Source organism: Pristiophorus japonicus, chromosome 23, assembly GCF_044704955.1.
Source record: "Pristiophorus japonicus isolate sPriJap1 chromosome 23, sPriJap1.hap1, whole genome shotgun sequence".
NCBI lineage: Eukaryota > Metazoa > Chordata > Chondrichthyes > Pristiophoridae > Pristiophorus > Pristiophorus japonicus.
Window position 1 is genome coordinate 63,490,212 of NC_091999.1, and position 144,179 is coordinate 63,634,390.

The window sequence follows — 144,179 nt, forward strand, 5'->3', positions numbered from 1 at the left end:
ACACTGTTCTATCAAACACTCCCAGGGCAGTTACTGCACTGGTTAGACACTAAGTAAAGCTCCCTCTACACTGTCCAAATAAACATTCCTAGAACAGCTACAGCACAATTTCGATAGAGTTTAATTCTCTTTCTAATCTCTCTTTGCAATTGTGCACAGTTTTGGTCACCTAATCTAAGGAAGGATATACTTGCCCTGCTTAAATACAGAATAAGGCTTTCTTGACACTGTCCCACCAGACATTCCAAAGGCAGGTAGAACACAGGTTAAATATGGAGTATATCTCCTGCTACCCTGTCCCAATATTCCAGAGTAGATCCTGCATTGGTTAGATACAGAATAAAACTTCCTCTACACTGTTGCATCAAATCACATGGCAGGTACAGCACGGAATATATAGAGAGTAAAGCTCACTTTACAACGTCACAACAAACACTCCCAGGGCAGGTACAGCACAGGTTAGATACAGGGGACATCTCCCTCTACCCTATCCCAACCATTCCAGGGCAGGAACAGCATGAGTGAGATACAGATTAAATCTTCCTATATACTATTGCACAGGACATTCCCAGGGCAGGTACTGTATTGGTTAGATATTAAGTAAAGCTCCCTCTGCACTGTCCAAATAAACATTCCAAGGGCAGGTACAGCATAATTTAGATACAGTGTAATTCTCTCTCTAATCTCTCACTACAATTGTACAGGGCCGTGATGAGACCACACCTGGAGTACTTTGCACAGTTTCCGTCTCCTTATCTAAAGGAAGGATATACTTGCCTTGCTTAGATACAGAGTAAAGCTCCCTAAACAGTATCCCACCAGATATTCCAAGGGCAGGTACAACACAGGTTAGATATGGAGTAGATCTCCCCCTACCCTATGCCAACCATTCAAGGGCAATTACAGCACGGGAAAGATACAGAATAATGCTCCCTCTACACTGTAGCATCAAACAATACCAGGGCAGGTACAGGACAGGTTAGATACAGAGTAAAGCTCATTCTACACTGTCCAATCAAACACGCCCAGGGCAGGTACTTCATTGGTTGGATACTAAGTAAAGCTTCCTCTTTATTTTCCAAATAAACACTCCGAAGGCAGGTACAGTACAATTTAGATACAAGGTAATCCTCTCTCAAAACTCACTCTACAATTGTACAGGATCTTGTTGAGACCACACCTGGAGCACTTAGCACATTTTGGTCTCTTAATCTAAGGAAGAATATACTCACCTTGCTTAGATACAGAGTAAAGCTCCCTCGACACTGTCCCACCAGACGTACATAAGAACATAAGCATTAGGAACAGGAGTAGGCCATCTAGCCCCTCGAGCCTGCTCTGCCATTCAACAAGATCATGACTCAGCTCCACTTACCCGTCCGCTCGCCGTAACCCTTAATTCCCTTATTGGTTAAAAATCTATATACCTGTGATTTGAATATATTCAATGAACTAGCCTCAACTGCTTCCTTGGGCAGAGAATTCCACAGATTCACAACCCTCTGGGAGAAGAAATTCCTTCTCAACTCGGTTTTAAATTGACTGCCCCGTATTTTGAGGCTGTGTCCCCAGACATTCCAAGGGCAGGTACAACAAAGATTAAATATGGAGTATATCTCCCGCTACACTGTCCCAAGCATTCCAGAGTAGATACTGCATTGATGAGATACAGAATAAAGCTCCCTCTTCACTATCCCTTCAAACACTGCCCGGGCCGGTACAGCACGGTCAGACCCGGAGTATATCTTCCCCAAATACTCCAGGGCAGGATCAGAACGGGATAAATACAGAGTAATTTCTCCCTCTGCACTGTCCCAACAAATACTCCCAGGTTAGGTACAGCGCGGGTTAGATACCAAATAAAGCTCCCTTTGCGCTGTCCTATTAAACAATCACAGGGCAAGTACAACATGGGTTAGACACAGACTAAAGCCCCCTCTGCGCTGAGACATCAAACACTCACAGGGCAAGTACAACATGGATTAGACACAGACTAAAGCTCCCTCTACGCTGACATATCAAACACTCACATGGCAGGTACAAAAGAGGGTAGTTACCGAATAAATTTCCCTCTACTCTGCTGCATCAAACACTAAGGTGAAGTACAGCACGGTTTAAACACGGAGTAAATCTCTCTCGACACAGTCCGAGGCCAGGTAAAGTATGGGTTATATACAGAGTAAAGCTCCTTCTGCACTGTACTAAAGAATGCCAGGCCAGGTACAGCAAGGGTTCGTCACAATTTAAAGCTCCCTGAAGGCTGACCCATTAAACAATCCCAGGGCATGACAGCACAGGTTAAATACACAGTAAGGATCCCTCTGCACTGTCCCACCAGACATTCCCACCGCATGCACAGCACAGGTTCGATATAGAGTAATCGCCCTCAGCATTGCCCCATCAAACACTGCTAGGGCCAGTACAGCACAGGATAGACACGGTGTATATCTTCCCGAAATACTCCACGGCAGGAACCGAACGGGATAAATAGTGAGTAATTTCTGCGTCTTTACTGTCCCAACAATCCTTGGGAAGGTACAGGACGGGTTACCTGAAGATTAAATCACTCTCCAACCTGTCCCATCAAACACTGCAGAACAGGTAGAGCACGGATTCGATACAGAGTAAAGTTCCCCCGAGACTGTCCCGTCAAATGTTATTGAATGGGGAGCAGGCACGGGTGGTCCGAGTGGCCCACTCCTGCTGCTGTTGCTCATGGTCTTATGTACCCAGCATGCCCCGCGATGGAGAATGTGTCGCACCCAAACTACAGCAGCTCAGTGCGCAGGCGCAGGCCCTGGCTGTGTTTGGAGCATGCGCGAGGCTTGTAATGGCGGAGGAGACGTGTTTAGGACAGGCGCCTCACAAGTGACCTTTTCAACGGGAGGGAGCGGAGTAACGGAGCAGCGGGGAGCAGGGGAGGCTTCATAAACAACACGTGCCCGCCGCAAGCCCGGAATAATAACCGGAATATTGGCGGTTGCAGCTTCGGGGCTTTCTCCTGGTCACAGGCCCAGGCTAATGGCGGCCATCTTCGTAGAGGAAGGCAGGTTCAGTGCTCCGACATCTTGGTTCCGTGAGAAGCACCGCTCATTCGCGGCCATCTTGGTGCAGGAACCAAGTGAATGCTGTCCGTGTCGAGAACTGAACCCAGCCAGAGTCAGTACCTCCAGGGATGGGGACCAATGAGTGTAGAACTGAAACCAGCCAGAGTCAGTACATCCGGAGGAGGGGAACCAGTGAGTGTAGAACTGAACCCAGCCAGAGTCAGTACCTTCAGGGGAGGGGAACCAGTGAGTGTAGAACTGAACCCAGCCAGAGTCAGTACCTTCAGGGGAGGGGAACCAGTGAGTGTAGAACTGAACCCAGCCAGAGTCAGTACCTTCAGGGGAGGGGATCCAGTGAGTGTAGAACTGAACCCAGCCAGAGTTAGCACCTTCAAGGGAGGGGAACCAGTGAGTGTAGAACTGAACCCAGCCAGAGTCAGTACCTTCAGGGGAGGGGAACAAGTGAGTGTAGAACTGAACCCAGCCAGAGTTAGCACCTTCAAGGGAGGGGAACCAGTGAGTGTAGAACTGAACCCAGCCAGAGTCAGTACCTTCAGGGGAGGGGAAGCAGTGAGTGTAGAACTGAACCCAGCCAGAGTCAGTACATCCGGAGGAGGGGAACCAGTGAGTGTAGAACTGAACCCAGCCAGAGTCAGTACCTTCAGGGGAGGGGAACCAGTGAGTGTAGAACTGAACCCAGCCAGAGTCAGTACCTTCAGGGGAGGGGAACCAGTGAGTGAAGAACTGAACCCAGCCAGAGTCAGTAACTTCAGGGGAGGGGAACCAGTGAGTGTCGAACCGAACCCAGCCAGAGTCAGCACCTTCAGGGGAGGGGAACCAGTGAGTGTAGAACTGAACCCAGCCAGAGTCAGTACCTTCAGGGGAGGGGAACCAGTGAGTGTAGAACTGAACCCAGCCAGAGTCAGCACCTTCTGGGGAGGGGAACCAGTGAGTGTCGAACTGAACCCAGCCAGATTCAGCACCTTCAGGGGAGGGGAACCAGTGAGTGTAGAACTGAACCCAGCCAGAGTCAGTACCTTCAGGGGAGGGGAACCAGTGAGTGTAGAACTGAACACAGCCAGAGTCAGTACCTTCAGGGGAGGGGAACCAGTGAATGTAGAACTGAACCCAGCCCGAGTCAGTACCTTCAGAGGAGGGGAACCAGTGAGTGTAGAACTAAACCCAGCCAGAGTCAGTACCTTCAGGGGAGGGGAACCAGTGAGTGTAGAACTGAACCCAGCCAGAGTCAGTACCTTCAGGGGAGGGGAACCAGTGAGTGTAGAACTGAACCCAGCCAGAGTCAGTACCTTCAGGGGAGGGGAACCAGTGAGTGTAGAACTGGACCCAGCCAGAGTCAGTACCTTCAGGGGAGGGGAACCACTGACTGATTGGTGCCGCGCCCCCCCCCCGCCACTGATTGATGCGGAGCAGCATGTGCTGGTTGGGTTGGTGCCTCGCCATTGGCTGCGGGCTGAGTTCAGCGGGCGGTGGTTGGCGGTCTCTGCTCGCAGCTTTTGAGCTTGGTGGGCCGGGTGAGGCGGGGCGGTGTTGTGCACAGGCGCGGGGCCAGCCTATTGTGGGAGATTGGCCGCAGACAGACGAACGGACAATGTTTAGCCGCTGCCGCGGACGATGGATGAGCAGCACGTGCAGCCTCCCTGCAGACTCACCTACTCACAGACACGCGCGGGCGGGGAGATTTGGCCGCCAAGTCGGCGGTTGCGGGGTACCTTCGGGGGAGTGGGCCTTGGTTACTGTCAGGGGTTGTGTGGAGTTTGGCCGAGTTCCGCCCGCCTCGGGGAGCAGGGAGCCACAGAGGTGGGGCTTCCTGGACGTCACAATGTTTTCCATTGTCCCGCTGCAGGGCAGGGAGCATGTGCGGCGGCCATATTACTGCAGGGAGCAGGTGCAGGATGGGGACCAGTGACATGAACACATGAGAACCACAGAAATAGGAGATGAGTCGGCCCTTTGTTCCCTCGAGCCTGCCGCCATTCAATAAGATGATGGCTGCAGCATCTGGGGTGGTTCTCCTTGGAGCAGTGAAGGTGCAGAGCAGGTTTAACAGAGGTGCTCACAATGAGGAAGGCTTTCGATTGAGTCAGGGAACAGAGTGGTTCTGCTCACAGAATCAGAGAATGGTTACAGCACGGAAGGCCATTCGGCCCATCGAGCCCTTGCCGGCTCCCAGCCAGTCCCACTGCCCCGCCCTTTCCCCCCCGGTCCTGCAAATGTTTTCTTTCAGATACTTATCCAATTCCCTTTAGAAAGCTGTGATTGAGTCTGCCTCCATCACCCTTTCAGGCCGTGTTTTCCGCATCCTAACCACTCGCTGCATAAAATAGATTATTCTTGCGTCGCCTTTGGTTCTTCTGCCAATCACCTTAAATCCGTCTCCTCTGGTTCTCGACCCTTCTACCAATGGGAAAAGTATCTCTCTATCTACTCTGATTTTGAACACTTCAGTCAATTCTCCTCTCAACCTTCTCTGCTCCAAGGAGAACAACCCCAGATTCTCCAGTCAATCCACGGAACTGTAGTCCGTCATCTCGTGAATCATTCTTGTCAATCTAGTTGCATCCTCTCTGAGGCCATCACATCCTAATCTGCGGTGCCCAGAATTGGACACAATGCTCCAGTTGAGACCGAACCAGTATTTTACAAAGGTTCATCATAACCTCCTTTCTTTTGTACTCTGTGATGCCCAGGATCCTGTAAGTTTTTTTAACTGCTTTCTCAACCTGTCCTGCCAACTTCAGCGATTTGTGCACATATACCCGCAGGTCTCACTGTTCATGCACCCCCTTTAGGATTGTACCCTTTAGTTTATATTGCCTCTCCTCATTCATTTAATCATCTTCTCCAATTTTATTTCTTAACTCAGATTCACAGTCTCAGTTTATTTCTTCCTCTTTGCCTCTAAACTTAATCTGGCAGCGTAATGTTGGCGAGTGGTGATTCATTGCCCTGGGAACCAACAGGAAGAGAGGTCAGAGGCCGGAGGCCCAGGGAGCAGCTTGTTCTGCAACCAATCGCGGTGCTTGAGGGGTGGATCCTGAGTCGGCCTATCAGGTGAGTCTGTGTGAACCCTGTTAAACAATTCTTCTTTTAAAAGTTAAATTGACATTTCTTTTGTCAGTATTTTGTTTTCTTGGAGTTCCTATTATGAGTTTCAGACACTTCAGTGCCAAGTGCACCAGGTGTTTAAAGGTCATTCATTTCCCCTTTTCCATGTCGCTGTTAGTTAAAGGGACAAATATTGATTTTTCCCGCATTATGCATTCGTAGCAGTTAAAGTAACAGCCTTCCTGTTGGTGGTGAGTTACATTCGGTGCTGGGCGAGATGGCTGGTGGCATCAGCCTTTAAAATACACATCCTCTTGTTCAGATCGCTCCAGGGTCTCACCGTTGCCCATCTCTGTAACCACCTCCAGCCCACCAATCCTCTTAATAGTTTGTTTTCTTTGGAACAGAGGAGGCTGAGGGGAGACCTTAATCTGGTGTATAAAAGTATGAGGGGCCGAGATAGAGTGGATAGGAAGGACCTATTTCCCTTCACAGAGGCGTCAGCAAGCAGCAGAACTTTTTAGCCAGTATGTAGCAAGCCCAACAAGAGAGCGGGAAGTTCTGGACTTAGTATTAGGGACTGAAGCTGGGCAGGTGGAAGGGGTATCGATGGGACAGCATTTTAGTGCTAGTGATCATAATTCAGTTAGATTTCGGGTAGTTATGGAAAAGGACAAAGATAGCCCAGGAATAAAAGTTCTCAATTGGGGAAAAGCCAATTTTACTAAGCTGAGATGTGGTTTAGCCAAAGTGGACTGGAAACAGCGACTGGAAATGGTGACAGATTGGAAAATGTTGGTGTTCAGAGGGACCTTGGTGTCCTTGTACACGAATCACTGAAAGTTAATATGTAGGTACAGCAAGCAACGAAGAAAGTAAATGGTATGTTGGCCTTTATTACAAGAGGATTTGAGTACAAGAGTAAAGACGTCTTACTGCAATTATATAGGGCCCTGGTGAGATGACATCTGGAGTCTTGTGTACAGTTTTGGCTGCTTACCTAAGGAAGGATGTACTTGCCATTGAAGATGGCAATGAATGTTCACCAAACTGAATTCCTGGGATTGGTGGATTGTCCTATGAGGAGAGATTGAGTAGACTAGGCATGTATTCTTTCGAGTTTAGAAGAATGAGAGGTGATCTCATTGAAACATACAGAATTCTTACAAGGTGTGACAGGATAGATGCAGGGAGGATGTTTCCTCTGGCTGAAGAGTCTAGAACCAGGGGTCACAGTCTCAAAATAAGGGGTTGTCCATTTAGGACTGAGATGAGCAGAAACTTTTTCACTCATTAATCTTTGTCATTCTCTACCCCAGAGGGCTGTGGAGGCTCTCTCTTTGAGTATATTTAAGACAGAGATCGATAGATTTTTGTATATTAAGGGAATCAAGGGATATGGAATAGTGCTGCAAAGTGAAGTTGAGGTAGAAGATCAGCCGTGATCTCATTGAGTGGCAGAGCAGGCTTGAGGGGCCGAATGGCATACTCCTGCTCTGAAATCTTATGCTCTTATGTTGAAGTTATATCAGTCTCAGAGCAGTGGGAGGCATTCAAGGAGGGGATAATGAGGGTTCAGAGGAAGTATGTTACCTTCAAGAAAAAGGGTGGGACTAATAAATCTGGAGCCCCCTGGATATCAACATAAGAAATAGGAGAAGTAGTAGGCCATAAGGTCCCTCGAGCCTGCTCCGTCATTCAATGAGATCATGGCTGATCATCGACCTCAACTCCACTTTCCTGCCTGATCTCCAGATCCCTTGATTCATCTAGAGTCGAAAATTCTATCTATCTCAACCTTGAATAGACTGAGCATCCACCGCCCTCTGGGGGAGAGAATGCCAAAGGTTCACAACACTCTGAGTGAAGAAACTCCTCCTCAGCTCTGTCTTAAATGGCCTACCACTTATCCTGAGTCTGTGCCCCGTAGTTCTAGACAGTCCAGCCAGGGGAATCAACAACTCAGCATCTAACCTGTCAATCCACTTCAGAACCTTGTATGTTTCAATGAGATCACCTCTCATTATTCTAAACGTGAGAGTGTATTGGCCCATTCTACACACTATCTCATCATCAGACAGCCCTCTCCTCCCAGGAATCAATCTTGTGAACCTTTGTAGCACCGTCTCCAAGGCAAGTGTTTCCGTCCTTAGATACGGAGAACAAAACTGTGCCCAGTACTCCAGGTGTGGTCTCACCAAGGCCCTGTACAATTGTAGCAAGACCTCCTTACTCTTATACTCCACCCCCTTGCAATAAAGGACAAACCATTTGCCTTCCTTATTGCTTGCGTACCAGCATGCTCACTTTCTGTGTGTCTTGCACGAGGCCATCCCAAAACTCTCTGAACACCGACGTTTAAAAGTTTCTCATCATTTAAAAGATATTCTGTTTTTCTGTTGTTCCTACCAAAGTGAATAACCTCACATTTCCCAACATTATACTCCATCTGCCACCTTACTGCCCACTCACATAGTCTATCGAAATATCTTGCAGACTCTTGTGTTCTCACAGCTTACTGTCCCACCTAGTTTTGTATTTGGATACATTACACTCGGTCCCTTCATCTAGGTCATTAATCATAAAATCATCGAAATTTACAGCATGGCAGGAGACCATTTCAGCCCACCGTGTCCGTGCCGGCCGACAAACAGCTATCCAGCCTAATCCCACTCTCCAGTTCTCGGTCCATAGCCCTGTAGGTGGTGGCACTTTAAGTGCACATCCAAGTATTTTTTAAATGTGGTGAGGGTTTCTGCCTTTCAGGTAGTGAGTTGCAGACCCCCACAAACCTCTGGGTGAAGAAATTTCCCTTCGTCTCTCCTCTAAACCAATTACTTTAAATCTATGCCCCTGCTTGTTGACCACTCTGCCAAGGGAAACAGGTGCTTCCTATCCACTCTATCCAGGCCCCTCATAATTTTGTACACTTTCATCAGGTCTCTGTTCCAAAGAAAATAGACCCAGCATCTCCAATCTTTCCTCATAGCCAAAATTCTCCAGTCCAGGGAACATCCTTGTAAATGTCTTCGAAACCCTTTCCAGTACAATCACATCTTTCCTGTAATGTGATGACCAGAACTGCACACAGTATTCCAACTGCGGCCTAACCATTTCAAGCATAACCTCCTAGCTCTTGTATTCCATGCCTCGACTAATAAAGGTAAGTATTCCATATGCCTTCTTAACCACCTTATCTACCTGGCCTGCCACTTTCAGGGATCTGTGGACCGACACTCCAAGGTACCTTTGTTACTCTACAATTTTCGGTGTTTAATGTGTAATCCCTTGCCTTGTTAGACGTCCCCAAATGCATTACCTCACACTTATCTGGATTAAATTGCATTTGCCACTTTACTGCCCACCTGACCAGTACATTTATAGCTTCCTGCAGTGTGCAGTTTTCTTCTTAATTCTCAACCACACAGCCTATTTTAGTGTCACCTGCAAACTTCTTAATCATACCAACAACATTGAAGTCCAAGTCATTGATATATACCACAAAAAACAAGGAACCCAGCACTGAGCCCTGCAGAACCCCATTGGAAACAGCCTTCCAGTCACAAAAACACCGAATGGCCCACTCCTGCAATTATTTTCTATGTTTCTATGACCCAACTTCCACAGCTCTCTGAGGCAGCAAATTCCACAGATTTATAACCCTTTGAGAGAAGACATTCCTCCTCATCTCAGTTTTAAATGGGTGGCCCCTTATTCTAAGATTTCGAGTCTCCCCTATCAGTGGAAACATCCTCTCTGCCTCCACCTTGTCCCGCCCCCTCATAATCTTATACGCTTCGATAAGATCACCTCTCATTCTTCTGAATTCCAATGGGTAGAGGCCCAAACTACTCAACCTTTCCTCATAAGTCATCCCCCACATCCCCAAAATCGACCTAGTGAACCTTCTCTGAACTGACTCCAAAGCAAGTATATCCTTTCGTAAATATGGATCAGGAAGGCCAAGATTCCATTCGCCTTCCTGATCACTTGCTGTACCTGCAGACTATCCTTTTCTGTTTCATGCACAAGTACCCCCAGGTCCTGCTGTACTGCAGCACTTTGCAATCTTTGTCCATTAAATAATAACTTGCTCTTTGATTTTTTTTCTGTCAAAGTGCATGACCTCTCACTTTCTAATATTATACTCCATCTGCCAAATTTTTTCCCATTCACTTAGCCTGTCTATGTCCTTTTGCAGATTTTGTGTCCTCACACATTGCTTTTCCTCCCATCTTTGTATCATCAGCAAACTTGGCAACGTTACACTCAGTCCCTTCCAAGTCTTTTTAATATAGAATGTAAATAGTTCCGGTCCCAGCACTGATCCCTGTGGCACCCCACAAGTTACTGGTTGCTAAACCAGAGAATGAACCATTTATCCCGACTCTCTGTTTTCTGTTAGTTAGCCAATCCTCTATCCATGCTAATATATTATCACCAATCCCGTGAACTTTTATCTGGTGCAGTAATCCTTTCTGTGGAACCTTGTCAAATGCCTTCTGGAAGACCAAATACACCACACTCACTGGTTCATCTTTATCCACCCTGTTTGCTACAACCTCAAAGAATTCTTGCAAATTTGTCAAACATGCCTTCCCCTTCATAAATCCATGCTGACTCTGCCTGATCGAATTTTGCTTTTCCAAATATCCTGGTACTGCTTCTTTAATAATGGACTCCAACATTTTCCCAACAACAGATGTTGGGCTAACTGGTCCAGAGTTTCCTGCTTTTTTTCTGCCTCCTTTTTAAATAAGGGCATTACATTTGCAGTTTTCCAATCTGCTGGGACCTCCCCAGAATCCAGGGAATTTTGGAAAATTACAACCAATGCATCCACTGTCCCTGCTGCTACTTCTCTTAAGACCCGAGGATGCAAGCCATCAGGTCCAGGGGATTTATCCGCCTTTAGTCCTATTACCTTACTGAGTACCACCTTCTTAGTGATTGTGTTAAGTTCCTCCCCCCTGTAGCCCCTTGACTCTCCACTGTTGGGATATTGTTAGTGTCCTCAACCGTAAAGACCGATAGAAAATATTTGTTCAGTGTTTCTGCCATCTCCATGTTCCCCATTACTAATTCCCTGATCGCGTCCTCTAAGGGACCAACATTTACTTTAGCCATTCTTTTCCTTTTTATGTAGCTACAGAAACTCTTGCTATCTGTTTTAATATTTTGTGCTAATTTACTTGCATAGTCTATCTTCCCTTTCTTAATCATTTTTTTTAGTCTTTGCTGGCTTTTAAAAGCTTCCCAGTCTTCTGTCCTCCCACTAGTTTTGGCCACTTTGTATTCCCTTGTTTTTAATAGGATACCGTCCTTTATTTCTTTAGTTAGCCACGGCTGGCTATCTTTTCTTTTACACCCTTTCCTCTGCACTGGAATATATTTTTCTTGAGAGTTGTGCAATCAATATCTCCTTAAATGTTCAGCACTGTTGATCAACCGTCCGACACTTTAATCTATTTTCCACGTCCACTTTACACAACTCTGCCCTCATACCAACATAATCTCCTTTATTTAAGCTTAGTACGCTGGTTAGAGATCCAACTTTCTCACCCACCATCCGAATTTCAAATTCAGATCATGCTGTGATCACTCATTCCATGGGATCCTTTGCAAGGAGATTGTTTATTAATCCTGTCTCATTACACAGGACCAGAACGAAGATAGCCTGCCCCCTGGTTGGTTCCGTTACTTACTGCTGAAGGAACCCATCACTTATGCACTATATGAACTACTGCTCAAGGCTACCCTGACCAATTTGATATGTCCAATCAATATGGAGGTTAAAATCACCCATCATTATTGCTGTTCCCTTTTTACAAGCCCCCACTATTTCCTGGTTTACGCGCTGACCACAGAGTAGCTATTGTTACGGGGCCTATAGACTACGCCCACCAGTGACTTTTTCCGCTTATTATTCCTAATCTCCACCCAAACTGTTTCAACATCCTGATCATTTGAGCCAATATCATTTCTTACTATTGCAGTGATTCCATCCTTTATCAATAGAGATACTCCACCTCCATTTCCTTTCTGTCTGTCCTTCCGGATTGTCCAGTATCCCTGAATATTTAATTCCCAGACCTGGTCACCTTGCAACCACGTCTCTGTAATGCCTATCAGATCATACCCATTTGTATCTATTTGTGCCGTCAACTCATCTATTTTGTTACAAATGCTACGTGCATTTAGACAATGTGCCTTTAACTTTGTTTTTTTTACACTTTTTTCCTGCTTGTTTCCTCTCTCCTTCAAACTCAATTTCTTTATTTTTGCTTTCTAATTCTGGCTTTACTCCCCTCCCTACTGAATCTATATTCATGTTCCCATCCCCCAGCCAAGCTAGTTTAAACTCTCCCCAATAGCACTAGCAACCCCCACGCCCACCCCACGAGGATATTGGTCCCGGCTCTGTCGAGGTGCAACCCATCCGGTTTGTACCGGTCCCACCTCCCCCAGAAGTGGTCCCAATGCCTCAGGAAAGTAACGCCCTCCCGCCTGCACCATCTCTCCAGCCACGTATTCATCTGCTCTATCCCCCTGTTTCTGTACTCACTAGCTCGTGACATCAGAAGTAATCCGGAGATTACTACCTTTTGAGGTCGTGCTTTTTAATCTCTCTCCTAGCTCCCTGAACTCTGCCTGCTGGAGAGGGGATGTCGGGGAAACAGTGAGCGTGGAATTGAACACATCCAGAGTTAGCGCCTTAAGGGACGGGGCAGATGGGAGGGAGGGGATCCACTGAGTATACAACTGAACCCAGGCAGTGTCAGCTCCTTCAGGGGAGGGGAACCAGTGAGTGTCAAACTGAACCCAGCCAGAGTCAGTACCTTCAGGGGAGGGGAACCAGTGAGTGTAGAACTGAACCCAGCCAGAGTCAGTACCTTCAGGGGAGGGGAACCAGTGAGTGTAGAACTGGATCCAGCCAGAGTCAGCATCTTCAAGGGATGAGAGGGGAACCAGTGAGTGTAGAACTGATTTCAGCCCGAGACAGAACCTTAAGGGGCGGGGACAGAGGGGAGGGAGGGGAACCAGTGAGTGCAGAACTGAAACCAGACAGATGCAGCATCTTCAGGGGAGTAAAGGAGAGGCAGTTGAGAGAAGGTTCACGAGGTTGATTCCGGAGATAAGAGGGTTGACTTATCAGGAAATATTGAGTTGGGATAAATGGTTCATTCTCAGTTTGGCAATCAGTAACTAGTGGGTTGCCGCAGGGATCAGTGCTGGGACCCTAACTATTTACAATCTATATTAACGACTTGGAAGAAGGGACCGAGTGTAGTGTAGCCAAGTTTGTTGACTATAAAAAGATGGGAGGAAAAGCAATGTGTGAGGAGGACACACAAAGTCTGCAAAACAACATTGACAGGCTAAGTGATTTGGCAAAAATTTGGCAGATGGAGTATAATGTTGGAAAGTGTGAGGTCATGCACTTTGGCAGAAAAAAATCAAAGAGGAAGTTATTATTTAAAATGGAGAAAGATTACCAAGTGATACTGTACAGCGGGACCTGGGGGGACTTGTGCATGAAACACAAAAGATCAGTACGCAGGTACAGCAAGTGATCAGGAAGGCCAATGGAATCTTGGCCTTTATTACAAAGGGGATGGAGTATAAAAGCTGTGAAGTCTTGCTACAGTTGTACAGGGCATTGGTGAGGCCACACTCGAAATACTGCGTGCAGTTTTGGTTTCCATATTTACGAAAGGATATACTTGCTTTGGAGGCAGTTCAGAGAAGGTTCACAAAGTTGATTGCAGAGATGAGGGGGTTGACTTATGAGGAAAGGTTGAATATGTTGGGCATCTATTCACTGGAATTCAGAAGATAGAAAAGTGATCTTATCGAAACATATAAGATTTTGAGGGGGCGTGGCAAGGTGGATGCAGAGAGGATGTTTCACTGATGGGGTAAACTAGAACTAGAGGGCATAATCTTAGAATAAGGGGCCCCCCATTTAAAACTGAGATGAGACATTTCGTCTCTGAGGGTTGTGGATGTCTGGAATTCACTGCCTCAGAGACCTGTGGAAGCTGGGACATTGTATAAATTAAATCAGAAATAGACACTTTCTTAAACAAAAAGGGGTTATGGGGAGCGGGCAGGGAAGGGGACCTGAGTCCATGATCGGATCAGCCATGGTCGTATTAAATGGCGGAGCAGGTTCGAGGGGGTTCATGGCCTACTGCTGCTCCTATATCTTATGTTAACCAGTGAGTGCAGAACTGAAACAAGACCGAGTCAGCATCTTCAGGGGAGGAGAGGGGAGCCAGTGAGTGTGGAACTGATCTCAGTCAGAGTCAGTAGCTTAAGGGGAGGGGAACCAGTGAGTGCTGAATTGAAACCAGACAGAGTCAGCATCTTCAGGGGAGGAGCGGGGAACCAGTGAGTGTGGAACTGATCTCAGTCAGAGTCAGTACCTTCAGGGGAGGGGAACCAGTGAGTGTAGAACTGAACCCAGCCAGAGTCAGTACCTTCAGGGGAGGGGAACCAGTGAGTGTGGAACTGATCTCAGTCAGAGTCAGTACCTTCAGGGGAGGGGAACCAGTGAGTGTAGAACTGATCCCAGCCAGAATCAGCACCTTCACGGGAGGGGAACCAGTGAGTGTAGAACTGAGAATAACCAGAATCACCACACACATGGGAGGGGAACAGTGAGTGTGCAAGTGAACCCAGCCAGAGTCCACTCCTATAGGAGAAGGAAGTGTACCAGTGAGTGTATTTCTGAACCCAGTCAGAATTGGTGGTGAAAACTGGGAGTGGAGGAGAAACAGTTTAGAATTGTGTGTTGATTTGGATTTCAGCACAGCAGGAGGGACAATGTGTGGGACAGGGATTTACAGCTTTGGAAGAACAAGAGAGGAAAGAATGTTCCATGGAAACGAGGAGGCCAAGTTTCGACTGACCCATAGAACGGTGCACCTCCGAGAGGTCCGCCGACTTTCTGGAAGGAAAAGTGAGCCTTATACTTACCTCGGGATTCTCCACGGTGATCTGGCCTGCTTTGGGCTGAGCACAAGAGAAGCAGCGGGGGGCGGAGCTACAGCCATGCACCAAACAGTGTCGGCAGCTGTCCGTGTGTGCAGTGGGGTCTGCGTGTGTACACAGTAGCTCCTGGCCCTCCCAGCGTGTCGTGGCTCCGGGCGACCCTATCCCTGGCTGAAGGAACGACGCGATGTTCACTGCCCCTAGCCCGGGCCGAGTGGCTGCCTGCCTCGCCTCGCCGCTGCCTAAACTCGGGCCCCGCCTCCCCTCCCCTCACCATCCCTCACCTCGCTGCTGCCGGACTCTCGTCTCGCCGCCACTGCTCTTACCTCGAGGCCTCCCTGCCGGCCTGCCCAAACACCAGCTCCGCAATGGGGCCGCCGACCATCTCTTCGCCGGGGCCCGCCCGAACTCTTCCCCGGCGGCGGGGCCCAGCCCGAACTCTTGAACCTTGAAAATGTAAGAGGCAGGCAGGGCTGTGTGTGCTGCTGGACGGCTCGCAGTGCTCCGGAACGGAGAGGTGCTGCAGTCGGTGAGGTAGCAACCTTTAATTTTTTATTTGTTGATTGATTTTTAATTTCTTTTTAAATTTTATTTATTGATTCAGTTATTGATCATTTATTATTGATGATGTTGCTTTATTTTTAAAAGTGAAGTGTTTAATGCTTTTGAAAATCCTCGAACTTCCCTTCCGTCCACAACCCCTCCCCCACCGGCCATCTCTGGCTACCGGCGCCTGATTTCTAAAGTGTCCACAAGGTTTTTCTGAGCGTACAAAAGTGAGCACTGACTCAGGCCTAAGTTAGTTTGGAGTAACTTTTCGCTGTCTAAACTTGCTTAACTGGCCAAAATGGTGCAGGTGGCTGGAAAAGGAAACTAAACTAACTGACTGAAAGTGGAACAAACTAAACCTGTAGAATTGTGATTTATAGGATACTCCAAAACAATAGGACCAACTGCTGTCGAAACTTGGACCCTAGATGTGTCTATTCTGAATCTGTGTCTTGTACTGACAGTCATGAGTTTTGTTTTCTCATTTTACAGCGTATTAGAAGGGGAGATTTTCAGACAGGAAACACAAACCAAACATCGCGTCAAGATCTGACGGAGTCAATCGATTCATCAGGATCTAATATCATCAGCCTTTGAAAGTGGAAGGAGAAATGTTTGTCTTTCCTGCCTGTGGGACAATATTGTAAACATCAGTGTGACTGGAAAGGCATCGAGACACACACCCGAGTGAGTGATCCAGTGCACTGCCTGTGGAAAGAGCTTTAACCAGTTACACAGCCTGAAGAAACATCGCACATTCACAGCGCGGAGAATCTGTAAACGTGTTGTGTGTGTGGGCGAGGTTTCAACTGATCATCCAACCATGGAGAGTCACAAGGGTACCCGCACCCTGGAGAGACCGTGGAAATGTGGGGACTGTGGGAAGGGATTCAGATGGCCGTCAGATCTGGAAATTCATCGACGCAGTCACACTGGGGAGAGGCCGTTTACCTGCCCCATGTGTGGGAAGGGATTCACTGGGTCATCCCACCTGCAGTCACACCAGCGAGTTCACACTGGCGAGAGGCCGTTCACCTGCTCTGAGTGTGGGAAGGGATTCTTTCTGTCATCCGACCTGCTGACACACCAGCGAGTTCACACTGGGGGGAGGCCTTTCACCTGCTCTGTGTGTAGAAAGGGATTCATTCAGTTATCCTCCCTGCTGAGACAGCAGCGAGTTCACAACTGACTACAGTCTGGGGCTGGAATCTACTGTTAATCACATCCTGACTGAACCATGTTCATTCTGACAATTGGGGTTTGTTTCTGCTGATAACTCCTGTAACTTGACTGGAGTTTAATATTTGGATATAGCAAAATAAATAAATAAATGGAGGGATGCAGGAGGTGGGAGGCTGAGGTCCAGGTCACCTGGTCGGAGGCACACCTGCTCGCCAGGCGTCGTCGTGTGTAACCCGGTTTCAAATGACTGAAAATGATGCTAATGAAACACCCCAAACAACTTTCTAGTTAGATTGGGGTATAGTATTCAGTTCTTCAATAAAAAATATTTTAAAAGAAAATAATTCTTGAATGTTCTTCCACGATGGTTATATTTTTTTCAGAAGTTTTAAAAGTTTCTTGTGGAGTTTTTAAAAAGTTTTCCCAAGTTATTTATAAGTTTCCCAAGTTGATTTAAAGTTTAAAATGAAAGTCAGTATTAAGCTACCTCCCTTGATACTATTCCATGGGCGCTGCCAGCCCTTTGCAGCTGCACAAAGCCCTGGCTGGACCACACCTGTAGTACTGCGGGGAAGTAGAGTCCTGGTCGTCTCCGAAGGGTGCCCGAATGCCTGGACACCATATACAGTTCCTTGGTTAGAATCCCCGTGTACAGTGCCAGCGTTAGAATCCCCATGTACAGTGCCAGGGTTAGAATGTCCATGTACAATGCCAGGGTTAGAATCCCCGTGTGCAGTGCCAGGTTTAGAACCCCCGTGTACAGTGCCAGGGTTAGAATCCCCATGTAGAGTCCCAGGGTTAGAATGCCCATGTACTCTCCCAGGCTTAGAATCCCCATGTAAAGTTCCAGGGTTAGAATCTCCATGAACTCTCTCCCAGGGTTAGAATCCCCAACTACTCTCCCCCAGGGTTAGAATGCCCAGATACTCTCCCAGGGTTAGAATACCCATGTACTCTCCCAGGATTAGAATCCCATGAACTCTCTCCCAGGGTTAGAATCCCCAACTACTCTCCCCCAGGGTTAGAATGCCCAGATACTCTCCCAGGGTTAGAATACCCATGTACTCTCCCAGGATTAGAATCCCATGTACTCTCTCCCAGGGTTACAATCCCTATGTACTCTCCCAGGGTTAGAATACCCACGTACAGTCCCAGGGTTGGAATCGCAATGTACAGTCCCAGGGTTGGAATCGCAATGTACAGTCTCAGAGATGGAATCCTGTGACTGTACACAGTTGAAGAGAATACTTGAGACCTTAAATCTGAGTTGGTGGAAAATATCATAGAAACATAATTCAATTTCTATACTAAACTATTTGAAATCAAATCAAATGAATTGTTGCATCTCACACGTTACTTTTATGCCAAATGGGAAACAAGTGATGTGTGTGGGGGGAGTGCAGGACTGTTTGTACCCACTTACCTGGCTCTCCACTACAAATGTGCTTATTTAGGTTCGCAGTCTCATTGACACATCCAACTGACTGGATGTACCTCGCCCTTTAAACCCCCTCAGAGAAATATCAGCATTTGATGTTTAGTTTGCCAAATCTTTATATAAAACTGGTTCGGCCTCAGCTGGAGAATTGTGTTCAAGTTTGGGCTCCAAACTTTCGGAATGATGCCAAGCTTTTAGAGAAGGTGCAGAAGGAGCAGTGCCAGGGATGTGGGACTTCCGTGATGTGGAGAGCCTGGTGAAGTTTTCTCCAGAGAACAGGAAAGGGTAAAAGGAGCTTTGACAGAGATGTACAAAATTATGAATGATTTAGAAGAATCAGCAAATATGGAATTATTTCCAGTGGCATTAGGGAAGGTAACCAGAGGAGTCAGATTACCGATGATTGGCAAAATGACGAGAGCTGAGATGTCGGATCATTTGTTATCCAACGATTTGTTATGATCCAGAATGCAGTGTCTGAAAGGATGGTGGAAGCAGATTCAATAGTAACTTTTAAAAGGGAATTGAATAAATACTTGCCGGGGAAAATATACTGAGCTATGGATAAAGAGCAGAGCAGTGAGATTCATTCAACAGCTCCACCAAAGAGCTAGCACAGACACGATGGGTCGCATGACCTTCTGTGCTGTACCACTCCCTGACAATGGTGAATGATTGCACCCAGAGTGCTCCGCCTGGGGGAATACGCCCTATCTCCATCAGCAGGGAGGCAACCCGTAGGAAAGGCTGGTTCCCAGAGAGCACCTCCCTGTGCGGAGAGGCTCCCAGGGACTGTCCGGAGCGAGCACGGCGCCGGGCAACACCGAGTGTGGCTCACAGGCCCCAGGCAACACCGAGTGTGGCTCTCAGGCCCTGGGTAACACTGAATGTGGCCCTCAGGCCCCGGGCAACACCGAGTGTGGCCCTCAGGCCCCGGGCAACACCGAGTCTGGCCCTCAGGTCCCGGGCAACACCGAGTGTGGCCCTCAGGCCCCGGACAACACCGAGTGTGGCATTCAGGCCCCGGGCAGCAACGAGTGCGGCTCTCAGGCCCCGGGCAGCACTGAGTGCGGCTCTCAGGCCGCGGGCAACACCGAGTGCGGCTCTCAGGCCCCGGGCAACACCGAGTGTGGCTCTCAGGCCCCGGGCAGCACCGAGTGTGGCTCTCAGGCCCCGGGCAGCACCGAGTGCGGCTCTCAGGCCCCGGGCAACACCGAGTGCGGCTCTCAGGCCCCGGACAACACCGAGTGCGGCTCTCAGGCCCCGGACAGCACCGAGTGTGCCCCCCTCCCCCGCCCCGAGTCAGAGAGCTGGGTTCAGCACCAGCAAACACCGGGTGCAACGCCTCCCCCAAACCATGAAAACAACTGGTTGCATATATACAGCAGGCCCAGCAATTCCCAGCCGCTCTGTATCAGGATGGGTGCTGGATGCGGAAGTCACTCCCTGTCCTCCTGTACACTACAGTATTAGACAGTCCCTTGAATCGAGGATGACCCACTTCCACACCAAAAAGGGATGAGTTCACAGATGTTTCAATATGAGATTTGATATTCCAGGTCCCAAACTACATATTGAAGGGTGGGAGATGCCTTTGCATGGATTATTTTAATGTGTGTGTCCGTTGTACACCAGCCACCACACGGGCTGGACAGAGCGAGGTCTTGGTCCAGTGGCAAATGTTAAACAAGACGACTGGAGACCAATCTCAGCTGCACAGACCTGGTGCACATACTCCTACTGCCAATAGATCACAGTGTGGTCTGGCCCATGCTGTCCCTGGGCCCTTGCCTCTTCTGGGCCCCGAATTCGTGCCTCTCGTAGGCCACAATCTCTCCACCCTAAAATCTCACCTCTTGTGGGCCCCAATCTCTCAGCCCCGATCTCTCGCCGCGACTCCACCCGGACCTCACCACTCCTCTGCTGCTTGCCGCATCGCCTGCTGTACCTGGGCCGTTCCGATGGTCCTGCCCCTGCTCCAATCACTGACCTGCATTCCAGTACAAAGCTAAATCTAGACTCTCAAATCTCCAAATCTGTGGCAATTTAGAGTAGATCGCCTCTCAACTATGCTGCAAATGTTAGAAAGATGCTTTGGATACCTGGCCTCCTGTGTGGATCTGTTTGTTGCATCAGTTTGAGCTGGAGTGGAGATGGAGGAAAAGCTGCTGGGTTTCACCCCCAGTAATTCTGGGCGCAGTGGGACCAACAATTCCCCATGGGGGGCTGTCAATAGAGGTGGGTTCCCTTCCCTGAAGGACATTAATGAACCAGTTGGGTTTTATCACAAACTGGCAGCTTTCATTGTTACTTATTCTAGTGCTGGCCCCACAAATGACCAAGTTCATTAAGCTCAATTTCTCAACATGCCTTTGTGTTTTTGAGGATTCTCTCTCACCCACCCTTTTTCCTGTCTGAAATTCACTTTACAGGGTATTAAAAGAGGAGGATTTGTCGACTGGAGGCTCAAACCAACCAGCACATTCAGATCTGATGGAGTCACTCGATTCATCGGGAACAGAATATCATCAGCCTTTAACCATGGAAGCAAAAAGCACCGTTCACAGCGGGGAGAAACTGTACACGTGCTCTGTGTGTGGACAATGCTTCAGATTATCATCCAACCTGGAGAGACACAAGCCACAGTCACACTGGGGAGAAATTGTGCAAATGTGGGGACTGTGGGAAGCGTTTCAACTACCCGTCACAGCTGGAAACACATCGGTGAGTTCACACTGGGAAGAGGCCGTTCACCTGCGCTGAGTGTGGGAAGGGGTTCGCTTGGTCATCCTATCTGTTGAGGCACCAGCGAGTTCACACGTGAATGCAGGGATTGGGATCTGCTGTTAATCACATCCTGACTGAACCATGTTCATTCTGACAGTTGGGGTTTGTTTCCGCTGATGTTAATAACTCCTGTAACTGGACTGGAGTTTAATATTTGGGATATAGACAAATAAATTCGTGTTTCTTTCAACACATTGCTGTAGATTTTTGTCTTTCCCGAGTGTTAAGCATCACCTGGCTGGAGCTCAGTGAGGACAATCTGGGCGGAGGAACGTATGGGGGGAGAACTTCAGCCTGGACACAGTCCTTCAGGCTCACACTGAGAGGGGCAAACGGCACTTTGGTCTTTCTCATCTCTCTTCACTGTCAGCAAAGTCGCCTTGCGGGTTAACCTTGACGTGGAAGGAGCGGATGATATCCACACATGGGTGTTTAAAGAGATGGGACGGGTGCTCTGTCAGCCCCTTGCCCATATCTCCAACAGCTCAGTAGATTCATGGGTTGTTCCCTGAGATTGGAAAGTAGCACATGTAGTTCCCATTTTCCAAATTGGGCACAAGTCAGAGCTCGGGAACTGAAGGACCATCAACGTGACCTCGATCACTGGGAAGGTGCTTGAAGGGATCCTGAGAGATGCTGTTTTCGATCATGGGGAAAGGGAATGGGCCATTATAGATACTGAACACAGATTTCGGTAAACATGGTCATGTCTTACAGACTAGCTTGAGTTTGTAAAGAAGTTGTTAGGTTGGTGGATGGGGGAATCCGGTTGACATTGTCTACCTCAAGGTGTCAAACTCATTTTCTTTGGTGGCCCTGATCCAATATTCTTGCACTTGGCATGGGCCACATTCAGCAAAAGCTATGAAAAGAGGAATAAATGAAAATAAACTAAATCAGATTTACATTTACATTTTATGTACAGCCTCTGCTCCCGATCCCTGGCACCTCTGAGCTTGAGCATTCATGAACTGACCCTGCTCAAACCATAACCACAAGGATATCGGTGCTTGGTTCTGCCTGTGCCCACAAGACTGTGTCACTGCCACACACATATACCATTTCCTTGTTTCACATCTCCATACAAAGACCATCTCTTCACACATCCCATTTCTACACAATTGCAGCAGACATGAGCAAGGATGTGAGGCTTATTAAAATACACATTTCATTACAGCAAAGGTTACACTGGGAAAAATGTTCAGTTATTTTCCATTACAGACAAAATGCTGGACAAACCTGGCACCTGAACAGTGTCTCATCGGCCTACAGGCTTTTCTTAAATAGATTTGCTGCCTGGATATAAACTTAAACAAGCTTTGCAGGCGTGATGCTCTATTCACACATTGAAGGCGAGAGAGATTCTGTGGGGCACACACTAAGTCCAGCAGCTGAAAGTGATTAACAGACTGGGTTTTGTGTTTCGTGATCCCGGGCGTGTTACCAATACCAGCAAAGATGAAGCCCATGGAATAAAAGGGACAATGGATACTGTCTCACTGTGAGCGAGTCAGAATGAGAAGCTTGAACAACAGCCGATGTTTCACAAAGGGAGACCTCACTAGACCAAAGGACATTGGTGGCGTTTAATGGGCTGTTTGTGTCACTGGGCTACAGGAGGCTATTTGTGACAGAAGGAAAGCTGGTCACAGCAAACACAGAGTTTACCCGCCTTTCCAGGGCTCACTCTGACCCCCACCTTATCTCTCACTATTGATGGACACAGCAGCAGTATTTGCTCCTCTGACCTTTCCTCTCTCGTTCCTCCTACACCCCTAATACACGGCCCGACACAATCTCCCTCCCACTACATCCTCACTGTGCTGGAATCCACACCAGTCTCCCCATCTGCTCCTTGTTCTCTCCCTGGATCCTGAAACTACAGACCTCACTGATCTCTCCTGAAGTCTACAGGCTCTAAAACTGAAGCTTGGTGGCCCTCAGTCCCCACTCCTTGATTTATCTCCCTTTCTCTCCTCCTCTTTCCCCCTTGGTTGTGTTCCACACTCTGGGGCTTCCCCGGGATTCTCAATATGAACAGTGGGATGTGTGTTGAGACAGGATGTCCCAGCTCTCCACCTTGAAAGGGACAAGAAGAGAACAAGCTGTGCTGAATGGCCCTGCTTTATGATATCACTGCAGTGCCTAGCAACTACCCTCCCTGAGCCCTGCACATTATGGGCTGGGTTGAGCTCAGTGCTGTTACAGGAAGGGAAACAGGAGCAGGGTGCGACCCGTGTGGAGCCCAGTATTAATGGGGAGAGGTAAATGATCAATTTATACCTTATTGAGTGAGAAATGTCAGCGTCCCGGACACTCCCTGTCTTTCAGTATCTGTGTCGGGTGTGACCGATGGGTTCACTCTGTATCTGACTCGTGCTGTGCCCGACTGGAGAGTGTTTGATGCTGGCATGAGCTGCTCAGCTCGATGAACACAACATTTAACCCAAAGATGATCAGACAAACCCATCAGCTTCTCCCCTGGACACAGGTCCTGAAGGACAGGGAGTGTCTCTATTAATTTGGCTGGTGTCTTTGATCAAATTTAAATAACTCATCTCTTTTTAAAAATTTGTTCATGGAATGTGGGTGTCACCTCTCACTTCTCATTCTTCTAAACGCTGAAGAATATAGGCCTAGTCTACTCAATCCCTCATAGGACAATCCTCCCATCTCAGGAATCAGTCTGGTGAATCTTCATTGCACTCCTACTACAGCAAGTTTATCTTTCCTTAAAAGCACCTGAAGGTAACAATTATGTAATTTACTGTGTTCTGTAAGCATGTGCTATTTTGTTTTATTTTATCTGTTCTGTATTGTGTTTAGTTAATAAAATATAGCTCCGAATTAAATTGGAGTTATTGAAATTAACTAAGCTATGTTTTATTCAAGGTCAATGATGATAGCCTTACGAATGATTTCTGCTGCTTTAACGGATTTTTAATTCCGAAGGAAGATTTGAAGTTCCAAACTTAAAAAAAAAAGAACCAAGTGTTGATTTAAAACAAACTTCTGTTTGTTCACTTGAGTAGTAACGAATTCAGTCTTCTGTTTATAATCAATTTACAAGTGGAGTATAGTCACAGATGGAGCACGTGTAACCAGGCACGGGTATCTCCACGCTAACGAGCAAAGGAAAAAGCTTACATTTATAGACTGTTTTCTTATCAAACTGGAGCCGGCTTTGCCTAATATGGTAGTCTCTGGCTGCTGCATAATCCAGAGACACAAGTTTACATCAGCAACACATTTAGAAGCATTGCGGCCTGGCTACAGTGATCATAAACCACTACTTCTGGACTTTTCTTATCCAAACAATATTTCTAATCCATTCTATTATGAATATCGAAGCCTGGTTGGTCGCAAAACACCAGCTGTTGCTCAGTGAAATCTGTCTCTCTCTCCCTAATAATACGAACCACATTTTTCCCTCTATCGAATGAATGAAACATAAACCCCTTTCAGAAGCTGAATTAACCAGGGTCCACGTGTCAACCTGTCCCACAGGTTTTTTTATGGGTGACTTTACCTGTTGACAAAGTGTTTTATATCTTTCTTTGTCTTTACTAATCCTGGTTTTCTCTCAGCGTCCTTCCCTTTCCTTATATTTTCAATGTCCCTTATTGACTTCCTTACAGCATAATGCAATGACCAGAATCCCGGAAGCTATTATCCGTGCTATCACCAATCCCAGCTGGAACAATCTAACTAGATGCTACTTTCCACCATTCCTGATTGGCAAGTCTCGGGATTGCCTGTTCTATTTGTCTATATGATTTGCACTGTGTGTTTCTGGGATGACCTAATTCGCTGAATTATGAGCTTTAAAGCCAGAAACAGGGAGAATATAGTGTCCTATATGTGGAATGACTCGAATGGCTTCATCCTCCAGAGGCAGCCTCATCTGCAGATAAGTTGCGTTCTGATGATGCACGAGAAACAACGTTTAGCACCGATACATGTGTTCCTCGGTGGAATCAAGCTAAAGTGATGTTCTAGTATGGGGCATCGGGTTGAACCCACAGTCATATACGTGACAGTAATCGTCACACAATACTGTCCTTTTCCTTTATACACGGTATTAGTTTGGCCTTCGCCCCATTTATTTATTTCAATCTGGCATTCTGGAGATTCTTTGTCAAGGGTGAACCCACAAGCTGGAACACCTACAAACCCATGTCATCCCTTTCAAAGTACAACACTGCATATCTGGTGCTATCCAAGTTCCTCCCCTCTCAATCAGATATCTTGGATATTCCTCATACTGTTTATGGATCGGACCTAACTCAGTCTTCCACCCTTGCAAACAATTCTACCCTATACACCGTCCAAGGTTTCGTTTCATTTCCATTTTACCTCAGCAAAGGCAAGACCAGTCCCACTGGTCTAATATCTTCACTTCTTTCTCCTTCCCGAGGAGCCAAAATCCCCATTCCTATTGGCTGCATCACATCAAAGCCTATGACTTGGTTCCCTAAACCATTTTCTCAGTTGTTCTTCATGAATACACAAAGGGATTTGATTACTCTCTCTCTTGTCCAGTCCCTTCTGTTCCAAATTCATCATAAATGTCACAGAGGCTACACACAATACCACCAGTAAGACATATCGTGTTCCCATTCATTTTCTATATCTATTCTGTTTACTCCTGCTAACCTTGCTGTGGCTCCTATTCGGAGCTATCCTGTCAGCTCTCACTTTCCTTGCGATTTAAACTGAATCTCCTGGTGTTCCCCATCTTCCTCATCTCTTGGTTCCTGTTTTCTATTCTTTACTAACACATCCTTTACTAATACTCTTCCAATTTTGTCTATTAACTGTGAATATCTCCCTTCACATAATCTAGTTGATAGATTCAAGCTCATGTTTAAATCTTTTGATTTCAATTCACAATTTAAAACCACACATTGTTATATAATACATTTCCTGATTCAGTTACATCTAGTCCATTAAAATTTGGGTTCTTTTACTGGATCGGACAGGTCGAGTTCTTTTTGTGAGGTGGGATGTCATTTTATTTAAGTCCCACAATATGATGATCACTATCAGCGTTTCTACTTGACAAACCAACAGTTAACATTACTGATCAACATACGACATTTCTTACTTTAAAATAACCTGCCATCATTATCTTTTAAGTTTGTATTGAAGTATTTTATAATGGTCTTGAATTACTTATTGTCCTGGTGTGATACTAACTCTTTAAGTGAACACTATTAATTTAGTGTTTGGGGTCAGGATGTGTCCCAACCCACCTGGTTCAGGGGAGTCTTCCTGGTCTCCCAATCTTCCCAAGGAGCACGCTTTAGGGTTCTTTCTCTATTACATTAACACCAGATTGTACCCACGTGATTTATGACAATTCGCCCAGGAACAATGAGTGAAGAAACATTTCTATTTGGAGGTGTAACTTTCCTGTTTTCCTCTTATATCCTCACTCATTTCCTCTCATTACATTTTATACAGTGTTCACCATTTCATTCATGAGCCCGGAGGAACTTTACTGTCGAATACAATATTGTCATACTGTCTTTAAACATCGATCAAACATTCCCACTTGACCCAGTTTCTTTGTTTAATTTTATTTAACCGAACCTCTTCTTGGACCTTTTATTCTCCAAAATATGCCAGAGAGCAATTCAGTCTACAAGAGGAAGGATGTTAGTTACCTTTAGCATAACAGTCGCCCCCAAAAACTTACTTCTGAATACATCGTTTGGACAGAACCACAGAGACGGGACTTCTTCAAAAATAAAACTTAATTATCTCAATTTTCAGTAAATTTTCCTTCCCATGTGTTTGACCAGCGACGCTTAGCAATATATATATATATATATATATATATATATAAAATCAGTTTTAATTTCACAAACAAATTATGCCCAGACTTTGTCATTTTACAAAGAAGACAAAAGTAACAATTGCGTTTGGATGCAAGTCATTTATCTTCCCCTTCGAGCAGTGTGACTTGGACAATAGGATTAAATCGGATATACGGCACAGAAACAGGCCATGCGGCCCAACCAGTCCATGCCAGCGTTTTTGCTCCACTCGAGCCTCCTCCCTTCTTTCCTCATCTAACTATATCCATATAACCCTCTATTCCCTTCTCTCTCATATACTTGTCTAGCCTCCGCTTAAATGCATCGATACTATTCGCTTCAACCACTCCCTGTGGCAGCGAGTTCCACATTCTCACCATTCTCTGGGTAGAGGTTTCTTCTGAATTCCCGATTTGATTTCTTGGTGACTATCTTATGTTGATGGCCTCTAATTATGCTAGTCCCCGCAAGTGGAAACACTGTGTCTACTCTATCAAAACCTTTCATCATTTTTGAGACATTAGGTCATCCCTCAGCCTTTTTTTTCCCAAGAGAAAAGAGACCTGGCCTGTCCATCCTTTCCAGATAGGTATACGATCGCCTTTCTGGTATCATCCTTGTAAATCTTCTCTGCACCCTCTCCAGTGCCTCCATATCCTTTTTATAATATGGTGACCAGAATTGCACACACAAAGTCTAACCAAGGTTCGATACAAGTTTAGCATAACTTCACCACTTTTCCATTCTATGACAATTCAATTCAATAACAATCAATCCCAATAATTTAATTCAATACTTTAAATTCTTAAGTCCAACTTTGTCAGCATGCTGCGACATTCGATGTCTGCAGATAACTGGAGGTAATTTTGTTTTAACTGCTGTATCTTTTGCTATGCCATCAACCTCTTATCCAACTGGAACTGGCATTGCCTGATATGGTCGTCTTTGGCTACGGCATAGTCCAGAGACACAAGTCTGCATTTTCTTCAACATACATCAACAATGTTGGAAGCACTAGTCTTCCTGTGACAAGCACAAGGCACTAGTCTCTGAACTCTTCTTATTCTAACATAATATTTCTAATCTAAACATTCTATGATGAAAATATCCACGGCCAGTTGGTTGCAAACACCAACTGTTGCTCAGTGAAATCTCTCTCTAATAATAAAAACCACATTTTCCCCGATATGGAATGAACTAAACAATAACACCTTTCAGAAGCTGAATTAACCAAGTTCCGGATGCCAACACCCCTTTCATCTTCCATTCACTTCAACTGAAAGGAAAACGCCAGATTTTATCAGTCGGGATTTGAAAGATATTTACAACAGATGCTAGATATTCTTAGAGTTAGCATTGTTCTATATTCTGTCTAGTCGAGGAGTTTGATAACAGACTTTCTCCTGTGAATGTAGAGCTGGAATATTGGGCCTGGATGTATTTACTTGTTCATCTTGTTGACTCGAAAACGTTGGCAATTATTTTATATGATCTGTATTTTCTTAAATACATTTCCTGAATAAATTCAAATTTAAATTGAACCCAGGTTTATAGGCGTGATGCTCCATTTCACACATCGAAGGTGAGAGAGATGCTGTGGGGCACACGCTAAGTCCAGTGTCTGCAAGTGATTCACAGACTGGGTTTTGTGTTCAGGGCTCCCAGGCATGTTACCAACACCTTTCCACAATACCAAGGCTAGGAGAGGCACTCTGGAAGGTAAGGGGAACTGGCATTTGTCCACGAGAGTAACCGAAGGTATGAGAACTGAAATAATCCAGAGTTAGAAAGGAGAAAAGGCCCCAAAATGGTGCAGTCAATAACAGGACATCAATTAGTCTCCTCTTATCTTGGAACATTAAATACCGACACACTCTGTTATTGAAACATCAAAATATTATATTCCAGCCCAGTTCTAGGGTTATTATCATCAGAAACAAACTTCAACTGTCGGAATGGGCACGATTCAGTCGGGATGTGATTAACAGCTGCAATGATAGCAGAATCCAACCCCTGCAGTCACTTGTGAACTCGCTGGTGTATCAGCCGGCTGGATGAATGAGTGAATCCCTTCCCACATTCAGAGCAGGTGAATGGCCTCTCACCAGTGTGAACCCGCTGGTGTGTCAGCAGGCGGGATGACACACTGAATCCCTTCCCACACTCAGAGCAGGTGAATGGCCTCTCCCCAGTGTGAACTCGCTGGTGTTTCAGCAGGTTGGATGACTGAGTGAATCGCTTCCCACACACGGGGCAGGTGAACGGCCTCTCCCCAGTGTGACTGTGTTGATGAATTTTCAGCGCAGACGGGCAGCTGAATCCCTTCCCACAGTCCCCACATTTCCACGGTTTCTCCGTGGTGTGGGAGTGCTTCCGTCTCTCCAGGTTGGATGATCAGTTGAAGCCTCCTCCACACACAACACGTTTACTGTTTCTCCCCGCTGTGAATGGTACGATGGTTTTTCAGACTGTGTAACTGGTTAAAGCTCTTTCCACAATCAGTGCACTGATACACTCTCACTCGGGTGTGTGGGTCTCTGCTTTTTCAGTCACATTGACGTTTGTAATCTTTCCCCACAGACAGAATAAACAAACATTTCTCCTTCCACATTCAAAAGCCGATGATATTCAAGTCCTGATGAATCGAGTGACTCTATCTGATCTTGACGTGACGTTTAGTTTGAGTTTCCCTTCTTCAAAACCTCCCCTTCTAACACCCTGCAAAAGGAGTTTACAAAAGTCATCACTGTAAGTACAGGATCGAAATTCAAAAGCGACAATTCTAGTTTCTATGGAACATTCTTTCCTTCTGCTGTGTGGTTTTAAGTCTTGACTTCATAAAAATAATAAAGAGGGAGAAGGTAGGTTGAGAGTAAACTAGCAAGAAATATAAATACAATCAGAGCTTCTACAGATATATAAAAAGGAAGAAATAGCTAAAATAAACATTGGTCCCTTAGAGGATGAGACGGGGAATTAATAATGGGAAACAGGGAAATGGCAGAGACTTTAAACAAATATTTTGTGTGGTCTTCACGGTGGAAGACACTAAAAGCATCCCAATAATAATAGATAATCAAGGGGTCACAGGGAGTGAGGAACTTAAAACAATCACTATCACTAGAGTAAAAGTACTAGACAAACTATTGGGACTAAAGGTGGACGTCCTCTGGACCCGATGGCCTGCATCCTGGCGTCTTAAAAGAAGTGGCTGCAGAGAAAGTGGATGGATTGGTTGTAATCTGCCAAAATTCCCTGGATTCTGGCAAGGTCCAAGTGGATTGTAAAACCTCAAATGCAACACCCCTATTCAACAAGGGAGGGAGGGAGAGAGAAAGCAGAATCTATAGAGCAGTTAGCCTAACATCTATCATTTGGAAAATGCTGGAGTCCATTATTAAAGAAATAGTAGCAGGACATTTAGAAAATCATAATCGTCAAGCAGAGACGGCATGGTTTTATGAAAGGGAAATCAGGTTTGACAAATTTGCTCGAGTTCTTTGAGGATGTAATGAGCAGGGTGGATGAAGAATAACTAGTTGCAGTTGTGTATTTGCATTTCCAGAAGTCATTCGATAAGGTGCCAGATAAAAGGTTACTGCACAATATAAGAGCTCACACGGTTGGGGGTAATATATTAGCAGAGATGTAGAATTGGCGAACTAACAGAAAACAGAGAGTCGGGATAAATGGGTCATTTTCAGGTTGTCAAACTGTAACTAGTGGGTGCCACAGGGATCAGTGCTGGGGCCTCAACTATTTACAATCTATATTAATGACTTGGATGAAGGGATGGACTGCACTGCAGCCAAATATGCTGCTGATACAAAGATAGGTGGGAAAGCAAGTTGTGAGGAGGACACATATAATCTGCAAAGGGTTATGGACAGGCTCAGTGAGTGGGCAAAAATTTGGCAGATGGAGTATAATGAGGGAAAATGTGAGGTTATGCACTCTAGTTGGAAGAATAAAAAAGTAAATTATTATTTAAATGGCGACTACAAAATGCTGCGGTACAGAGGGATCTGGGGGTCCTTGTGCAGGAAACACAAAAAGTTAGCATGCAGGTACAGCAAGTAATCAGGAAGGTAAATGTAATGTTGGCGTTAATTACAAGGGGAATGGAGTATAAAAGTAGAGAAGTCTTGCTGCAACTGTACAGGGTGTTCGTGAGACCACACCTGGAGTACTGCGTACAGTTTTGGTCTCCTTATTTAAGGAGGGCTATTCTTGCATTGGAGGCAGTTCAGAGAAGGTTCAAGAGGTTGATTCCTGAGATGAAGGGGTTGTCTTAAGTAAGATTGAGCAGGTTGGGCCTGTATTTATTGCAGTTTTGAAGAATGAAAGGTGATCTTATTGAAACGTGTAAGATTCTGAGGGGGCTTGACAGGGTAGATGCAGAGAGGATGTTTCCCCTCGTGGGGGAATCTAGAACTAGGGTGCATAGTTTCAGAATAAGGGGTCGCCCATTTAAAACTGATTTGAGGAGGAATTTCTTCTCTGAGGGTCGTGAATCTTTGGAATTCTCTACCCCAGAGAGCTGTGGAGGCTGAGTCATTCAATATATTTAAAGGGGAGATAGACAGATTTTTGAATTATAAGGGAGTCAAGAGTTATGTGGGGCAGGCAGGAAAGTGGAGTTGAGGTCAAGATCAGATCAGCCATGATTTTATTGAATGTCAGAGCAGGCTCGAGGGATCCAGTGGCCTCCTCCTGCTCCTATTTCTTATTGTTAATCTGTGAACCTTGACCTGGACGTTCCAAAATGTTACTGATTTTGAGGAATAGACAAAATATCTCAGCATTGATAAATGCATCATCTAACATCTCCAACTGAGCTAACCTGCTCTAACTATGTCAGTATTTGTGTCAGCTGTGACTCAGTGGGTAACACACTTGCCTCTGGGTCACAAGGTTGTGGGTTGATGTCACACTCCAGAGACATGAACACAAAACTCTCGGCTGATGCTCCAGTGCAGTGCTGAGGGACTGCTGTACTGTCGGAGGTGCTGTCTTTTGGATAAGATGTTAAACCGAGGCCCCGTCTGCTCCCTCAGGTGGATGTAAAAGGTCCCATTGCACTATTTCAAGCAGGACAGGGGAGTTACCCCCGATGTCCTGGCCAATATTTTCCCTTAACATCAGTAAAGCAGATTATCTGGTCATTATCACATTGTAAATTGGTTGCTGCGTGTCCTACATTGCGATAGTGACTACACTTCAAAAATAACTTAATTGACTGTAAAGTGCTTTGGGGCATCTGGTGGTGGTGAAAGGTGCGAAATAAATGCAAGTGTTTTTATTTTCTATATGTCTTTTATTACTCTCCCTTCTCCTATTGTGCCTCCTTTTGTCTGCTGTCACTTCCCCACCTCCTCTTCCCCACCCAACTTTACAGTTCATTTCTTGTGTACATGGTCTCTCTCTCTCTCTCCTTTCCCTCACTCTATCGCTCCCTATAAGTTGTCCATCTGCCATATCTCCCAGTTCTGATCAAATGCTCTCCCTCACCCATCACCATTTCTCCTTCCTTTATCAACAACAACAACTTTCATTTATATAGCGCCTTTAAGAACATAAGAGTTATGAGCAGGAATAGGCCATACGGCCCCTCGAGCCCGCTCCACCATTCAATAACATCATGGCTGATCATCAACCTCAACTCCACTTTCCCGCCCGATCTCCATATCCCTTGATTCCCCAAACACCAAAAATGTATCTATCTCAGCCTTGAAATAACTCTGTAAAATGGCCGCTGGTGCTTCACAGGAGCATTATCAGATAGAATTTGACTCCGAGGGTCAAAGAGGCACATTTTAAAGAGGGTTAAAAAGGAAAAGAGCGGCTAAAGTAAATGTTCGTCCCCTGGAGGATGAGACTGGGGAATTAATAATGGAGAACAGGGAAATGGCAGAGACGTTGAACAAATATCTTGTATCGGTCTTCACGGGAGAAGACACTAAAAACATCCCAATGGTGGATAATCAAGGGGCTATCGGTAGGGAGTAACTTAATACAATCACTATCACTAATGAAGTGGTACTAGGTAAAATAATGGGACTAAAGGCGGACAAGTCCCCTGGACTTGATGCCTAACATCCCGGGGTCTTAAGAGAAATGGCTGCAGAGTGGATGCATTGCTTTTAATCTACAAAAATTCCCTGGATTCTGGGGCGGTCCCAACAGATTGGAAAACCACAAATGTAACGCCCCTATTTAAAAAAGGAGGCAGACGAAAACCAGGAAACTATAGACCAGTTACCCTAACATCTGTCGTTGGGAAAATGCTGGAGTCCATTATTAAAGAAGCAGTAATGGGACATTTGGAAAAGCATGATTCAATCAAGCAGAGTCAGCACGGTTTTATGAAAGGGAAATCATGTTTGACAAATTTGCTGGATTTCTTTGAGGATGTAACCAGCAGGATGGATAAGGGGGAACCAGTGGATGTGGTGTATTTGGATTTCCAGAAGGCATTCGCTAAGGTGCCACATAAGAGGTTACTGCACAAGATAAAAGTTCACTGGGTTGGGGGTAATATATTAGCATGTATAGAGGATTGGCGAACTAACAGAAAACACAGAGTCAGGGTAAAAGTGTATTTTTCCAGTTGACAAACAGTGACTAGTGGGGTGCCGCAGGGATCGGTGCTGGGTCCTCAACTATTTACAATCCATATTAATGACATGGATGAATGGACAGAGTGTAATGTAGCCAAGTTTGCTGATGATACAAAGATGGGTCGGAAAGCAAATTGTGAGGAGGACACAAAAAATCTGCAAAGGCTCAGTGAATGGGCAAAAATTTGGCAGATGGAGTATAATGTGGGAAACTGTGAGATTATCCACTTTTGGCTGAAATAATAGAAAAGCAAATTATAATTTAAATGAAGAAAAATTGCAAAGTGCTGCAGTACAGAGAGACCTGGGGGTCCTTGTGCATGGAACACAAAAAGTTAGTATGTTGGTACAGCATGTAATCAGGAAGGCAAATGGAATGTTGGCCTTTATTGCAAGGGGGATAGAGTATAAAAGCAGAAGTCCTGCTACACCTGTACAGGGTATTGGTGAGGCCACACCTGGAGCACTGCGTACAGTTTTAGTCTCCTTATTTAAGGAGGGATATACTTGCATTGGAGGCTGTCAGAGAAGGTTCACTAGGTTGATTCCGGATATGAGGAGGTTGTCTTCTGAAGATAGGTTGAATAGGTTGGACCTATACTCATTGGAGTTCAGAAGAATAAGAGGTGATCTTATTGAAACATACAAGATAATGAGGGGGCTCGATAAGGTGGATTCAGATAGGATATTTGCACTCAGGGGAAACTAAAAGTAAAGGACATAGTCTTAGAATAAGTGACCGCCCATTTAGCACTGAGATGAGGAAATATTTCTTCTCTCAGAGGGTTGTAAATCTGTGAAATTCTCTGCCCCAGAGAGCTGTGGAGGCTGGGTCATTGAATATATTTAAGGTGGAGATAGACAGATTTTTGAACAATAAGGGAGTAAAGGGTTATGGGGAGCGGGCAGGGAAGTGGAGCTGAGTCCATGATCAGATCAGCCATAATCTTATGGAACGGCGGAGCAGGCTCGAGGGGACAAATGGCCTACTCCTGCTCCTATTTCTTACGTTCTTAGGGTGTTAAAGGAAGAGGGAGGGAATTTTGGAGCTTAGGGCCTCGGCAGCTTTAGGCATGGTCAGCAATGGTGGTGTGATTAAAACCAGGAATGTGTAGGAGGCCAGAAATCCTGGAGGGTTGTAGGGCTGGAGGAGGTTACAGAGATAGGGAGGGGCGAGGCCACAGAGGGATTTGAAAACAAGGATGAGAATTTTAAATTTGAGCCTTCGTGCCCAGTCTCCATTTCTCCTTCCTTTACAGACGCTCCCTGAACACTCTCCATTTCTCCTTCCTTTACAGACGCTCCATGATCACTCCCCAGTTCTCCTTCCTTTACAGACGCTCCCTGACCACTCTCCATTTCTCCTTCATTTACAGACGCCCCCTGACCACTCTCCATTTCTCCTTCCTTTACAGACGCTCCCTGATCACTCCCCATTTCTCCTTCCTTTACAGACGCTCCCTGACCATCTCCATTTCTCCTTCCTTTACAGACGCTCCCTGAACACTCTCCATTTCTGCTACATTTTTTGAAATATTTAAAGATTTTAATAAATCTTTGAAGGTCGCAGGACAGTTTAACAAAGCTGTTAATAAAGCGTAAAGGATCCTGGCTTTATAAATCGAGGCACAGAGTACTAAAGCTGGGAAGTTCTGCTAAAGCGATATAAAACACTAGCTCGACCCCAGCTGGAGGGTTGGGTCCAATTCTGGGCACCCTTCAGGAAGGACACAAAGGCTTTGGAGAGGGGACAGAAGACATTTACTGGAATGGTGCCAGGGATGAGGAACTTCATTTATGTGGAGACTGGAGAAGCTGGGATTGTTCACCTTGGGGCAGAGAAGGCTAAGACGAGAATTGATAGAGGTGTTAAAAATCATGAAGATGAGATAGAATAAATAGAGAAACTGTTTCTAACACTGATAACCAGAGGGCACAGATTTGAGGCGATTGGCAAAAACAGAGGTCACATGAGGAAAGCCATTTTCACGCAAGGAGTGGTTAGGGTTTGGAATGCACTGCCTGATGGAGCGGTGGAGACAGAGTCAATAGTAGCCTTCAAAAGTGAACTGGACAAAGACTTGAAGCAGAATGATATTGCAGGGATTTGGGGAAAGGGCGGGGGAAGCGGGATAACCGGATTGCTCCCCGAAAGTATCGGCGCAGTCGATCGGCCGAATGGCCCCCTTCTGTGCTGCAATATTCTGTGATTCGAGAATTCTTTACAGACGCTCCCTGCTCAGTCACTATTGCTCCTTCGTTTACAGACGCTCCCTGGTCCATTACTGATTCTCGTTGATTTACAGACGCTCCGAGAGTTTGACGCAGTCACAGCGCATGCACTGACCGCTCCTTCGGGCTGGAGCGGACCCAGGACCCGGCAGGCAGGGGGAGAATGTTCCCCGGTTTATATCACACCTCCCGGTGTGCGGAGAATGTTCCCCGGTCTATATCCTCCCCCCCCGGTATAGGGAGAATGTTCCCCGGTTTATATCCCCCCCCCCGGTGTGGGGAGATTGTTCCCTGGTTTATATCACCCCCCCCCTGGTGTGGGGACAAATGTTCTCCGGTTTATATCCCCCCCCCCGGTGTGGGGAGAATGTTCCCTGGTTTATATCACCCCCCCCCAGGTGTGGGGAGAATGTTCCCCGGTTTATATCCCCCCCCCGGTGTGGGGAGAATGTTCCCCGGTTTATATCCCCCCCCCGGTGTGGGGAGAATGTTCCCCGGTTTATATCCCCCCCCGCCCCGGTGTGGGGAGAATGTTCCCTGGTTTAATTCCCCCCCGGTGTGGGGAGAATGTTCCCCGGTTTATATCTGGGCCCGGGGCCTGCACATACTCAGCTCACACTGCCCGGGTGATTGACGGCAGCTCCCAACCAATGGGAAGAGCGGGGCGGGGCTGGAGGACCGAATGTGCGGTTGGTCCTCCAACCAATTGGAGTGTGTGAGGGCCGGGGCTTCCGGCAGGCTGTTACTGGTGGGGTGCAGCAAGGATCAGTGCTGGGGCCTCAGCTATTTACAATCTATATTAGTGACCTAGATAAAGGGACCGAGTGTAATATTTGATGACGATACAAAGCTCGGTGAGACAGTAAACTGTGAGCAGAACACAAGAGTGCAAAGATAGATAGATAGACGATGTGAATGGGCAGTAAGGTGGCAGATTGAGTATAATGTCGGGAAATGTGAGGTTATTCACTTTGGTAGGAAGAATAGAAAAACAGAATATCTTTTAAATGGTGAGAAACTTTAAATGTTGGTGTTGAGAGAGATTTGGGTGTCCTTGTGCAAGAAACAGAGAAAGCGAGCATGCAGGTACAGCAAGCAGTAAGGGGGTGGAGTATAAGAGTAAGGATCTATTGCTGCAATTGTACAGGGCCTTGGTGAGACCACACCTGGAGTACTGGGCAGTTTCATTCTACTTATGAAAGGAAAGATGCACTTGCCTTGGAGATGGTTCAATGGAGGTTCACAAGATTGATTCCTGGGATGAGAGAGCTGTCTTACGATGAGAGATTGTGTAGAATGGACCGATACTCTCTGGAGTTTAGAAGAATGAGAGGGGATCTCATTGAAACATACAAGATTCTGAAGGGTATTGACAGGGTAGATGCTGAGAGCTCGATTCCCCCGGGCTGGAGTGACTAGAACTCGGGGGCTCAAGATAAGGGTCAGGCCATTTAAGACAGAGATGAGAAATTTCTTCACTCAGAGGGTTGTGAATCTTTGGAATTCTCTGCCCCAGAGGGCTGTGGATGCTCAGTCTATTCAACGCTGAGATGGATAGATTTTTGGACTCTCGGGGAATCAAGGGATATGGAGATCAGGTGGGAAAGTGGAGTTGAGGGCGATGATCTTGTTGAATGGCGGAGCAGGCTCGAGGGGGCGTATGACCTACTCCTGCTCCTATCTCTGATATTCTAATATTGACATCTAAGGGGCTCTAGATTTATTAGTCCCACCCTTTATCTTAAGGGAACATACTTGCTCTGAACCCTCGCTATCTCCTCCTTGAATGTCTCCCACTGCTCTGACACTAATTTACCTTCAAGTAGCTGTTTCCAGTCCACTTTGGTTAAATCACATCTCTGCTTAGTAACATTAGCTTTACCCCAATTGAGAACTTTTATTCCTGGTCCATCTTTGTCCTTTTCCATAACGATCATAAATCTAACTGAATTATGATCACCAGCACCAAAATACTCTCCCACTGATACCCCTTCCACCTGCCCAAGCTTCATTCATAAAACCTAAGTATAGAACCACCCCTCTCTTGTTGGGCTTGCTACGTAATGGCTAAAAACGTTCTCCTGAATGCATTTTAAGAATTCTGCTCCTTCTATATCTTTCACACTAACTCTATCCCAGTTAATATTTGGGTAGTTGAAATCCCCGACTATTACTGCCCTATTATTTTTGCATGTATCAGAAATGTGCCGACATATTTGCTCTTCTGTCTCCCTCTGACTGTTTGGGGGTCTATAATACATCCCCAGCAGTGTGATCGCCCCTTTTTTTGTTCTTCACTTCTCCCATGTGGCCTCATTTGATGATCCTTCAAACATATCATCCCTCCCCACAGCTGGAATTGTTTCTTTAATCAATAATGCGGCGCGCTCTCCTTTTTTTATCCCCATTTCTATCTCGTCTTAAAACCCTGTAACCAGAAATGTTGAGCTGCCATTCCTGCAGTTCTTTTTGCCGTGTTTCACTAATAGTTACAATATCAAAGCCCCACATGTCTGTCTGTGCCCTCAGCTTATCTGCCTCAATCCCTAGACTCCTTGCATTGGCATTGAAGGATTTCTAGATTCATTCCTGTGATGAGAGGACTGTCTTATGATGAGAGTTTGTGTAGAATGGGCCTATACTCGCTGGAGTTTAGAAAAATGAGACTGATCTCATTGAAACACACTGGCACTGGCATTTAGCGCTGCCAAACTCCCTTATTGTCTATTTTCTAGCCTTTGTTTCCTCTGCCTTCCAAACTCTATCCACACTGTCCCCTCTCTCTGTCCACACTGTCCCCTCTCTCTATCCACACTGTCCGCTCTCTCTATCCACACTGTCCCCCCTCTCTATCCACACTGTCCCCTCTCTGTCCACACTGTCCCCTCTCTCTATCCACACTGTCCCCTCTCTCTATCCACACTGTCCCCTCTCTCTGTCCATACTGTCCCCTCTCTCTGTCCACACTGTCCCCTCTCTCTATCCACACTGTCCCCTCTCTCTATCCACACTGTCCCCTCTCTCTATCCAAACTGTCCCCTCTGATAGGGTATTCAAACAGGCTCATTGAGACAGGCTTTGAAAATTCACAGACCCCCAAGTCAAAGCTACTACGTGCTGCTCAGTATGTTGCATTAACTCATCAATCAACTTGACATTTTAAGACCTTGGGTAGCGAGCCAATAAAACGTTAAAAGACTTTCAATTGAGCCAATAAGGTCAAAGAAGGCGAGTTCTTTTCTGTAAATTGATCCAGGTATAAAGTACAGCCATTTTTGACCATGTGTCTCAGTAAGACAAAGAAACTGGCAATCAGCCAGCAGTTTGTCGCTCTCTGCCGAGATTAAAAAGTTAAAACTACCATCGGAGTTCGTATTGCATTGGAAATTAAGAGATCTAACAATTTTGGCGCTGCGAGCAGGGTCGCTGAGGAAAGAAACTGAATTTTGGACATCGGACCTACATTGAGGTGAGGACTCCTCTTTTATAAAAAAAGTCCTCGGTCAAAAGTCTAAATTCGCCTCTCCTTCTACGCGATTTCGAAAGCCTCCGGTTTGCGAACCCTCCGGTTGGTAGTCGGCTCGAGGTCCCATAGACATCTAAACTTCGGCGGTGTGTTAGTTAATTAATCACCGACCATTGATCGGCTAGCAGGCCTACGACTCGAGACCCCAGTAAAGGACTCAGTAAATAAATGGCAGCAGGAGAACAGGGCAAAGAATTGCCTACAACTGTTAAATGTGGGCAGGCACCACCTCAAGTTTCGCTCGATTTAATTCTCGAACAGTTGAAAGAATACATAGAGCAACAATTCAACTTATCTAAAACCTGTATTAAGATCGAACAAAAGTACAGAACCTCCAAAGGACAATGGTCCTTGGACGAGATTAAAAGGGTCTGGGCAAAAATGATCCGTATGAAAAATAAAGAGTGAACTAGATGGTCCCTAGCGGTTATGGGCTAGATTCGAAACCGGAATGAAATTATAATGTGTTCCCAACATGATCGAGAACTGACCAGTACAAAGGATCAATTGCAAGCAGTTTGTGCACAGCTGCGACAGAATAAGCTTGAACTTGAAAAGCTGGAAGCGGAAGTTAAAGATCTTAAAGGTGAAATTAAAGAATGGAAAAAATCATTAGGTCAAGAGACAGTAATAGGAAAAGGAAAATGTATTGATCAATTCCCAGGGTACCCATGTTTGGACAAATTAAAAGCGCAAACCCGAAGACACGACCGAGGAACAGATATGGTTTCTGAATCCTCCGACAATACAGTGTCGGAGGGAGATGAAGAATTAGGGGTGCGCTTTGCCCCGTTTAAAAAAAGATGAGTTGTAGTCAAATCAGAAGAGACTGCGGATGAGGGCGGAACAAAAAAAAAACAAGAGAAGGGTGTACGAAGAATACTTAGTTCATGATCCGGCAGGCCCAGAGAAAATTGATAAATGGTCCAAGGAATTGCCCAATCCAAAGAAAGGGGGAGTAAATACGTGGGACCAATTGGACCGCTTAAGAAATATATATCAACTTCATCCCTGGGACGGAGTGCAAATTTTGACCATAATGGTGCCAAAAACACAGGGGAGAAAATTGCACGACAAGGTCGATGAAGCTTTGGGGCAGAATGAGCACGAATTAGACGCAGGATGGGAGGCGATTAAACACTGGCTGCAAGCCTTCAGTCCAGCTAAGACAGACGGAGGAAAAATTGCAGCTTGCCAACAAAAATGATCAGAGGATGTCCTGGAGTATGATGAGCGGTTTAGATGCATGTGGCTAGAACATTCGGGTATGAATAATACGGATGAGGAAATGGGTGAACAAGTGTTTGGACCCCTGAAAGCAGCTTTCGAAGCAGGTCTAAAGCCAGAACTGTCCAAAATGCTTAAGGTAGTGTTACCGGACTGGGAAGGTAGAGGAACAACCTTTGCAGCATTGGTGGATCGATGTAACCAATTAGATCGGAATATGGGAACTCAAGTCCGAGCTGTACAGGCTATGGGATGGAAATCCCAGATTCCGATAAACAGTCATTTGGAAAATTACCCGGAACATGTCGTTATTGTGCGAAAGAAGGTCACTGGGCCAAGACGTGCAGGGCAAAACAGAAATGTCGTGGCTGGGGAAGAGGACGCAGCCAGGGATACAATTCAGCCACCAAGCCAGGCTTGTCACAAGATAACGACCTCATAGAAGCATTTAAGCGACTGACAATACAACAACAGAAGGAGTTACTTGGGATAGCAAAAAACAATTAGAGCCCACCCTGGCCCCCCTCCTCGCACTAATACAACAGAGAGGAGATGGACTATATATAACTGTAAGGGTGGGCGATAAGGATGTGGACTGTCTTTTAGACACAGGGGCGGAATTAACATGCTTACCCCAACAATATGTCGACGATATCCTGCTCGATTCAAACACAGAAGAACAGCATGAACAAGATTTACGAGCTTTGCTGGATCACCTTCGGCTGAAAGGACATAAAGCCAGCATCGACAAAGCACAAATCACCAAGAAGGAACACCATGGCCCCAGGCACTACCAATAGTGCTCTGCAGCATTAGGGCAACCCCGAGCAGAACTACAGGTCTAAGCCCATTTGAAATTATAACAGGAAGACCCATGTCGCTGCCAGGAACTATCGATTTACGGAAAGCTGATGTTCACTTAATGCGTGACACTTTCTTATCATACTGTCAGAACTTAACCAATGCTATTAGTTCTGTTTCCCGACAGGTATCGGCAGCTTGGGGTAATCCACCCGAAGGAGGACATGACATCATCCCGGGAGTCTGGGTGTATGTGAAAAAATTGCATAAAGAACCTTTGGGTGCCAAGTGGGTGGGACCTTATCAAGTGTTATTGACCACCCAGGCAGCTGTTAAAGTCCAAAGAAAGAAAGCCTGGATCCTCGCTTCACACGTTAAACGAGCACCTGTAACTGAAGCTGAAATCTGATAAGGACAATTACTTTTTGCGAAAATGTATAAATTTACTGTATTATTGATTGTAGGTATTATAGGCATAGGCCTACTTCTTACTAGCCGACCCTCTGCACCAAAGGGAAATAGTAGGGCAAGCAAGGGAATTACATGTAAATACTTTTTATATATGTCATACATTTATGCCAAACAAGGTAACATTTCGAGTTGTTGGGTGTGTACGCATATTCCTATTCACTCAAAGGGAGGGATTCCCTTGAGGCCAGTTCCCTTGAATATCTTGGAAATGGCTGAGTTGATAATAAAACAGGCAATGCGTTTCAGGATACGGAAAACTGGGCACGTAAATGGAAGTCAGCAGGTTACAATTTGACTACTTTGAAGGGGGATACCAACCGTGGTACAATAATTCCAAACGGCCCCCATTTTTTGTTATCACTAATACAACAGGAATAGGAAGACCGGGGGAATCAGTCTGTCTGATTAGAAACATCAAAGGAGGCCAAAATATCGGGTATAGTAACTGCTCCCGGAATTATAATATAATCAAGCCACGGAACCGTCCAAACTGGGCCGATGTGGGAATTTTTAACGTAACGGGGATTCTGAATAAAACAGATGGAAAAGCCTGGACAGGCCCCAGAGTGTTGCTGATAAAGAAACAGCTAACATTCATTGCATATAATGGCACCTATTGGGTGTGTGGCCACAAGGCCTACCCTTGGCTGCCCCAGAATTGGATGGGATCCTGCTATTTAGCCGACATTGTGCCTTATATGTATCATATAAAGTCACTGTCGGAACATTTACACCGTCCTAAGAGAGCTATCACAGAATCAGAGAGGTTCTTTGCCATCCTGGCAAGGGAATCCATTAACATGACATCCGTTGTGGAACGGGTATCCAATGATTACTCAGAGGCCCTAGTTAAAATCAATGCAGAAATGGTAGCAATCCGCACAGTAGCCCTACAGAATAGACTGGCCCTTGACTATATCCTGGCTGAAAAGGGAGGTACTTGCACCCTATTCGGAACTGAGTGTTGCACATATATCCCAGATAGCTCCGAAGAAATTACCCACTTAGTGGAGCATATCCAAAAGGAGGTAGAAAAACTTAAGCAACCCCCATCATTCACTTTGTGGAGTGGAGCCACTGAATGGCTAGGTTCAATAGGAAATTCATTGGTGGAAGGTGTAATTCTATTTGTTGTAATTGTTTTACTTTTATATTGTTTATGTTGATTAAATGTTGTTGCGACCAGGCGGCTGTAGCTGCTGTCCCACAGGTGAGGCACCTTGCAGGTCCCAGCAGACCGTCTGTACGTGGCACAGGAGTATGTTATGCTTAAGGAAAGGTTGTTTACTGGTTGAATTAAGATATTGATTTGGATTAAATTGGAATACGGTTCATTAACGTATTAAAACCATACTTCCATTGTGGCCACGATGGAACTCGGGTTGGTGTAAATTTGTGTGGAAGCTACTAGTCTGACCATGTGGCGAAACACAACAACAAATTTTGGAAGGAAACTCTATTAACATGTATGAAATTATTTTGTAGAATGTTTAACCAGTGATACCTGAAGTTTTATGATTCAGTTTGTGAAAGAATCAAAGGGGGGATTGATAGAGTATTCAAACAGGCTCATTTAGACAGGCTTTGAAAATTCACAGACCCCCAAGTCAAAGCTACTACGTGCTGCTCAGTATGTTGCATTAACTCATCAATCAACTTGACATTTTCAGACCTTGGGTAGCAAGCCAATAAAACGTTAAAAGACTTTCAATTGAGCCAATAAGGTCAAAGAAGGCGAGTTATTTTCTGTAAATTGATCCAGGTATAAAGTACCGCCATTTTTGACCATGTGTCTCAGTAAGACAAAGAAACTGTCAATCAGCCAGCAGTTTGTTGCTCTCTGCCGAGATTAAAAAGTTAAAACTACCATCGGAGTTCGTATTTCATTGGAAATTAAGAGATCTAACACCTCTCTCTATCCATACTGTCCCCCCTCTCTATCCATACTTTCCCATCTCTCTCTATCCATCCATACCGTTCCCTCTCTCAATCCATACTGTCCCGTCTCTCTATCCAGTGAGGATATTGTCTGGTCCTGTTGAGGTGCAACCTGTCCGGCTTGTACTGGTTCCACCTCCCCCAGAAACGCTCCCAATGCCTCAGGAATGTAAAGCCCTCCCTCCTGCACCAAACTCCAGCCATGCATTCATCTGCTCTATCCTCTTATTTCTGTACTCACCAGCACGTGGCACCGAGAGTAATCTGGACATTACTACCTTTGAGGTCCTGTTTTTTAATCTCTTTCCTAGCTCCCTAAAATTTGCCTGCAGGATCTCATCCCTCTTTCTACCGATGTCATTGGTCCCGATATGGACCGCAACCTCTGGATGTTCATCCTCCCCCCTCAACAATGTCCTGCAGCCACTCAGTGACATCCTTGACCCTGGCACCAGGGAGGCAACATACCATCCTGGAATCATGTCTGTGCCTGCAGAAGCGCTTGTTTGTTCCCCTATCAAATACACTCCCACTATTGCTCTTCCAATCTTCTTCCTCCCCGCTCTGTGCAGCTGAGCCACCCACGGTGTCGTGGACATGGCTCTGGCTGCACTCCCCAGAGAAACCAGCAGTATCCAGAACTGAAAACCGGGTAGCGAGCGAGATGCACTCAGGGGACTCCTGTTCTACTCTTGCCCCACAACGCTGAAAATTTTATCAACTCAGGTTTATCTCTTTCTAAAGTTACAAGTGAATCTGCTTCCAGCACCCGAACAGGCAGTGCGTTCCAGGCCAGAACATCTCGCTGCTTCATTAGTCCCCTCATGCAGCATCTGGTTCATTTGCCAATCACATTAAATCTGTGCCTCTGGTTACTGAACTTTCTGACACTGAAAATTGTTTCTCCTTATTAAGAGGATTGGCGGGCTGGAGGAGTTTACAGAGATAGGGAGGGGCGAGGCCTTGGAGGGATTTGAGCAAGAGGATGAGAATTTTAAAGCCTGAAGCCACCAGCCGTCTCCCCCAGTGCAGAATGTGACTCACTGCTAACAGAAAAGATTTTTGTTTACTTACAAAAGATGCATAATGAAGGGAAGTCAATCTCTGTATCTTTAACTAACAGCGACATGAGGGAAATGAATGACCTTTAAACACCTGGTTCACTTGGCACTGAAGTGTCTGAAACTCATAATAGGAACTCCAGGGAAACAAAATACTGACAAATGTTAAACTGTTTTGCTGACAAAAGAAATCTCGATTTAACTTTAAAAGATAAAATTGTTTAACAGGGGTTCACACAGACTCACCTGATAGGCCGACTCAGGATCCACCCCTCAAGCACCGCGATTGGTTGCAGAATACTCTGCTCCCTGGGCCCTCCGGCCTCTGACCTCTCTTCCTGTTGATTCCCAGGGCAATCAATCACCACTCGCCAACATTACATTGCCAGATTAAGTTGAGGGGCTCAGAGGAAGAAATAAAATGGGGCCGTGAATCTGCATTAAGAAATAAAATTAGAAATAAATGATTAAATTTATAAGCAAAACTATTAAAAGTCAAATCAAATGAATTGTTGCATTTAATACATCCTTCTGGGCCAAGTGGGAAACAAGTGATGTGTGGGCTGTGCAGAGTGTCTGTGCCCGTTTATACAGCATGTCCCTGGCTCCCCACTCCAAGTGCACATGTTTCAGCTCACATCCAACTGACTGGATAAACCTCGCCAGTCTAAACCCCATCACACAAATAGCAGCATTTGATGTTTAGTTCTGCTCAACCTTTATAAACACTGGTTAGGCCTCAGCTGACACATTGTGCTCAATTCTGGGCACCACACTTTCAGAAGGGTATCTACACCTTAGAGAGGGACCAGAAGAGATTTACTAGAATGGTACGAAGGAGGAGGGACTTCAGTTATGTGGAGATACTGGAGAAGCTGTGGTAATTCTCCTTGGAGTAGAAAAGTTTAAGAGGAGATTTGGTAGAGTGTTGAAAATCATGAACGGTTTTAATAGACTAAATAAGGAGAAACACTTTCCAGTGGCAGAAGGGTCGGTAACCAGAGGACACAGAGTTCAGTTGATTGGCAAAAGAAGCAGAGGCGACATGAGGAACCATTGTATAAGCAGCGAGTTGTTGCAATCTGGAATGCACTGCCTGAAAGGGCTATGGAAGCAGATTCAATAGTGGCTTTCAAAAGTGAATTGGATAATTACTAAAGGGACAATATTTGCAGAGCTATGGGGAAAGAGCAGGGGAGTGGAACTAACTGGATAGCTCTAACATAGAGCCAGCACAGGCATAATGGGCCGAATGGCCTCCTGTGCTTTCATTCTATGAAAATGGCGGATGATCTTATCCAGAATGTTGTGACCACATATCCCCAGAAAACCAACACCGCCTATTTCCACCTATGTAATATCGGCCGTCCCCACCCCTGCCTCAGTTCACCCTCTGCTGAAACCCTCGTCCATTCCTCGGTTACCTCTAGACTTGACTATTCCAACACACCCCTGGCTGGCTTCCCACATTCTACCCCACGTAATCTTCACCTCATCTAAAACTCGGCTGCCCGTGTCCTAACTCGCACCAAGTCTCGTTCACCCATCACTCCCTGTGCTCACTGACCTACATTGGCTCCCGGTTAAGCAACACTTCGATTTCAAAATTCTCATCCTTGTTCACAAATCCCTCCATGGTCTCGCCCCTCGCTATCTCTGTAATCTCCTTCAGCCCCACAACCCGCAGAGATGTCTGTGATCCTCTAATTCTGCCTCCTGAGCATCCCTGATTATAATCGCTTAACCATTGGTGGCCTTGTCTTCTGTTGCCGAGGCCCCAAGCTCTGGAACACCCTCCCGAAACCTCTGTGCCTCCTCCCTGAAGGTGCTGACTCCGGCTGGGTTCAGTGCTACACTCCCTGGTTCCACTCCCCTGAAGGTACTGACTCTGGCTGGGTTCAGTTCTACACTCACTGGTTCCCCTCCCCTGAAAGCACTGACTGTGGCTGGGTTCAGTTCTACACTCACTGGTTCCCCTCCCCTGAAGGTACTGACTCTGGCTGGGTTCAGTTCTACACTCACTGGTTCCCCTCCCCTGAAGGTACTGACTCTGGCTTTGTTAATTTCGACACTCACTGGTTCCCCTCCCCTGAAAGCACTGACTCTGGCTGGGTTCAGTTCTACACTCACTGGTTCCCCTCTCCTGAAAGCACTGACTCTGGCTGGGTTCAGTTCGACACTCACTGGTTCCCCTCTCTTCCCCTGAAAAATTGACTCGGTCTGGTTTCAGTTCTGCACTCACTGGTTAACATACGATATCGGAGCAGCAGTAGGCCATGCGGCCCCTCTAACCTTCTCCGCCATTTAATACGATCGTGGCTGATCCGATCATGGACTCAAATCCCATTCCCTGCCCGCTCCCCATAACCCCTTATCGTTTGAGATAGTGTCTATTTCTGTCTTAAATTTATACAATGTCTCAGCTTCCACAGCTCTCTGAGGCAGTGAATTCCAGACATCCACAACTCTCAGAAGAAATTTCTCCTCATCTCAGTTTTAAATGGGTCCTCCTTATTATAAGATTATGCCCTCTAGTTCTAGTCTCCCCCATCAGTGAAACATCCTTTCTGCATCCACCTTGTCACGCCCACTCATAATCTTATATATTTCAATATGATCACTTTTCTATCTTCAGAATTCCAATGAGTAGAGGCCCAACATATTCAACCCCCTCATCTCCAGAATAAACTTTGTGAACCTTTTCTGAACTGCTTCCAAAGCAAGTATATCCTTTCGTAAATACAGAAACCAAAACTGCACGCAGTATTCCAAGTGTGGCCTCACCAATACCCAGTACAACTGTAGCAAGATTTCCTAGCTTTTATACTCCATCCCCTTTGTAATAATGGCCAAGATTCCATTGGCCTTTCTGATCACTTGCTGTACCTGCATACTGATCTCTTGTGTTTCATGCACAAGTCCCCACAGGTCCCGCTGTAGAGAAGCACTTGGTAAACTTTCTCCATTTAAATAATAACTTCTTCTGTGATTTTTTTTTCTGCCAAAGTGCATGACCTCACACTTTCCAACATTATATTCCATCTGCCAAATTTTTGACAACTCATGTAGCCTGTCAATGTCGTTTTGCAGATTTTGTGTGTCCTCCTCACACATTGCATTTCCTCCCATCTTTGTATCATCAGCAAACTTGGCTACACTACACTCGGTCCCTTCTTCCAAATCGCTAATATAGATTGTAAATAGTCGGGGTCCCAGCACTGAACCCTGCGGCAACCCACTAGTCACTGATTGCCAAACTGAGAATGAACCATTTATCCCGACTCAATATTTCCTTATAAGTCAACCCTCTCATCTCCGGAATCAACCTCATGAACCTTCTCTCAACAGTCTCTCCTTTCCTCCCCTGAAGATGCTGAATCTGTCTGGTTTCAGTTCTGCACTCACTGATTCCCCTCTGTCCCTGCCCCTGAAGGTGCTGTCTCGGGCTGGAATCAGTTCTACACTCACTGGTTCCCCTCTCATCCCTTGAAGGTGCCGATACTGGCTGGGTCCAGTTCTACACTCACTGGTTCCCCTCCATCTCCTCCCCTGATGGTGCTGACTCTGGCTGGGTTCAGTTCTACACTCACTGGTTCCCCTCCCCTGAAGGTGCTGACTCTGCCTGGGATCAGTTCTACACTCACTGGTTCCCCTCCCCTGAAGGTGCTGACTCTGGCTGGGTTCAGTTCTGCACTCACTGGTTCCCCTCCCCTGAAGGTGCTGACTCTGGCTGGGTCCAGTTGTATACTCAGTGGTTCCCCTCCCTCCCATCTGCCCGTCCCTTAAGGCGCTAACTCTGGCTGTGTTCAATTCCACGCTCACTGTTACCCCTCCCTCCCCTCTCCAGCACGCAGAGTTCAGGGAGTGAGGAGAGAGATTAAAAAGCAGGACCTCAAAGGTAGTAATCTCCGGATTCCTCCCAATGTCACGAGCTAGTGAGTACAGAAACAGGAGGATAGAGCAGATGAATGCCTGGCTGGAGAGATGGTGCAGGCGGGAGGGCGTTAGTCTCTTGAGGCACTGGGACCACTTCTGGGGGAGGTGGGACATGGACAATCCGGACAGGTTGCACCTTAACAGAGACGGGACCAATATCCTCGTGGCGGGGGGGTTTGCTAGTGCTGTTGTGGAGAGTTTAAACTAGCTTGGCAGGGGGATGGGAACCTGAAAATAGAGTCAGTAGGGAGGGGAGTAAAGCTGGAATTAGGAAGCAAAAAGAAAGAAAGTGAGTTTGGAGGAGAGAGGAAACAAGCAGGAAAAAAGTGTAAAAAAACAAGGCACTTTGTCTCAATGCACGTAGCATTTGTAACAAAATAGATGAGTTGTTGGCACAAAGATACAAATGGGTATGATCTGATCGGCATTACAGAGACGTGGTTGCAAGGTGAGCAATTGGGGAATTAAATGTTCAGCGGTACTGGACAATCCGGAAGGACAGACAGAAAGGAAAAGGAGGTGGAGTAGCTCCATTGATAAAGGATGGAATCACTGCAATAGTAAGAAACGATATTGGCTCAAATGATCAGGATTTTGAAACGGTTTGGGTGGAGATAAGGATCAATAAGCGGAAAAAGTCACTGGTGGGTGTAGACGATAGGCCCACTAACAATAGCTACTCTGTTGGTCAGCGCATAAACCAGGAAATAGTGGGGGCTTGAAAAAAGGGAACAGCAATAATCATGGGTGATTTTAACCTCCATATTGATTGGACAAACCAAATTGGTCAGGATAGCCTTGAGGAGGAGTTCATAGAGTGCATAAGGGACGGGTTCCTTCAGCAGTATGTAATGGAACCAACGAGGGGGCAGGCTATCTTAGATCTGGTCCTGTGTCATGAGACAGGATTAATAAACAATCTCCGAGTAAAGGATCCCTTGGAATGAGTGATCATAGCATGATCTGAATTTGAAATCCAGATGGTGGGTGAGAAATTTGGATCTCTAAACAGCGTACTAAGCTAAAATAAAGGAGACACTGTACGAATGAGGGCAGAGTCGGGTAAAGTGGACTGGGAAAATAGATTAAAGTGCAGGACGGTTGATGAACAGTGGTGTACATTTAAGGAGATATTGCACAACTCTCAAAAAAATATATTCCAGTGAGGAGGAAAGGGTGTAAAAGAAAAGATAGCCAGCCGTGGCTAACTAAAGAAATAAAGGACGGTATCCAATTAAAAACAAGGGCATACAAAGTGGCCAAAACTAGTGGGAGGACAGAAGACTGGGAAGCTTTTAAAAGCCAGCAAAGAATGACTAAAAAAAATGATTAAGAAAGGGAAGATAGACTATGAAAGTAAACTAGCACTAAATATAAAAACAGATAGCAAGAGTTTCTACAGGTATATAAAAAGGAAAAGAGTGGCTAAAGTAAATGTTGGTCCCTTAGAGGACGAGACCGGGGAATTAGTAATGAGGAACATGGAGATGGCAGAAACTCTGAACAAATATTTTCTCTCAGTCTTTACGGCCGAGGACACTAACAATATCCCAACAGTGGACAGTCAAGGGGCTACAGGGGGGAGGAACTTAACACAATCCATAAGAAGGTGGTACTCAGTAAGATAATGGGACTAAAGGTGGATAAATCCCCTGGAGCTGATGGCTTGCATCCTAGGGTCTTAAGAGAAGTCGCAGCAGGGACAGTGGATGCATTGGTTGTAATTTACCAAAATTCCCTGGATTCTGGGGAGGTCCCAGCGATTGGAAAACTGCAAATGTAACATCCTTATTTAACAAAGGAGGCAGAAAAAAAGCAGGAAACTCTGGACCAGTTAGCCTCACTTCTGTGGTTGGGAAAATGTTGGGAGTCCATTATTAAAGAAGCAGTAGCAGGATATTTGGAAAAGCAAAATTCGGTCAGGCAGAGTCAGCATGGATTTATGAAGGGGAAGGCATGTCTGACAAATTTGCTGGAATTTTTGGAGGATGTAACAAACAGGGTGGATAAAGGGGAACCAGTGAGTGTGGTGTATTTGGACTTCCAGAAGGCATTTGACAAGGTGCCACGTAAAAGGTTACTGCACAAGATAAACGTTCACAGGGTTGTGGGTAATATATCAGCAAGGATAGAGGATTGGCTTACTAACAGAAAACAGAGAGTCGGATAAATGGTGCATTCTCTGGTTGGCAACCAGTAACTAGTGGGGTGCTGCAGGGATCAGTGGTGGGATCCCAACTATTTACATTCTATATTAAAGAACTTGGAAGAAGGGACTGAGTGTAACGTTGCCAAGTTTGCTGACGATGCAAAGGATGGGAGGAAAAGCAATATGTGAGGACACATAAAATCTGCAAAAGGACATATACAGGCTAAGTGAATGGGAAAAAATTTGGCAGATGGAGTATAATATTAGAAAGTGTGAGGTCATGCACTTTGACAGAAAAAAAATTAAAGACCAAGTTATTATTTAAATGGAGAAAGATTGCAAAGTGCTGCAGTACAGCGGGACCTGTGGGTACTTGTGCATGAAACACAAAAGGACAGTATACAGGTACAGCAAGTGATCAGGAAGGCGAACGGAATCTTGGCCTTCCTGATCCAGGTTTATGAAAGGATATGCTTGCTTTGGAGGCAGTTCAGAGAAGGTTTTGGGGATGAGGGGGATGACTTATGAGGAAAGGTTGAGTAGTTTGGGCCTCTACCCATTGGAATTCAGAAGAATGAGAGGTGATCTTATCGAAACGTATAAGATTATGAGGGGGCGGGACAATGTGGATTCGGAGAGGATGTTTCCACTGATGGGGGAGACTCGAACTAGAGGGCATAATCTTAGAATAAGGGGCCACCCATTTAAAACTGAGATGAGGAGGAATGTCTTCTCTCAAAGGATTGTAAATCTGTGGAATTTGCTGCCTCAGAGAGCTGTGAAAGTTGGGTCATAGAAACATAGAAAATATTTGCAGGAGTGGGCCATTCGTTATTTTTGTGACTGGAAGGCTGTTTCCAGTGGGGTTCTGCAGGGCTCAGTGCTGGGTCCCTTGTTTTTTGTGGTATATATCAATGACTTGGACTTCAATGTTAGGGGTATGATTAAGAAGTTTGCAGGTGACACTAAAATAGGCTGTGTGGTTGAGAAAACTGCACACTGCAGGAAACTATAAATGTACTGGTCAGGTGGGCAGTAAAGTGGCAAATGGAATTTAATCCAGATAAGTGTGAGGTAATGCATTTGGGGAGGTCAAACAAGGCAAGAGATTACACATTAAATGCTACAACACTGAAAATTGTAGAGGAACAAAGGGACCTTGGAGTGAAGGTCCACAGATCCCTGAAGGTGGCAGGCCAGGTAGGTAAGGTGGTTAAGAAGGCATATGGAATACTCGCCTTTATTAGTCGAGGCATGGAATACAAGAGCTAGGAGGTTATGCTTGAACTGGTTAGGCCGCAGTTGGAATATTGTGTGCAGTTCTGGTCATCTCATTACAGGAAATATATGATTGCACTGGAAAGGGTACAGAGGAGATTTACAAGAATTTTGCCTGGACTGGAGAATTTTGGCTATGAGGAAAGATTGGAGATGCAGAGTCCATTTTCTTTGGATCAGAGGACACTGAGGGGAGACCTGATGAAAGTGTATTAAATTATGAGGGGCCTGGATAGAGTGGATAGGAAGGACCTATTTCCCTTGGCAGAGGGATCAACAACAAGGGGGCACAGATTTAAAGTAATTGGTTTAGAGGAGATACGAAGGGAATTTTCTCCACCTCGAGGTTTGTGGGGGTCTGGAACTCACTGCCTGAAAGGGTGGTAGAGGCAGAAACACTCAGCACATTTGAAAAATACTTGGATGTGCACTTCAAGTGTCATCACCTACAGGGCTACGGACCGAGAGCTGGAGAGTGGGATTAGGCTGGATAGCTGTTTGTCGGCCGGCATGGACACGGTGGGCTGAAATGGTCTCCTGACATGCTGTAAATTTCTATGATTTTATGATAAATGACCTAGATGACGGGACCGAGTGTAATGTATCCAAATTTGTTTAGGATACAAAACTAGGTGGGACAGTAAGCTGTGAGAACACAAGAGTCTGCAAGATATACATAGATAGACTATGTGAGTGGGCAGTAAGGTGGCAGATGGAGTATAATGTAGGGAAATGTGAGGTTATTCACTTTGGTAGGAACAACAGAAGAACAGAGTATCTTTTAAATGATGAGAAACTTTTAAACATTGGTGTTCAGAGAGATTTGGGGTGTCCTTGTGCAAGACGCACAGAAAGTGAGCATGCTGGTACGCAAGCAATAAGGAAGGGAAATGGTTTGTCCTTTTTGGAAAGGGTTTGGAGTATAAGAGTAAGGAGGTCTTGCTACAATTGCACAGGGCCTTGGTGAGACCACACCTGGAGTATTGGGCACAGTTTTGTTTTCTTATCTAAGGACGGAAACACTTGCCTTGGAGACGGTGCAACAAAGGTTCACAAGATTCCTGGGATGAGAGGGCTGTCTTATGATGAGATAGTGTGTAGAATGGGCCTATACACTCTCGAGTTTAGAATGATGAGAGGTGATCTCATTGAAGCATACAAGTTTCAGAAGGGGACTGACAGGTTAGATGCTGAGAGGTTGATTCCCCTGGCTGGACTGTCAAGAACTAGGGGCACAGTCTCAGGATAAGGGGTAGGCCATTTAAGACAGAGATGAGGAGGAATTTCTTCACTCAGAGGGTTGTGAATCTTTGGCATTCTCTCCCCCAGAGGGCTGTGGATGCTCAGTCTATTCAAGGTTGAGATAGATAGATTTTTGTATATTAAGGGAATCAAGGGATATGGAGATCAGGCGGGAAAGTGGCGTTGAGGGCGATGATCAGCCATGATCTTATTGAATGACCGTGCAGGCTCGAGGGACATTCTGGCCTCCTCCTGCCGCTATTTCTTATGTTGATATCCAGGGGGACTCTAGATTTATTAGTCCCACCCTTTTTCTTTAAGGTAACATACTTCCTCTGAACCCTCATTATCTCTTCATTGAATGCCTCCCACTGCTCTGAGACTGATTTAACTTCAACAAAAGAACATAAGATTTCAGAGCAGGAGTAAGCCATTCGGCCCCTCGAGCCTGCTCTGCCATTCAATGAGGTCATGACTGATCTTCTACCTCAACTTCACTTTCCTGCACTATTCCATATCCCTTGATTACCTTAATTTACAAAAATCTATCGATCTCTGTCTTAAATATGCTCAAAGACAGAGCCTCCACAGCCCTCTGGGATAGAGAATTACAAAGATTAATGAGTGAATAAGTTTCTGATCATCTCAGTCCTAAATGGCCAACCCCTTATTTTGAGACTGTGACCCCTGGTTCTAGACTCCTCAGCCAGAGGAAACATCCTCCCTGCATCTATCCTGTCACGCCTTGTAAGAATTTTGTCTGTTTCAATGAGATCATCTCTCAGTCTTCTAAACTCTAGAAAATACATGCCTAGTCTACTCAATCTCTCCTCATAGGACAATCCTCCCATCCCAGGAATTCAGTTTGGTGAACCTTCGTTGCCATCCTCAACAGCAAGTACATCCTTCCTTAGGTAAGCAGCCAAAACTGTACACAATGCTCCAGCTGCAGTCTCACCAGGACCCTATATAATTGCAGTAAGACGTCTTTACTCTTGTACTCAAATCCTCTTGTAATAAAGGCCAACATACCATTTGCTTTCTTCGTTGCTTGCTGTACCGACATATTAACTTTCAGTGATTCGTGTACAAGGACACCAAGGTCCCTCTGAACACCAAAGTTTCCGAATCTCTCACCAATTCATATAGCTGTTTCCAGTCCACTTTGGCTAAATCACATCTCAGCTTAGTAAAATTGGCTTTTCCCCAATTGATAACTTTTATTCCTGGTCTGTCTTTGTCCTTTTCCATAACTACCCTAAATCAACCTGAATCATGATCACTAGCACCAAAATGCTGTCCCATCAATACCCCTTCCACTTACCCAGCTTCAGTCCCTAATACTAAGTCCATAACTTCCCCCTCTCTTTTTGGGCTTGCTGCGTACTGGCTAAAAAGTTCTGCTGGTTGCTGACCCCTCTTTGAAGGGAAATAGGTCCTTCCTCTCCACTCTATCTAGGCCGCTCATAATTTTATACACCTCATTAAGATCTCCCCTCAGCCTCCTTTGTTCCAAAGAGGGTTGGTGGGCTGGAGGAGGTTACAGAGATAGGGAAGGGTGAGACCCTGGAGAGATTTGAACAAGAGAATGCGTATTTTAAAGGCTGATACCACCAGCCATCTCGCCCAGCACAGATTGTAACTCACTAACAACAGGAAGGATGTTACTTTAAATACTACGAATGCATAATGCGGGGAAATCAATCTCTGTCCCTTTAACTAACAGCGTCATGGAAAGAGGAAAAAGAATGACATTTAAACACCTGATTAACTTGGCACTGAAGTGTCTGAAACTCATAATAGGAGCTCCAGAAAAACAAAAAACTGAGCAATGTTACATTGTTTTGTTAACAAAAGAAATCTTGATTTAACTTTTAAAAGATAAATTGTTTAACAGGGATTCACAAAGACTCACCCGACAGGCCGACTCAGGTTCCACCCCTCAAGCACCGCGATTGGTTGCAGAACTCGCTGCTCCCTGGGCCCTCTGGCCTCTGAACTCTCTTCCTGCTGGTTCCCAGGGCAATCAATCACCACTCGCCAACATTACACTGCCAGATTAAGTTGAGGGGCTTGGAGGAAGAAATAAAACAAGACCGTGAACCTGAGTGAAGAAATAAAATTAGAGAAGCATGATGAAATAAACAAGGATAGACAATATAAACTGAAGGGTACAATCCGAAAGGCGGTGCATGAACAGTGAGACCTGCGGGAATATGTGGACAAATCACTGAAGGTGACAGGACAGGTTGGGAAAGCAGTTAAAAAAGCTTACAGGTAGCTGGGCATCACAAAGTACAAAAGCAAGGAGGTTATGATGAACCTTTGTAAAACACTGGTTCGGCCTCAACTGGAGCATTGTGTCCAATTCTGGGCATCGCACATTAGGATGTGAAGGCCTGAGAGAGGGTGCAGAAAAGATTGACAAGAATGATTCTCGAGATGAGGGACTTCAGTTCCGTGGATTGACTGGAGAAGCTGGGGTTGTTCTCCTTAGAGCAGAGAAGGTTGAGAGGAGAATTGATAGAAGTGTTCAAATTCATGAGGGGTCCGGACAGAGTAGATAGAGAGATACTGTTCCCACTGGCAGAATGGTAGAGAATCAGAGGAGATGGATTTAAGGTGAATGGCAAAAGAACCAAAGGTGACATCATAAAATCTATTTTACGCAGCGAGTGGTTAGATTCCGGAAAGCACGGCCTGAAAGGGTGGTGGAGGAAGACTCAATCACAGCTTTCAAAAAGAAAAGTTGGATAAGTATCTGAAAGAAAACATTTGCAGGGCTGGGGGAAGGGCAGGTAGTGGGACTAGCTGGGAGCAGGCAAGGGTTCGATGGGCCGAACGGCCTTCAGTGCTGTAACCATTCTCTGATTGTGTGAGCAGAACCACTCTGTTCCCTGACTCAATCTAAAGCCTTCCTGATTGTGAGCATCTCTGTTAAACCTGCCCTGCACCTTCACTGCTCCAAGGAGAACCACCCCAGATGCTGCAGCCATCATCTTATTGAATGGTAGCAGGCTCGAGGGGCCAAAGGGCCGACTCATCTCCTATTTCTGATGTTCTCATGTATTCATGTCACTAGTCCCCATTCTGCACCTGCTCCCTGCAGTAATATGGCCGCCGCGCATGCTCCCTGTCCTGCAGCGGGACAATGAAAAGTATTGTGACATCGAGGAAGCCCGGCCCCCCGTGGTGGGCGGCCCCGTGCTGCCCAAAGAAGGCGGCCGAACTCCCGGCAAACCCCGACAGTAACCAAGGTCCGTCCCCGCCCGAAGGTGCCCCACAGCCGCCACCCGCCGACTCGGCGGCCAAATCTCACCGCCCGCACGTGTCCGTGAGAATGTGAGTCCTCAGGGAGGCTGAGCGCACTGCCGGGGCTGCTCATCCATCCTGCGCGTGGGGCACAACATCGTCCGTCCGCAGCTAATCTCCAACAATAGGCTGGCCCCACGCCTGCGCACAACTCCGCCCCGCCTCACCTGGGCCCCGAGCTCAAAGGCTGCGAGCGGAGCCCACCAACAAACCCCCCAACCACCCGCCCGCAACACTCAGCCCGCAGCCAATGGTGAGGGGGCGCGGGGCACCAGCCCACCCAGCGCGCTGCTCCGCACCAATCAGTGGCGGGGGGACGGGGCCGCGGCACCAATCAATCACTGGTCCCTGAAGGTGCTGACTCTGGCTGGGTTCAGTTCTACACTCACTGGTTCCCCTCCCCTGAAGGTACTGACTCTGGCTGGGTTCAGTTCTACACTCACTGGTTCCCCTCCCCTGAATGTACTGACTCTGGCTGGGTTCAGTTCTACACTCACTGGTTCCCCTCCCCTGAAGGTGCTGAATCTGGCTGGGTTCAGTTCTACACTCACTGGTTCCCCTCCCCTGAAGGTACTGACTCTGGCTGGGTTCAGTTCTACACTCACTGGTTCCCCTCCCCTGAAGGTACTGACTCTGGCTGGGTTCAGTTCTACACTCACTGGTTCCCCTCCCCTGAAGGTGCTGACTCTGGCTGGGTTCAGTTCTACACTCACTGGTTCCCCTCCCCTGAAGGTACTGACTCTGGCTGGGTTCAGTTCTACACTCACTGGTTCCCCTCCCCTGAAGGTACTGACTCTGGCTGGGTTCAGTTCTACACTTACTGGTTCCCCTCCCCTGAAGGTACTGACTCTGGCTGGGATCAGTTCCAGACACAGACATCATTCACTTTGTTCCTGTATCAAGATGGCTGCGCATGCACTGTGCTACTCATTGCATCAAGATGACCGATCGCTGAATCTACCTTCCTACACCAAGATGGCCACCGTTAGCCTGGTCCTGTGACCGGGAGAAAGCCCCGAAGCTTCAACCGCCGATATTCCGGTTATTATTCCGGGCTTGCGGCGGGCACGGGTTGTTGATGAAGCCTCCCCGACTTTCCGCTGGTCCGTTACTCCGCTCCCTCCCGTTGAAAAGGACTCTTCTGAGGAGCCTGTCCAAAACATGTCTTCTCCGCCATTACAAGTCTCGCTCATGCTCCAAACACAGCCAGGGCCCGCGCATGCTCCAAACACAGCCAGGGCCCGCGCCTACGCACTGAGCTGCTGCAGTTTGGGTGCGGCACATTCTCCATCGCGTGCCGCGCGGAGGGGTTTCCTGTACGGGCTGCTCCTGCACACCCTCAACTTTGCCATCCTCGCCGGCCGTCCGGACACGCCATGGCGTACCATCTTGCCGTCCGGAGGAGGCGGGGGTCCCCGATGGAGGGCACTCTACGCAGGGGTCCTCCCACTATTCATCGTGGTCTTGGCCTGGAGGGTGGTGCACGGAGCAGTGTCGTGCAACAAATTTTTAAGCCGGTTCACGGACTCCCAGGCCGCCTGCAATTTCTGCGGTCTGGAGGAGTCCGTGTTCCATGTTTTTATTGAATGCACAAGGTTGCAGCCCCTGTTTCATTATTTGAAGGGGCTGCTCCTGAAATTCTGGCTGCATGTTTTATGTTTTGCAGGTTAACTCAAAAGAGAGTTTCTCCATCGCGTGGCATGCTGGGTACATAAGACCATGAGAAATAGTAGCATAAGTGGGATACCCGGACCCCCCGAGCCTGCTCCCCATTCAATAACAGTCTCGGGGGAACTTTACTCTGTATCTCACCCGTGCTGCAACTGTTCTGCAGTTTTTGATGGGACAGGTTGGAGAGAGATTTAATCTTTCGGTAACCCGTCCTGTACCTTCCCAAGGATTGTTGGGACAGTAAAGACGGAGAAATTACTCTCTATTTATCCCGTTCTGTTCCTGCCGTGGACAATGCTGAGGGCGCTTTACTCTATATCTAACCTGCGCTGTGCATGCGCTGGGAATGTCTGGTGGGACAGTGCAGAGGGATCCTTACTGTGTATTTAACCTGTGCTGTCCTGCCCTGGGAGTGTTTAATGGGTCAGCCTTCAGGGAGCTTTAAATTGTGACGAACCTTTGCTGTACATGTCCTGGGATTCTTTAGGACCGTGCAGAAGGAGCTTTACTCTATATATAACCCGTACTGTACCTGCCCTGGGACTGTGGAGAGAGAGATTTAGTCCGTGTTTCAGCCGTGCTGTACTTTACCTTAGTGTTTGATGCAGCAGAGTAGAGGGAACTTTACTCTGTAACTACCCTCTTTTATACCTGCCCTGTGAGTATTTGATGTGTCAGCGTAGAGGGAGCTTTAGTCTGTGTCTAACCCATGTCGTACTTGCCCTGGGAGTGTTTAATAGGACAGTACAGAGGGAGCTTTATTCAGTATCTGCCCCGCGCTGTACCTGCCCTGGGAGTATTTGTTGGGTCAGTGTAGCGGGAGATATTACTCTGTATTTATCCCGTTCTGATCCTGCCATGGAGTATTTGTGGAAGATATACTCCGGGACTGACCGTGCTGTACCGGCCCGGGCAGTGTTTGATGGGACAGTGTAGAGGGAGCTTTACTCTGTATCTCATCAATGCAGTATCTACTCTGGAATTCTTGGGACAGTGTAGCGGCAGATATACTCCATATTTAATCTTTGTTGTACCTGCCCTTGGAATGTCTGGGGGCACAGCCTCAAAATACGGGGGAGTCAATTTAAAACCGAGTTGAGAAGAAATTTCTTCTCCCAGAGGTTTGTGAATCTGTGGAATTCTCTCCCCAAGGAAGCAGTTGAGGCTAGCTCATTGAATGTATTCAAATCACAGATAGATAGATTTTTAACCAATAAGGGAATTAAGGGTTATGGGGAGCGGGCAGGTAAGTGGAGCTGAGTCCACGGCCAGATCAGCCGTGATCTTGTTGAATGGCAGAGCAGGCTCGAGGGGCTAGATGGCCTCCTACTGTTCCTAATTCTTATGTTCTTATGTATGTCTGGTGGGACAGTGTCGAGGGAGCTTTACTCTCTATCTAAGCAAGGTGAGTATATTCTTCCTTAGATTAGGAGACCAAAACTGTGCACAATACTCCAGGTGTCGTCTCACCAATTCACTGTACAATTGTAGAGCGAGCTTTGAGAGAGGATTACCTTGTATCTAAATTGTACTGTACCTGCCCTCGGAGTGTTTATTTGGAAAATATAGAGGGAGCTTTACTTAGTATCCAACTAATGCAGTACCTGCCCTGGGCGTGTTTGATTGGACAGTGTAGAGGGAGCTTTACTTTGTATCAAACCCGTGCTGTACTTGCCCTGGGGATGTTGGATGCGACAGTGTAGAGGGTGCATTCTTGACTGAATCAGGAGTTTGTGTGTTCTTGGCTGACACTCAGTTGCAGTACTTGGGGAATTTTGCATTGTTGAAGCTGTTGACTTTCGGATGAAATGTTAAATTGAAGCTCCGTCTGCACCCTCGGGTGGATGTGAACGTTCCCAGAGCAATACTTGAAAAAGAATAGGAGAGTTGCAACCTTGTCAATATTACAAAAATGTTCGTAAATGCTCCCTGAAACCTTTTGTGTCTGTGGGGGTGGGGATCAAGCCCAGATACTCAGAGTCAGAATCCGAATACTGACAGGGCCAGGATTGCCAAGTGGTTAAGGTGTTGGATTTAAAATGTAATTGATTTAAATCCGCGTGGGTTCGAACCCCCTCTCCTGGTAACCCCTTAATTTAACACAGATTGCTTCCCATCCTGTTCAGTGGCACCCGATTTTCACCTGTTGAATCAGCATTAGCCTGCGACACTCTGAGCCGATAATGAAATCAAATTGTGAAATGTATCTGTGTCGCTCGGTCTGTGCCTCTTTCTTTCTTCAGAGAGCTGTTTGTGTGTTTGAGTCTCTGACTCACTCTGTTTGTCTCTGTCTCTTTCTCTCGGTGTCCAGTTGTGTTCCAATGGGATTATGTTTGACTGGCTCTCTCTTTCCCATCATCTCTGTCTGTTATTCCCTGTCTCTAACCTGATGAGTATTTTCATCATTTTCTGTTTTTGTCACTATGCCTCTCTCTCTATCTGTCTTCATCTCTATCTGTCTCCCTCTTTGTCTCTCTCTTTGTCCCTGTGTTTTTCTCTGTCATTCCATCACTATTTGCCTCCCGCTCTTTCTGGAGCACGCAAACACATCTCTGTGTATGTTGTGTTTGAGTCTTTGTCTCACTCAGTCTGACCCTCCCTCTCAGTCTCACACTTTCTGTCTCTCGTTGTCTCTATCTCGCTGTCTGTCTCTCCCTGTTTGTCTGTTTGTCTCTGTTTCTCAATGTGTCTGTCGACTTCTCATGGTGTCCAGTTCTGTTCACAGCTCGATTCCGGCTCTGACAAAATGCATACGCATCAATTCCTCTTGAGAAAGTGATGAGTATCCCCGCCTGTCACGCGGGAGACCGCGGTTCAATTCCCTAACGGGGAGGCCGCATTTTACAAAATGCAGAATTCTGCTTCTGTTTCTTGGTATAGATTCATGTTAAAAAGTTCCAGAGCAATATAGAACAGTACAAATACAGCAAGAGGAGATTGCCTCTTCCAGAACTTTAGCAAACGGTTACTTTTTCACGATTCTGTGGCCGTCTGCTGCACAGAGATGGATGACTGAGTTTTATCTGAGAAACATTTAACAAGGCAGCGAGCCAGTAGTCGTGGTCCATTAGTTAAGGCAATGCACTAAAAATCCATTCGGGTTTCCCCGCACAGATTTGAATCCTGCCGACGACGTTTCTCAGCATATTTCATTCTGATGACAATTTAACCAGTTTCCTGCACAACTGATTCTGAGGTAGATGGAACAACGTCCCACACCTTTCAGCGCCGCTGCTGTTTCTTTATTTCATTAATCTGCAATATTCACGATACATACGGATAGAAAAAAGCAAAAGCCAGCCAAAGTAGCGACAGTGACCCTGCCTGTCTATCCATCTGTTTGTCTAAGGCACTCTGTGTATATCTTTATCTGGGTGTCAAGGTACATCAGTCATTGATTGTTGGCATGCAGGTGCAGCAAGCAGTGAAGAAGGCAAATGGCATGTTCGCCATCATAGCGAGGGGATTTGAGTATAGGAGCAAGGAGGTTTTACTGCAGTTGTACAGAGCCTTGGTGAGGTCACACATGGAATATTGTGTTCATTTTTGGTCTCCAAATCTGTGGAAGAAGGTCTTTGCTATTGAGGGAGTACAGCGAAGGTTCTCCAGCTTGATTTCCGGGATGGCAGGACTGACATATGAGGAGAGACTGGATCAACTGGGCTGGTATCCACTGGAGTTTAGAAGAATGAGAGGCGCTCTCATAGAAATATATAAAATTCTGACGAAATTGGACAGGTTAGAGGCATGTAGAATGTTCCCATTGCTGGGGAGTTCGAGAACCAAGGGTCACAGTCCAAGAATAAGGGGTAAGGCATTTAGGGCCGAGATCAGGAGAAACTTCTTCACTCAGAGAGTGGTTAACCTGTTGCATTCTCTACCGCAGAAGGTTTTTGAGGCCAGTGCGTTAGATATATTCAAAAGGGAGTTAGATATGGCCCTTATGGTTAATGGATCAAGGGGTATGGAGAGAAAGCAGGAAAGCGTTACTGAGGTTGAATGATCAGCCATGATCTTATTGAATGGTGGTGCAGGCTCGAAGGTCCGAATGACCTAATCCTGCTCCTAATTTCTATGTTTCTATGTTTCTATGTTGATGCGTGTATATTTTTGGTTATTGTGTGTGTGTTTGTGTGTGTCTGTGTCTGTGTATGTCTATCTGTATGTATATCTCTGTGTATGTGCAACTGTCGATGCAAATCATCACCATGAATTTGGTGCGTCCTGGAAATTTTTAAAAACTTGGGGAAAATAATACGGTTGTGATCTTTGGTATCGGCTTTGTTTCAGTGGCTCCATTCTCGACTGAATCGGGAGTTTGTGTGTGTAAGTCCCACTCCTGAGACTTGAGCACATCATCTTGGCTGACATTCAAATGCAGCACTTGGAGAATTTTGCAATGTTGAAGCTGTTGACCATCGTCTGAAATGTTAAATTGAAGCTCCGTCTGCACCCTCGGGTGGATGTGAAAGTTCCCAGAGCATTACTCCAAAAATAGTAGGAGAGTTGCGCCCGTGTAAATATGCCGAAAAATGTTCGGAAATGCTCCCTGAATCCCGAAATGTATGTGTGTGTCTATGGGGGTGGAGTTGAAGCCCAGATTCTCCCAGAGATGGAGTCCAAGCACTGATAGGACCAGGATGGCCGAGTGGTTAAGGCGTTGGGCTTAAGATCCAATGGGTTTATACCCGCGTGGGTTCGAACCTCACTCCTGGTAATTACTTAATTAAACAGGGATTTTTCACATTCTACTTAGTGATACCCGATTTTCATCTGTTGCATTTGCATTTTTCACAATCTTCCTCGCCACCATGCTCCAGCTCACAATGAACAAGCTCCCCGGTGATGTGGATCTCAACTACAGAACCAGTGGCCAGCTGTTTAACCTACGTTGTCTCCAGGCCAGGTCTAAGATCACACAACCTCTGTCATTAAGTACACGGATGGCGCCTGCATCTATGCAGAATCTGAGGCTGAACTCCAGGATTTAGTCAATATATTCACTGAGGCATATGAAAGCATGGGCCTTATGCTTAACATCTGTAAGACAAAGGTCCTCCACCAGCCTGTCCCCGCCGCACAGCATTGCCCTCCAATCATCAAGATCCATGACGTGGACCTTTGCCCATACCTCGGACGCCCCTTATCAACAATCGAAGACATTGATGCAGAGATTCAACATCACCTCCAGTACACCAGTGCAGCCTTCGGCCGTCTGAGGAAAAGAGAGGCCCTCAAATCTACCACCAAGTTCAAGGTCTACAGGGTTGTAATAATACCCGCCCTCATGTGTGGATCCGAGACATGGACCATATACAGCAGACACCTCAAGTTGCTGGAGATATATCACCAAGATCCTGCAAATCCCCTGGGAGGACAGCCACACCAACATCAGTGTCCTCGATCAGGCTAACATCCCCAGTATTGAAGCACTGACCACACTTGATCAGCTCCGCTGGGCAGGCCACATAGTTTGCATGCCAGATACGAGACTCTCGAAACAAATGCATTATGTGGAGCTCCTTCATGGTAAATGAGCCAACGGTGGGCAGTGGAATGGTTACAATGACACCCTCAAAGATTGCCTGGTAAAGTGCTACATCCCCACCGACACCTGGGAGTCCCTGGACAAAGACTGCCCTAAGTGGAGGAATTGCATCCGGGAGAGCGCTGAGCTCTTCGAGTCTCAATGCAAAGAGCGTGAAGAAGTCAAGTGCAGGCAGCGGAAGGAGCACGCGGCAAACCAGCCGCACCGACCCCTTCCTTCGACATATGTCTTTCCCACCTGTAACAGGCTCTGTGGCTATCGTAGTGGACTGTTCAGCCATCAGTGAACTTACTTTGGGAGTGGAAGCATGTCTTCCTCGATTTCGAGGGACTGCCTACGATGGCCCTCACGGCTAAAAGGATCAAGGGGTATGGAGAGAAAGCAAGAATGGGGCACTGAAATGCTTGATCAGCCATGATTATATTGAATGATGGTGGAGGCTCCAACGGCCGAATGGCCAAATCCTGCATCTATTTTCTATGTTTCTATATTTCTCTATCCACGTGAATACATCACCACCAATACCATATGCCTTAATTATGCACACTAATCTCTTGTGTGGGGCATTTTCAAAAGCGTTTTGAAAGTCCAAATACACTACATCGACTGGTTCTCCCTTATCCACTCCATTAGTTACATCCTCAAAAGGCTCTAGAAGATTTGTCGAGCATGACTTCCCTTTCATAAATCCATGCTGAATTGGACCGATCCTGTAACTGCTTTCCAAATGCGCTGCTATTCAATCATTAATAATTGATTCCAGCATTTTCCCCACTACTGTTGTCAGGCTAACCGGTCTATAATTCCCAGTTTTCTCTCTCCCTCCTTTTTCAAAACTGGGGATATATTTCTTACCCTCCAATCCATAGGAACTGAACCAGAGTCCATGGAATGTTGGAAAATGACCACCACTGCATCTACTATTTCTAGGGTCACTTCGCTAATACTCTAGTATACAGACTTTCAGGCCCTGGGGATTTATCATACTTCAGTCCTTTCAATTTCCCTAACACCATTTCCTGACTACTAAGGATTTCCCTCAGTTCCCCCTTCTCGCTAGACCCTCGGTTCTCTGGTATTTTCGGGAGGTTATTCGTGTCTTCCTTCGTGAAGTCAGAAACAAAGTATTTGTTCAGTTGGCCTTCCATTTCCTTGTTCCCCATTATGAATTACCCTTATTCTGATTGCAAGGGACCTATATTAGTCTTCACTAATCTTTGTCTCTTCACATATCTGTAGAAGATTTTGGAGTCAGTTTTTATGTTCCCTGCAAGCTTACTCTATAGCTCTATTTTCCCCCTCCTAATTAAACCCTTAGTCCTCCTCTGCTGAATTCTAAATTTCTCCCAGTCTTCAGGTTTGCTGCTTTTTCTGGCCAATTTATATGCCTCTGCATTGGTTTTAAAACTTTGACTAGTTTCACTTATTAGCCATGGTTGATCCACCTTCCCTTTTTTATTCCTACGCCACAGAGGGATGTACAATTGTTGTAGTTCATCAATGTGATCTTTAAATGTCTGCCATTACCTATCCACCGTCAACCCTTTAAGTATCATTCGCCAGTCTACCCTATCCATTTCACGTCTCATACCATTGAAGTTACCTTTCTTTAAGTTCAGGACCCGAGTCTCTGAATTAATTGTGTCACTCTCCATCTTAATGAATACTTCTACCATATTATGGTCGCTCTTCCCCAAGGGGCCACGCACAACAAGATTTATAATTAGTCCTTTCTGTTTACACAACATCCAGTCAAGGGTGGCCTGCTATCTAGATGGTTCCTCGACATATTGGTCAAGAAAACCATCCCTCATACACTCCAGGAAACCCTCCTCCACAGTATTGCTACCAGTTTGGTTAGCCCAATGTATATGCAGATTAAAGTCACCCATGATCACTGCTGTACCTTTATTGCATGCATCCCTAATTCTGTTTGATGCCATCCCCAACTTCCCTAATACTGTTTGGTGGTCTGTACACAACTCCCAATAACGTTTTCTGCCCTTTGGTGTTTCGCAGCTGTACCCATATACATTCTACATCATCCAAGCTAATATCCATCCTTTCTATTGCTTGATTCTCCTCTTTAACCATTAATGCTACCCCACCTCCTTTTCCTTTCTGTCTGTCCTGAATATTGAATACCCCTGGATGTTGAGTTACCAGCCTTTGTCTCCCTCGAGCCATGTATCCGTAATCCCAATTACATCATATCCGTTAACAGCTATCTGCACAGTTAATTCATCCACCTTATGACGAAAGCTCCTCGCATTGATACTCAGAGCCTTCAGGCTTGTTTTTTTAAACACTCTTTGTCCTTTTAGAATTACGTTGTAATGTGGCCCTTTTTGAATTTTGCACTTGATTTCTCTGACCTTCACACTTGCTTTTTTTCTTTCTACCTTTTGCTCCTGCCCCCATTTTACTTCCCTCTGCCTCCCTGCTTAGAATCCCACACCCCCTGCCTTTTTTGTTTAAATCCTCCTCAACAGCACTAGCAAACACTCCGCCCAGGACATCGGTTCCATTCCTGCCCCGGTGCAGTCCGTCTGTTAAGTACTTTCCCATCTCCCCCAGTACCGGTTCAAATATCCCAGGAATTTGAATCCCTCCCCTTGCATCATTCCTCAAACCACGTATTCATCTGAGCTATCCTGTGATTCCTGCTCTGACTAGCACGTGGCATTGGTAGCAATCCTTAGATTACTGCCTCTGTCGATCTCTCTGCCTATCTGTTAGTCCCTGTCTCTAACCTGCTGAGTATTTCACTCATTTTCTTTTTTTCTCTCTGTCTCTCTCTCTCTATCTGTCTCTCTCTTTGTACCTCTCTTTCTCTTTGTCTTCATCTCTGTCTTTTCATCACTCTTTGCCTCTTTCTTTATGGAGCACACACATATCTCTGTATATATGTGTGTTTGAGTCTTTGTCTCACTCAGACTGACCCTCCCTCGCAGTCTCACACTTTCTCTCTCTCTTTGTTACCATCTCGCCGTCTGTCTCTCCCTGTTTGTCTGATTGTCTCTGTATCTCAATATGTCTCTCTCTTTCTCACGGTGTCCAGTGCTGTGCACAGCACGATTGCTGCTGTGATAGACTACGCAAACATCGGTTCCTCATTAGTACAGTGGTGCATATTTATGCTTCTCCCGCGGGGGACCGGGGTTCAATTCCCCGACGGGGAAGGCAGCATTTTCAACATAGTAGAAGTTTACATCTGTTTCTTGGTATAGATTTATGTTAAAAATTTCTGGAGCAATCTCAAAGAGCAAAAATACAGCAAGAGGAAATTATCTCTTAGAGGTTTAGCAAACTGAGACGTTTTCAGGACTCTGTGGCATTCTGCTGCAGAGCTATGGATGCTTGCGTTTTAATATGAGTAACATTTAAAGCAACCGAAACCCAGTAGTTGTGGCCGAGTGGATATAATGATAGACCACAAATCCATTGGGGTTGCCCGGCGCAAGTTCCAATCGTGCCGACTACAGATCTCGGCTTTTTCCATTCCACAATTTAAACAAGTCTCTGCAAAAGTGATCCTAAGATAAGTGGAATGACGTCCCACACCTGTATATGTGTGTGTTTGAGTCTTTTTCTCACACAGTTTGCTTCTCCTTTTCAGACTCAAACTTTCTGTCTCTCATTGTCTCTATCTCGCTGTCTGTCTCTCCCTGTTTGTCGATTTGACTCTGTCTCTCAATGTGTCTGTCGACTTCTCATGGTGTCCAGTTCTGTTCACAGCTCGATTCCGGCTCTGACAGAGCCCATACATGTTAGATCCTTGTCAATTTAGTGGTGAATATCCTCGCCTATCATGCGGGAGGCCGGGGTTCTATTCCCTGACAAAAAAGCAGCGCAGCTTTTTCAAAATGCCGAATTTTACTTGTTTCTTGGTATAGATTCATGTTAAAAATTTCCAGAGCAATACAGAACAGTAAAAATACAGCAAGAGCAGATTGCCTCTTCCAGATCAGATTTTTAGCAAAGGAGACTGTTTCAGGATTCTGTGGCCGTCTGCTGCATAGAGATGGATGACTGAGTTTTATCTGAGTAACATTTAACAAAGCAGTGAGCCAGTAGTCGTGGCCGAGTGGCTAAGGTGATGTACTGGAAATCCCTTGGGGGTTCCCCGTGCACGTTCGAATCCTGCCGACTATGGATCTCAGCATTTTTCATTCCATTTCACAATTTAATCAGATCCCTGCAAAACTGATCCTGAGCAATCAAATGCAGTACTTGGGGAATTTTGCAATGTTGAAGCTGTTGACTTTCGGATGAAACGTTAAATTGAAGCTCCGTCTGCACCCTCGGGTGGATGTGAAAATTCCCAGAGCATTACTAGAAAAAGAATAGGAGAGTTGCCCTCGTGTCAATATTGCGGAAAATGTTCACTGTACCCCGTGTGTCTGTGGGGGTGGAGTTAAAGCCCAGATTCTCATAGAGACAGAATCCGGCTATGGATGGACGAGTGGTTAGTGCGTCGGACTTGAAATGCGATAGTTTTATATCCACGTGGGTTCGTATCCCAGTCCTGGTAATTCATTAATTTAACGCCAAATGTTTCCCATCCTGCTCAGTGATACCCGATTTTAATCTTTTGAATCTGCATTTTTCTGTAACTCTGTGACACTCTGAGCCGATAATGAAATAAAATTGTGAAATATATCTGTGTCGCTCAGTCTATGCCTCTGTCTCTCTTTGGAGAGATTTGTATGCGTTTGTGTGTTTGAGTCTTTGTCTCTCTCAGTCTGCATCTCTCTGACTCACTCTGTATGTCCCTGTTTCTTTGTTTGTCTCTGTCTCTCAATCTATCTCTTTCTCACGGTGTCCATTTCTGTTCCAATGGGATTCTTTCAGATTCTCTGTCTGATTGCCTCTGTCTTTCCCATTCCCTCTGTCTGTCCATGTCTTTGCCTGTCTCTGTTAGTCCCTGTCTGAAACCAGATGAGTATTTCCATTATTTTGTGTTTTTGTCTCTAACTCTCTCTCTCTACCTGTCTTTCTCTCTTTCAATCTCCCTCTCTTTGTATCTGTATTTCTCTGTCATTCCAGCACTATTTGCCTCCCTCTCTTTATGGAGCACGCAAACACATCTCTGTGTATGTATGTGTTTGAGTTTTTGTCTCACTCAGTCTAGACCCTCCCTCTCAGTCTCAACTTTCTGTCTCTTTTTATCTCTATCTCACTGTCTGTCTCTCCCTGTTTCGCTGTTTATCTCTGTCTCTCAATGTGTCTGTCTCTTTCACACGGTGTCCAGTTCTGTTCCAATGTGATTCTCTCAGTCACTCTGTCTGAGTGTCTCTCTCTTTCCCATCATCTCTGTCTATCTATGTCTCTGACTGTCTGTCTCTCTTTGCCTGTCTCTTAGTTCTGATCTCTATCCTGCTGAGTATTTCCATCATTTTCGGTTTATATCTCTGTCTCTCTCGATCTGTCTTTCTCTCTCTCTATCTGTCTCTCCTTGTCATTGTATTTATCACTGTCGTTCTCTCACTCTTTCCCTCTCTCTCTTTATAGAGCACATAAACACATCTCTGTCTTTGTGTGTGTTTGAGTCTTTTTCCTTACTAAGTCTGCCTCTTCTTCTCAGACTAACACTTTCTGTATCTCGTTGTCTCCATCTCGCTGTCTGTCTCTCCCTGTTTGTCGGTTTGTCTTTGTCTCTCAATGTGTCGGTCGGCTTCTCATGGTGTCCAGTTCTGTTCACAGCTCAATTCCGGCTCTGACAGAACCCAGACCTGTCAGTTCCTCGTTAGTACAGCGTGTAGAATCTCCGCCTGCCACGCGGGAGCCCGGGGTTCAATCATCCGATGAAGAGGCAGTTGTTTCAAAATGCAGAATTTTACTTTTGATTCTTCGTACAGATTCATGTTAAAAAGTTCCAGAGTAATATAGAACAGTAAAAATACAGCAAGATTACCTCTTCCAGATCAGATCTTTAGCAAACGGAGACGGTTTCAGGATTCTGTGGCCGTCTGCTGCACAAAGATGGATGACTGAGTTTTATCTGAGTAACATTTAAAACAAGAGCAAGGAAGTAGTCGTGGCCGAGTGGTTAATGCGATGGACTAGAAATCCATTGGGGTTTCCTGGCGCAGGTTCGAATTCTGCCCTCTACGAATCTCAGTATTTTTCATTCCATTTCTCAATTTCATCAGATCCCTCCAAAACTGGTCTTGAGTTTGGTGGAATAACATCCCACACCTTTCAACGCTGACATTTTTTTTCTCATTTTCATTTATCTGCAATATTCACGATACATACGAATAGAAAAATGCAAACATCAGCCAAATTAGCGACAGTGATTCTGCCTGTCTATACCTCTATATGTCTAAGGCACTCTGTGCTGTCCGTCGGTGCGTGTATATTTCAGGTTGTGCGTGCGTCTGTGCCTCTGTGTCTGTCACCGTGTATGTGCAACTGTCTGTGGATATCATCACCATGAATTTGGTATGTCCTGGAACTTTAAAAAAAGAATTGGGTAAATTAATATGGTTGAGAACTTAGATATCGGCTTTGGTTCAGTGGCAGCATTCTCGACTGAATCAGGAGGTTGTGTGTTCAAGTCTCACTCCTGAGACTTGAGCATGTAATCTTAGCTGACACTCAAGTGCAGTACGTGGGGAATTTTGCAATGTTGAAGCCGTTGACTTTCGGATGAAATTTTAACTTGAAGCTCCGTCTGCACATCGGGTGGATGTTAAAGTTCCCAGAGCATTACTCAGAGACATAGAAACATAGAAAATAGGTGCAGGAGCCGGTCATTCGGCCCTTCGAGCCTTCACCACCATTAGATGAGTTCATGGCAGAACATGCAACTTCAGTACTGCATTCCTGCTTTCTCGCCATACCCCTTGATCCCCCTAGTAGTAAGGACTATATCGAACTACTTTTTGAATATATTTGATGAATTGGCCTCAACAACTTCCTGTGGTAGAGAATTCCACAGGTGCACCACTCTCTGGGTGAAGAAGTTTCTCCTCATCTCGGTCCTAAATGGCTTACCCCTTATCCTTAGATTGTGACCCCTGGTTCTGGACTTCCCTAACATTGGGAACATTCTACCTGCATCTAACCTGTCTAAACCCATCAGTATTTTAAACGTTTCTATGAGATCCCCTCTCATTCTTCTGAACTCCAGTGAATACAAGCCCAGTTGATCCAGTCTTTCTTGATATGTCAATCCCGCCATCCCGGGAATCAGTCTGGTGAACCTTCGCTGCACTACCTCAACAGCAAGATTGTCCTTCCTCAAGTTAGGAGTCCAAAACTGTCCACAATACTCCAGGTGTGGTCTCACCAGGGCCCTGTACAACTGTAGTAACACCTCCATGCCCCTGTACTCAAATCGCCTGGCCATGAAGGCCAACATGCCATTTGCTTTCTTAACCGCCTGCTGTACCTGCAAGCCAAACTTCAATGGCTGATGTACCATGACACACAAGTCTCGTTGCACCTCCCCTTTTCCAAATCTGTCACCATTCAGAAAATAGTCTGTCTCTCTGTTTTTACCACCAAAATGGATAACCTCACATTTATCCACATTATACATCATCTTCCATGCATATGCCCACTCAACTAACCTATCCAAGTCACTCTGCAGCCTCATAGCATCCTCCTCAAAGCTCACACTGCCACCCAACTTAGTGTCATCCGCATTTTGGAGATTCTACATTTAATACGCTTGTTTGAATCATTAATGTACAATGTAAACAGCTGGGGCCCCAGCATAGAACCTTGCGGTACCCCACTAGTCACTGCCTGCCATTCTGAAAAGTCCCATTTACTCCTACTCTTTGCTTCCTGTCTGACAACCAGTTCTCAATCCACGTCACCACACTACCCCCAATCCCATGTGCTTTAACATTGCACATTACTCTCTTGTGTGGAACCTTATCGAAAGCATTCTGAAAGTCCCAATACACCACATCAAATGGTCCACCCTTGTCCACTCTACTGGAAACATCCTCAAAAAATTTCAGAAGATTTTTCAAGCATGATTTCCCTTTCACAAATCCATGCTGACTTGATCCTATCATGTCACGTCTTTCCAAATGCGCTGCTATAACATCCTTAATAATTGATCCCATCATTTTACCCACTATCGATGTCAGGCTAACCAGTCTATAATTCCCTGTTTTCTCTCTTCCTCCTTTTTTAAAAAGTGGTGTCACATTTGTTACACTCCACTCCATAGGAACTGATCCAGAATCAATGGAATGTTGGAAAATGACTGTCAATGAATCCGCTATTTCCAAGGCCACCTCCTTAACTATTCTGGGATGCAGTCCATCAGGCCCTGGAGATTTATCGGCCTTCAATCCCATCAATTACCTCAACACAATGTCCCGACTAATAAGTATTTCCCTCAGTTCCTCCTTCTTATTGGACCCTCTGACCCCTTTTATATCCGGAAGTTTGTTTGTGTCCTCCTTAGTGAATACCGAACCAAAGTACTTGTTCAATTAGTCTGCCATATCTTTGTTCCCAGTTATGACTTCCCCTGATTCTGACTTCAGGGGACCTACATTTGTCTTTACTAACCTTTTTCTCTTTACATATCTATGGAAGCTTTTGCATTCCATTTTAATGTTCCTTGCAAGCTTCCTCTCGTACTCTATTTTCCCTGTCCTAATCAAATTTTTCCTCCTCTGCTGAGTTCTAAATTTCTCCCAGTCCCCTGGTTCACTGCGATTTCTGGCCAATTTGTATGCCACTTCCTTGGCTTTAATACTGTCCCTGATTTCCCTTGCTAGCCACAGTTGAGCCACCTTCCCTTTTTTATTTTTACGCCAGACAGTGATGTACAATTGTTGTAGTTCATCCATGCGGTCTCTAAATTTCTGCCATTGCCCATCCACAGTCAACCACTTAAGTATCATTCGTCAATCTATCCTAGCCAATTCACGCTTCATACCTTCAAAGTTACCCTTCTTTAAGTTCTGGACCATGATCTCTGAACTAATTGTTTCATTCTCCATCCGAATGTAGAATTCCACCATATTATGGTCACTCTTCCCCAGGGGGCCTTGCACAACGAGATTGCTAATTAATCCTCTCTCATTATACAACACCCAGTCTAAGATGGCCTCCCCGCTAGTTGGTTCCTCGACATATTGCTCTAGAAAGCCATCCCTTATGCACTCCACGACATCCTCCTCCACCGTATTGTTTCCAGTTTGGTTAGCCCAATATATATGCATATTAAAGTCACCCATGATAACTGCTGCACCTTTATTGCATGCACCCCTAATTTCCTGTTTGATGCTCTCTCCAACATCACTACTACTGTTTGGAGTTCTGTACTAATCTTGCACTCGCGCTTTCTGCCCTTTGGTATTCCGTAGCTCCACCCATACCGATTCCACATCATCCAAGCTAATGTCTTTCCTTACAATTGCATTAATTTCCTCTTTAACCAGCGACGCCACTCCGCCTCCTTTTTCTTTCTGTCTATCTTCCTAAATGTTGAATACCCTTGGATGTTGAGTTCCCAGCCTTAATCACCATGGAGCCATGTCTCCGTGATGCCAACCACATCGAATCCGTTAACTGCTATCTCCACAGTTAATTCATCCATCTTATTCCGAATACTTCTCGCATTGAGGCACAGAGCTTGCCTTTATAACACACTTTGTCCCTTTAGAATGTTGCTGCAAAATGGCCCTTTTTGTTTTTTTCCTTGGGTTCCTCTGCCCTCCACTTTTACTCATCTCCTTTCTGTCTTTTGCTTCTGTCTCCATTTTGTTCCCTCTGTCTCCCTGCATTCGTTCTCATTCCCCTGCCATATTAGTTTAACTCCTCCCCAACAGCACTAGCAAACACTCCTCCTGGATCCTGCCTCTGTGCAGACCGTCCGGTTTATACTGGTCCCACCTCCCCCAGAACCGGTTCCAATGCCCCAGGAATTTGAATCACTCCCTGATGCACCACTGTTCAAGCCATGTATTCATCTGAGCTATCCTGACTAGCACGTGGCACTGGTAGCAATCCCGAGATTACTACTTTTGAGATCCTACTTTTTAATTTAGCTCCTAGCTCCTTAAATTCGTCTTGTAGGACCTCGTTCAGTTTTTTTATTTAGCTGTATCGTTGGTACCAATGTGCAACACGACAACTGGCTGTTCACCCTCCCTTTTCAGAATGTCCTGCACCCGCTCCGAGACATCCTTGACCATTGCAGCAGGGAGGCAACATACCATCCTGGAGTCTCGGTTGCGGCTGCAGAAACGCCTATCTATTCCTCTTACAATTGAATCCCCTATCACTATTGCTCTCCCACTCTTTTTCATGCCTACTCGAAAAAGAAAAGAGAGTTGGCCCCTTGTCAATATTACTAAAAATGTTCGTAAATGGTCACTAAAACCCTATGTGTATGTGTGTATATGTGGGGGTGGGATTGAAGACCAATTTCTCGAAGAGACAGAATCTGCATAATTACAGGGCCAGGATTGCAAAGTGGGTAAAGCGTTGGACTTAAGATACAATGGGTTTATACGCACGTGGGTTCGAACCCAACTTCCTGGTAACTCCTTAATTCAACACAGATGTCCTCCCATCCTGCTCAGTGGTACCCGATTTTCAGCTGTTGAATCTGCATTTTTCTGTAACTATGTGACACTCTGAGCTGATAATGCAATGAAATTGTGAAATGTATTTGTGTTGATCGGTCTCTGCCTCTCTCTCTCTTTACAGAGCTGTGTATGTGTTTGTTTGTTTGAGTCTTTGTCTCTCTCAGTCTTTCTCTTTCTGGCTCACTCTGTCTGTCCCCGTTTCTCTGTTTGTCTCTGTCTCTCAATCTGTCTCTTTCTCACGTTGTCCAGTTCTGTTCCAATGGGATTCTCTCAAACTCTCTGTCTGACTGTCTCTCTCTTTCCCATTATCTCTGTCTGTCCATGTCTTTGCCTGTCTCTGTTAGTCCCTGTCTCTAACCTGATAAATATTTCCATCATTTTCTGTTTTTGTCTCTATCTCTTTCTCTCTATCTATCTTTCTATCTATCTGTCTTGCTCATTGTCTCTCTTTTTCTTCCTGTATTTTTTTCTGTCATTCCATCACTATTTGCCTCCCTCTCTTTATGGAGCACGCACACATATCTCTGTGTATGTATGTCTTTGAGTCTTTTTTCTCATTCAGTCTGATCCTCCCTCTCAGTCTCAAATTTCTGTCTCTCTTTGTCTCTATCTCGCTGTCTGTCTCTCCCTGTTTCGCTGTTTGTCTCTGCCTCTCAATGTGTCTGTGTCCTTCTCACGGTGTCCTGTTCTCTTCCAATGAGATTCTCTCAGTCTCTCTGTCTGACTGTATCTCTCTTTCCTATCATCTCTGTTTGTCTAGGTCTCTGCCTGTCTGTCTCTGTTAGTTCCCGTCTCTAAGATGCTGAGTATTTCCATCACTTTCTCTTTCTATCTCTGTCTCTCTCTCTATCTGTCGCTCTCTCTCTATCTGTCTCTCTCCTAGTCACTGTCTTTATCAATGTCTTTCTCTCACTCTTTCCCTCTCTCTCGTTTTCGATCACACGCACACATCTCTGTATATGTGTGTGTTTGAGTCTTTTTCTCACTGAGTCTGCCTCTTCTCAGTCTCACATTTTCTGTCTCTTGTTGTCTCTATCTCGCAGTCTGCCTCTCCCTGTTTGTCTGCTTGTCTCTGTCTCTCAATGTGTCTGTCTACTTCTCATGGTGTCCAGTTCTGTTCACAGCTCGATTCCTGCTATGACAAAACCATACACGTCGGTTCCTTGTTAGTATAGTGTTCAGTAACCCCATCTGTGATGCCGGAGACTGCAGTTTAATTCCCCTATGGGGAAGCAACATTTTACAAAATTCAGAATTTTACTTCTGTTTCTTGGTATAGATTGATATGAAAAAGTTCCAGAGCAATATAGAACAGTAAATATACAGCAAGAGGGGATTGCCTCTTCCAGATTTTTAGCAAACGGTGACTTTTTCAGGATTCTGTGGCTGTCTGCTGCACAGAGATGGATGACTGAGTTTTATCTGAGTAACATTTAAAGAGGCAGCGAACCAGTAGTCGTGGCCGAGAGGTTAAGACAACGGACTAAAAATCCATTGGTGTTTCCCCACACAGATTTGAATCCTGCCAACTACATTTCTCAGTATATTTCATTCTGTTTGACAATTTAACCAGGTTCCTGCAAAACTGATTCTGAGATAGATGGAACAACTTCCCACATCTTTCAACGCAACCGCTGATTTCTTACTTTCATTAATCTGCAATATTCATGATATATACGGATAGAAAAACGCAAAGGCCAGCCAAAGTAGCGACACTGAAACTGCCCGTCCATCCCTCTGTATGTCTAAGTCACTCTGTGTATATCTTGATCTGGGTCTCATGGCACATCAGTCATTGAAAGCTGGCATGCAGGTGCAGCAGGCAGTGAAGAAGGCAAATGGCACGTTCGCCTTCATAGCTACGGGATTTGAGTACAGGAATAGGGATACCTTACTGCATTTGTACAAGGCCTTGGTGAGGCCACACCTAGAATATTGTCGTCAGTATTTTCTCCAAATCTGAGGAAGGACGTTTTTTCTATTGAGGGAGTACAGCGAAGGTTCAACAGCTTGATTCCCAGGATGGCAGGACTGACATATGAGGAGAGACTGGATCAGCTGGGCTGGTATCCACTGGAGTTTAGAAGAATGAGAGGGCAACTCATAGAAACATATAAAATTCTGACGAAATTGGACAGGTTAAAGGCGGGAAGAATCTTCCCATTGTTGGGGAGTTCGAGAATCAAGGGTCACAGTCTAAGAATAAGGGATAAATCATTTAGGACCGAGATGAGCAGAAACGTCTTCACTCAGAGAGTGGTTACCCTGTGGAATGATCTACCGCAGGAAGTTGTTGAGGCCAGTTCGTTAGATATATTCAAGAGGGAGTTAGATATGGCCCTTACGGCTCAAGGGATCAAGTGGTATGGAGAGAAAGCAGGAAAGGGGTACTGAGGTTGAATGACCAGCCATGATCTTATTGAATGGTGGTGCAGTACTCGATGGGCCGAATGGCCAACTCCTGCACCTAATTTCTATGTTTCTATGTTGATGCGTGTATATTTTTGGTTATTGTATGTGTGTGTGCCTGTGTATGTCTATCTGTATGTATGTCTCTGTCTATGGAAATCATCACCATGAATTTGGTATGTCCTGGAAGTTTTTAAAAAACTTGGGGAAAATAATATGGTTGTGATCTTTGGTATCGGCTTTGGTTCAGTGGCTCCATTCTCGACTGAATCAGGAGGTTGTGTGTTTAAGTCCCACTCCTGAGACTTGAGCACATTATCTTGGCTGACACTCAACTGCAGCACTGGGGAATTTTGCATTGTTGAAGCTGTTGACTTTCAGATGAAATATTAAATTGAAGCTCCATCTGCACCCTCGCGTGGATGTGAACGTTCCTACAGCTGTATTCGAAAAATAATAGGGTAGTTGCCACCGTGTCAATATTAATAAAAATGTTCGAAAATGCTCACTGAAAACCTGTGTGTTTGTCTGTGTCTGTCGGGGTGGGGTTGAAGCCCACATTCTCACAGATACATAATCCAACCAATGCTAGGACCAGGTTGGCCGAATGGGTAAGGCGTTGGATTTAAAATCTACTGAATTTATAGCCACGTAGGTTCGAGCCCCACTCCAGCTAACTCTTTCATTTATCAGTGATTTTCTCCCAACCTGCTCGGTGATACCTCATTGTTAACTGTTGAATCTGCATTTTTCTCTGTGACACTCTCAAATGAACAAGAAATTGAATTGTGAAATGTACATCAGCCTCTGCCTCTGCCTCTTTCCTTTAGCAGTAGGTAACCTTTATCATTATTGTTGCCACATTAAGTTAATCTAAGGGTTAAGTCATGGCAGTAGAACTGGGACACATGTTGTGCTCCTCCTGTGCTTTGTGGGAAGTCAGGGACACTTGCAGTGTCCTTGACGACGACATTTGCGGGAAGTGTATCCGCCTCCAGCACCTGACAAAGCGTATTGTGGCAGTGGAGCTGCGGGTGGATTTACTCTGGAGCATCCGTGATGCTGAGGATGTCGTGAATTGCACGATTAATGAGTTGGCCGCACCGCAGGGAAGGGGTGCACAGCCAAATAGGGGATGGGTGACTAACAGGAAGAGCAGTGGACCGAAGGGAGTGCAGGGGTCCCCTGCAGTCATCGCCCCCTGCAAAACAGTTACACCGCTCAGGGTACTGTTGAGGGGGATGACTGATCAGGGGAGAGCAGCAGCAGCCACGTTCATGGCGCTGCGGGTGGCTGTGCTGCACAGGAGGGCAGAAAAAGCAGTAGGAGAGCTATAGTGGGAGGGGATTCTATTGTAAGGGGAATAGATAGACGTTTCTGCGACTGCAATCGGGACTCCAGGATTGTATGTTGCCTGCCTGGTGCAAGGTTCAAAGATGTCTCGGAGCAGATGCAGGACATTTTGAAGGGCGAGGGTGAACAGCCAGTTGTCGTGGTGCATATAGGTGCCAACGATATGGGTAAAAAAATGGGATGAGGTCCTTCAAGCTGAATTTAGGGAGTGAGGAGTTAAATTTTAAAAGTAGGAGCTCAAAGGTAGTCATCTCAGGATTGCTACCAGTTTCACGTGCTAGTCAGAGTAGGAATCTAAGAATATCTCAGATGAATACGTGGCTTGAGGAGTGGTGCAGCAGGGAGGGATTCAAATTCCTGGGACATTGGAACCAGTTCTGGGGGAGCTGGGACCACAAAACGGACGGTCTGACCCTGGCCAGGACCGGAAGCAATGTCCTCGGGGGAGTGTTTGCTTGTGCTGTTGGGGAGCGGTTAAACTAACATGGCAGGGGGATGGTAACCTATGCAGGGAGACAGAGGGAAGTTAAATAGGGGCAGAAGCAAAAGATAGAAAGAAGAAAAGTAAAAGTGGAGGGCAGAGAGATCCAATGCAAAATTTTAAAAGGGCAAAATGTGTTAAAAAGACAAGATTGAAGGCTCTATGCCTTAATGCGAGGAGTATTCGTAATATGGTGGACGAATTAACTGCAAAGGCATAATGAATATGATATAATAGGCATCACGGAGACATGGCTCCGGGGTGACCAATGCTGGGAACTCAACAACCAGGGGTATTCAACATTCAGGAAGAATAGACAGAAAGGAAACGGAGGTAGAGTAGCGTTGCTGGTTAAAGAGGAAATTAATGCAATAGTAAAGAAGGTCATTAGCTTGGATGATGTGGAATCTGTATTGGTCGAACTGCGGAATAGCATAGGGCAGAAAAAGTTAGTGGGAGTTGTGTACAGACCATCAAACGTAGTAGTGAGGTTGAGGCCAGCATCAAACAAGAAATTAGGGATGCATGCAAAAAATGTACAGCAGTTATCATGGTCGACTTAAATCGACACATAGATTGCGCTAACCAAACTGGTACCAAGATAATGGAGGAGGATTTCCTGGAGTGTATTAGGGATGGATTTCTGGATCAATATTTCGAGAAACCAACGAGACGGCTGGTCATCCTAGACTGGGTGATGTGTAATGAGAAAGGACGAATTAGCAATCTTGTTGTGCGAGGCCCCTTGGGGAAGAATCATCATAAAATGGTACATTTCTTTATTAAGATGGAGAGTGACACAATTAATTCAGAGACTAGGCTCCAGAACTTAGGGAAAGGTAACTTCGATGATATGAGACGTGAACTGGCTAGAATAGACTGGTGAATGATAATTAAAGGGTTGAAGGTGGATAGGCAATGTCAGACATTTAAAGATCACATGGATGAATTTCAATAATTTTACATTCCTGTCTGGAATAAAAATAAAACGGGAGAGGTGGCTCAACCGTGGCTAACTACGGAAATTAAGGATAGTGTTAAATCCAAGGAAGAGGCACATAAATAGGCCAGAATAAGTAGCAAACCTGAGGACTGGGATAAATTTAGAATTCAGCAGAGGAAGACAAAGGGTTTAATTCAAGGGTGAAAATAGAATACGAGAAGAAGCTCGCTGGGAACATAAAAACTGACTGCAAAAGCTTATATATATATGTGAAGAGAAAAAGATGAGTGAAGACAAATTAGTTCCCTTGCAGTCGGATGCAGGTGAATTAATAATGGGGAACAAATAAATGGCAGACAAGTTGAACAAATACTTTGCTTCTGTTTTCCCGAAGGAAGACACAAATAACCTTCCGGAAATACGAGGGGACCGAGTGTCTAGTGAGTAGGAGGAACTGAAGGATATCCTTATTAGGCAGGAAATTGTGTTAGGAACATTGATGGTATTGAAGGCCGATAACTCCCCAGGGATTGATAGAAATACTGAATGCATTGGTGATCATTTTCCACCAGTCTATCGACTCTGGATCAGTTCCAATGGACTGGAGGATTGCTAATGTAACATCACTTTTTAAAAAGGAGGGAGCGAGAAAATGGGTAATTATAATTCGGTTAGCCTGGCATCAGTAGGGGGGAAATGTAGGAATCAATAATTAAAGATGAAATAACAGCGCATTTGGAAAGCAGTGACAGTGAAAGGGAAATCATGCTTGACAAATCTTCTGGAATTTTTTGAGGATGTAACTAGTAGAGTGGACAAGGGACAGCCAAGGGATGTGGTATATTTGGACTTTCAAAAGGCTTTTGAAAAGGTCCCACAAAAGAGATTTGTGTGCAAAATTAAAGCACATGGTATTGGGAATAACGTACTGACGTGGATAGAGAACTGGTTGGCAGACAGAAAGCAGAAAGTCGGGATAAAGGGGTCCTCTTCAGAATGGCAGGCTCAATGCTAGGGCCCCAGCTCTTTACAATATACATTAATGATTTGGATGAAGGAATTGAGTGTAATATCTCTAACTTTGCAGTTGACATTAAACTGGGTGGCGGAGTGAGCTGTGAGGAGGATGCTAAGAGCCTGCGTGTTGATTTGGACAAGTTAGGTGAATGGGCAAATGCATGTCGGATGCAGTATAATGTTGATACATGTGAGCTTATCCATTTTGGTGGCAAAAACACTGAGGCAGAATGAAGGCAGATTAGGAAAATGGGAGCTGCAAGGAGACCTGGGTGTCATGGCTCGTCAGTCATTGAAGGTTGGAATCCAGTTACAGCAGACAGTGAAGAAAGTAAATGGTATGTTGGCTTTCATAGCAAGAGGATTTGAGTATAGGAGCAGGGAAGTCTTACTGCAGTTGTACAGGGCCTTGGTGAGGCCTCACCTGGAGTATTGTGTTCAATTATGGTCTCCTAATCTGAGGAAGGACGTCCTTGCTATTGAGAGAGTGCAACTAAGATTCACCAGACTGAATCCTGGGATGGCAGGAATGACATATGAGGAGAGACTCGATCGACTGAGCCTTTATTTACTGAAGTTTAGAAGGATGAGAGGGGATCTCATACAAACATACGATTCTGACGGGACTGGACAGGTTACATGCAGGAAGAATATTCCCGCTGTTTGGGAAGTCCAGAACTAGGGGACACAGTCGAAGAATAAGGGGCAAGCCATTTAGGACTGAGATGAGGAGAACATTCTTCACTCAGAGAGTTGTTAACCTGTGGAATTCCCTACCGCAGAGAGTCGTTGATGCCAGTTCGTTGGATATATTCAAGAGGGAGTTAGATATGGCCCTTACGGTTAAAGGGATGAAGGGGTACGGAGAGAAAGTAGGAAAGGGGTACTGAGATGATGATCAGCCATGATCTTATTGAACGGTGGTGCAACCTCGTAGGGTCGACTTGCCTACTCCTGCACCTATTTTATATGTTTCTTTGTTTCTATCTATCTGTGGGATATCATCACCATGAATTGGAATTTGGTGCAAGGCGGAGTGATTCAAATTCCTGGGACATTGGAAGCGGTTCTCGAGGAGGTGGAACCAGTACGCACCGGATGGCCTGCACCTTGGCAGGACCGGAACCGATGTCATAGTGGAGTAAATGCTAGTGCGTTTGGGAGGGGTTAACAAAAAACGCAGGGTGTGGCAATCTAGGCAGCAAGGCAGAGGGAAGTAAAATGGGGGCAGAAGCAAAAGTTAGGAAGGAGAAAAGCAAGAGTGTAGGGCAGAGAAATGAAGTGCAAAAATCAAAAAGGTGCACATCACAACATAATTCTAAAAGGACAGAGTATTTTAAAAAAACAAGCCTGAAGGCTCTGAGTCTCAATGCGAGGAGCATTCGGAATAATGTGGATGTATAGACTGCGCAGATAGCTGTTAACGGCTGTGATGTAATTGGGATTACGGAGACATGGCTCCAAGGTAACCAAGTGCTGGAAACTCAGCATGCAGCGGTATTCAATATTCAGGAAGGACAGACAGAAGGAAAAGGAGGTGGAGTAGCGTTACTGGTTAAAATAGGAGAGTAACGCAACAGTAAGGAAAAATATAGAAACATAGAGACAGAGAAAATAGGTGCAAGAGCAGGCCATTCGGTCCTTGGAGCTTGCACCGCCATTCAATATTGTCATGGTTGATCATTCAACCTCAGTGTCCCGCCCCAGCCTTCTCTCCATACCCCCTGATCCACGTAGCTGTAAGGTCCACATTTAAGTCCCTTTTAAATATATCTAACGAACTGGACTCAACAACTTTCTGTGGCAGAGGATTCCATAGGTTCCCACCTCTCTGGGTGAAAAGGTTTCTCCTCATCTCGGTCCTAAATGGCTTACCCCTTATCCTTAGACTGTGTCCCCTCGTCCTGGACTTCCCCAACAGCGGGAACATTCTTCCTGCATCTAACCTGTCCAGTCCCGTCAGCATTTTATACGTTCTATGAGATCTCCGCTCATTCTTCTAAATTCCAGTGACTGTAAGCCTAGCCGATCCAATCTTTCCTCATATATCAGTCCTGCCATCCCGGGCCTCAGTCTGGCGAACTTTGGCTGCATTCCCTCAATAGCAAGCACGTCCTTCCTCACATTATGAGACCAGGACTGAATACAGCACTTAAGGTGTGGTCTCACCAAGGCCGTGTACAACTGCAGTAAGACCTCCCTGCTCCTATCCGCAAATCCCCTCGCTATGATGTCCAGTATGCCATTTGCTTTCTTCATCGCCTGCTGTACCTGCATGCCAACTTTCAATGACTGATGTACCATGACACCCAGGTCTCGTTGCACCTCCGCTTTTACTAATATGTCACCGTTCAGATAATAATCTATCTTCCTGTTGTTGCCACCAAAGTTGATAACCTCACATTTATCCACAGTATACTGCATCTGCCATGCATTTGCGTATTCACCGAACCTGCCCCAGTCCCCCTGCAGCCTCTTAGCTTCCTCCTCGCGGCTCGCACTGCCACCCAGCTTAGTGTCATCTGCAAACTTGGAGATATTACATTCAATTCCTTCGTCTAAATCATTAATGTATATTGTAAATTGCTGGGGTCCCAGCACTGAACCCTGCAGCACCCCACTAGTCACGACCTGTCATTCTGAAAAGAACCCGTTTATTCCCACTGTTTGCTTCCTGTCTGCCAACCAGTTCTTCCAGTGAGTTTTGGGCATGTTGAATTCTCTACCACAGAAAGTTGTTGGGGACAGTTTGTTAGATATATTCAAAAGGGAGTTAGATGTGGCCCTCATCAATGTCACCACTCAGCGACGAGCTTGCAGCCAACAGTTCGCCATAGGCAAATAGGCTTAAAGAGGTGTACCTGGTCTCCAATTGTTTTGGACCCCCTTGCCACTGGACCAAGTCTTTTCTCGGCTAATCCCTTGTGGTGGCCGGTGTGCAGTGGCCACCCCACATTAAAAGAACTCAGGCACAGGCATCTACCACTTCGTCAGTATGAATTTTGGGACCTGGAACATCATGGACAACCCCAACAGCAACAGGCCAGAACGCCACACCGTCTAAGTTGCCCAGGAACTCAAATGTTTTGACATTGATATCGCCGCCTTAAGCGAGACCCGGCGGGCAGGAGAAGGCCAGTTGAAGGAACATGGTGGAGTTTACATCTTTTTCTGGAAAGGGAAACCAGAGGCACAACGCCGCCTTCATGGAGCGGATTTGCCGTCAAAAATGATCTGGTCAACCGCCTCAAAGACTCCCCCCGTGGGGTTAACGAAGGCCTCATGACTCTTCGTCTTACCCTGTTCTGGAACAAATGCGCCACAGTCATCAGTGCACACGCCCCACACGTGATACAATGGATGAGGAAGAGGAGTGCTTTTATTCCAACCTTGAGACATCCTTCTCCCGCGTCTGCAGGGGCAAAAAATTAATCCTCCTGGGTTATTGAATGCGAGGGTCACAAAAGAAGCAGCTCTCAGGGGAGGCATGATTGGCAGACAGATGTTAAGGAAAGCCAACTCCAGTGGAACCCTACTCCTGCCAAAATGTGTAGAACATGAATTCCTTATCACCAACACCCTGTTCCACCAGAGGGACAAATAAAAGGCATCGTGGCAGCACCCTCGCTCCAAACACTGGCACCTGCTTGATTATGTGATCGTCCAGGCGAGGGATCGCAAGGATGATCGCATCACCCACGCCATGACAGGAGCTGACGTCTGCTGGATGGACCATCGCCTAATCCGATCCATCTTGAACGTTAACATAGCCCCAAAGCAGAGGGGTCAGCAGAAGCAGTTCTGCAAAAAAGTTAATACGGGAGCACTTCGAGACTCAGCAAAGAGAGCCCTATACAGCCAGCGCCTCACAGTCAATCTGGCATTCCTTGATGATCCTGAGATGCTGACTGCCCACATCGCTTGGTCTGCTTGACCAAGCCTTGGTCCAGGCCTCTATAACCAGTGACTGTGATGAGACACTTGGTCACTCAACCAGAAAACATCAGGACTGGTTTGCTGAAAATGATCAGGAGATAGAAGAACTAATAGATCGCAAGTGCAAAGCATTTCTGAGCCTCAAGCAACAACCCAACTCGGGAGTTGCAAAACAACATTGCAAACGGCTAAACGCTCTGGTCCAACAAAAAACCGGGACCTAAAGAACAGGTGGTGGATGGAGAAAGCACAGGAGATACAGCAGCTGGCCGACAACCACGATATTCGAGGATTCTTCACTGCAGTCAAGGCCACCTATGGTCCAAATACCCAAGGTCCCACACCACTCCTTGCCAAGAACGGGGAAACACTCATCAAGGACACCGAGGCTGTCAGGGTCTAATGAAAGGAGAACTTTGAAGACCTGCCTTTGACTCGATTGTTCTCGACTCCATCCCGCAGCATGTGACCGGCCACCAGCTCTATGAAATCCAACGTTGCAGGAGGGAGGAAAAGCATGAAACAGCTCAAGAACAACAAGGCTACGGGTGCAGATGGAATCTCTAAGAGGTGCTAAACTATGGCGGATAGGCGCTGTTGGCACGGATACATGACCTCATCTTTCTCATCTGGAGGAAGGAGAGCATGCTGGGAGATCTCAGAGATGAAGTGATTGTGACCATTCTTTAAAAAGGGGAAAAGTCCGACTGCGGCAACTACAGGGGAATCTCCCTGCTATCAGCCACTGGGAAAGTTGTCGCTCGAGTTCTCCTCAATCGTCTTATCCCTGTGGCTGAGGAGTTCCTACTGGAGTCACAGTGCGGATTTCGTCCCCTCCGGGGCACAACGGTCATGATCTTTGCAGCGAAACAGCTGCAGGAACAATGCAGGGATCAGCGCCAGCCCTTATACATGGCCTTTTTCGATCTTACAAAGGCCTTCGACACTGTCGACCGTGAAGATCAATGGAGCGTCCTCCTCCATTTCGGATGTCCCAAAAGTTTGTCAACATCCTCTGCCTGCTTCACGATGACATGCAGGCCGTGATCCTTACCAACAGATGCATTACAGACCCAATGCACGTCCGGACCTGGGTGAAGCAGGGCAGTGCCATCGCTGCAACCCTCTTCTCAATCTTCCTCGCCACTATTCTCCAGCTCACAATCAACAAGCTCCCCGCTGGAGTGGAACTAAACTACAGAACCAGTGGCAAGCTGTTTAACCGATGCTGCCTCCAGGCCAGGTCCAAGATCACACCAACCTCTGTCGTTAAGCTACAGTACACAGACGGCGCCTGCATCTGCGCAGAATCTGAGGCTGAAATCCAGGATTTAGTCAATGTATTCACTGAGGCATGTGAAAGCATAGGCCTTACGCTTAACATCTGTAAGACAAAGGGCCTCCACCAGCCTGTCCCCGCCATATTGCATTGCCCTCCAATCACCAAAATGCACCGCGCGGCCTTGGACAACGTGGACCATTTCCCATATCTCGGGCGCGTCTTATCAACAAAGGCAGAGATTCAACATCACCTCCAGTGCACCAGTGCAGCCTTCGGCCGTCTGTGGAAAATAATATTTTAAGACCAGGTCCTCAAATCTACCACCAAGTTCATGGTCTACAGGGTTGTAGTAATACTCGCCCTCATGTATGGATCCGAGGCATGGACCATGTACAGTAGACACCTCAAGTCGCTGGAGCTATATCACCATTGATGTCTCCGCAAGATTCTGCAAATCCCCTGAGAAGACAGGCAGACCAACATCAATGTCCTCGACCAGGCTAACATCCCCAGTATTAAAGCACTGACCACACTTGATCAACTCCGCTGGGCAGGCCACATAGTTTGCATGGGTTGAATTTGTAATACAGATTGAGGGTGCGAAAGTAGTATCTCAAACGAGCGTACTATGCTTAAACAAAGGGGACTACAGTGGGATGAGGGCAGAGTTGGCTAAAGTAGACTGGGAACATAGACTAAACGGTGGCACAATTGTGAAACAGTGGAGGACTTTTAAGGAGCTCTTTTATAGTGCTGAACAAAATATATTCCTGTGAAAAAGAAGGGCGGTAAGAGAAGGGATAATCAGCCGTGGATAACCAAGGAAATAAAGGAGAGTATCAAATTAAAAACCAATGTGTATAAGGTGGCCAACATTAGTGGGAAACTAGAAGATTGGTAAAATTTTAAACGACAGCAAAGAATGACTAAGAAAGCAATAAAGAAAAGAAAGATATATTACGAAAGTAAACTTGCGCAAAACAGAAAAACAGATAGTAAAAGCTTTTGCCGATATATAAAAGGGAAAAGAGAGACGAAAGTAAATGTTGGTCCCTGAGAAGATGGGAAGGGGGATTTAATAATGGGAAATGTGGAAATGGCTGAGACCTTAAACAATAATTTTGCTTCGGTCTTCAGAGTGAAAGACACAAAAAACATGCCAAAAATTGCTCGTCACGGTATTGTGGGAAGGGAGGACCTGGAGACAATCACTATAACTATGGGGGTAGTGCTGGACAGGCTAATGGATCTCAAGGTAGAAAAGTCCCCTGGTATTGATGAAATGCATCCCAGGGTATTAAAAGAGATGACGGAAGTTATAGCAGATGCATTCGTTATAATCTACCAAATTTATCTAGATTCTGGCAGGTACCATAGGATTGGAAAGCAGCTAATGTAACGCCTCTCTTTAAAAAAAGGGGCAGACAAAAGGCAGGTAACTATAGGCCGGTTAGTTTAACATCTGTAGTGGGGAAAATGCTTGAAGCTATCATTAAGGAAGAAATAGCGGGATATCTAGATAGGAATAGTGCGATCAAGCAGAAGCAACATGGATTCATGAAGGGGAAATCATGTTTAACTAATTTACTGGAATTCTTTGAGGATATAACGAGCATGGTGGATAGAGGTGTAACGATGGATGTGGTGCTTTTAGATTTCCAAAAAGGCATTCGATAAGGTGCCACACAAAAGGTTACTGCAGAAGATAAAGGTACACGAAGTCAGAGGAAATGTATTCGCATGGATAGAGAATTGGCTGGCTAACAGAAAGCAGAAAGTCGGGATAAATGGGTCCTTTTTGGGTTGGAAATCGATGGTTAGTGGTGTGCCACAGGGATCGGTGCTGGGACCTCAACTGTTTACAATATACATAGATGACCTGGAAGAGGGGACAGAGTGTAGTGTAACAAAATCTGCAGATGAAAAAAAGATTAGTGGCAAAGCTGGTTTTGTGAAGCACACAGAGAGGCTGCAAAGAGATTTAGATAGATTAACCGAATGGGTTAAGGTTTAGCAGATGGAATACAATGTCGGAAAATGTGAGGTCATCCACAGTAAAAGCGAATATTATTTGAATGGGGAGAAATTACAACATGCTGCGATGCAGAGGGACCTGGGGGTCCTTGTGTATGAATCCCAAAAGTTAGTTTGCAGGTGCAGCAGGTGATCAGGAAGGCGAATGGAACGTTGGCCTTCATTGCGAGAGAGATGGAGAACAAAAGCAGGGAGGTCCTGCTGCAACTGTACAGGGTATTGTTGAGGCCGCAGCTGGAGTACTGCGTGCAGTTTTGGTCACCTTACTTAAGGAACGATTTAAAGGCTTTGGACGGGGTACAGAGACGATTCACTAGGCTGATTCCGGAGATGAGGAGGTTATCTTATGATGATAGATTGAGTAGACTGGGTCTTTACTCGTTGGAGTTCAGAAGCCTGAGGGGTGATCTTATAGAAACATTTAAAATAATGAAAGGGATAGACAAGATAGATGCAGAGAGGTTGTTTCCACTAGTCGGGGAGACTAGAATTAGGGGGCACAGCCTCAAAATAAGGGGGAGCCAATTTAAAACCGAGTTGAGAACGAATTCCTTCTCCCAGAGGATTGAGAATCTGTGGAATTCTCTGCCCAGGGAAGCAGTTGAGGCAAGCTCATTGAATGTATTCAAATAACATTTCGATAGATTTTTTGCCAGTAAGGGAATTAATGGTTATGGGGAGCGGGTGGGTAAGTGGAGCTGAGTCCACGGCCAAATCAGCCATGATCTTCTTGAGTGGTGGAGCAGGCTCGAGGGGCTACATGGCATACTCCTGTTCCTAATTCTTATGTTTGTTCTTATTTTCATGCCAGATACGAGGGTCTCTATGTAAACGATTTAAGCGGAGCTCCTTCATGGTAAATGAGCCAAAGGTGGGCAGTGGAAACGTTACAAGGACAGCCTCAAAGCTTCCCTGGTAAAGTGCAACATCCCTACCGACATCTGGGAGTCCCTGGACAAACACTGCCCTAAGTGTAGGGCGCTGTGCTCTTCAAGCCTCAACGCAAAGAGCGTGAAGAAGTCAAGTGCAGGCAGCTGAAGGAGCCTGTGGCAAACCAGCCGCATCGACCCCTTCCTGCGACGTATGTCTGTCCCACCTGTAACTGGCTCTGTGGCTATCGTAGTGGACTGTCCAGCCATCAGAGAACTTACTTTGGGAGTGGAAGCATGTCTTCCACAATTCCGCGGGACTGCCTATGATGGCCCTCATGGCTAAAAGGATCAAGGGGTATAGAGAGAAAGCAGCACTGGGGTACTGAAATGCTTGATATGCCATGATTATATTGAATGCTGGTGGTGGCTCAAAGGGCCAAATGGCCAAATCCTGCATTTATTTTCTATGTTTCTATGTTTCTCTATCCACGTGAATGCATCACCACCAATACCACATGCCTTAATTCTGCACACTAATCTCTTGTGTGGGACCTTTTCAAAAGCGTTTAAAAGTCCAAATAAACTACATCCACTGGTTCTTCCTTATCCACTCTACTAGTTACATCCTCAAAAAGCTCTGGAAGATTTGTCGAGCATGACATCCCTTTCATAAATCCATGCTGAATTGGACCTATCCTGTAACTGCTTTCCAACGCGCTGCTATTAAATCATTAATAATTGATTCCAGCATTTTCCCCACTACTGTTGTCAGGCTAACCGGTCTATAATTCCCAGTTTTCTCTCTCACTCCGTTTCCAAACTGAGATTATATTTGCGACCCTCCAATCCATAGGAACTGAAGCAGAGTCCATGGAATGTTGGAAAATGACCACCACTGCATCTTCTATTTCCACGGTCAGATCCCTAATATTCTTGGATACAGACTTTCAGGCCCTGGTGATTTATCGGCCTTCAGTCTCTTCAATTTCCCTAACACCATTTCCTGACTACTAAGGATTTCCCTCAGTTCCCCCTTCTCGCTAGACCCTCGGTCCTCTCGTATTTTCGGGAGGTATTCGTTCTTACTTCGTGAAGACAGAAACAAAGTATTTGTTCAATTGGTCTGCCATTTCCTTGTTCCACATTATGAATTCACCTGATTCTGACTGCATGGGACCTACATTAGTCTTCACTAATCTTTTTCTCTTCACATATCTGTAGAAGGCTTTGCAGTCAATTTTTTTGTTCCCTGCAAGCTTACTCTAATGCTCTATTATCCCCCTCCTAATTAAAACCTTAGTCCTCCTCTGCTGGAATTTAACTTTCTCCCATTCCTCAGGTTTGCTGCTTTTACTGGCCAATTTATATGCCTGTTCCTTGGATTTAAAACATTGACTAATTTCACTTGTTCGCCACGGTTGATCCACCTTCCCTTTATTATTCTTACGCCACACAGGGATGTACAATTGTTGTAGTTCATCCATGTGATCTTTAAATGTCTGCCATTGCCTATCTACCGTCAACCCTTTAAGTATCATTCGCCACTCGATCCTCGCCAATTCACATTTCATACCATCAAAGTTACCTTTCTTTAAGTTCAGGACCCTAGTCTCTGAATTAATTGTCTCACTCTCCATCTTAATGAATAATTCCAGCATATTATGGTCACTCTTCCCCAAGGGGCTTGCACAACAAGATTGCTAATTAGTCCTTTCTGATTACACAACACGCAGTCTAGGGTGGCCTGCTTTCTAGTTGGTTCCTCGACATATTGGTCAAGAAAACCTCCCTTATACACTCCAGGAAACCCTCCTCCACAGTATTGCCAGCAGTGTGGTTAGCCCAATATATATGTAGATTACAGTCACCCATGAACACTGCTGTACCTTTATTGCACGAATCCCTAATTTCCTGTTTGATGCCATCCCCAACTTCCCTACTACTGTTTGGTGGTCTGTACACAACTCCTACTAACGTTTTCTGCCCTTTGGTGTTTCGCAGCTGTACCCATATAGATGCTACATCAATCAAGCTAACATCCTTCTTACTATTGCGTGATTCTCCTCTTTAACAAGTACTCCACCTCCTTTTCCTTTCTGTCTGTCCTTCCTGAATATTGAATATCCATGGATGTTGAGTTCCCAGCCTTGGTCTCCCTGGAGCCATGTCTCCGTAATCCCAATTACATCATATCCGTTAATAGCTATCTGCGCAGTTAATTCATCCATCTTATAACGAATGCTCCTCGCATTGAGACTCAAAGCCTTCAGGATTGTTTTTGAAACATTCTTTGTCCTTTTAGAATTGTGTTGTAATCTGGTCCTTTTTGAATTTTGCACTTGATTTCTCTGACCTCCTCACTTGCTTTCTTCCTTCCTACATTTTGCTCCTGCCCCCTTTTTACTTCCATCTGCCTCCCTGCATTGATTCCCACACCCCCCGGCATTTTTAAAAATTCTCCTCAAAAGGACTAGCAAACACTCCGCTGAGGTCATCGGTTCCATTCCTGTCCCAGTCCAGACCGTCCGTTATGTAATAGTCCCACCTCCCCCAGCACCGGTTCCAATGTCCCAGGAAGTTGAATCCATCCCCCTTGCACCATTCCACAAGCCACGTATTTATCTGCTTTTACTGGGCAATTTATATGCCTGTTCCTTGGATTTAAAACATTGACTAATTTCACTTGTTCGCCACGGTTGATCCACCTTCCCTATATTATTCTTACGCCACACAGGGATGTACAATTGTTGAAGTTCATCCATGTGATCTTTGAATGTCTGCCATTGCCTATCTACCGTCAACCCTTTAAGTATCATTCGCCACTCTATCCTCGCCAATTCACATGTCATACCATCGAAGTTACCTTTCTTTACGTTCAGGACCCTAGTCTCTGAATTAATTGTCTCACTCTCCATAGAAACGTTTAAAATTCTGACAGGGTTAGACAGGTTAGATGCAGGAAGAATGTTCCCAATGTTGGGGAAGTCCATAACCAGGGGACACAGTCTAAGGATAAGGGGGAAGCCATTTAGGACCGAGATGAGGAGGAATTTCTTCACCCAGAGAGTGGTGAACCTGTGGAATTCTCTACCACAGAAAGTTGTTGAGGCCAATTCACTTAATATATTCAAAAAGGAGTTAGATGAAGTCCTTACTACTAGGGTAATCAAGAGGTATGGTGAGAAAGCAGGTGGGGTACTGAAGTTGCATGTTCAGCCATGAACTCATTGAATGGCGGTGCAGGCTAGAAGGGCAGAATGGCCTACTCCTGCACCTATTTTCTATGTTTCTATGTTTCTATACTGCGATTCCTGCTCTGACTAGCACGTGGCACTGGCAGCAATCCTGAGATTAATGCCTCTGTCGATGTCTCTGCCTGTCTGTCTCTCTGTGCCTGTCTCTGTTAGTCCCTGTCTCTAACCTGCTAGGGTATTTCCCTCATTTTCTATTTTTCTCTCTCTGTCTCTCTCTCTATCTGTCTCTCTCTTTGTATCTCTCTTTCTCGTTGTCTTCATCTCTGTCTTTCTATCACTCTTTGCCGCTCTCTTTATGGAGCACACACATATCTCTGTATATGTATGTGTTTGAGTCTTTGTCTCACTTAGACTTACCTTCCGTCGCAGTCTCACACTTTCTCTCTCTCTGTGTTACTCTCTCGCTGACTGTCTCTCCCTGTTTGTCTGATTGTCCCTGTCTGTCAATATGTCTATCTCTTTCTCACGGTGTCCAGTTCTGTGCACAGCTCGATTGCTGCTGTGATAGACTGCATAACCATCAGTTCTTCATTAGTATAGTGGTAAGTATCCCAGCCTATCACAAGAGAGACCGCGATTCAATTCCCCGATGGGGAGAAAGCATTTTGAAAAAGTAGAATTTTACTTCAGTTCCTTGGGAAAGATACATATTAACAAGTTCCGGAGCAACATAGAGGAGTAAAAATACAGCAAGAGAAGATTGTCTATTTCAGATTTTTCACAAATAGAGACTTTTTCGGAACTCTGTGGCCTTCTGCTGCAGAGAGCTGAATGCTTGAGTTTTAATCTGAGTAACATTTAAAGCGGCAGAGAGCCAGTCGTCGTGGCCCAATGTTCACGATGATGGACTAGAGATCCATTGGGATTCCCCCGCATAGGTTCCATCCTACTGACGACGGTTCTCAGCCCTTTCCATTGCACAATTTAACCGGGTGTCTGCAAAACTGATTGTGAGATAGGTGGAATAATGTCCCACACATTTCAACACTGACATTTTTTTCTCATTGTCATTAATCTGCAATATTCACAATACACACGGATAGAAAAACGCAAAAATCAGCCAAAGTAACGACAGTGATTCAGCCTGTCTATCCCTCTTTTGTCTAAGCCACTCTGTGCATGTCCGTTGGTGTGTGCATATTTTTGGTTGTGCATGCATGTGCCTCTGTGTCTGTTTATCTCTATGTATGTCTCTGTGTATGGGCAACTGTCTGTGGAAATCATCACCATGAATTTGGTATGTCCTGGAACTTTTTAAACAAGACTTGGGGAAAATAATACGGTTGTGAACTTTGGTATCAACGTTGGTTCAGTGCATTCTCGAATGAATCAGGAGGTTGTGTGTGTAAGTCCCACTCCTGAGACTTGAGCATATAATCTTGGCTGACACTCAAGTGCAGTACTTGGGGAATTTTGCAATGTTGAAGCTGTTGACTTTCGGATGAAATGTTAAATTGAAGCTCCGGCTGCACCCTCGGGTGGATGTGAAAGTTCCCAGAGCATTACTCGAAAAAGAATAGGAGAGTTGCCCCCGTCTCAATATTACAATAAATATTCGAAAATGCTCACTGATTGGTTAAGGCGTTGGACGTAAAATCCAATGGGTTTATACCTGTGTGAGTTCGAACCCAACTCCTGGTAAATGTCTAAATTCAAACCGATTTCCTCCCATCCTGCTCAGTTATACCCGAATGTATTCTGTTGAATTTGCACTTGTCGATAACTTTGTAACATTCATAACTGACAAAGAAATGGGATTGTGCAATGTATCTGTTCCTCTCACGCTCTGTCTTTGGAGAGCTCTTTATGTGTTTGAGTCTCACTCACTCTCTCTGAGAAATTACAAGTTAATTTAGGGAGCTGGGAGCTAAATTTAAAAAATAGCAACTCAAAGATAGTAATCTCAGGATGGCTGCCAGTGTCACCTGCTAGTCAGAGTAGGAATCACAGGATAGCTCAGATGAATGTGTGGTGCAGAACGAAGGGATTAAATTTCCTGGGACAATAGAACCTGTTCTGGGGGAGGTGGGACCAGTACAAACCAGACGGTCTGCACCTGGGCAGAACCAATGTCCACTGGGGAGAGTTTGCTCGTGCATTTGGGGAGGGGTTGAACTAATAGGGCAGGGGGGTGGGAACCTATGCATGGAGACAGAGGGAAGTAAAATGGGGGCAGAATAGAAAGAAGCAAAGTAAAGGTGGAGGGCAGAGAAACCCAAGGCAAAAATCAAAAAGGGCCACATTACAGCTAAATTCTAAACGGACAAGGTGTATTTAAATAACAAGCCTGAAGGCTCTGTGCCTCAATGCGAGGAGTATTCTTAATAAGGTGGACAAATTAACTGCACAGGCAGCAATTAATGAATGTGATGTAATTGGCATCACGGAGACATGGCTCCAGGGTGATTAAGGCTGGGAATTCAACATTCAGGAAGGATAGACAGAAAGGAAAAGGAGGTGGGGTGGCATTGTTGGTTAAAGAGGAAATTAACGCAATATTAAGGAAGGACATTCGCGTGGATTCTGTGTGGGTGGAGCTGCGGAATATCAAAGAGAAGAAAACGCTAGTGGGAGTTGTGCACCACCAAATAATAGTATTGAGTTTGGGGACAGCATCAAACAAGAAAGTAGGGATGTGTGCAATAAATGTACAGCAGTTATCATGGGCGACGTTAATCTACATATCGATTGGGCTAACCAAACTGGTCACAATACGGTGGAGGACGATTTGCTGGACTGTATTAGGGTTGGTTTTCTTGACCAATATGTCGAGGAACCATCTAGAGGGCTGGCCATCCTTGACTGGTTGATGTGTAATGAGAAAGGACTAATTAGCAATCTTGTTGTGCGAGGCCCCTTGGGGAAGAGTAACCATAATAAGGTCAAATTCTTTATTAAGTTGGAGAGTGACATAGTTAATTCTGAGACTGGGGTTCTGAACTTAAGGAAAGGTAACTTCGATGGTATGAGACATGAATTGGCTAGAATAGACTGGGAAATGAGACTTAAATGGTAGACGGCAGATAGTCAATGGCAAACATTTAAAGATCTCATGGATGACCTTCAATAATTGTACATCCCTGTCTGGAGTAAAAATAAAACGGGGAAGGTGGCTCAACCGTGGCTAACAAGGGAAATTAAGGATAGCGTTAAATCCAAGGAAGAGGCATATAAATAGGTCAGAGAAAGCATCAACCTGAGAACGGTGACAAATTTAGAATTCAGCAGTGGAGGACAAAGCGTTTAATTAGGAGGAGGGAAATAGAATATGAGAGGAAGCTTGCTGGGAACATAAAAACTTCTATAGATATGTGAAGAGAATAAGATTAGTGAAGGCAAACGTAGGTCCCTTGCAGTCAGATTCAGGTGAATTTATAATGGGGAACAAAGAAATGGTAGATCAGTTGAACAAATACTTCGGTTCTGCGTTCACGAAGGAAGATATGCATAACCTTCTGGAAATAGTCCGTGATGAAGGGGCGAGTGAGAAGGAGGAACTGTGGGAAATTGTGTTAGGGAAATTTATGGGACTAAAGGCCGATAAATCCCCGGGGCCTGATAATCTGCATCCCAGAGTAGTTAAGGAAGTGGCCCTAGAAATAATGGATGCATTGGTGATCATTTTCCAAATGTCCATTGACTCTAGATCAGTTCGTATGGACTGGAGGGTAGCTATTGTAACACCACATTTTGAAAAAGGAGGGAGAGAGAAAACGGGTAATTATAGACCGGTTAGCCTGACATCAGTGGCGGGGAAAATGTTGGAATCGATTATTAAAGATTAAATTTGGAAAGCAATGACAGGATCGGTCCAAGTTAGCTTGGATTTATGAAAGGGAAATCATACTTGACAAATCTTCCAGAACTTTGTGAGGATGTAACTAATAGAGTGGACAAGGGAGAACCAGTGGATGTGGTGTAGTGGGACTTTCAACACGCTTTTGACAAGATCCCACACAAGAGGTTGATGTGCAAAATTAAAGCACATGTTATTGGGGGTAATGTATTGACGTGGCTGGAGAACTGGTTGGCAGACAGGAAGCAGAGAGTCGGGATAAACGGTTCCTTTTCACAATGGCAGGCAGTGACGAGTTGGGTGCCGCAGGGCTCAGTGCTGGGACCCCAGCAATTTATAATATACATCAATGATTTAGATGAAGGAATATGTATAATATCTCCAAGCTTGAAGATAACATTATGCTGGATGGCGGTGTGAAATGTGAGGAGGATGCTAAGAGGCTGCAGGGTGACTTGGACAGGTTAGCTGAGTGGGCACTTGCATGGCAGATGTAGTGCAATGTGGAAAATGTGAGGTTGTCCACTTTGGCGGCAAAAACACAAAGGCAGAATATTATCTGAATGGCGGCAGATTAGGAAAAGGGGAGGTGCAACGAGACCTGGGTATCATGGCAGATTAGGAAAAGGGGAAGTGCAACGAGACCTGGGTATCAGTCATTGAAGGTTTGCATGCAGGTGCAGCAGACAGGAAGAAGGCAAATAACATGTTGGGCGCATATCTTGGCGATTTGAATATAGGAGCAGGGCGGTCTTGCTGCAGCTGTACAGGACCTTAGTGAGGCCGCACCTGGAATACTGTGTTCAGTTTTCTTCTCCTAATCTGAGGAAGGACCTTCTTGCTATTGAGGGAGTGCAGCGAAGGTTCACCAGACTGATTTCAGGAATGGCAGGTCTGACATACGTGCAGAGATAGGAACGGCTGGGCCTGTATTCACTGGAGTTTAGAAGAATGAGAGGAGACCTCAGAAACATATACAATTCTGACGGGACTGTAGAGGTTACATGCAGGAAGAATGCTCTCGATGTTGGGGGAGTCCAAAACCAGTGGCCACAGTCAAAGGACAAGGGGTAAGCCATTTAGGACCGAGATGAGGAGAAACTTCTTCACTCAGAGAGTTCTTAACCTGTGGAATTCGCTTCCGCCGAGCGTTGTTGATGCCACTTCATTAGATATATTCAAGAGCGTGTAGGATATGGCCCTTAAGGTAAAGGGATCAAGGGATATGGAGCGAAAGCAGGAAAGGGGTACTGAGGTGAATGATCAACCATGATCTTATTGAATATTGGTGCAGGCTCGAAGGGGCGAATGGCCTATTCCTGCAACCTTTTTCTATGTTTCTATGTTTCAGGGTGCATACATCTAATGGCCCAGTGAGCTGTGCCATTCCTTTCAAGTGGGTGCTATTTATTGAATCTGTAACTCACCCGGTTTGCATCTGATCCATATTGTTTCTCACCTGACCAATCATCCATCTCCCATAGGCATGGCATGTGTCTCTTTTCCTCTCCTCGGCATCGTCCTCTCAATTCCTGCTTATTTTGCTCGTTAATTGTTCGTGCATGGCCTTCCAATAGGGATACATGCTCTGGCATTTTTTGGGATGTTTTAGATCCTAACTCTAAAGATTCTATCCCAATCCTGGCCTGTTTCAAGATTAGTACCTCTGCTGTTCCCCTCAAACTATCTACACCCACCTGGATCGCCTGTATATCTGGTGCATGTACTCGAGACGTCCATGGACAGTTAATACATCATTTGCTATAGATCTCCTCTGTCTTCCTTCTTTGTGTCTCAGCTGCCTGTGTTATTCCCTTGCTCCTGATGTGTCACCAGCTATTCTCAGGATTGATTCTAGCAAACGTGTTTGCAATGATTTAGTCTTGTGGCTAATTTTTTCTGGCAGGTATAGGGCTGATAATTTATGCTCACAGGTTACATTTCATGCTGCACATTGTCAAATAACAACATTACTTCTGTTCCAGGTTTAACCACCACGCAATTTCCCAAGGTTAATTCCTCTGGTTTACAATATTCAGGTAAACATTTTTACACACTTGTCTTGGGGCTTCGAGACAAACGCTCCTGACACTTAGATGACGCCCCCTAGGGGCTGCTTTACGTAGTTGTTGTACCCTCCGGTGTGGGTAATTGCTTCTGGGCCCCTCGGGGCGGCCTTGTAGCTTGTCCTTGTAGAATCGGAGGACGGTGGTGATCACGTTTATATTCTGTTGATAATACACATCCTGGATATTCCAGGTTTTTAGTTAGTCTTAAAATTTCCATTTCAACCGGACTTTCCTTTCACTAGCCTATTGGTTCTGCAATTGCTGCGGTTAGGTACAAAATTCCTGCAATAGCTCAAGAACCCCACTATCTTACACACCCCTCAGATTGGTTTTAGTCGGGGCATAATCCTAATGTCCTCCTTCCTGTCATTGGACATGGTCCTAATTCCTTGGGATATTTCGTGTCCCAGGTACTGTACCACAGCTTGTCCGATTTGTTTGGGGGGGGATTCATTTTAAATCCTGCTTTCCATTATCTCAAAAGTATTTTCCATAACTAGAACAGAGTCTAGCACGTAGGCTTTGATAACTGCTTTCCGTTATCTCAAATGTTCGAGTTTCAAAGCCTTTACGTCTCACTTTCTGTGGTTCTTCAATCACCATATCTGAAGTCACAAGTTCAACTTATATTTTCCTTTCTTCTAAACTGCTCAATCCTGCCGTTTTAACATTTAATTTTTTTCAAAATTCCTTTACACTTTCGCAGATAGCTCTCCGCTTGCCCTGGAGTTTGACCTGATCCATGAAGTTATTTATATATTGTTTCCAAACATTATAGTGTTATTTTTTTTTAAGAGATCAGATTTAAATTTTTATTTTAAATGTATCTCATTTTGTTTTGTATGTTCTTAAACAGTGGTACTTGAAATCTTCACAACAAAATTAACTCTTCACTGCTTCCATCCTAATTTCTGCTCCCCTTTTTTAGTATTTGTATTTATTGTTGGATTATGAAATATCAAACATGGTGATACTTTTTTTTAATCGGACTTATCATTTAAGCTTATAGTGATTCACAGATCACAGAATGCAAAGTACTTGTTTTATAATTATGTGCCTAACTTCTGTTTTAGAAGCTGAACATCAAAAACTCTAATCTTTTGCGCTGTAACTTCAATTTTGTGATAAATTATCTCATAAATTGCATCTTTTTAAGCTTCAGCTTCTGACGCAGTATGTTTACTTTTATTAAAAGGCTTCCAAACCCAAGATTTTCCAATACAACCAAAATGTTTATCAAGGAGAATCACCTGAAATATCTCAAAATCCCAATTCAAATATTGTATTGCCTATCTTTTATTTAAAAATATTTTTACTGAGCTAGAAGCTTTCGCATCAAGATTTTTCACAAAGGAATATGGGGGCGTAGTTCCCCAGCCCGCAGCCTCGAGACACCCATGCAGGCTCCTTTTTTTAAGGCATTACAATTTCCCTTCTCCGTTCTTTATCTCATTCCTAGACTAAATGTATTGTCTTTCAAACAAATGTAATCAATGATCACATATTTTCTTTTGACAAGTGAGCGCGTCAAAAAAGTTTTTTAAAAACCAACTGGACCACGAATCTTTTATCTTTTGCTCAACAAACCTATCCTTTGTGCATTTCCTAGCTCCATAACATATCATCTGAATAAATCCACACCTGGGTTTCTAAATTAAAATGTAATTGAATTCTAGGTTCACACTTTCTTAAAACTTCCCTCATACTGGACAACACTGCAAAGGGTTAAAAAAAATTTTTACTCTGTCTGAAAAAGTGGGTGTGGCCAAAACAACAGACAGCTCCACCACTTTCTGAAGCAGGCTTTCTGACACCTGAAAAATTCATTAATTCCCACCTCAAATATTCCGCAGTCAAAAATCACACAAGCACTTTCATTCAAAGATAGACATTAACAAGAGTCTCTCTTCATTCAACAAAGCTTATTGTTTGGCCCGCTCTATTTTTGATCCATACTTCACTTAAGATAGTCACTAACAGTTTTTGTTGTGGACTTCCGAAAAATATCTACTAAGCAAGCCTTCTGGCTCCCAATCAATCCTTTATTTTCCTCGGCTCCTAATCATAACCCTGTTAGTGGGGGATACAAATGTGGGTCAAATTCTTCTGTCCATTCCCTTCTGTCATCTATATCTATTTTTATACTTACATCCTTTTGTTTTTCACTTTCTCTGCCCATCTCACCTGTGGTTATCTTTCTATTCTTCATTCCTTCTGTTAAAAATGATCTTTTTCCCTTCATCATATCCTGCCTTAACCATCTTTTAACCTTTTCAGATTTATCTCTCAGAAACTCTTCTGGTAGTTTATACCTCAGCCCTCCAAGGGCCTTGGCAGATTCCTTTCCCATTTCTAACACCGGGGCTTTTTCCCCAGTTCCTGTTTTACCATCTTTACTTAAGCGGAACTATTTACACCAAGGCTTTTTACCTGGTGCTGTTTTTCCGCCTTTACTTATGCGGAACTATTTACACCGAGGCTTTTCCCCCGATATCCCGTATATGTATTTATTCGACCGACATTTACAGTATTTACTTACAGTGTCCTGACGCGCCCCTCAATTGGAATTACTGGTTGCATGGACTCTACCTCAGATTCGTTGGATCTGGTTACTTTTGGACGAGAATTTCTCAAGGTAATTCTCTACTCACTCGTTGTTAGGTTGCTTGGGCTTTTTGAGTCTATTCTGCTTGTCCAGTAGATCCTGCTGACTGCGCCAAGTTGTTAGATTTAACTTCAAACCACCACTCGGAGTCCCTTAGCCTTAAAGTAAATGCAATTTTTATTAATAAAATATACAAGCCGGCAGGGGAGCTATCCTTGAAGGAATGCTCAGAGAAACTGCCAGAGACATCTTATTTTATACAGTTTCAGATTTATAGCCTTACGTAATTACGCAAGTTGCAATTAAAACGTGCTGATTGATTAATACATGATTATCTGGTCGGTTGCTTCCTCTAATCTGGCCTCTATATGTTTAATTGGTAATTCAGGATACATGTTGTTCTGATTCTTTTTATTTAACTTGTATCTTGTATAGAATTCAAATTCTATGTTATCTGTGTCTGTGCCCAGCTCCCAAGGCCTTTGGTCTATGAATTGGACATCTGCCCCTCTGCAGAAGGCATCTCACACATGCTTCCCACAGGCTGTGGGATCCATTTAAAAATTATTTTAACTGCATTTTAAAACATCCCAATTATTATTATTAATTGTAATTACGATTTGTGATCTGCCCTTTCAGTCTATTATGGGGTATCTTATTGAAGGCCTTTGAAAATCTAGATAAATTACATCTACTACATTACGTTAGTTTACGCTATCTGTTACTTCTTCGAAAAATTCAAAGAATTTGGTCAATTCAAGACTTTCCCTTTTATAATCCATGCTGACTATTCATGTTTGGTTTCTCATCATCTTCCACTTTCTCCTTTAGTAGGGAATCCATTATTTTTCCTCCCAACGATGTTAAGTTGACTGGACTATAGATCCTCAGACACGTTGTACCTCACTTCTTAAAAATAGGTATTACATTAGCTGTCTGCCAATCCTCCGGCACTGCATCTTATTCTAACGAAGTATTAAATATGTTTATTAATGGCTCTGCTATCTCTTCCCTCGATGTAATTCGTCCAAAGTCGATATTTTATCTATTTTCGGTTTGATTAGTTTATATAATATTTTCCTCCTGTTATTTTAAATGCAGTTATTTCATTTCTAATATCATCCGATGTCATGTCCACCTGTGTTGTCTCCCTGATAAATACTGATGCAAAGTAATTGTTTAATATTTCTACCTAACTCTGCCTGTGGACAACTTTCTGAGCCACGTACCTTGGTATGTATTGTGGATGTCCTCCACGCATTCTTTATCCTTATCGTTAAAGGTAATGAGTATTTCGTACCTGTTGGACAGGAGCATTGTCTCATTCTCAGTCTCTTCTTATTTCTCGCTTCATGGCACCCAATCAGCCACGGACTTTCCTGAACCTGCGCTTTTGTGTGGGATGTGACTGTTTTCTGGATTAAATCACTTATCCTCTGTGTTTCAGAGTGTGTCGAACTCGCACTCCAGCCCAATTACCCTGAGCCAGAGAGAATAAAGCAGAGACATTTGCTGCAGATGTGGGAATGTGGGACAGATTTGATGTCCACAAACTCACACACACTGCAGTCTTGACTCATTGCCTACCCTGCCATCTTTAGTTATTTTTTATAAATTTATTTGCTTATTTACACACTGAATTAATTTAACCACTTAATTTTTATTCAAATGTTTTTTTTATAATGATATTAATTAATTAGTAATTATAGCTAAATTATTAATTTAATAAAGTATTGTTATTGCTCCCAGGTCTTAGTTTAGACCAAGCTTCGAGAAAAAAGGTAATACTCACCAAACATTCATCTACCTGCTGTGTTTTGGAGGCCAAAGCAGCACCTCTTCAACCACTGTTATCATACCAACTTTCACCAAATTCCGTTTAATATCACTGTGCAGAACACACTGTGAATCGGCAGTTAGTGTTTAGTTTTTCCCTTTGGAGCCACACACAAGTTACAAGTACTGTCTCAGCTCCATGCCCATTGCTCGCAATAATTTGCACATATTTAAGACTAACAGTTACAGCTGACTGATAGTTAACTACCACTAACAGGCGGTTTCTGCTAACTTCTGTTTTTAAAGTTCTAAGTTCAATTCAACAGGTTAAACTAAATTTCCCTTCTTACAGGTAATACTCAGCCAGACTCACCCCAGACTTACCATTGAATCTCACTTTCTCTAAGTTCCCAAGTTTACCACTCTCTTTGTGCACTCCGTGATGATAGAGTAAACTACTGCATTCTCTGCTGGGCTGAAAGGGTCGGGGTGGGCAAGGTCGCTCTGTAAATTTGCAGTCCACAGGCAGACGGGCTGCTAACTCCCAGCAACCCCAGGGAAACCTCAGGGGAACCGCCTCAGACCAGTTTGCAGCCGCGAGCATCGAATTACCTATTTCTGTGCTGCAGACATTAAGTAACTCTATGTAAGGTGATGGGTGAAGGAGAAGGGATGTCTGAAATGCGATTCTGGATCAACCACAGACCAGGGCTTGGTCAGAAGGGCAGGTCTGTGATGTCACAATACTCAGACACAGTATCATGCGAGTTTCCCCGCTTTATGACATCACACATACTGCAATACCTAGCAACAAAGCTCGTTACCACCCTCCCTGAACACTGCATATTATGGCCTATGTTCAGCTCGGAGATTTTACAGAGAGTGAGGAGGAGCTGAGTTTAATGTGTCGAGTGTGTGCGGGGAACACTTCATCCTGCAGATCACCGCATTTTTCAGGCAAACTTACAAAGGAACGTTATAGTGGTGAATGTCACTGGGATATACTCCATCTGCAGGAGACCATTTAATCCCAAAGGTAGATTATCTGAAACAAGGATACGTCGCTGTCTCCGGGCGCTGGGGCTGCTCAGGTTAAACCCCACTGGGAGAAAAACACAAGGAGCCTGTAAAAGGATGAAAGCACTGACCTTTGAGCCTTTGAAACCATCCCTCCCTGGCTGTTGTTTGCTCCCAGGCCATTTCACCCCAGCTTTCCCTGGGAATGCTGGGGACTGAGCGGCCCACCCGAGGACTGTGCAGTAACAGAGCCACCTTCCCCACGCCTCTCCCTTTGGGTAAACACATCCGACACGAGCCTGGCGGTCGGGAGCATTATAAACCCGTCCCAGGCCACAGCAGACGTCTTAGCGGGGATAAAACCTGCAGGAGTCCAGCGGGACTGATCTCCGTGGACTTCCCCACCTCTATCATTTTTGTTAGTCGCTGACTCCGCGCGGATTAAAGATGAAAACAGGCCTCACTGTGTGTGTATCACAGAGATGAGCGGATTGGGCAGAACACCCGCCCAACACATTGTGTGATTCTTATTATTTAATGTATTTATCAAGTAGAGTAAAGGGATATTTCACCACATTCTTCAACTCCTCTCTGAATTTCGTCTGGGTCACGGCATAAATAAATGTATTGGTGCAGCAACTCAGGAGCTGAAGCATAAATCCCATTTCCTGTACATATTCAGGTAGATATACAGGAATAAAGTTTAACGAATACAATCGTTGAACCACAGAATAAAACAAAAACACTGCCCATAACAGGATAAAATTGCCGGATATAACAAACAGTAAAATGATGGATTTCCTTCGCTTCTCCATCTCTGGATCACTGGGAGCCTCCCCACCGCTGTGGGCCCGGAGTCTCCTGCGGGCTCTGCTCGACACTAAAACGTGTCTGACAGTTAAAGCATTGAGCAGAAGGATCAGAACAAATGGAATAAACGGTGTTATAATATAATGAAGGAATTCAATTACTGCCCATGATAGTGACTCAGAGACTTCCGATCTAACAATACAAAACCAGGGACTATTGAAAATATGATACACACCTCCATACATAAAGTACCAGAAAGTGTTCTTTACACAGAACAGCACACTCAATATTCCCACAGCCACAGTCGCCGTTTTTTCGGTGCAATATTTGGTTTTGAGCTTCTGACAACAAATGGCTATACATCGATCAAAGGTAAAAGCAACTGTGAACCAGACGGAACAGTCTGTGACTGTGTAAAGCAGGATGGCATGGATATTACACACTTTAATCTTCCACATGAACTCAAACACGGTTGAATAATGAATAGGAATCTGCCTGGATATCAGGTCGAGGATAACGACCAGTAGATCTGCCGCTGCCATTGCCACCAGGTAACGGCTGACACACTTGGAGAGGCCGCACCTTCCTCGAGACAGGATCATTATCGTCACTAAGTTCACTGCAAGAAAGAGAAAAACAGGGAATTTAAATTGCAGATTGAGAGCAACAACAGCTGTCTCAAAGAATTATGTGTGAAATGAGTCAGGATTAAGTGAACCAGCTAATGGGACTTGTGGTGTTTGGGTCAGGACTGATGAAATCATCGGATGGGACGTCTGCTGTTTAGGACAGGACTGATTACACCAGCGGATGGGACGTGTGGTGTTTGGCATAGGTATTGAAAGAACCAATATATGAGATGTGTGGGTGTTGGGTCAGGGACTGAATGTACCAATGGATGGGATGTGTGGGTGTTGGCTCTGGACTGAATGTACCAGTGGATGGGATGTTTGGGTGTTGTGACAGGGAGTGAGTGAAGCGGTGGATGTGATGTGTGGGTGCTGGGTCATGACTGAAATAATTAATGTTTTGGACTTTTGCCAGGTGGGTGAAGCTCCGAATGAGACTAATATATAACGCCATATCCAAGTCAGAGGGAGCAATAATTCAGCACAAGAAGCTGCGAGTTTGTGAATAACCTGTGTCCATTGAGGGGAATAGAGTCATTGTCCAGGGATGGGAATGTAGTATGAGGACAGCGAGGGAAATGGAATCTGTGTCCAGGGAGGAGAATGGAGTTGTGGGCCAAGGGAGGGAATGGAGTCTGTGGCCAAGAAAAGGAATGGCGTCTTTGACAATGGGGGGAATGGAGTATGTGGCCAGGGAGAGGAATCGATTCATTGTCCAGGAAGGGGAATCGAATCTGTGTACATGGAGGGGAATGGAGTCTGTGGCCAAGGTGGGGAATGAAATCTGTGGCTAGAGAGGGGAATGGAGTCTTTGGCGAGGTTACTGCAGTTGTGTCGAAGGCTGAAGAAGGTGAATTGAATTGTATTATGTGTCGAAATCTGAACCTTTCCAACCATTGTATTGAAAGTACACTTTGTAAGTGGCTTAAGCTGACTTTCCCACAATATTGCAAATAATCTTTAAAGAAGGGACTTTCGCTTTACAATAGACTGATGATGACCCATGTTTTAAAATGTCACAGACGATTTTCGAACGTGTCTGTTTACAGCTGGAACCGTGTCAACCAGCTGCCTTTCACCTGGTGTGAGAAAGTTACAGACTTCCAGTTGACAGAGAGAATTGGAGACTGGAAATATCAAAATATTTCACAATATAGTGCTCCATTTTGAATAATTGCTATCTTGCGGCCCACACCGAGATCTCCTGAACTGTGGCTGAACAAGGGAAATAAATCAATTCAAACAGAACTGAATAAACATTTTACTGGAAGACGTATTGCAGTTTTACCCCTGGCCTGACCATTTGGAATTAGTGACTGTGAGGCAGAGCGGGAGGCAGTGGAAATTACGACAACTGTCTGTAGCTGAATCATTAGTGAATAATGTGTCATATCTCAGTGTATTTGTGAAGGATCTCTCAACGCTGATTTCCACAGATCAGTGTAATTTACAATAACCAGCGGTACTTAAAACACTTGTTACCTCTGAACACATATTTATTATCCAACACTGGGCATCAGTGCAGAAAGCTTACTGCAAGCTGTTCAATAATATAATCGTTTACTAACATATCTTATGTCAATAACATCAAATTTCTGTCAAATCCTGTAAACCACAATCACTGGAAGCAAGTTGTGGAAACAACACACTATTTATTGAACTGGGAGCAGTGAGTCAGCAAATGATCAAACATTTCATGACAGAAACTTCTGTGCATTGCCAGACACAGAATAAGAGATTTAATTTGTGAAAACAACATACTGTTCATTGAACTGGGATCAGCGAATCAGCAAATTATCAAACATTACATGACAGAAACTTCCGTGCATTGCCTGACACAGAACAAGAGGTTTAAATTGTGAAAACAACATACTGTTCATTGAAATGGGAGCAGCGAATTAGCGAATGATCAAGCATTACATGACAGAAACCTTTTTGCATTGCCAGGCACAGAACAAGAGGTTTAAATTGAATACAATTAATAAGTAGAACTAAAAGATAAGGACAAACAATACAGAGAAACATGGGTTACATAATTAATTGCAGATGAAGGACTCACCAGGAACACCAACAGCAGCGAGGAACGGGTAATAAATACGTTCTACATTGAAAAATGCCCACAAGATCCTCAGCTCAGTTGGAATCTCCCAGAACATGATTTGACTTTCTGTGAGCTCCAATAAGCACTGTTAATTTTTGACAACAACTTCAGTCAAACGTTGCTGTACAGACTGAAAAAGAAATCCTTATTTATAGCCTGAGTGAACTCTCCAGTGAGACAATTAAACTGCACACTGACGGATATTAATCACAGTCACTGAATAAACAAGTTGTCCAAACCTTTTCTTTGCATCAGTTTGAATTGCAAAATATCTTAAAAGCAACGTGACTTTCAAATCAAATAACTTTATCCAAAACCAAGCATTATTGGTAAAAACAGAAATAGTTAAGTCCACAGAATCAGCGCATGCATGTGAAGGGAGCAGCTTTCATTTAGGGAATTTCTATTATTACTGAGATGTAAAATAACTCTGTAATTTCAGATTTTCAATTCACTTCTCGGGGTAACACAAGTGAAATAAAACAAATGGAAGGACAGATTTCTTAGTAAAGGTCAGTAACATACATGGGGACTGACAGTACAGTGTTAAGTAAGGATACATGGGCACTGATAATACAATGGTCAGTAAAGCTATATGACGACTGATCACACAATGGTCAGTAAGGATACATGAGTACTGATAATACAATGGTCAGTAAGGATACATGGGGACTGATAATACAATAGTCAGTAAGGGTACATGGTGGCTGTTAATGTAATGGTGAGTAAGGATACATGAACACTGATAATACATTGGTCAATAAGGATATATGGGGACAGATAATACAATGGTCAGTAAGGGTACATGGGGACAGATAATACAATGGTCAGTAAGGGGACATGGGCAGATAATACAGTGGTCAGTAAGGTTACATGGGGACAGATAACATATTGGTCAGTAAGGATAAGTGCGTGCTGTTAATACAATGGTCAGTAAGGATTTATGGCGACCGATGCCATACTGACAGTCACAGGCCATCCTATGGTTTATTTTTCTCATACAGGGAATGGAGAGACTGGAGGTGAGGAATGGAGATGAGAGGAACAGAGAGATAAGGAGGGGAGAAGAGAGAGGACAGGAGGCGGGAGGGGAGTAGACGAGAGGAGATGAGTGTGGAGGAGAGGAGAGGAGGGGAGTAGGAGAGCAGAGGTGAGGTGAGGAGATGAGTGGAGTGGAGAAGACAGCAGATCAGAGTAGAGGATAGGAGGTGAGAGGAGAGGGTGGGAGGAGGAAAGAGAGAAGATGAGTAGGAAGGAGAGGAGAGGTAAGTGGAGAATAGGATAGATGAGAGAGGAAGTAGAGAGGAGGGCGGAAGAGAGCAGAGACGAGTAGAGGAACGGAGAGGAGAGTTGATAAGAGGAAGGAGAGGACAAGAGAGGAGAAAAGAGAGGAGAGGAGAAGATAGGAGAGGGGAAGAGAGGAGAGGAGGGGAATTAAAATGATAGTGTAGGGGAGATGGCAGGAGAGGAAAGTGAAATAGAGGTGGGGAGAAGGTAGGGGAGGGGAGAGGGATGAGAGGAAAGGAGAGGGGAGTGGAGATGAGAGTGTAGGGGAGATGGTAGGAGAGCAGAGTGGAGTAGAGGTGAGGAGAAGGTAGGAGAGAGAAGAGAGATGAGAGGAGCGTGGAGTGGAGGAGAGGAGCAGAGCGGAGAAGGGAGGAATGGAGAGAAGTGCAGAGTGGAGAGAGGATGCGAGGGAAGGAGAGTAGAGCAGAGGAGAGGGAAAAGGTGGCGGGAGAGCAGAGGAAAGACCATCAGAGGAGAGGAGAGGAAGAGAGTGGGGAGAGCAGGGGCGAGAAGAGATGCAAAGGGAGGGGAGGGGTTCGGAGAAGAGAGGGGAAGTGGAGAGGAGAGTGGAGGAGAGCAGAGCTGTGGAGAGTCGAGCAACGGAGAGGAGAGTAGAGGAAATGAGAGGAGAAAAGAGAAAATAAGAAAGCAGATTGGAGTGAGGTGGTTAGTAGATTAGAGGAGAGGAGAGGACAAGACAGGGGACAAGAGAGGAGAGTAGAAGAGAGGGCAGGAGAGGATAGAAGAGTGGGTAGAGGAGAGGTGAGTAGAGGTGAATGGAAAAGAGAGGTGGTGAAGTTAGAGCAGAGAAGAGGAGGGAGAGGATAGGGAATGGGAGGAGGAGATGAAAAGAGGGTAGAGGAAAGGAGAGAAGAGTGGAGGAGAGGGTAGAAGAGGAGGAGCGGAGTGGAGAAGAAAGGAGTGGAGAGGGTAGTGGAGAGCAGAGGGAAAGAATGGAGCGGGAAGGAGAAGAGAGGGGAGAACATCAGAGGACACAAGTGAGGAGAGGAGTTGAAATGAAAGGGGAGAAGAGGTGAGGAGGAGGCGTGAGGAGAAGAGGGGAAAATTTAGGGGAGAGGATTCGAGATGATTGGAGTGGAGAAGAGTGGAGAAGAGAGAGTACAGTGGAGAGAGAAACGTCTTAAAAACAGGGGAGAGAAGAGGAGAGGATAGAAACATAGAAACATAGAAACATAGAAAATAGGTGCAGGAGCAGGCCATTCAGCCCTTCTAGCCTGCACCGCCATTCAACGAGTTCATGGCTGAACATGAAACTTCATTACCCCCTTCCTGCTTTCTCGCCATAACCTTGATCCCCCGAGTAGTAAGGACTTTATCTAACTCCCTTTTGAATATATTTAGTGAATTGGCCTCAACTACTTTCTGTGGTAGAGAATTCCACAGGTTCACCACTCTCTGGGTGAAGACGTTTCTCCTCATCTCGGTCCTAAATGGCTTACCCCTTATCCTCAGACTGTGACCCCTGGTTCTGAACTTCCCCAACATTGGGAACATTCTTTCTGCATCTAACCTGTCTAAACCCGTCAGAATTTTAAACGTTTCTATGAGGTCCCCTCTCATTCTTCTGAACTCCAGTGAATACAAGCCCAGTTGATCCACTCTTTCTTGATAGGTCAGTCCCGCCATCCCGGGAATCAGTCTGGTGAACCTTCGCTGCACTCCCTCAATAGCAAGAATGTCCTTCCTCAAGTTAGGAGAGCAAAACTGTACACAATACTCCAGGTGTGGCCTCACCAAGGTCCTGTAGAACTGTAGCAAAACCACCCTGCCCCTGTATTCAAATCCCCTCGCTATGAAGGCCAACATGCCATTTGCTTTCTTAACCGCCTGCTGTACCTGCATGCTAACCTTCAATGACTGATGTACCATGACACCCAGGTCTCGTTGCTCCTTCCCTTTTCCTAATCTGTCACCATTCAGATAATAGTCTGTCTCTCTGTTTTTACCACCAAAGTGGATAACCTCACATTTATCCACATTATACTTCATTTGCCATGCATTTGCCCACTCACCTAACCTATCCAAGTCACTCTGCAGCCTCATAGCATCCTCCTCGCAGCTCACACTGCCACCCAACTTAGTATCATCCGCAAATTTGGAGATACTGCATTTAATCCCCTCGTCTAAATCATTAATGTACAATGTAAACAGCTGGGGCCCCAGCACAGAACCTTGCGGCACTCCACTAGTCACTGCCTGCCATTCTGAAAAGTACCCGTTTACTCCTACTCTTTGCTTCCTGTCTGACAACCAGTTCTCAATCCACGTCAGCACACTACCCCCAATCCCATGTGCTTTAACTTTGCACATTAATCTCTTGTGTGGGACCTTGTCGAAAGCCTTCTGAAAGTCCAAATATACCACATCAACTGGTTCTCCTTTGTCCACTTTACTGGAAACATCCTCAAAAAATTCCAGAAGATTTGTCAAGCATGATTTCCCTTTCACAAATCCATGCTGACTTGGACCGATCATGTCACCATTTTCCAGATGCACTGCTATGACATCCTTAATAATTGATTCCATCATTTTACCCACTACTGAGGTCAGGCTGACCGGTCTATAATTCCCTGTTTTCTCTCTCCCTCCTTTTTTAAAAAGGGGGTTACATTGGCTACCCTCCACTCCATAGGAACTGATCCAGAGTCAATGGAATGTTGGAAAATGACTGTCAATGCATCCGCTATTTCCAAGGCCACCTCCTTAAGTACTCTAGGATGCAGTCCATCAGGCCCTGGGGATTTATCGGCCTTCAATCCCATCAATTTCCCCAACACAATTTCCCGACTAATAAAGATTTCCCTCAGTTCCCCCTCCTTACTAGACCTTCTGACCCCTTTTATATCCGGAAGGTTGTTTGTATCCTCCTTAGTGAATACCGAACCAAAGTACTTGTTCAATTGGTCTGCCATTTCTTTGTTCCCCGTTATGACTTCCCCTGATTCTGACTGCAGGGGGCCTACGTTTGTCTTCACCAACCTTTTTCTCTTTACATACCTATAGAAACTTTTGCAATCCGCCTTAATGTTCCCTGCAAGCTTCTTATCGTACTCCATTTTCCCTGCCCTAATCAAATCCTTTGTCCTCCTCTGCTGAGTTCTAAATTTCTCCCAGTCCCCAGGTTCGCTGCTATTTCTGGCCAATTTGTACGCCACTTCCTTGGCTTTAATACTATCCCTGATTTCCCTAGATAGCCACGGTTGAGCCACCTTCCCTTTTTTATTTTTACGCCAGACAGGAATGTACAATTGTTGTAATTCATCCATGCGGTCTCTAAATGTCTGCCATTGCCCATCCACAGTCAACCCCCTAAGTATCATTCGCCAATCTATCCTAGCCAAGTCACGCCTCATACCTTCAAAGTTACCCTTCTTTAAGTTCTGGACCATGGTCTCTGAAATTACTGTTTCATTCTCCATCCTAATGCAGAATTCCACCATATTATGGTCACTCTTCCCCAAGGGGCCTCGCACAATGAGATTGCTAATTAATCCTCTCTCATTACACAACACCCAGTCTAAGATGGCCTCCCCCCTAGTTGGTTCCTCGACATATTGGTCTAGAAAACCATCCCTTATGCACTCCAGGAAATCCTCCTCCACCATATTGCTTCCAGTTTGGCTAGCCCAATCTATGTGCATATTAAAGTCACTCATTATAACTGCTACACCTTTATTGCATGCACCCCTAATTTCCTGTTTGATGCCCTCCCCAACATCCCTATTACTGTTTGGAGGTCTGTACACAACTCCTACTAACGTTTTTTGCCCTTTGGTGTTCTGCAGCTCTACCCATATAGATTCCACATCATCCAAGCTAATGTCTTTCCTAACTATTGCATTAATCTCCTCTTTAACCAGCAATGCTACCCCACCTCCTTTTCCTTTTATTCTATCCTTCCTGAATGTTGAATACCCCTGAATGTTGAGTTCCCAGCCCTGATCATCCTGGAGCCACGTCTCCGTAATCCCAATCACATCATATTTGTTAACATCTATTTGCACAATTAATTCATCCATAGGTGAAGATAGGGGAGGAGAGGAGATGAGATGAGTCGAGATGAGAGAGCAGAGAAGAGGAGATGAGAGGAGAATGGAGGAGAGTAAAGGGGAGGAGAAGAAGGTCGGGGCGAGGTGAGAATGGAGTAGAGGCGTGGAGATGTTAGGCGAGAGGGAAGAAAATGAGGGCACAAGAGAGTTGAGGAGCACAGCTGAATAGGGAGGAGAGTTGCGGAGAGGGAGAGGAGAGGGGAGAGGACGGGAAGACAGGTGAGGAGAGAAGTGGAGAGGAGAGAGGAGGAGATGGGAGAAGGGATGAGCCGAGTGGAGAGGATAGGGGAGGAGCGGGGACAGGAGGAGAGAAGATGAAAGGATAAGGAGGTGAGCAGAGGGGATAGGAGAGGAGTGTGGTGGAGAGGAGAGGCGAGAGGAGGAGTGTAGTGGAGAGGGGAGGAAAAGAGTGACGAGGGGAGAGAGAAGGGTAGAGATGAGCAGGGAGGGGACGAGATTGTAGGGGAGGAGAGGGGAGAAGAAAGCAGTGCAGGGGAGAGTAGAGGAACGGAGAGTTGATGTGATGAGAGGAGAGGAGAGGAGAGGAAAGCAGAGTGTGAGGGAAGGGGATTAGCGGAGAGGACTGGGGAGAGGAGAGGAGAGGGTAGGGGCGATGGTAGGAGAGGAGAATAGATTAGAGGAGGGGAGGAGGTAGGGGAGAGGAGAGGAGATGAGCATAGGAGAGACGTGAGAAGAGAGGAGAGGAGAGAGGAGGGGTGAGGAGGGGAGGTGTTGGGATACAAAGGAGGCTTCTCTCCTTCAAGGTGGACTAACTGATGCAGTTAATCGATACCTGCCCATCCGTTGGGCTAAAAGGAGGCTTCTCTCCCTCGGGATGGACGAACTGATATAGCTAATCTAAACTTCACCCAGCTTTTCACTGTATAACGATCAAGGAACTAAACAAACAAAACCTCAGGTTTATCGGTTTTATTACGAGCAATGCACGGAAAGGTTCAGTCTTGGAACCTCTGAAATAGAAGCGTTTTCAAGCATTCTTTATACAGGTGTTGGAGAGGAGCTAACCTCCTACAAAATCATCGATAGGTCTATTGCTATTAGCGAAGTTAAATTGATTTGTTGACTCTTATTAGATGGGCGCTGAGTGGTACATGCAACTGCCCATCTCTCATCATTGTTTTGTTCCATGTTGCCCTCTACCTCAGTCTATCCAATGCCTGGTGTGGTTGTCCTGGCTTCTTTATCTCGTCTCAGGGACCTTTAAACAAAACTGCTGTTGGCTGTTTCAGTGTTACTAAGGTTAAGCTATAATATAATGCGTATAAGTATAAGTGTGTTATACCTTTATAAGAAGTGTTACATACATAGGCAATTGATAATTTCACAACCTTCAGCATAATTCTGACCCCCTATCTACAACCTAACTATTTATCCCTTACAATTCCCCTGAATGGCCCTTGGCTGTATGCCCAAGATAGGCCATTTCACAATTAATTCCACATGGGTGAGCTTCCAGCGTTGTCCTTTCACTTGGGTAGTGCGACTTCCCGAGCTCCTGGAGCTATCTGTTGGCTTTCCCATCCATACTATGTACGTCCTTTCTACCGGATTGTCTGATTTCCCTTTCTTCAATGTTTTAACTATAGTACGGGCTTGGGCCTGCCTCTTATGTCGGTTACAGCTTTTAAAAGGATAATACTATCAAGGTGAGTACCCTTCCACTACAACCATACATTAAGTCCAGCAATGTTCGTGTACAAGTCCTTTCTAGCCAACATTTTCTCGGTGTTAGAATTATGTCCCGCCTGGGGTATCCTCTGTTTCTTCTGTCTTCCATCCACTTGGGGTCTTCTCTATTCTGCCGAATTTCTGCCCCGCCTGGAATATCCTCTATGTTGTCGAATGGTGTCCACTTCAGTCGAGTTTGTTTCTCTTTCAGTTCGAGTATCGATTTCCTTGTGGCCCGATGGCCTTCGTATAACCTCCTCAGGTAATGTCGATCATTGTCCCAGCGATCTTTCCTCCTTTATCTCAGGGGTTATAATAAACACATTTATATCTGTCTCATCAAGTGGAGTGAAGCAGAAGTAAATATCCATAATGGTGCATGAGGTGTTCCTTTCTTCATTTCAGTTGCCGTGGTGCTCACACATCAATCTCCATATCTTCGTGGAACAGTGATAAATTAGTAGTAATGTGTTAGCGGGGTGATACACAAGGTGCACCCATCCACTTGGTTATATCCACAGTCATCTTTGATCATTCGTAGTGGATCTCGAAATAAAGCAACTTGGTTATTTTTATAACAATCTATATATGGCTGAGACTCTTAGTACTGTTGTTCTCTTCAATTACATATCTGGTTTGTCATCGTACCGCTCGCGAGTTTGATTCCTTATTTCTCCTACATTGTTTGGTGTAGAGAATCTCGCCTTGTCACATCAATAAAAAATAAAAAATCTATTTAAATGTCCAGTTACACAGCAGGCCTTTGGGACCCAAGCACGACTGTTTCTCTACACCTCGCAGGCATGAGTCATGTTTTTGTCTAAGGTCCAGTTGGTAAATATATCGAGTGTTATCCAATCCGGCACCTTTCTATTCTGAAGCTACTTTATGTCATGTTGTAGTCCATTGAGCAACCATGTTCCATATTCTGTACATACTAGTTTTGTCGGTATGGTTTTACTTAAGTTCCACTCTGCTCTATGCATTTATAGTTCTGGCGTGGTCTCGCAATGTTTGGGCCACTGTTATAATTCCCTTTCTGCGCCACTACCCAGTTGAACCTATAACTTTTCATTATCCTCATCCCTTTCCAGCAATCCCTGTAAGATTTGTGTTCGGGCATTAACTCACTCATCTATTGGGTGTAGGTCTATATTGTCGCAACTCCCGCCACGTATCCCGCCGCGTATCCCACCGTGTATCCTGCAGTGTATCCCGCCGCGTATCCTGTGTACCATGTATCTTTTCTAGTATCCCTCTTTTTCCCCAGTCCCGTTTTTTACCTAACCCTCTTTCCACAATAAACTTCATAGCTTTTGCTCCAAGGCCTTTAAGTGCACGCAGGGTTAGGTTTCTATACAGGCTTTTACTGTTTAACCCGCAGATGTTGGGGATAGTTATATTGTAGAAATTTATGAATACAGTAATTATTCGCTGACATACCCTGAAATATATCTTATCCTTGGTCTGCCTTATCAATTTCTCTTTTGCCCCAGTGTTCACAGTTGGACAGGTTTGTGGCGCTAGGGGTGTTATGCTCGAGGCCCTTGTAATTCTCACTGTTGCTAAAGTAGTGGATGGGGCCGTGTTGATGGGTCTATCTCTGGAGATATCCCTCCACCACCATTCAAAGATGTTATTGAAATCTGCACCCCCTTCCCCGGGTGCAGTATGTTTGTCCCTCCTGATTATAAAACACACCGCGGTCTTAATCCCACTAATTATGGTCCTGTATTATTGGCTCATCCCCAATGTTGTTTCGTTTCCTTGTAACGTTGTTTTATGCCCGTTATTTAACTCTACTGTTGCTCCGTCCGTCATCATCAGTGTTTTTGATGTTTTATTAAACTAATGTCGCCCAAGTCCCTGTAATATAGGCCTTGCCATCCCTCAGTCTGTTGTCCCTGATATGAGGCTGCTTTACACCACGTTATTTCCACGAGCACTCGAGTCCTGCAAAAAGCATTATTTTCCGGTTGTCACTGGTTAGTTAGTGACCATGCTTTTGTTAGCTTTAGTGTTTTCTCAGAAGAATCACTCAACACTCAGAGTCGGTTCCAATGCTGATGCGGCCTTTATTACGCTTAGCGGGGAGGAAATCACAAGACTGAGTCCAGGCTTCTCTCCACAGAACAAAGGGTTACATTCACTTTTATATGTTTCACAACAGTTACAAACAGTTTACTACAGTTACACAGCCCATCAGGGCTGGACACAAGCCAATCACAACGATTATAGATTACATATAGGTTCTTTTAACACAATAGAATTCCCCTTCTGTCTCAGGAACCATGTGTCCGTCTCTTGTCAGCTTGGGCTGATTGATAACTTTACTACAGGAGATAGGTTCTCTCACTAGTTCTTTCTTCTTGGAGAAATAATTGGTTTATAACCTTGTTTACAGGAGATGGGTTCGCTTATCTCTTTCTTCCTGGGGAATTAATTGGTTTATGGCCTTGAATACGGGAGATGAGTTCTCTCCTCATTATTCTTATCCTGCATCCAAGGCATTGCTATAGTGGGCCTCACAGGGTTATTGCTCGGTCATTGAACATTCAACAGTTCACAGCTTGACTACCTGATTTCCCATCATGCCTGGGCAGCCATTTTATGTGTGGCCACTTTAAACGTATATGCGTTTAGATATATCTAGCAGGTGCCTAATGCCTAGTATTCTGGTATATTCTAAAGGTACCTACCTCCTACAACAACTCCCCCTTTCGGTAAAGGGACTAGTCCTAGTCCCCTTTTAACCGATCATTCGACCTTTATTAGATTTTGTGCACGGCCCGGTACTCCCTGCTTCAACGTGCTGGCCAGTCACGCAGTTTCAGGAGTCCCGGTTGCTTAAATCGAATTGACAAAGTCCAAATCCTCCTGCCCCCTTATAAAACAGGCTTGTTTAGTATCCGGGGAACGATGATTTGTCAGTCTTCGTTGTGCGTGGTGTCTGCATGCCTGGCAGGCCGTTACGCCCCATGTTATTGCTAAGATCAATTGTATCCCGACCAGTATATGTGAAATTATTCGAATCCATGGGTGGATGTTCACATTTATTCCCCTGTCCCAGACCTTTCTCCACCAACTCTGACTTTGTAAGTCTACCTCGTTATCTTCTTCCAGTACTTTGATTTTAGTTTGTAGTTGGTGGTAGAGCTTTACGGATTGACCCACTCTGAGCCTCAACTCTCGTAATACTTCGGTTAGATGTGGGATAAGGACCTGATCTGGTTCGTCATAATCCTGTAAATGATCATGGAGCTGATCGGTTACCTCAATAACTTCGGACTTCCGGCGCCTAACCTGGGTGATATGCGCTTGCTCGATCGCGACAGGTCGTAGTGGTGTAAGGCAAAAGCTTTGCTGTGGTATATGGCACTGCAGGTCATTATACTGGAATGAACGCTCAGTAGTAGAGAAGCAGTATCTTCCCTTCCCTCCATAACCTGCCCTCGCGAAATGCATGTGTGCGGGCACTATTTCTAGTACGCACCCGTCGGTTTGGTTAAACCCGCACTCGTCTAGCTCCCCTCTGCCCACCGGGTGAGGGCCTACTGTGATTTCCCCCTTTTGCTTGCAATCTGCTAGGGAAATCCCGGTAAGTATGTTGTTTCGACGAACGGCAGAGGTGGTGGTCAGGTAGTAGCGTATGGAGACATTTTCCCATATTATTCCGATATTCTCTCATTGGTATAGGAGGAACGGCCCTGAGTCCGGCGTGGCTATAGGGATCATCAGGACTGTCCCTATCCCGGTAGTCCTACCCATCTGGCAATCTGGAATTGCTGGGTATACTCTGGTCAGTCCCTTCAGAGTACAATTATCCAGTGTCCCCCTTTGGTTCGCCAACTGAGCTAAATGTGAACTGTCAATCCAATCGGGTACTTCCCCGCGTTGGATCTAGTCGAGATTGTGGCGGATCTGTCCCACTATCCACAGACCATAAGCGTGACAGAGTTGCTCCTGTCTTTGCTTTCCCTATATCTTCCTGTTCTCTATCAATGAGGTGATTGATGGTTCAAGGTGAGCTTCCAGGACTGAGATGCCATCCAGCTGGAATTTGGCACCCTCCTTTCCTAGGTTGGCTTGGTCTTCCTGGTTTTGCTCCACCCTCTCCAATAACCCCTTCATCACCCCTCTAAGCTGTTCCACCCTCTCATTTAATCCTTGTATGTCTATCGAGTTCACTACGGAGGTCCCTGTATTGAAAACGGTAGCAACATCATTAACTATTTCCCTCTTCATCCTGGGGGTAACCCCTGTCCCCGGAACCTACTGGCACCCATTGCATCGGTAGCCTGCTGCATTACAATATTACTTAATAAATTGTACATCTTCCTTGACTGTTCTGTACAGTATTCCGGCATCTGGATGCCTGAAATATTGATCAGAACAGGCACAATTTCATGTTTAACATTATCAGACAACAGTTCCCCTTCGTTGTACATTACAATCCCATTCTCTGGTCCCTTCGTAGTTATGGGACAAGGCAGTTCCTCGGGCAATGTAGTGATTCTTATGGGGCGCGGTGTTGCAGGGGGTGACAAGCATACATACAATGATATTGCAGCCGCCCCCGCCTCCTCGTAATACCCACACAGCCCCATTCCCTTCTTGCGGATGACTGATTGCTGGGATTGTCCCGGAGGCGCGCAAATTATGCCGAAATTACATTCATCAGGCCCTTTGACATCCCTCCGTTTAATGCATCTGCTCCTTATACCCGTGGAGCACTGTACACATACTCTGATTCGTATTAGGATTCTTATTAGGATTCACTTGTAACCATGCATTAAAATAAGTCCTGTCCTTGCACCAGTCCTTGGCTGCTGGGATGCACATTCCGTCCGTTAAATTAAACAAGACTCCATAGTTCATGTAGTTGTTTATTTCCAGCATGCTCTGCTGTCCGTCGGTGTTGTCCAGTGTACGTGCATGTCGCAGGGCTATCCATATGACGAGTAGCGCCTTTCGTATTCCCATTCCAGTAAGTATTATATGTAATTTTAAACAGACGGCCTGGTCGTCACCAGGGGTTAAGTTTTTTGCTCTACGAGTGTCCCTGTCACCCTGCAAAATCAGAAGCACAAGGTTATAATCGAACCATTTCGAGTTGAAACTGTGGGGCGTGCGCCCATGTCTTTACCCACTTAAATATTACCCAAACTCCTATTATGACCAAGGCCAAAGCTATTCCTCCAAACATCGCTGTCTGCTTTATCTTTAGGTTGGGTTTGTGGACTACACCTACCCACCGTGGGGTACATTGGCTCTATTGCCAGAGGTGATGATGCTATGGCTGCGCACTGCACTATCCGTCCAGTCCCGTTATCTCTTCCAGCCTGTTTATCTTAGCTTTTAACTCTTCAATTTGTTTTATTGAGTATCTATTTCTTTATTGTATCAGGCAACTATTATTACATAAGCTAGTTCTGTTTTTATTTTTGTTTCCTCTGTTAGGTGAGTCTTTTTTTTCCTATTAAGAAATCCAAATTAATAATGTTCAGTATAAAACGGCTGTCAATGGAAAGGGATAACTACTTTCCAGGTTTGTAAGAAGACCTGATGTCATTACGTGACTTCACGTAATCATCTGAAAAAAAGTCTTTGTACCTTCAAAACTGGCTTCGAAATTAGGAATCCGTTAAAAACAGCATAAATCATTTGAGTAAACTCCAATGTTTTCTTAACTTCTAATTCAAGTACTTGCCAAATAATTTTTTTTTAAATTGTTTTAAAACAAGACCACACCTACAATAGCAATTTTGTTTACTGAAATTCAATTCTGTTTTTTTTTAATTTCTCTCTTTCTCCTCGTTATCTTCAAAACCCTCCTGCTTGTTTAGACTGTTCGGGACTTTTTTTGATAAACACTGTCCATTTTGGTAATCTTTTCAAACTGCATTGAAACTTTTTCATAATTTAAAATTCGAATACATGTAGAGTGTTTTTTACCTATTCCAATATTTATTTCCTTCTAATTAAACCAATATCTTTTTCACAGCAAACATCAACTTGTATTTAGTAAGTTATGTCTTTTTCCATTTAGTCCGTTACATCTTTTTTTTCTTTCTTCAAATTAGGTTTTGTATTTTACATGGAGGGTTCGTAACTCCATAAAGTTGATAATTTAAAATCATTTGTTTACTTTCAATGTGGCGTCTTTATCTTTTTCTTTTTCTCCATAACTGGAATGGAGTCCAGCTTTGAGAGTTTGAGGGCTGCCTTTCGTTATCTCAAAATGCTCTAGTTTCAAAGTCGTTACTAAAGCTTGCTGTTTTTAACATTTTCCAAAAGTCCCTTTTACACCTTCGCAGATAGCTCGCCACTCGCCCAGGAGTTTGACCTGATCAGATTTAATTTAATATTTTTTTTTTGAATCCACCTCAGTATTTTCTGTGCCTTCTCTGAATATCTCAAAATCCCAATTCAAACTTTGTAATTTCAATTTTTTTTATACTTTTTTTTTGCTAGAAGCTCTTTTTTTTTAAAGCATTCTTTATCTCATTCCTAGACTAAATTTATGTCTTTCAACCCAATCAATCATTGCATGTTTTCTTTCGGCAAGTAAGTGAGCGTGTCAAATAAATCTTTTGCTCAACAAACCTATCCTTTATTTGTTTACTTTCCTAGCTCCGTAATTTATCATCCGAATGAATCCACACCTGCGTTTCTAACTTAAATGTCTTAAAACTTCCCACATACAGGACAACATTACAAAGGGTTAAAAAAAGACTTTCACTCTGTTTCTCAAATAAACAGACACTTGCATTCCTCTTCCAACCAGGCTTTCGGAACATGAAAACATTAAAAAATTCATTCTGCAGTCAAAAATCACACAGGCACTTCTCACTCAACGATCAGACATTTACAACGGTCTCTCTTCTTGTTTTGGCCGGCTCTATTTTTGGATCCATGACCTTTCAGAGAATTTGTAGTTTTATCTAAATAATTCCTCACATAACTAGTTCCTGAGGATTCCACCCTGCTTTAATCATTTTTTCGATTAGCTTCTTTTGTTTTTCCGCCAGGTGGTGGGTAAGCGACCCTTCTGGTCCCGACTCGAGTTTACTTGTTTTCATGGCCATTCCTGGGTAGGACTAGTACCGTTAGGAATCTACTCTCAGAGGTCCGCTTTCTTTCTAGCGCGACTTGTAGTAAACTGTCTCTTGGCTACTGTCATGTCAAAAGTTCTGCTGTTACACAAACTTATACAATTCTTAAAAACGCGTTGAAGCAATTCCCGCAGTCCTCTACATATCCTTAACGACTACCTACCACCGCTCAGCCCGTTGGTCCGACCCTGTTCACAGGTTTGGATTCCGTTAGCCGCTGTACACCGCTTGGTTCTACCCCGGGGTATTTCAAATTACACTACTGGGTCCGGAAGATGTCTCTCGGTATCACGATCCCATGGTCTAAGTAAGTTTCCTACGCCTACTTGATTCCTGGCCGTCACGTGGGACAAAAGTCCTCTTAATTCAGGCTCAGGCTAGGCCTTTGAGATATTAGACCGTCTCTTCGTGTCGATCAACCAGCTTCCACCTTCCGCACCCTTTATGCTTAAAAATCGTTTTTTTTTTATACTGACCCGGGTTTTTCCATGGGCGTCCAGCGACTCCGGGAAATTCCGTCGACTACGCCACTGCTAGCGTTAGTGTTTTCTCAGAAGAATCACTCAACACTCAGAGTCGGTTCCAATTCTGATGCGGCCTTTATTACGCTTAGCGGGGAGGAAATCACAAGACTGAGTCCAGGCTTCTCTCCACAGGACAAAGGGTTACATTCACTTTTATATGTTTCACAACAGTTACAAACAGTTTACTACAGTTACACAGCCCATCACGGCTGGACACAAGCCAATCACAACGATTATAGATTACATATAGGTTCTTTTAACCCAATAGAATTCCCCTTATATCTCAGGAACCATGTGTTCGTATCTTGTCAGCTTGGGCTGATTGATAACTTTACTACAGGAGATAGGTTCTCTCACTAGTTCTTTCTTCTTGGAGAAATAATTGGTTTATAACCTTGTTTACAGCAGATGGGTTCGCTTATCTATTTCTTCCTGGGGAATTAATTGGTTTATGGCCTTGAATACGGGAGATGGGTTCTCTCCTCATTATTCTTATCCTGCATCCAAGGCATTCCTATAGTGGGACTCACAGGGTTATTGGTCGGTCATTGAACATTCAACAGTTCACAGCTTGACTACCTGATTTCCCATCATGCCTGGGCAGTCATTTTATGTGTTGTGACTTTAAACTTATATGCGTTTAGATATATCTAGCAGGTGTCTAATGCCTAATATTTTGGTATATTCTACAGGTGCCTACCTCCTACAACAATTTTTTAACTGGGTCCAGTGTTTCCACTTGCCGATACTCCTTATAAGTACCATAACTTACCATGATTACCTGATAGAGACCGATCCATTTGGATGCGATCCAAAACCTCTCTGGGGTAATCTCTTGACTGCCTATTTGGGGTGTTTGGAACTTCTGTTTCTTAGTGTCGTTCTCTAAATCCTTGATTTGCGGATCTCGAACCTTTGACTCTAAATCATGCAACTGCTTACAGAGTTCCATTACAGATTTCCATATTTTTTTAGTTCAAAGGGTATCATTCCTGTCGTCCGTCTAGGGATTGCCTTGAGCTTTATTTATACACGGGGTACCCTGCTACCCATCCCTTTCCAGTCTCTTTGATGTGGGATAGTTTTTGCCTAATTCCTAGGTGCAGGCCTGTTTCATTATCTTCCCTGTGAAGTGTGAACCTTGATCTGAGTTCAGCTGCAGTGCCATTATTTTGTTTGCTAGGATCCTGGCCATGGTTTCTACTGAACAATTCCTAGTGGCGAAAGCTTCTACCCACTTCATAAACGTGTCTATTATAACTAAGCAGTATGTTTTCCCCTTGTTGCTAGATAATAGTCCAGTAAAATGTACCTGCAAATTTTCACAGAGTCACTTCGGTCGGGACTGATGTCCCATTCTGACCTTTACTTTCCCCCCTGGGTTTTATTTTGCACATATCACAAGCCGTCTGCAGAGGTCCTCTATATCTCTAGATATTCCTTTCCACCACCAGCATCTGGACATCGAGCTTATCATACTGGTTCTACCTGTATGCACATACCCGTGGTATGAATTTAATCGGCTCCCCTGGATGCATTCTGGGGCCACCACATTCCCATCTTTTCTCCATATCCCGTCGGTCCCTTTTTGGGCCCTCTCTGCTTCCACCCCTTCTGTTCCTGCGGAGTGGCCTCTCCCTGTACCTCAAGCATGTTTAATTCCTCTGGTCCAATTGTACATGCTCCGCCTTGGGCTTCCCTGGCCAGTGTACCTGTCTCTGCCACTCGGTTGGTTGCTTCATCTGTCCATGCATTCCCTTGTTCATACTGATCATTATTTTTACGTGTGTTTTGATCTTTATTATCACACTCTCCTGGGGTAGGAGGGAGGCTTCCACTAGATGTTTCCCAATCTCCTCATGTTTAATCGACCCTCCTTCAGAGGTCGTGTGTCTCCGTCTGCTCCCGGTTATCATATAATCATGCACTACTCCGAAAGCGTAACGACTGTCTGTATAGACGTTTACTCATTTTCCCCTAGCCATCCTGAGAGCCTCAGTTAGAACCACTAATTCAACCACTGGAGCTGATAGATTCTCTTCTAACCGTCCTTCCCCTTTGGCATGACCGCTGCTATCTACCACGGCCCATCAGATCTGTGGTGTCCCATTGATACAGCGCCAAAACCCATCTACATATAGATCCATGTCTGCCTCCTCATGCGGGGTTTCACTTGCCTGACTACTTCCCTCATCTTCCTCTTTTGGGATACACTGATGCTCCTCTCCCTGTGTAATGATCCACCCTGCAGGTGTCTTTTATTATTGTTACCGTCCCGTTGGGTGGGGTGGTGGGGGTGGAGGAGGGGGGGAGAGCGTTATTTACCACCTTGCCCTTTGTGCATCGAAAACCGTTTTTAGCCTTCCAGTGTTAAGTAATTCTAGTAAAGTATGCTGGGTGTGTAGAATAATGCACCTTGACATTATTATTGGTTCGCTAACTCTGATGGCCCAAGCCGCACAGTCGAGGGCAGCAATGCACCTGGACAGTCCTGCAGCTACAGGTTGCGGATTATCTGAGTAATATGCCACGGTCTATGCCTGTCTCCATGTAATTGAATCACCACCGCGTTATAATAATGGTTAATATGGTAGGTATAGACGTAAAAGGGCCTATTCTGGTCTGGTAGTCCCAGGGCTGGAGCACTTGTGAGAGTTTGTTTTAACCGCACACATGCAGTTTCTTGTTCTAGGCCCCAGTTTACTGGCTCTTAGGAGGGTTTCCTCCCTTTGACCTGGTTCTGTATAGGTTAGGCCACCTTGGCATATTCGGGAATAACATTTCTGCAGTAGTTGAATAGCCCTAGTACCTGCCTGATCCCTTTCACGGTTCCTGGTCTGGGGATTGATTGAATTGTTCCTTACTGTCCTCGGATATCTGTCCTTCCCTTATGATATTATGTATCCCAGAAATGTTACTTCGCTCCTTCCTTCTCCTAAGTCTACTGGTTCCAAAATCCCTGACAATATTCGATGAAATATGCTCAGGCTGTTATGGAATCCCTGTGGTACTCCTGCCATGTATATTGTTTTCCTTTTACCATGAAGGCAAGTTTTCCTTGGGACTCTTTGTCTAAGGGAATGGTCCAAGTTCCATTCGCTATATCCAGCACGGTGAATATGTTATGATCTGAATCCAGGCCATTAAAAACTGTGTCCGGACTTGCCACTATTGGCTGTTCACCGGAAGTCACCTTATTCAGGGCGGTATAATCGATAGTCAGTCGGTAAGACCTGTTGGGTTTCCTTATAACCCACACAGGTGAATTAATGGAGGCTATTACATGTTTCAATACACTTTGCTCCTCTAATTCCTGCACTATCTGAAGACTGCTACCTCAGCTTCGGGTGTTAATTGGAACTGTCGGTGAGGTTTGTGTTCAGGTCCAGGAATTTTGATGGGTGTTATCTCTGCTAATCCATAATCTTGTTTGCATTGTGCCCACAGAGTCGGGTATAATTGGCACACGCTACCCCATACAGCCTTTGTTTCCCACTAGGGTTGGATTATGGTTGTTCCTACCACTCGTTGCTGCTGGTGTCTCGGCTGTTCGAACTTAATTCGGTTTTCGGGCTTATCCCCCCAAATTATCCGGTTATGCTGAGGATCTATCAGTACCCCCATCTCCCTTAATGTATCGATGCCCAATATGTTGTCTTCTGTATTCTGACAGCACCAAAACTGAGCAGGTAGCATAAGCCCTGTACTTCTAACAACACCATCTCACTTAGGGTTGTTTTCTGATATCCCTTACCCTCTATTTGTAAGTTGACGGTCCTATGGGTCAGGGGCAAATCTAAGTTGGTTATTTGGTGTTCTATGGTTGGGGCGGTGGTTGCAGTGGTGCCAGTGGTGCTGGTACCTGTCTGAGCATGTCTATCAGATCTTCCCTGGTTAATGGTGTTCCCTTCTTTGCCTGTTGGTGGCCTCGCCTTCCTGCGCCTCTCCCATTACTCCAGCAATCTTTGGCCAAATGTCCAAGTTTACCACAATTTTGACATCTCCCTTTAGAATTTCCATAACCTCTGCTTTTCTGCGGGCAATCCCTACTGAAGTTGGCTTCCTGATTGCAGTTTAAACATATCAGGTGAGCTGCGCGGGAGTGCGTCTCTTCCTCCTTCGTCTCGGCTGCTACTGCTGTAGCTGCTATTTTTGCTCTTTTATCCCTTTGTTCTAACTTTAACTCCTCTGCATGTTCTGCCCATTCCAAAGTTTCATCATAATCATCTCCAATGTTAAATGTTCACTTAATTATATTTTGATGTGCCTTTCACAGTCTATCCTTAAACATTTTCAAGAATGCTGCATCATTTCTGTTGCGTTCATCAGCCCCAAAGTGGTTTTTATATTCAAACCAATTTCGTTCCCCATTCTCCCCAACTCTTTTCCCTGACTTTTGAGTCAAAATATTCTACTCCAAACTTTTGTCAGAATTCTGTATTTCTACTATTTTGCTTCAGCGGTTGGTAACTTATTCAATATAATTTGTCTCCTGTGGGCTGAGAGGCACTTCCTGTTTGGTAATGTGGGCTGCTCTACATCCGCTGGAGCGAATGGTGGTGGTGCGTATCGGTGTCACTAATAAATAGCCATTATCATGTGCTGGGGCCCCTCTACTTTGCAGTCATTATCCCTGTCTGATTGACTGTTAGGTTGGGGTTGTGGACTATACTTACCCACCATGGGGTACACCGTAGAGATAGTGCACTGCACTATCCGTCTGGTCCTGCCTTTATCTCTTCCAGCTTATTTATCTTAGCTTCTAACTCTTGAATTTGTTTTGTTTGAGTATCTATGTGTCCTCTGTAGCAGGCAAGTATTATTGCATTGCTTTCTTTGTTTTATTTTTATTCTGACTATCCCACCATGTCCTCTGTCTGTCGGGTGAGTCTTCTTTCTTTTATTAAGAAATCCAAACTTATAATGTCCAGTACAAATAAAACAGCTGTCAATGGAATGAGTTAACTCCACTACAGGTTTGTAAGAAGGTCTGACGTCATTACATGACTTCGGGTATTCATCTGAAAATATTTCCCCAAGTCTTTGTGCTTTCAAAACTTGATAAGAAATTAGGAATCCGTTAAAATAGCAGAAATTATTAGTAAATTTGTCATAATAAACCTTCTCAGCGGGAAAGGCAGCATTTTAGATTAAACTCCAATTTCTCTACACATCCAATTCAAATCCTTGCCAACCAGTTTTTCATTGATTTAAAGCGAGACGACACATTTTTAATAGCTATTCTGTTTTCAGAAATCTAATTTCCACGCAATCTATGTACATTCCAGCAGTTTGGTTTTTTTAGGATCCCGTTCACTGAGCAAATCTTATGTTTTATTTCTCTCAGCACAAAATCTAAACTTCGGTGCCGTTCCATCGTTTTTAAGAATTCTGTAACTCCCAGTTTTTTCTTTCTGTGCTGAGTTCGCCTAACTTACTACTTTTCCCCCTTTTGAATCCGAACTGAATCATTTTTTGATGACCTTACTCCAGTCCACAGTTAAACATCGTTGTTTCTCTTTCTCAGCACAAAGCTTTGTCGGGTTTAACTCGTAAGTTTTTATATTTAAACCAATATCTTTTTCACAACCAATTTAAATCTCGTTTCTTCAAATGAGGTTTTGTAATTTGATGATCTTCCTCCAGTCCATTTTCCACAACATCTTTGTTTCTCTTTCAAGCTGCTGCAGCTTTCAAGTTCACATTTGTATCTTTTGGTAAAAACAAACTGTCCTTTGTAAATTCAATTTGCTTTTCCAACATTTTTCTTTTCTTTTATTAATTTTCCATTTATTTCAGCGAGCATTTTATCACACTGGCCAGTTTTCCTAGGATCCTGGGGTCCCATCCCACTTTTAGCTTGAATTCCTTCTTGCTTGCACTGTGCACGATCAATTTAGGCCATTTAGGACCGAGATGCGGAGGAACTTCTTCACCCAGAGAGTGGTGAACCTGTGGAATTCTCTAGCACAGAAAGTTGTTGAGGCCAATTCACTAAATATATTCAAAACGGAGTTAGATGAGGTCCTTACTACTAGGGGGATCAAGGGGTATGGCGAGAAAGCAGGAATGGGGAACTGAAGTTGAATGTTCAGCCATGAACTCATTGAATGGCGGTGCAGGCTAGAAGGGCCGAATGGCCTACTCCTGCACCTATTTTCTATGTTTCTATGTTTCTAATACCAGCTTCACTGTGTTATTACCATGGCACGCTTCAGGTCATACGCCGTATATTTCATCGAACGATCGCTGGGGTACACTCTCCCTTTAGTTGTATTCCTTCTTTTTCAGGCAATACACCTATTCCACCCTTGGTTTTCAGCCTTCTGTGGTTCGTTATAACTTGTCCTGCAGCTTAGACCTTCTAATTCTTTATACAGATTACCTCCTTCCCCGTCAATGCTACAGCCATGTTGCTCCTTTCAGAGTACAACACTGCTTATCTGGTGCTATCCAAGTTCCTCCCTTCTAAATCAGATATCTTGGATATTCCTCATACTGTTCATGGATCGGACCTAACTCAGTCTTCCACCCTTGCAAACGATTCTACCCTATACACCGTCCAAGGTTTTGTTTAATTTCCATTTTTCCTTAGCAAAGGCAAGACCAATCCCACTGGTCTAATATCTTCACTTCTTTCTCCTTCCCTAGGGGACAAAATCCCCATTCCTATTGGCTGCATCACATCAAAGCCTATGATTTTATTCCCTAAACCATTTTCTCAGTTGTCCTTCATGAATAAACAAAGGGATTTGATTACTCTCTCTCTTGTCTAGTCCCTTCTGTACCACATTCATCATACATGTCACAGAGGCTACACATGATACCTCCAGTAAGCCACATCGTGTTCCCATTCCCATTCTATATCTATTCTATTTACTCCGTCTAACCATGCTGTGGCTCCTATTCTGAGCTATCCTGTCAGCTCTCACTTTCCTTGCGATTTAAATAGATTCTCCTTGTGTTCCCCATCTTCCTCATACCTTGGTTCCTGTTTTCTATTCTTTACTAACACATCCTTTACTAATTCTCTTCCAATTTTGTCTATTAACTGTGAATATCTCCCTTCACATAATCTAGTTGATAGATTCAATCTCATGTTGAAATCTTTTGATTTCAATTCACAATTTAAAAACGCACATTGTTATATAATACATTTCCTGATTCAGTTACTTCTAGTCCATTATTTGTTTTACTGGATGGGACAGGTCAAGTTCTTTTTGTGAGGTGGGATGTCATTTTATTTAAGTCCCACATATGATGATCACTATCAGCATTTGTACTTGGCAAACCAATCGTTAATATTACTGATCATCATACGACATTTCTTACTTTAAAATAACCTGCCATCATTACTTTTTTAGTTTATATTGAAGTATTTTATAATGGTCTTGAATTACTTTTTGTCCTGGAGTGATACTAACTCTTTAAGTGAACACTATTAATTTAGTGTTTGGGGTCAGTGTGTATCCCAACCCACCTGGTTCAGGGGAGTCTTCCTGGTCTCCCAATCTTCGCAAGGAGCAGGCTTTAGGGTTCTTTCTCTATTGCCACCAAAATTATGCTTTTGAGGGTCTATACCTCGGTTTATCACGGATTCCAAAACTAACCCTTTTGCGGTCCTCTGCTTCCTCCTGGAGATGGCCTCTCACTTGGATCCATGTTTTGTTGTGGAGCCTGTGAGGTCTGGCCTCCTTATCTCCCACCTTCAGCTTGTAGCTGATCTGTGCACAGCCATGACCACCTTGTCCAGACACTGACAGGCTGGCTTTTTTTGTTTTTAGCCTCTCTACAAGCTTTCTTTGTTCAGTACTTAGTGGAGGCCTTGAAACTGACGACCATTCTAGCTGCAAGGAAATCCTAATTTGATCAGCATTCTCACTACTGTAAATTCTAATGCATCTGACAGGTAGCAGTGTGTTTAACTCTATCCTGATTATTTCAAAGTCGGTTTCTCGATGGAGAATGTGTCACGGCCTTGATGGTTTAAAAAGTTCTCTCACTCTCCTGAGCCACATTAGCCATTTCATGATGTGCTGTTTCGATAACTGAGCATGCCTGAGACTCGTTTACACACACACGCAGCGGTATCCCAGTATCATGTCACATGTGACATCTGATCCAAGCCATTTGAGGTGATCTTATCAAAAGATCGTGGGGTGTCTGAAGATCATTGCTCATCTCCCTCTGCACGGTCCCGATGTCTCGGGTAGTGGCCAGGCGATCAAATTCAGTTTTCTTATTGTTCAGTGTCGGCAATGACACAAACATCTCAGAGAAATCTTAGCTATTTCCTGCACTTCCCTGACTTTAACAAGAGTTTACATTAACACCAGATTGTACCCAGGTGATTATTGACAATTCGCCCAGGAACAATGAGTGAAGAAACATTGCTATTTGGAGGTGTAACTTTCCTGTTTTCCTCTTATATCCTCACTCATTTCTTCTCATTACATTTTATACAGTGTTCACCATTTCATTCATGAGCCCGGAGGAACTTTACTGTCTAATACAATATTGTCATACTGTCTTTAAACATCGATCAAACATTCCCACTTGGCCGAAGTTTTGACCCAGTTTCTTTGTTTAATTTTATTTAACCAAACCTCTTATTGGACCTTTTATTCTCCAAAATACGCCAGAGAGCAATTCAGTCTCCAAGAGGAAGGATGTTAGTTACGTTTAGCATAACAGGCGCCCCGAAAAAACTTATTTCTGAATACATAGTTTGGACAGAACCACAGAGACGGGACTTTTTCAAAAATAAAACTTAATTATCTCAATTTTCAGCTAAATTTTCCTTCCCATGTGTTTGACCAGCGAAGCTTAGCAATATATATATATATATATATATATATATATATAAAATCAGTTTTAATTTCACAAACAAATTATGCCCAGACTTTGTCATTTTACAAAGAAGACAAAAGTAACAATTGCGTCTGGATGCAAGTCATTTATCTTCCCCTTTGAGCAGTGTATCTTGGACAATAGGATTACATCGGATATACGACACAGAAACAGGCCATTCGGCCCAACCAGTCCATGCCGGCGTTTATGCTCCACTCGAGCCTCCTCCCTTCTTACCTCATCTAACTATATCCACATAACCCACTGTTCCCTTCTCCCTCATATACTTGTCCAGCCTCCCCTTAAATGCATCGATACTATTCGCTTCAACCACTCCCTGTGGCAGTGAGTTCCACAGTCTCACCACTCTCTGGGTAGAGGTTTCTTCCTAATTCCCTATTTGATTTCTTGGTGACTATCTTATGTTGATGACCTCTAATTATGCTGGTTCCCACAAGTGGAAACACTGTATCTACTCTATCAAAACCTTTCATCATTTTAAAGACATTAGGTCACCCCTTAGCCTTCTTTTTTCAAGAGATAAGAGACCTGCCCTGTCCATCCTTTCCCGATAGGTATACGATCGCCTTTCTGGTGTCATTCTTGTAAATCTTCTCTGCACCCTCTCCAGTGCCTTCATATCCTTTTTATAATATGGTGACCAGAATTGCACACACAAAGTCTAACCAAGTTTCAATACAAGTGTAGCCTAACTTCACCACTTTTCCATTCTATAACAATTCAATTCAAGAGCAATCAATCCCAATAATTTAACTCATTACTTTAAATTCTTCAGTCCAACTTTTTCAGCATGCTGCGACATTCGATATCTGTAGATAACTGGAGATAATTTTGTTTTAACTGCTGGATCTTTTGCTATGCCATCAACCTCTTATCCAACTGGAACTGGCATTGCCGAATATGGTAGTCTTTGGCTACGGTATAGTCCAGAGACACAAGTCTGCATTTTCTTCAAAATGCATCAACAATGTTGGAAGCACAGGTCTTCCTGTGACAAGCACAAACCACTAGTCTTTCTACTCTTCTTATTCAAACGTAATATTTCTAATCTAAACATTCTATGATGAAAATATCCTCGGCCAGTTGGTTGCAAACACCAACTGCTGCTCAGTGAAATCTCTCTCTAATGATAACAACCGCATTTTCCCCGATATGGAATGAACACCTTTCAGAAGCTGAATTAACCAAGTTCCCTATGCCAACACCCCTCTCATCTTCCATTCACTTCAACTGAAAGGAAAACGCCAGATTGTATCAGTCGGGATTTGAAAGATTTTTAAAACCGATGATAGATATTCTTAGAGTGAGTATTGTTCTCTATTCTGTCTACTCGAGGAGTTTGATAACAGACATTCTCCTGTGAATGTAGAGCTGGAATATTGGGCCGGGATGTATTTACTTGTTCATCTTGTTGACTCGAAACCGTTGGCAATTATTTGATGTGATCTGTATTTTCTTAAATACATTTCCTGAGTGGATTCAAATTTAAATTGAACCCAGGTTTGCAGGCGTGATGCTCCATTCACACGTCGAAGGTGAGAGAGATGCTGTGGGACACACGCTAAGTCCAGTATCTGAAAGTGATTCACAGACTGGGTTTTGTGTTCAGGGCTCCCAGGCATGTTACCGACACCTTCCCACAATCCAAAGGCTAGGAAAGGCACTCTGGAAGGTAAAGGGAACTAGCATTTGTCCACGATAGTAACTGAAGGTATGAGAACTGAAATAATCCAGAGTTAGAAAGGAGAAAAGGCCCCAAAATTGTGCAGTCATTAACAGGACATCAATTAGTCTCCTCTTATCTTGGAACATTAAATGTCGACACACTCTGTTATTGAAACATCAAAATATTATATTCCAGCCCAGTTATAGGGTTATTATCACCAGAAACAAACTTCATCTGTCGGAATGGACACGATTCAATCGGGATGTGATTAACAGCTGCAATGATAGCAGAATCCAACCCCTGCAGTCACTTGTGAACTCGCTGGTGTCTCAGCAGGCTTGATGACACAGTGAATCCCTTCCCACACTCAGAGCAGGTGAACGGCCTCTCCCCAGTGTGAACTCGCTGGTGTGTCAGCAGGCGGAATGACTGAGTGAATCGCTTCCCACACTCCGAGCAGGTGAACGGCCTCTCCCCAGTGTGAACTTGCTGGTGTGTCAGCAGGTCGGATGACCCAGTGAATCCCTTCCCATACTCAGAGCAGGTGAACGGCCTCTCCCCAGTGTGAACTCGCTGGTGTATCACCAGGCTGGATGAATGAGTGAATCGCTTCCCACACTCTGAGCAGGTGAACGGCCTCTCGCCGGTGTGAACCCGCTGGTGTGTCAGCAGGCGGGATGACACATTGAAGCCCTTCCCACAATCAGAGCAAATGAATGGCCTCTCCCCAGTTTGAACTCGCTGGTGTATCAGCAGGTCGGATGACCGAGTGAATCTCTTCCCACACACGGGGAAGGTGAACGGCCTCTCCCCAGTGTGACTGTGTTGATGAATTTGCAGCACAGACAGGTAGCTGAATCCCTTCCCAGAGTCCCCACATTTCCACGCTTTCTCCGTGGTGCGGGTGTGCTAACGTATCTCCAGGTTGGATGATCAGTTGAAGCCTCCTCCACACACAACATGTTTACAGTTTCTCCCCGCTGTGAATGGTACGATGGTTTTTCAGGATGTGTAACTGGTTAAAGCTCTTTCCACAATCAGTGCACCGAAACACTTTCACTCGGGTGTGTGTGTCTCAGTGCTTTTTCAGTCACACTGATGTTCGTAATCATTCCCCACAGACAAAACAAAAAAACATTTCTCATTCACATTCAAACGTCGATGATATTCAAGTCCTGATGAATCGAGTGACTCTATCTGATCACGACGTGACGTTTAGTTTGAGTTTCCCTTCTTCAAATCCTCCCCTTCTAACACCCTGCAAAACGAGCTTACAAAAGTCATCACTGTCAGTACAGGATTGAAATTCAGAACAGACAATTCTAGTTTCTGTGGAACATTATTTCCTTCTGCTGTGCGGTTTTAAGTATTGACTTAATAAAAATAATAAAGAGGGAGAACGTAGATTGAGAGTAAACTGGCAAGAAATATAAATACAGTGAGAGCTTCTACAGATATATAAAAAGGAAGAGCTTGCTAAATTAAACGTTGGTCCCTTCGAGGATGAGACGGGAATTAATAATGAGAAACAGGGAAATGGCAGAGACTTTAAACAAATATTTTGTATGGTCTTCACGGTGGAAGACACTAAAAGCATCCCAATAATAATAGATAATCAAGGGGTCACAGGGAGCGACGAACTTAAAACAATCACTATCACTGCAGAAAAAGTACTCGACAAACTATTGGGACTAAAGGTGGATGTCCCCTGGACCTGATGGCCTGCATCCTAGGGTCTTAAAAGAAGTGGCTGCAGAGAGAATGGATGGATTTGTTGTAATCGACCAAAATTCCCTGGATGCTGGCAAGGTCCCAGTGGATTGTAAAACCTCAAATTCACACCCCTATTCAACAAGGGAGGGAGGGAGAGAGACAGCAGGAAACTATAGAGCAGTTAGCCTAACATCTATCATTGGGAAAATGCTGGAGTCCATTATTAAGGAAATAGTAGCAGGACAGTTAGAAAATTATAATAGTCAAGCAGAGACGGCATGGTTTTATGAAAGGGAAATCACGTTTGACAAATTTGCTGGAGTTCTTTGAGGATATAACGAGCAGGATGGATGAAGTGGAACCAGTAGCAATTGTGTATTTGCATTTCCAGAAGGTATTCGATAAGGTGCCAGATAAAAGGTTACTGCACAATACAAGAGCTCACAGGATTGGGGGTAATATATTGGCATAGATGGAGGATTGGCGAACTAACAGAAAATACAGATAAATGGGTAGTTTTCAGGTTGGCAAACTGTAACTAGTGTGGTGCCACAGGGATCAGTGCTGGGGCCTCAACTATTTACAATCTATATTAATGACTTGGATGAAGGGACGAAGTGCACTGCAGCCAAATATGCTGCTGATACAAAGATAGGTGGGAAAGCAAGTTGTGAGGAGGACACAAAGAATCTGCAAAGGGTTATAGACAGGCTCAGTGAGTGGGCAAAAATTTGGCAGATGGAGTATAATGTGGGAAAATGTGAGGTTATGCACTTTGCTAGGAAGACTAAAAAGGTAAATTATTATTTAAATGGAGACTACAAGATGCTGCGGTACAGAGGGATCTGGGGGTCCTTGTGCATGAAACACAAAAAGTTAGCATGCAGGTACAGCAAGTAATCAGGAAGGTAAATGCAATGTTGGCCTTTATTGCAAGGGGAATAGAGTATAAAAGTAGAGAAGTCTTGCTACAACTGTACAGGGCGTTCGTGAGATGATTTTGAGGAACAGACAAAATGTCTAAGCATTGATAAATTCATCGTCTAACATCTCCAACTGAGCAAACCTGCTCTAACTATGTCAGTATTTGTGTCAGCTGTGACTCAGTGGGTAACACACTTGCCTCTGGGTCACAAGGTTGTGGGTTCACGTCGCACTCCAGAGACATGAACACACAAATCTCGGCTGATGCTCCAGTGCAGTGCTGAGGGACTGCTGTACTGGCGGAGGTGCTGTTTATTGGATAAGATGTTAAACCGAGGCCCCGTCTGCTCCCTCAGCTGGTTGTAAAAGGTCCCATTGCACTATTTCAAGCAGAACAGGGGAGTTATCCCCGATGTCCTGGCCAATATTTTCCCTTAACATCAGTGAAGCAGATTATCTGGTCATTATCACATTGTAAATTGGTTGCTGCGTTTCCTACATTACGATAGTGACTACACTTCAAAAATAACTTAATTGACTGTAAAGCGCTTTGGGGCATCTGGTGGTGGTGAAAGGTGCGAAATACATGCACGTCTTTTTATTTTCTATATGTCTTTTATTACTCTCCCTTCTCCCATTGTGCCTCCTTTTGTCTGCTGTCACTTCCCCACCTCCTCTTCCCCACCCAACTTTACAGTTCATTTCTTGTGTACATGGTCTCTCTCTCTCTCTCCTTTCCCTCACTCTATCGCTCCCTATAAGCTGTCCATCTGCCATATCTCCCAGTTCTGATCAAATGCTCTACCTGACCCATCACCATTTCTCCTTCTTTTATAGACAACAACAACTTTCATTTATATAACACCTTTAAGAACATAAGAGTTATGAGCAGGAGTAGGCCATACGGCCCCTCGAGCCTGCTCCACCATTCAATAACATCATGGCTGATCAGCAACCTCAACTCCACTGTCCCGCCCGATCTCCATATCCCTCGATTCCCCAAACACGAAAAATGTATCTATCTCAGCCTTGAAATAACTCTGTAAAATGGCCCCTGGTGCTTCACAGGATCATTATCAGATAGAATTTGACTCCGAGGGTCAAAGAGGCACATTTTAAAGAGGGTTAGAAAGGAAAAGAGTGGCTCAAGTAAATGTTGGTCCCCTGGAGGATGAGACTGGGGAATTAATAATGGAGAACAGGGAAATGGCAGAGACGTTGAACAAATATTTTGTATCGGTCTTCACGGTAGAAGACACTAAAAACATCCCAATAGTGGATAATCAAGGGGCGATAGGTAGGGAGGAACTTAATACAACCACTATCAGTAATGAAGTGGTACTAGGTAAAGTCATGGGACTAAAGGTGGACAAGTCACCTGGACCTGATGCCTTACATCCAAGGGTCTTAAGAGAAATGGCTGCAGAGTGGATGCATTGGTTTTAATCTAGCAAAATTCCCTGGATTCTGGGGCAGTCCCAGCAGATTGGAAAACCACAAATGTAACGCCCCTATTTAAAAATGAGGCAGACAAAAAGCAGGAAACTATAGACCAGTTAGCCGAACATCTGTCGTTGGGAAAATGTTGGAGTCCATTATGAAGGAAGCAGTAATGGGACATTTGGAAAAACATGATTCAATCATGCAGAGTCAGCACGGTTTTATTAAAGGGAAATCATGTTTGACAAATTTGATGGAGTTCTTTGAGGATGTAACGAGCAGGATGGATGAGGGGGAACCAGTGGATGTGGTGTATTTGGATTTCCAGAAGGCATTCGATAAGGTGCCACATCAGAGGTTACTGCACAAGATAAAAGCTCACTGGGTTGGGGGTAATATATTAGCATGGATCGAGGATTGGTTAACTAACAGAAATCACAGAGTCGGGATAAATGGGTCTTTTTCCAGTTGACAGTGGCTAGTGGGGTACAGCAGGGATCGGTGCTGGGTCCTCAACTATTTACAATCCATATTAATGACTTGGATGAAGGGACAGAGTGTAATGTAGCCAAGTTTGCTGAGGATACAAAGATGGGTGGGAAAGCAAATTGTGAGGAGGACACAAAAAATCTGCAAAGACTCAGTGAGTGGGCAAAAATTTGGCAGATGGTGTATAATGTGAGAAAGTGTGAGATTATCCAGAAATAATAGAAAGCAAATTATAATTTAAATGGAGAAAAATTGCAAAGTGCTGCAGTACAGAGAGAACTGGGGGTCCTTGTGCATGGAACACAAAAAGTTAGTGTGTAGGTTCAGCAAGTAATCAGGAAGGCAAATGGAATGTTGGCCTTTATTGCAAGGGGGATAGAGTATAAAAGCAGAGAAGTCCTGCTACAACTGTACAGGTTATTGGTGAGGCCACACCTGGAGTACTGCGTACCGTTTTAGTCTCATTATTTAAGGAGGGATATACTTGCATTGGAGGCTGTCAGAGAATGTTCACTAGGTTGATTCCGGATATGAGGGGGTTGTCTTATTAAAATAGTTTGAATAGGTTGGGCCTATACTCATTGGAGTTCAGAAGAATGAGAGGTGATTTTATTGAAACATATAAGATAATGAGGGGGTTCGATAAGGTGGATGCAGAGAGGATATTTGCATCCACTCATAGGGGAATCTAAAACTAGAGGACATAGTCTTAGAATAAGGGGCCGCCCATTTAGCACTGAGATGGGGAGAAATTTCTTCTCTGAGGGTTGTAATTCTGTGGAATTCTCTGCCCCAGAGAGCTGCAGAGGCTGGGGCATTGAATATATATAAGGTGGAGATAGACAGATTTTTGAACAATAAGGCAGTAAAGGGTTACAGGGAGCGGGCAGGCAAGTGGAGCTGAGTCCATGATTAGATGAGCCATGATCTTCTTGAATGGCGGAGCAGGCTCGAGGGGCCAAATGGCCTACTCCTGCTCCTATTTCCAATGTTCTTAGGGTCTTAAAGGAAATTGGAGAGGTTTAGGGAGGGAATTCTGGAGCTTAGCGCCTAGGCAGCTGAAGGCATGGCCAGCAATGATGGTGTGATTAAAACCAGGAATGTGCAGGACGCCAGAGATCCTGGAGGGTTGTAGGGCTGGAGGAGGTTACAGAGGTAGGGAGGGGCGAGGGCACGGAGGGATGTGAATACAAGGATGAAAATTTTAAAATTGAACTTCGTGCCCATGCGTCATTTCTCCTTACTTTACAGATGCTCCCTACCCACTCTCCATTTCTCCTTCCTTTACAGACGCTCCCTGACCACTCTCCATTTATCCTTCCGTTACTGTCGCTCCCTGACCACTCTCCATTTCTCCTTCCTTTTCAGATGCTCCCTGACCACTCTCCCTTTCTCCTTCCTTTACAGACGACCACTGACCACTCTCCATTTCTCCTTCCTTTACAGACGCTCCCTGACCACTCTCCCTTTCTCCTTCCTTTACAGAAGCTCCCTGACCACTCTCCATTTCTGCTTCCTTTACAGACGCTCCCTGACCACTCTCCATTTCTCCTTCCTTTACAGGCGCTCCCTGACCACTCTCCATTTCTCCTTCCTTTACAGACGCTCCCTGACCACTCTCCATTTCTCCTTCCTTTACAGACGCTCCCTGACCACTCACCATTTCTCCTTCCTTTACAGATGCTCCCTGACCACTCCCCATTTCTCCTTCATTTACAGACGCTCCCTGGCCACTCTCCATTTCTGCTACATTTTTTGAAATATTTCAAGTGTTTAATAAATCTTTGAAGGTCACAGGACAGGTTAACAAAGCTGTTCATAAAACGTAAAGGATCCTGGGCTTTATAAATTGAGGCACAGAGTACTAAAGCCGGGAAGTTATGCTAAAGCTGTATAAAACACTAGCTCGACCCCAGCTGGTGGGTTCGGCCCAATTCTGGGCACACTTCAGGAAGGACACAAAGGCTTTGGAGAGGGGACAGAAGAGATTTACTTGAATGATGCCAGGGATGAAGAACTTCATTAATGTAGAGACTGGAGAAGCTGGGATTGTTCTCCTTCTGAGCAGAGAAGGCTAAGACGAAATTTGATAGAGGTGTCAAAAATCATGAAGATGAGATAGAATAAATAGGGAAACTGTTTGTAACACTGATAACCAGATTTGAGGCGATTGGCAAAAACAGAGGTCACATGAGGAAAACCATTTTCCCACAAGGAGTGGTTAGGGTTTGGAATGCACTGCCTGACGGAGCGGTGGAGATAGAGTCAATAGTGGCCTTCAAAAGTGAATTGGACAAAGACTTGAAGCAGAATGATATTGCAGGGATTTGGGGAAAGAGCGGGGGAAGCGGGATAACCGGATTGCTCCCCGAAAGTATCGGCGCAGACTCGATGGGCCGAATGGCCCCCTTCTGTGCTGAAATATTCTGTGATTCTAGAATATTTTACAGACACTCCCTGCTCAGTCACCATCGCTCCTTCATTTACAGACGCTCCCTGGTCCATTACTATTTCTCGTTGATTTACAGACGCTCCCTTAGAGTTTGAGGCAGACACAGCGCATGCACTGACCGCTCCTTCGGGCTGGAGCGGACCCAGGACCCGGCAGGCAGGGGGAGAATGTTCCCCGGTTTATATCCCCCCTGACCCGGTGTGGGGAGAATGTTCCCTGGTTTATATCCCCCCTCACCCCGGTGTGGGGAGAATGTTCCGCAGTTTATATTCCCCCCCCACCCAGTGTGGGGAGAATGTTCCCTGATTTATATCCCCCCTCACCCCCAGTGTGGGGAGAATGTTCCCCGGTTTATATCCCCCCGCCCCGGTGTGTGGAGAATATTCCCCGGTTTATATCACCCCCCTTCCCCCGGTGTGGGTAGAATTTTCCCCGGTTCATAAACACCACCCGGTGTGGGGTGAATTTTGCCCAGTTTATATCACCCCACCCCCCGGTGTGGGGAGAAAGTTCCCCGGTTTAATTCTCCCCCCCCAGTGTGGGGAGAATTTTCCCGGTTTATATCCCTCCCCCGGTGTGGGGAGAATGTTCCCCGGTTTATATCCCCCCGGTGTGGGGAGAATTTTCCCGGTTTATATCCCTCCCCCGGTGTGGGGAGAATGTTCCCCGGTTTATATCCCCCCGGTGTGGGGAGAATGTTCCCCGGTTTATATCCAACCCCCCCCCCCCGGTGTTGGGAGAATGTTCCCCGATTTATATCCCCCCCGGTGTGGGGAGAATATTCCCCGGTTTATATTCCCCCCCCCCAGTGTGGGGAGAATGTTCCCCGGTTTATATCCCCCCCGGTGTGGGGAGAATGTTCCCCGGTTTATATCCCCCCCCCCCGGTGTGGGGAGAATGTTCCCCGGTTTATATCCCCTCCCGGTGTGGGGAGAATGTAACCCGGTTTATATCCCCTGGTGTGGGGAGAATGTTCCCCGGTTTATATCCCCCCCCGGTGTGGGGAGAATGTTCCCCGGTTTATACCCCCCCCCCGGTGTGGGGAGAATGTTCCCCGGTTTATATCCGGGCCCGCGGCTGCACTCGGTGTTGCTGCCCCCAGCGTTGCCCTGGAGCTCTCTCACCTCTGCGTCAGCGTCCGCCACCGCCGGCTGCACATGCTCAGCTCACACTGCCCGGGTGATTGATGGCAGCTCCCCACCAATAGGAAGAGCGGGGCGGGGCTAGAGGACCGAATGGACAGTTGGTCCTCCAACCAATTGGAGTGTGTGAGGGGCGGGGCTTCCGGCAGGCGGTAAGTCGTGGGGTGCAGCAAGGATCAGTGCTGGGGCCTCAGCTATTTACAATCTATATTAATGACCAAGATAAAGGGACCCAGTGTAATATTTGCTGACGATACAAAGCTCGGTGAGACAGTAAGCTGTGAGCAGAACACAAGAGTGCAAAGATAGATAGATAGACGATGTGAATGGGCAGTAAGGTGGCAGATTGAGTATAATGTCGGGAAATGTGAGGTTATTCACTTTGGTCGGAAGAATAGAAAAACAGAATATCTTTTAAATGGTGAGAAACTTTAAATGTTGGTGTTGAGAGAGATTTGGGTGCCCTTGTGCAAGAAACACAGAAAGCGAGCATGCAGGTACAGATAGCAGTAAGGGGGTGGAGTATAAGAGTAAGGATCTGTTGCTACAATTGTACAGGGCCTTGGTGAGATCACACCTGGAGTACTTGTCAGTTTGGGTCTCCTTATCAAAGGAAAGATATACTTGCTTTGGAGATTGTGCAATAGGGGTTCACAAGATTGATTCCTGCAATGAGAGAGCTGTCTTACGATGAGGGATTGTGTAGAATGGACCTATACTCTCTGGAGTTTAGAAGAATGAGAGGGGATCTCATTGAAACATATAAGATTCTGAAGGGTATTGACAGGGTAGATGCTGAGAGCTCGATTCCCCCGGGCTGGAGTGACTAGAACTCGGGGGCTCAAGATAAGGGGCAGGCCATTTAAGACAGAGATGAGAAATTTCTTCACTCAGAGGGTTAGAAACATAGAAACATAGAAAATAGGTGCAGGAGTAGGCCATTCAGCCCTTCTAGCCTGCACCGCCATTCAATGAGTTCATGGCTGAACATGAAACTTCAGTACCCCCTTCCTGCTTTCTCGCCATAACCCTTGATCCCCCGAGTAGTAAGGACTTCATCTAACTCCCTTTTGAATATATTTAGTGAATTGGCCTCAACTACTTCCTGTGGTAGAGAATTCCACAGGTTCACCACTCTCTGGGTGAAGAAGTTTCTCCTCATCTCGGTCCTAAATGGCTTACCCCTTATCCTCAGACTGTGACCCCTGGTTCTGGACTTCCCCAACATTGGGAACATTCTTTCTGCATCTAACCTGTCTAAACCCGTCAGAATTTTAAACGTTTCTATGAGATCCCCTCTCATTCTTCTGAACTCCAGTGAATACAAGCCCAGTTGATCCAATCTTTCTTGATAGGTCAGTCCCGCCATCCCGGGAATCAGTCTGGTGAACCTTCGCTGCACTCCCTCAATAGCAAGAATGTCCTTCCTCAAGTTAGGAGACCAAAACTGTACACAATACTCCAGGTGTGGCCTCACCAAGGCCCTGTACAACTGTAGCAACACCTCCCTGCCCCTGTATTCAAATCCACTCGCTATGAAGGCCAACATGCCATTTGCTTTCTTAACCGCCTGCTGTACCTGCATGCCAACCTTCAATGACTGATGTACCATGACACCCAGGTCTCGTTGCACCTTCCCTTTTCCTAATCTGTCACCATTCAGATAATAGTCTGTCTCTCTGTTTTTACCACCAAAGTGGATAACCTCACATTTATCCACATTATACTTCATCTGCCATGCATTTGCCCACTCACCTAACCTATCCAAGTCACTCTGCAGCCTAATAGCATCCTCCTCGCAGCTCACACTGCCACCCAACTTAGTATCATCTGCAAATTTGGAGATACTGCATTTCATCCCTTCGTCTAAATCATTAATGTACAATGTAAACAGCTGGGGCCCCAGCACAGAACCTTGCGGCACTCCACTAGTCACTGCCTGCCATTCTGAAAAGTACCCGTTTACTCCTACTCTTTGCTTCCTGTCTGACAACCAGTTCTCAATCCACATCAGCACACTACCCCCAATCCCATGTGCTTTAACTTTGCACATCAATCTCTTGTGTGGGACCTTGTCGAAAGCCTTCTGAAAGTCCAAATATACCACATCAACTGGTTCTCCTTTGTCCACTTTACTGGAAACATCCTCAAAAAATTCCAGAAGATTTGTCAAGCATGATTTCCCTTTCACAAATCCATGCTGACTTGGACCTATCATGTCATCATTTTCCAGATGCACTGCTATGACATCCTTAATATCCTTAATAATTGATTCCTGCAATGAGAGAGCTGTCTTACGATGTGAATCTTTGGAATTCTCTGCCCCAGAGGGCTGTGGATGTTCAATCTATTCAACGCTGAGATGGATAGATTTTTGGACTCTCGGGGAATCAAGGGATATGGAGATCAGGTGGGAAAGTGGAGTTGAGGGCGATGATCTTATTGAATGGCGGAGCAGGCTCGAGGGGGCTATGACCTACTCCTGCTCCTATCTCTGATATTCTAATATTGACATCTAAGGGGCTCTAGATTTATTAGTCCCACCCTTTATCTTAAGGGAACATAGTTGCTCTGAACCCTCGCTATCTCCTCCTTGAATGCCTCCCACTGCTCTGACACTAATTTACCTTCAAGTAGCTGTTTCCAGTCCACTTTGGTTAAATCACATCTCTGCTTAGTAACATTAGCTTTACCCCAAATGAGAACTTTTATTCCTGGTCCATCTTTGTCCTTTTCCATCACTACCCTAAATCTAACTGAATTATGATCACCAGCATAAAAATATTCTCCACTGATACCCCTTCCACCTGCCCAAGCTTCATTTATTAAACCTAAGTCCAGAACCACCCCCTCTCTTGTTGGGCTTGCTGCGTAATGGCTAAAAACGTTCTCCTGAATGCATTTTAAGAATTCTGCTCCTTCTATATCTTTCACACTAATTCTATCCCAGATAATATTTGGGTAGTTGAAATCCCCGACTATTACTGCCCTGTTATTTTTGCACGTATCAGAAATGTGCCGACATATTTGCTCTTCTGTCTCCCTCTGAATGTTTGGGGGTCTATAGTACATCCCCAGCAGTGTAATCGCCCCTTTTGTGTTCTTCACTTCTCCCATGTGGCCTCATTTGATGATCCTTCGAACATATCATCCCTCCCCACAGCTGGAATTGTTTCTTTAATCAACACTGTGACACGCCCGCCTTTTTTTATCCCCGTCTCTATCTCGTCTTAAAACGCTGTAACCAGGAATGTTGAGCTGCCATTCCTGCAGTTCTTTTAGCCGTGTTTCACTAATAGTTACAATATCATACCCCCACATGTCTGTCTGTGCCCTCAGCTTATCTGCCTCAATCCCCAGACTCCTTGCATTGGCATTGAAGTATTTCTAGATTGATTCCTGTGATGAGAGGACTGTCTTATGATGAGAGTTTGTGTAGAATGGGCCGATACTCTCTGGAGTTTAGAAAAATGAGAGTGATCTCATTGAAACACACCGGCACTGGCATTTAGCGCTGCCAAACTCCCTTATTGTCTATTTTCTAGCCTTTGTTTCCTCTGCCTTCCAAACACTAGCCACACTGTCCACTCGATCGATACAATCCCCTCTCTCGATCAATACAGTACCCTCTCTCGATTCATACAGTCCCCTCTCTCGATCCATACAGTCCCCTCTCTCGATCCATACAGTCCCCTCTCTCGATCCATACAGTCCCCTCTCTCTATCCATACTGTCCCCTCTCTCTATCCATTCTGGCCCCTCTCTCTATCCATACTGTCCCCTCTCTCTATCCATACTGTCCCCTCTCTCTATCCATACTGTCCCCTCTCTCTATCCATACTGTCCCCTCTCTCTATCCATACTGTCCCCTCTCTCTATCCATACTGTCCCCTCTCTCTATCCATACTGTCCCCTCTCTCTATCCATACTGTCCCTTCTCTC

The 144,179-nt window shown here is 45.0% G+C and overlaps 1 non-coding gene across 1 annotated transcript; it reads left to right on the forward strand.

Moving 5' to 3' along the window:
• The first annotated feature begins 62,986 nt into the window (after window positions 1–62,986).
• trnal-uaa (transfer RNA leucine (anticodon UAA)) lies at window positions 62,987–63,069 on the forward strand. Its single transcript has one exon. It is a non-coding gene; the product is annotated as a tRNA-Leu (tRNA).
• The last annotated feature ends 81,110 nt before the right edge of the window (window positions 63,070–144,179 follow it).